The following is a 140,723-nucleotide window of genomic DNA, read 5'->3' as shown; positions in this document are numbered from 1 at the left end:
TGATTAGTCTCCAGCCCCCAAAACCCCCCAACCTCCTAATTTTCTTTATTAAATGTAAATTGATGAGAATAATTATATTCTATAACACATTGAGGATCATTTACATTTTTCAAATCATTCATTGAAAATATCAGAGCTCTGCAGTTTTTATGCAGGTAGGGAGACAGAACGAGGCTGTATAGGGGAATGATAGTGGAATACTAGGACTGTAGTAAATGATGGATACACAGGTGTAACGTGGAGGAATAAGGAATGGAGACATGATCGAGAGGCTATTCAGACATGAGGGAGATGAATAAGGAAGGGGGAGGGGGCTACACAGGGTTGGGGTAGAGGAATAAGGAGTGGAGACACATGATTGAGGGGCTACACGGGGGTGGGGTAGAGGAATAAGGAGTGGAGACACATTGAGGGGCTACACAGGGGTGGGGTAGAGGAATAAGGAGTGGAGACACATGATTGAGGGACTACACGTGGTGGGGTAGGAATAAGGAGTGGAGACACATGATTGAGGGGCTACACGAGGGTGGGGTAGAGGAATAAGGAGTGGAGACACATGATTCAGGGGTGGGGTAGAGGAATAAGGAGTGGAGACACATGATTGAGGGGCTACACGGGGGTGGGGTAGGGGAATAAGGAGTGGAGACACATGATTGAGGGACTACAGGGGGTGGGGTAGGGGAATAAGGAGTGGAGACACATGATTGAGGGACTACACGGGGGTGGGGTAGGGGACATGATAAGGAGTGGAGACACATGATTGAGGGACTACACGGGGTGGGGTAGGGGAATAAGGAGTGGAGACACATGATTGAGGGACTACACGGGGTGGGGTAGGGGAATAAGGAGTGGAGACACATGATTGAGGGACTACACGGGGGTGGGGTAGGGGAATAAGGAGTGGAGACACATGATTGAGGGACTACACGTGGTGGGGTAGGGGAATAAGGAGTGGAGACACATGATTGAGGGACTACACGGGGTGGGGTAGGGGAATTAGGAGTGGAGACACATGATTGAGGGACTACACGGGGTGGAGTAGAGGAATAAGGAAATATGATTAAGAGGCTACTCAGAGATGGGGCAGATGAATAGTGAGTGAAAACACATGATTGAGGGGCTTCACTAGTGACACATGATTGAGGGGCTACACAAGGTGGGGTAGAGGAAGAAGGAGACATGATTTAGATGCTACACAGGGGTAGAGCAGAGAAATAAGTAGTGGAAACATGTGATTGAGGGGCTACACAGGGGTGGGGTAGAGAAATAAGGAGAAGGAACACAAGACGAGGATACCACACAAATGTTGGGTAAAAATCAAGAGAAGAACTGATCAAACAGGATCAAGAGAACTTGCCTGTCAATCAAGAATCAACAGTGGAGGTTTAGCTTAAGACAAATTACAAGCAGTACTGACCAGTTTTTCAAGCATGAACTGATAACAGTTTAACCTTCCTAAAAAAAACCACTGGTTTTTCTGATACATTATATTTATCTCCTGAACCTAAAATCACCCTGTCAGCAGTTATTAATGCCTTGGATAAATTCAATACTCTGCAGATAATGTCAAGATTCCTATTTCAGCAGATTTGTTCGTAAAGAAAACTTTTGTTGAAGTTATAATAGAAAAATATTGAAAATCATTGATAATCAGTCTGGATTTGAAAAGAAATTGTCACAACAACATCAAAACTTTTTTAAAAAATTAATGAAAAGATCATTACACTTGTAGTGAATTATCACAGAGATCATCAATGTTGAACAATAATTGTGATAAGTGATAGCTTATTATTGTAAAAGAAGAAGTCTGAAGGGAAGTAATTGGTCCAGATTTATCCACTTAAGAAGTTAGTGGGGGTACCCCACCATATGTAGGGCAAGGACTTGGCTGTCACATCTCCGTCATTAAGTTTAGAGTTCATGGATCCAGGTAATTAATCTCCAGTTAAATCACCAAATGAAAAATACCTTGTTACGGAATAGTATATTACTGGTAAGAGCGTAGTTTACATGTCATAAAGTAACCTGTATTCTTAAGGGCGATCTCCGGCTGGTAAGCTTGGGAAATTTATTGAAATTTTGATATCTGAGAGGGGAAAAAACATAGAAATGAAAAAAAAAAAAAGTATTGAAAACCGTTCAAAACAGGCAAGACAATAGTTGGTAAGCTTTGATGCCTTCTCAAATGATTTGACACAGGAAGCTTGTTTTGAAAGGGTAATGTATATTTAATTTTTGGATGAATCAGATTGAGTGCATCTGTTTGTGTTAAATTTACCCCACCCCTAATGCCCCAATTTACAGACATTTTAGCAGGATTTGTTTGCTTAAGAGTTTTATATTATCACAAAAAAAAAACTGAAGTCCTTTGAAGGTGTTCTTCATAGATAAGAGAATCACTCAGGGCTAGTTTAAAGTGCCATCTCTCTGAATTTGCTTGTTCTAAAGACGTTCTGCTGAGGACACCATGTTGGTAATGTTCTGACAACGGGTTAACTATGTGTAGCTAGGGTGACACTACCAGAAAGGTTAGGGAAGAGAGATAAGAAGAGGCAGAGGTCCCAATTGTTGCTGTGGGAGCTGCTGTTTGTCTCATTGTAGCAGGATACAACTTGTCTGTCTTGTGTCTCTGCATGTACACATCTTCATTAGAATGCAATACTACCCCAACTGTCTGGTCTCATACTGTCATATCCTCCTTTTTTGTCACCTTTAGTCTGTGGTTTGGCGTCTGTGTGTCTGTCCTTATATTATTTTTATCATTTTTTCTCGAGAAATACTTGATGGATCATTTTCAAATGTTGTATGTAGGCTTCGCTTTTGTGCCTGGTTGTGCATTGTCTCATTTTGGGACTTATCTGAAAACAAAATGGCCGACAAGTGACAATAATAGTTTGTTATTGCTATTTCTGTTCCAATTTGGTCTGAGAAGCGGGGCTCAATAGAGGAAATTTATCAGATCTTTTAAAATCCTTCTTCTGCTGGAGGAATGTCAGGATTTTGTACAAGTTTGGTTTGAATTATTCTTGGATAAAAGGGACATTTGTATAAAAGGGAGTCATGTCTGTTTCTTTAGTGTGTTAAGTTCTGTCTGTTTCCAGAGTCTATTGAATATTTTCTGTTGTATTAGACTGTCTTTACCCAAGTGTATTGAATCCTGTCTGTTTACCTGTGTATCGAATCCTGTCTGTTTACCTGTGTATTGAATCCTGTCTGTTTACCTGTGTATCAAAATCCTGTCTGTTTACCTGTGTATCGAATGCTGTCTGTTTACCTGTGTATCAAAATCCTGTCTGTTTACCTGTGTATCGAATGCTGTCTGTTTACCTGTGTATCGAGTCCTGTCTGTTTATCTGTGTATCGAATCCTGTCTGTTTACCTGTGTATCGAATGCTGTCTGTTTACCTGTGTATCGAATCCTGTCTGTTTACCTGTGTATCGAATGCTGTCTGTTTACCTGTGTATCGAATCCTGTCTGTTTACCTGTGTATCGAATCCTGTCTGTTTACCTGTGTATCGAATGCTGTCTGTTTACCTGTGTATCGAATGCTGTCTGTTTACCTGTGTATCGAATGCTGTCTGTTTACCTGTGTATCGAATCCTGTCTGTTTACCTGTGTATCGAATGCTGTCTGTTTACCTGTGTATCGAATGCTGTCTGTTTACCTGTGTATCGAATCCTGTCTGTTTACCTGTGTATTGCGTCTGTTTGTTACTCCTGTGTATTGAGTCTGTTGGTTACCCCTGTGTATTGAATCCTGTTTGTTACCCCTTTGTATTGAGTAAATTCTGTTACTGTAGTGTATTAAATCTTATCTGTTACCCCTGTGTATTGATTCTGTTTATCACCCCTGTGTATTGAGTCTGTTTATTACCCCTGTGTATTGAGTCTGTTTGTTACCCCTGTGACTGAGTCTGTTTGTTACCCCTATGTATTAAGTCTGTTTGTTACCCCTGTGTGTTGAGTCTGTTACCACTGCGTATTGAGTCTAATGTTACCCCTGTGTATTGACTGTTGGTTACCCCTGTGACTGAGTCTGTTTGTTACACCTGTGTATTGAGTCTGTTGGTTACCCCTGTGACTGAGTCTGTTTGTTACACCTGTGTATTGAGTCTGTTGGATTCCCCTGTGTATTGAATCCTGTTTGTTATACTTGTGTATTGAGTCTGTTGGTTCCCCCTGTGTATTGAATCCTGTTTGTTACCCCTCTGTATTGAGTAAATTGTTACTGTAGTGTATTGAGTCTGTCTGTTACCCCTGTGTATTGAGTATGTCTGTTACCCCTGTGTATTGAGTCTGTCTGTTACCCCTGTGTATTGAGTATGTCTGTTACCCCTGTGTATTGAGTATGTCTGTTACCCCTGTGTATTGAGTCTGTTTGTTACCCCTGTGTATTGAGTCTGTTTGTTACCCCTATGTATTGAATCCTGTTTGTTACCCCTCTGTATTGAGTAAATTGTTACTGTAGTGTATTGAGTCTGTCTGTTACCCCTATGTATTGAGTCTGTTTGTTACCCCTGTGTATTGAGTCTGTTTGTTACCCCTGTGTATCAAATCTTTTTTGTTACCCCTGTGTATTGAGTCTGTTTGTTACCCCAATGTAGTGAGTCATGTTTGTTTCCCAAATGTATTGAGTCTAAGTGTTTCTGATGTGTATCGAGTCCCATCTGATACCTCAGAAGTATTTACCCTAGTCTGTTTCCCCAGTGTATTAAGTCCTGTTTTTTTACCAAGTGTATTGAGTCCTGTGTTTTTACCAAGTGTACTGAGTCCTGTTTGTTTCATAAATGTATTGAGTCTTAGTATCGTGATGTGTATCGAGTCCATCTGTTACCTCAGAAGTATTTACCCTAGTCTGTTTCCCCAGTGATATAGTCCTGTTTTTTTACCAAGTGTATCGAGTCCTGTTTTTTACCAAGTGTATTGATTCCCATTTTTATTCCCATTGCATGCTATCTGTCTGTCTCCTTGGTGCATCGGTCCCCAGTGGATGGAGCCCTCTCTGTTTCCCCAGTGTTTTGAGCCCTGATTGTTTCCTCAGTGTTTTGAGCCCTCTCTGTTTCCTCAGTGTTTTGAGCCCTCTCTGTTTCCCCAGTGTTTTGAGCCCTTTCTGTTTCCTCAGTGTTTTGAGCCCTCTCTGTTTCCTCAGAGTTTTGAGCCCTCTCTGTTTCCCCAGTGTTTTGAGTCCTTTCTGTTTCCTCAGTGTTTTGAGCCCTCTCTGTTTCCCCAGTGTTTTGAGCCCTGATTGTTTCCTCAGTGTTTTGAGCCCTGATTGTTTCCTCAGTGTTTTGAGCCCTCTCTGTTTCCCCAGTGTTTTGAGCCCTTTCTGTTTCCTCAGTGTTTTGAGCCCTCTCTGTTTCCTCAGTGTTTTGAGCCCTCTCTGTTTCCTCAGTGTTTTGAGTCCTCTCTGTTTCCTCAGTGTTTTGAGCCCTCTCTGTTTCCTCAGTGTTTTGAGCCCTCTCTGTTTCCCCAGTGTTTTGAGTCCTGTCTGTTTCCTCAGTGTTTTGAGCCCTCTCTGTTTCCCCAGTGTTTTGAGCCCTCTCTGTTTCCTCAGTGTTTTGAGCCCTCTCTGTTTCCCCGGTGTTTTCAGCCCTCTCTGTTTCCTCAGAGTTTTGAGCCCTCTCTGTTTCCTCAGTGTTTTGAGCCCTCTCTGTTTCCTCAGTGTTTTGAGCCCTCTCTGTTTCCTCAGTGTTTTGAGCCCTCTCTGTTTCCCCGGTGTTTTCAGCCCATTCTGTTTCCCAGTGTTTTCAGCCCTCTCTGTTTCCTCAGTGTTTTGAGCCCATTCTGTTTCCTCAGTGTTTTGAGCCCTGATTGTTTCCCCAGTGTTCTGAGTCCTCAGTGGATTGAGTCATATCTGTTACCTTCATGCGCGTTGGCCTTTCCGTTCCAAAAATGTGGTTTATCTTAAGTCTAGTTTGTTTTTTGAAATATCAAACGGATTAACCTAGACCGCCCTAGACGTTTGCTAGAAGTAAGACGAACTAGGTTTATAATTAAAAAAATGTTAAACAAAAAATTATAAAGGGCCGACAGATTTGCTTAAAAGGTATACCGACTACATCAGAGACCGCCATTGTCATGTGTGACATCACAGAAAAATGCATGATATTACCAGGTAGAGTAGTACATGAAGAAATGTCAGTAACTTATATCATTCATGGTCCTGATTTTATCTCGATCAAATGAAAACGTAAATTGAAAACTCGCACGTTTGACCTTTTTATGGTAATGTGATATACAGGATGTGAGTTGTTTTATGTAATACTCTGAAGTCTGAAAATTGAGAGATACAACGTGACAGATTGGCACGATAAAGAATTTATGAACTCATTTTGATATCACACTAATATGTATACTGATGGTGACCTCGATTATGACCTTAATCGTAAATCGTGTACGTGGACCTAGTTACAAACAAAACAAGCTCCCTACAGGACAGCTGATAAAACATGACACGATGTCTACCGTTTAATACTTTCCCGTAATTAAACAAATTTTAGTGATTTGCAAGTGTATTCGGGAGTATTAGATTTTTTTTAAAAATCTATAATGATGGAAAATAAACAGAAATATGATAGAGCAGATAACTTTAAGTTGTAGATTTCTAATTTAAATGAAAACTTAACCTACTAATATACTAATTTAAATTACCTGTACCTACAGGTAGAACGTCACTCACCCCAACCCCATCTCCATTCCCTGACCTTAATCTTAGAAAACGCTAAGAGTGTTAACCCCGACGGCCCAGACTTACTTTTAGGATATAGGATATTGACAGCTTAACTCTCATCGGAAATAATGACGATTCTTAAATATCCATTACTTTTCACAAGTGTCCATTTCACGCGTGATTTTAAAACGAGCCTTAGTACATTTCATGTTACCAGACCTCACGCGAAGCATGATGAGGTCGTGAATTTCACAAATCGAATTGGAGCGAATTTAAGAGTCTATTTATCATATATTTTTTTTCCATAAAATCGCCCTTTAATAAGCGATCGCTGTTTGATAAGCGTGCATAGATACGGTCGTTTGAGGTTTTAGAAATAATCCGAGCTCCATTAAAAAGATTGCATTTATGGACATCGTGTTATCATATTTTTTTTCTTGTTTTATCTAAAAACCCTCATGCGAGTGTGATACGGCAATGTCTACTATAAATAGTAAATCCGATATCTTTTCTAGGGGGAAAAGTTTTGTCCGTGGCTGTAGACTATCATTTTGTTTTAGTTAAGGACGAAATTGATTTCAGTAAATAAGTAAAGCTGACATTCCGACAACACAGTAAAGACGTATTTTTTATGACGTAACCATAGCGTGCGTCAGCAGAGCAGTAAATAAAAGAGTTGTCTCTCTTACCTCACAACGAGTTACAATGCAGTCACGGTCTATTTGTTTCTTTATTACATTTAATTAACTTTCTCCTAGATGTTAAGAATATTTTATATTTGTTTTTTCGCTCTCTGATAGCCATTTAACTGATCCCAACAGCCTTCTTTTTGATTGACCGTTTATCGGCCATTTTGTTTTTTATCTGTCCCAGTGTCTCAAGCTATAATGTTGTCTTTCATAGAAATCTGTAGTATTTTCTACCTCAAAATTATATGGTAATGACTTCCGTTCAAATTTATAGCGGTGTCTGTCGGACAAATTTAAAGCAACATCTGTCGTACAATCTATAGCAGTGACTGTCGTACAATCTATAGCAGTGACTGTCGTACATATTTTTAGTAGTATTTGTCGTACGATCTATAGTAGTGTCTATCGTACAATCTATAACAGCGTCTGTCGTACAATCTATAGTAGTCTGTCTACAATCTATAACAGCACATGTCTGTCGTACAATCTATAGTCTGTCGTACAATCTATAGCAGTGTCTGTCGTACAATCTATAGCAGTGTCTGTCGTACAATCTATAGCAGTGTCTGTCGTACAAATCTATAGCAGTGTCTGTCGTACAATCTATAGTAGTGTGTGTCGTACAGTCTATAGCAGTGTCTGTCGTACAATCTATAGCAGTGTCTGTCGTACAATCTATAGCAGTGTCTGTCGTACAATCTATAGCAGTGTCTGTCGTACAATCTATAGCAGTGTCTGTCGTACAATCTATAGCAGTGTCTGTCGTACAATCTATAGCAGTGTCTGTCGTACAATCTATAGCAGTGTCTGTCGTACAATCTATAGCAGTGTCTGTCGTACAATCTATAGCAGTGTCTGTCGTACAATCTATAGCAGTGACTGTCGTACATATTTTTAGTAGTATTTGTCGTACAATCTATAGTAGTGACTGTCGTACAATCTATAGCAGTGACTGTCGTACATATTAATAGTAGTATTTGTCGTACAATCTATAGTAGTATTTGTCGTACAATCTATAGTAGTGTCTGTCGTACAATCTATAGTAGTGTCTGTCGTACAATCTATAGTAGTGTCTGTCGTACAATCTATAGCAGTGTCTGTCGTACAATCTATAGTAGTGTCTGTCGTACAATCTATAGTAGTGTCTGTCGTACAATCTATAGTAGTGTCTGTCGTACAATCTATAGCAGTGTCTGTCGTACAATCTATAGCAGTGTCTGTCGTACAATCTATAGTAGTGTCTGTCGTACAATCTATAGCAGTGTCTGTCGTACAATCTATAGCAGTGTCTGTCGTACTATCTATAGTAGTGACTGTCGTACAATCTATAGCAGTGACTGTTGTACAATCTATAGCAGTGTCTGTCATACAATCTATAGCAGTGTTTGTAGTACAATCTATAGCAGTGTCTGTCGTACAATCTATAGCAGTGTCTGTCGTACAATCTATAGCAGTGTCTGTCGTACAATCTATAGCAGTGACTGTCGTACATATTTTTAGTAGTATTTGTCGTACAATCTATAGTAGTGTCTGTCGTACAATCTATAGCAGTGTCTGTCGTACAATCTATAGCAGTGTCTGTCGTACAATCTATAGTGTCTGTCGTACAATATATAGTAGTGTCTGTCGTACAATCTATAGCAGTGTCTGTCGTACAATATATAGTAGTGTCTGTCGTACAATCTATAACAGTGTCTGTCGTGCAATCTATAGCAATGTCTGTCGTACAATCTATAGTAGTGTCTGTCGTACAATCTATAGCAGTGTCTGTCGTACAATCTATAGTAGTGTCTGTCGTACAATCTATAGCAGTGTCTGTCGTACAATCTATAGCAGTGTCTGTCGTACAATCTATCCCAGTGTTTGTAATACAATCCATCCCAGTGACTGTCGTACAATATATAGCAGTGTCTGTCGTACAATCTATAGTAGTGTCTGTCGTACAATATATAGCAGTGTCTGTCGTACAATCTATAGCAGTGTCTGTCGTACAATCTATAACAGTGTCTGTCGTACAATCTATAGTAGTGTCTGTCGTACAATCTAAACAGTGTCTGTCGTACAATCTATAGCAGTGTCTGTCGTACAATCTATAGCAGTGACTGTCGTACAATCTAGAGAAGTGTGTTGTATAATTATATAATATTGTGTTCTACAAATCCATAAATATTATACATAATAAAGGGAAGACACATTCAAGATTCTCAAAGTAATCAAATAGATTTAATACAGTGTAAAGTCAACAACACCTTTATGTACAATAAACAATATGTAACAACTCATAAATGCACAAAAAACTTAAAAAGAGAAGAAAACATTAAAACAGTTTTTCTCCTTTCTGAAAATAGCACTAAGTTTCGTTCACGATAATCTTGTTTTCAAGGAGATAGACAGTCACTATTCACTATGACCTTCAACTTATTGCCCATGACCTATAACCTTGGCTAACACAATGGATAGTGTTATTTGTTTCCAATCCGCTTGTTAAGAGAATAATTCATTGTGCAACTTATTAAATAAGTTAAAATAAGAATCCATTCAAACAACAACGAACATTTAGATAAGATATTATACAAACAGTATGTGACGATGATATTCGCATTTCAAGACAGGGGTCTCGCCTTCTTTAGCAATAATACTGTTCTAATTCAATCTTCATCGACGACCTTTTAAAACAAAGGGCGGATAATTCGTGTCTGCATTCCCGAGAACAGACAATCCTGAGGTTTCGAAACTCTTCTTTGAACACATTTCTCCCGTACACGAGAACTAAGATGTTGATATGCTTGACGTAATGGCCATGAGAAGAGAGTATTTTCCTCGTTTAAATGTGATGACGTCATCTCCGAAATAGAAGATATGACGTCATTATCACAGAATGCAAATGCAGTCATTGTGTGTCGTAATCAAGAACATTCCGAGACGCCTTGGTACTGCGCTCGACTCTCTTCTACACCAGTTGACACGTCTACGCGCCGAATACAGCCCAGGAAGTGACCATGCTTTGTGTTCAGCTGGAAAGACAAATGGACAAATCGTCAAAAACATCGTAAGTTTTGTTGTCCATCTTACACATCGTATTTTTCTTTACTCAAATATGTTTGTTGACAGTCCCTCATGTCTCTCATCCCTCCCATGTTTACATATATCGTTGACTTCTCCTCTTGTTCATCAGTGTAGAAAATAGTTCCGGGTTTTACTTATTAAAACTCGCGCTTGGTTGGAGACCGAATGCTAGCACTTCATCTACTTACCGTAAATTTATTCTATTGAACGTGTTGAGGAACTGAACAGATTTTAAAGGCCTATTTCTCAGATAGGTTTTAACGGTGCATTGCCTTACCTCTCTGTGTAGGTTGCTGTACTTCCGGTTCGGGTCAACGCCTCCAAAGGTCAAGGACGTAAAGGCACCACAGTCTACACGGTAGTCATGGAAATAAGGAGAACGGTCCACAAACAGTTTACCACGGTTGTTCCTTCTTCTGAATACTATCTGTAATATAAAATATCGCCAGGGTCAATATTCAGTAGATCTGATCCCTTAACATTACAATTACGCCGTGTTTCCATGGCGTCAATGGATGGGATAGTCATGTTAGCGTACTACGGTGGGTCGCTATAGGTCATTTTCCATAATCTTCATTAAAAGAGTCATTATTTTAAAATTCAAATATAATTATACTCGCCTTGTGCCATCTTCCATCGTCCACACGTATCCTAGATAGTGTTAGAGTTGCCTCGATCTGTTTACACCGGATGTGGTACCTGGGGTGGCCATTGATGATATCTAAAGCTACTAGCTCATTCTGGCGACGCTCGGGTGTCATGTAAAACAAGACTCCGTTTGGTGACGTTGTCTTGAATTCGAATTTCATCTCATGTCTGTTGGAATTCAAGATAAGTAAAAGTTAGTTGAGATGAATTGTCTCTGGCTTGACCAAGACCGACATTAAAAAATCTAGTAAAAAAAACAACACCATGGGTCCTAGTTGGCAGAGAAATGCGGTGCACTTTGTAACATGGTGTGGAGTTTAAGTAGAATGTTTCTTTCGTGACAAAAATATCAAAATACTTGATATATCTGTATATGATAAGATGTATAATTCCAAACAGAATTGGGAGGATGGACGTTTCAATAAAATAGATACAACATACCCCGTTGTAAATCCTTTCTGTAATACCGGAAGTGCCACGCGACTTTTGTTAAGAGATTCAATGTAAGCCCCGCTGCTAGAGAAGATCGAGATGGCTGACTGCAAGTAAAGAAAAAATATCTGTGTTAAAAATGACAATAATTTTACTCAAGATATTGGGTGTTTTTATCAAAAGTCAACGTCGCCGCCTTCAGATTAAAATAAAAATATGACTTATCTTTCATTTAGCTTTAAGAAATTTTTGTTTGCAGAATGGTATTAAATTAACACACTCAAGCTTGATACCATATCAGCGATCCTGATCGGTAATACTGCGAGTCGGTTTATATAGTGATACAGTGTCTGTAAAAATGTCACAAAATGTATTACATTATCGGTTATGCAAAGACATGCAGCGAACAGGAAATCGCGTAGATTATTTGTTACAGATCGGAAATGTTAAGTACCATGCTTATCTCGTGTAATCGCGCCTTGGGTGTACTCGGACCCGAGGACCCCAAACACGTGACTGCCCATTTGTCGATCGCTGATTGTAGTAATAAAATATATAACCAGTAATTTGCCTATACTAGGTACAAGACAGGTATTACTGACGTAAACCCACAAGTTAAAACACAGGTAGTACAGTATTTACTCCGTAAACCACATGTGTCACCACAAGTTGCTTTGCTTTGGTTTGGTCTATTGCCCCTAAAATAGCCAATGTCATTTAAAGATGGAGTCTCTTTAAATTAGCTGGTGACCATGTCAGTGAACACCATGCGGGAGCTGCTGTATGCTATCCAAAGCAAAATATTTGGTAAAACACATTGTCCAAGATAGTAAAACAACATATGGAGACCATGATCTCAATTTCCTGAGAAATATGAACACTCCAGGTCCAGGATTAGACCTCCACTGAGGTGATGGATTCCTGTGTTTTACCCACTGAGTTATCAAAGACCTTTAGCAAAACATTGATATAACTGACATTAAAATCTAAATAAAAGACAAATAACCTTTGTCCGTTATACTCTGAATAAAAGACGTTTTATTAAAGTGAATACGTTTTAGTCTGTAACTATTAAAACTACGATGTAGGACTTAACGTATTGTGGAGCTTTTTAGCTGAAAAAATGTTTTCTTTACGACAGCGATCAAAATAAATATTGTTACAGACTGATTGTGAAAACAATTTTATATGAACCGATCATGTCAGTCAAAATCAAGACAAAAGAATATCACGTGAGAATGTAAAAACGTTTTGTGTGAGATATGTGGTATTTTTATACACAACAGAATTGGCATTGGTCACTTTGTCGACTTCGGAGATCGAGATCTCCTGGACAGAAAAATGGAAAACATTGGGCCACCACAACAAAGCTCAAGAGCATATAATCCGACTGGTCGCGGTCAGTGGTGTGGGCAACATAAACATGATAGTCACTGGTGGTCATTTCTGTGTTCAGTTTTATTCAAATCCTGATAAGCTTGATATAGAATAAATGAATTATTTTCTTAAAATATGCTAAACTAAAACAATAAAAGCGTCAACAATATGTTTGACTCAAATAGCAAGGACTACAACAAGCAGGGATTTCTATGTCGTTCAGACGCTTCGAACAATGTATGCTTTTAGTTTGTGCTGTAGCTAGGTAAGCTAACAGGATTTAGAACCACTGGACTCCGGTAGGTCTTGTCTAACGGTCAATTAGTGCTCTCGTGTAGCTGGAGAAGTCACAAAACAACAGTTACCATTTACCCATTTAACTACCTAAATCAATATATACAGGTGACACCTTGTGTGTTTCCTTTAATTAAGTGGCCAGGTGTGCTACTTTTAATTAACTGACCAGGTAAAATGTTTTGAAGCGACTAAAATTAAAAGCCCGCGTGAAAAAATACTGAATACATGCTTTTGTTAAAAAACTGAAGGGATTATATCAACAATACCGAATGTTTAAAATGATTGAATTCGACAACAACTTGCCAAATTCTTCGATTAAAGCTTGCCATGGCATTCTTCAAGGTGGCGTTTTGAACGGTACATTGTTTAAGTTTGTGTGACAGTATGTTACTTTATAAAGTCTATGATAAGAGGGGAAATCTGGGTTTTTTTTCTCTCGATTGTCGTCTGTCGGAGCTTGACTTTTTAAGGAAGTTGACAGGCTTATAGTGTTGTATTACGACTCGCTGTGTTAAATGGCTTCTTAAGTTTCCACTACCTAATCCGACACTAACAATTAAATTAATCCACATTTCACATACAGGTAGTATTACATAAATACAAGTAACACCTGGCAAGGTACATATTTCAACACAGACATGCGAAACGGGGATTTAGAAACAAATTAGTGTCCTGATTTATGATTAATGTAAACGATCCATTTTGACGCGAAGCTGACCTGTTTCTGGGTGAATTCTCTCACGTGTTGTTATGGGATGTTGCCGGTGGGGATTCGTGGCCCTATAATTCCGGCATGTGATGTGGAGGGTATAATAATTCTCAATTTATGGGGTGGTTATTATATACAGCCTGTTGAACATACAAACGAGGAAACTTTCTCTTAATTATGACCAGTTCCGGAGGTCTGTACAGCCAATCAGAATCAAGCCTGCCAGGCGCTTGTCTGCGTCCATTGGTTTAGGCTCTGCAGTATAAGCAAAGACAATTATTTCGTCCCAGTGGTTCCGCCCGGTATCGAATCCCAGACACCAGACGAACTAATTTATTGCGGCTAATATTCAACAGGGTAACATGGGTAATTTAATTTTAATGTCCAAGTACAGTGGTAACACTAAGCGTCGCTAATCAAAAAATGTAATTTTACCTTTTTGCCCAGAAATATTATTTCTCTGCATGCATGTAGACGGTGCTCTAGAGAGAAGACAGTGTGACAATGTTGCTGCACTGTCAGCACTTTTCGTGATTACTTATTCATTTATCTAACGGATTTCACGTCAGCTATACTCATTCTACAGGTGAGCCATATTTTCCCTCATCTTATCATTGTTTTTAGGTATGCGAATTAATGAGGAGTTTGCAAGGCGGAACACTTAGAAATTAATTCTGTGATATTTTATATCGATTCGGAAAGACATATCAACGCTGGTGACATAATAACACTATACGTTCTTGCACGTTACACAATGCTTCTACAAGTATTCTTGGAAAGAGTTTGCGCTTTAATAAGTTAATAGAACGTGAATTCTATCTGTCAGAACAGGAACAGTGGTACGGCGTCGATCAAACTCTCCTACACGATGACGATAACCAAAACGGTTAAAATCCTCTTATGACCGTTTTAGCTGCCCGACATAAATATTTCAGAACACTGTAGGTGCGGAATCCTACCATAACGTTCCCAGCCTAATATTCTCGTTATAGCACATCACTCTTAGTGACCTACACGTGAAATATGTCTCTTAAGACTGTATACTTGTCCATATTTAATTTGCATCCGTTTTGTCAAAGGCACGTGTTGTTATTTGTAATGTCCTCTCCTGTCGCAAATGTCCGTTATAGGTATTGCGTGGGAGTTTACGTACACGTCAAGTATCGCGTGTTTGACCTCGTAAGTATGTAAGTAATTTAGATGAAATGAAGTGTCCACGCATGTGTGGGGTTGAGAAGATTAAACGAAGGCAGTAAACAAAATTTGTTTTCCGTCGCTATACTGATAAATGAAAATGAGACTAATACGAATCATAAGTTCTCGTGTTAATGATCTCTGTCTCCCCATAACATGACTGCATGTACTGGCCTAAATATAGACGACTTTTAAACCCTGAAGTTTTAAAAAATGCAATTTCATCATTGATTAGAGCTTTATTTTAAACTAATTTCAAACTGCGATTAACAGAAATTCCCACTTTTTGAAAAGAAAAAATGTTCTCAACTTTCTTTGTATAACGACATTCCAATTCCTGGAATTTGTTGTGTAATAATGACAGAAAACTAGAAGAAAACACTAATCTTTTGTCTACATATGTACATTTCTTTGGTCAAATCGCCAAAAGACCAACTGGGTTATGATATTCTTTAAACGTCGCGTCTCAAGAAATAACAATAGTTTCACTTTTAAGTCTATTTTTATAAACGGATTTTACTATAAAGCACTTTGTATCACATGCTGTCAAAATATTCAACATTTTAACGCGCTACTAAAGTAATTAAATATGTAGTTAGGTGATAAAAGTATTTAGCGGCTGAATTTCCAGGTATTTTATCATCTTGAATTCAGCAGGCATACTTACTTAACAACTTTTTGTTACTTAGATATGTGGCAATGTGGTTTTAATATGGAAATTGAAAAGAAAGAAGATTTTTTTTTTTTACAAATTTCCGATACAATCAACAAACCTAGTTTTAAATTTATTGCAAAGTGGACAATCAAATTGAAAATACATTACAATCTAATTGAAATTTCTTGCAGCAAAATTAATTATTTTCAACTTAGTCCCGCCGGTAATTATAAACTCTATATAAAATAAATTAATTTCAGTACTTATGGCGAATATGTTTAGTTAGTTTCAATAACTGTGTAATATTATTCCGACAAATGTACTAGCACAAAAATACGGTCATTTTAAGAGAGGTTTTGGTAGAACTATTTTTCCTGTATAATATGTATATTGTAATCATGTACACATTATTATTATCGTTATTTATTTATATTTGTTTATATTTTTATTTATTTATTAAGTTTTTACAATTTAGCAGTAAAAAACTTAATTGATCATCTGTAAAATCAGTTCCTTTTAGTCGTGTCTCTCTATGGTATTTTACGCCCGTAACAAGTTGCAGAGTGTAAACGAGGCCTATGGCGAACAGCTGAGATCCCATAATACAGACCCGCCGGTCGCTAGCATTATGTGATGTGTGGGTTTTTTTTTTTTTTTTTGCGAAAACCATTTCATACCTGCATAGCCAAGCGTTGCTCTATTTTTGAATTCACGAGGATCGGATGTTAATTATATATATATTTTTTTAATTTCATGACATGCAGCTTTATTTTGCTAAGTTAAATGCAGAATGATTATCAATTAATTGACATCAGTCACTCACATAATAGGGGACCTACGTCACAGGTTGGATAGCGTGCTATATGAATTGATTAAAAAAAATCTACCTTTTTGCACTCTGGTATTTAAAATAGTTATCGCTCTTCAAATCTGTAACATGCGGAAACGGACCTTCGAAATGTTTTTACACATTGTTAAAAACCACTTATGCAACATTCTAACAATGTTAAGCAATTCCAGGTAAAAAAAAACAGATATAGGGTAATCGACTGCGTGACGAAACGAGAATTGTTTTCCCGCCGGTATCATATACTAAATGTCAAACAGCACACCTGGACACGAGAGGTAACCAGTCCCATCCTATTGTACAAACTTATAACAGTATCTACAAGGTCACACTAAAGGATTTCCTGTAAATTTCCATTCATAAGACAGACAAAACTTCCTAATACGTGCATGTAATATTACAGGCCATGTCAAACAGCGGCAACGTAGCGTTTTATCGTTAACCTCTCGATATGTAGGCCTACTTCAATATGTCAGTTCTGTTGACATTGGTTTAGATTACCTTACGGTTTTTTCCAACCAAATATAACGTTATTTGTACAATTTTAATACCGAATACCGAAAAATTGTTAAAATCACGTTGAAATTATTTCATTTTTGAATGGCTGTATCTGCAATTACTTGTAATGGATAAGTTATTAGCATCAGGACAATCTGTTTTTCCGTAGTTTTTTTATATAGAAAAAAAAATTAAAACGATAGGGGACATCTGTTCCACCGTTTCAAATATAGTATACTGCACTGTATGTTCTGTCAAATTAAAATAGTCCAGTAGTGCGAGGGCTACCAATATAGTTATTTCTATAACAACCCGTTAATAAGGAAAAAGAGTCTAAGGGTATACCACATGTTCTATAGCTTTTATAAAACTAGTTCTGTAACTTACCTTGCATCTGTCTAGAGGTAAGGCCTGGGTTAGGTAGGACAGGTGTAACACGGACAGGTAAAGCGTCGTCACAAGTTGAAACATCGACGACACACAGGTATGCATTTTGCTGAAGAGATATGGTTAAAATCCACAAGTGTAATTTTGTATTAAAACTTAGGTAGATATGGGAATACACAGACGTCTTCTCGGACACAAGGGTTATGAATGACAACCCCGCTGTATATATATGGTTAAGCAGGTCTCCTGAGTAAGCAGGTGCGTTCTGATTGGTCCATTTTTCTGAAATTGATTTCATCATTTCGTGTTATACTACAACTACACTTCAGTGTGTGTAGCTAACTCGACCGTTAATAGTAAACAGCTTCCTCTGTCGTCAGCCTATCGTGTCAGTATGTGTAATACAATTCATATCCTTGAGAAATTATGAATGAATTTTAAATGAAGGGGGCGTGTCGATTTTGGCGGCACGTCCTAGATATTTTTCATTCATAAAGACCTTCTCTGAACTCGTGGAACTGTGGCTGTTACTATATATACAGCTATTCGAGTGTGAATCACTTGAGAAAGGACAAGCTGTCAATGAGAAAAAAAAATCAAGTAACCGTATGTTCACCTTCACAAACCAAATAAGTTTGTTAGATTTTAATATCGCCTTCTTCACAGGTGATCAAACAGGTATATAAGGCTCAAATTAAAAAAATCACGTGGCGTAGCCTGAAACATATTTACGTGTCTGAATTATTTCCTCGAGAATTCACTAGCCTTTTGATCGTGTAGATTTGCGTACATCTAATAGACTAGGTACATTTCGGAACTTTCATTCACGACTATATAAGAATGAATTCTTTAGTGTTGGAGTTGGGTTTGGCCGATTTTCACACGAGATATGCCTGGAATATCTAGCATTATATTTGCATTGAAAAGTTATCATTTATGTATTTAAATAAACGTTTTTATTTATAAATGGGATAAAAGAAAACGGGAAAAATGTCTAGGCATACGTAACGCTCATATGCAAACTTCATGTCCTGCGTTTTTACTGTGTCCGACATGTAATTATTCTGGTTGTTTGTTGGTACGGAGTCGGCCTTGTCTCTGATGTTGTGTGTCGGTATTGTCTCTTTACCTTGCTAGTATGCACGTTACGGCGTCGGTCCTGTTTCTGTGTCAGTCTTGCCTCTATGTCTAGGCTGTATGTTCGTTACGGTGTCGGTCTTGTTTCTGTGTCAATCTTGCCACTCTGTCTGGGCTGTATGTTCGTTACGGTGTCGGTCCTGTTTCTGTGTTAATCTTGCCTCTCTGTCTGGGCTGTGTGTTCGTTACGGCGTCGGTCCTGTTTCTGTGTCAGTCTTGCCACTCTGTCTGGGCTGTAAGTACGTTACGGCGTCTGTCTTGTTTCTGTGTCAGTCTTGCCTCTCTGTCTGGGCTGTATGTTCGTTACGGTGTCGGTCCTGTTTCTGTGTCAGTCTTGCCTCTCTGTCTGAGCTGTATGTTCGTTACGGTGTCGGTCTTGTTTCTGTGTCAATCTTGCCACTCTGTCCGGGCTGTATGTTCGTTACGGTGTCGGTCCTGTTTCTGTGTCAGTCTTGCCACTCTGTCTGGGCTGTGTGTTCGTTACGGTGTCGGTCTTGTTTCTGTGTCAGTCTTGTCACTCTGTCTGGGCTGTATGTACGTTACGGTGTCGGTCTTGTTTCTGTGTCAGTCTTGCCACTTTGTCAGGGTTGTATCTGTGTCAGTCTTGCCACTCTGTCTGGGCTGTATGTTCGTTACAGTTTCGATATTGTCTCTCTACCTTTGTTGTATGTCCGATACGGCGTCGGTCTTCTCTGCCAGCATTGGCTGTCTGTCCGATACGGTGTCAGTCTTGTCTTACTAGCTTGGTAGTATGTCCGTAAAGGGGTCAATGTTGTCACAATTTTATGCTCATTACACAAAGTCCAAACATCCCACGTTGTGCAGTTATCATTTTCTCGTTTACCTGTGTAGAGTTGTTCAGTCTTTAACCACTATCACTGACTGTAGGATGGTCAGACAGCGTAGCATCATTTTTTATTGCGTTTCCCTTTTGTTTGATTAATACCACCAGTTGATAATAAATGGATTTAAAAACGTAGCTACAGAATGAGTGACGCCCCACCCCACCCCACCCCACTAAACCCCACCACACCCCAGCCCACTCCACCCAACCCCACTCCACCCCACCCTACCCCACCACACCCCACCACACCCTCTTTGGGTTTAACGAACTATCAATTCTCTTCGACGTTCTGTATTATGGATTATTTCCCCTATTCTCCGAACCAAGACCTACAACTGACCATTGTCATAATCTACGGTGTAGGAATCTCATTCCACTCAAGTTTGTAACGCTGTATTACAAAGGTAGTAATGGTTTATAGTTGACAATGTTACGGGCTAATCTTGGATCATAGCACAGGATGGTCTCTAAGAAACGCTGAATTCTGTACTGAGCAAAGTTTGATGCTTGAACTTCCCAACGTTTGGTTTGTCCGTAGGATCGAAGTGCAGGAACAAATAATTAAACTTTTTAAAAATAACGTATTTAAAATTCAAATTCAATCTTCACCACATTCCGTACATTTGTTTCAGAGTTGAATAATCTAGATACCAGGTTGAATTAAGCGCCACTCAAATCTGTGTTGAATGTGTACACTGTAACTGTTTCGTCGTCATTGTCAAAGGAATGTTAGAAGCACATTTGATTCCGAACCAAATCATAACGGGTTGGTATTCAATGTAGAGTAACAATGTTAATATCTTGAACTTCTAATAGACTAAATAAAAACTACTGTGTGGTCCGGAGGGGACATATCAAGATGGCTCGTAAAAAATCGGGCAGATACATATTGGGTGTTTTAATGTTTTTATCTAGTGCTTGAGAGACAGTAATCTCATGAATCGTCACAGACTTCGGATTTGATTGACGTCGCCAGTGATAATAAGCAATATTACTCGAAACTCGAAACCGAGTTTCATCGAAAATCCGACGACGATGCCGCAACATTCCTGAAAATTTAATGATATATAAATATATTTATTTATCTGAATGTATATGCTCATATCTTAGACTGTGTACTTATCCCTGTACATGTTGTAGTATTCAACGTAATAATTTTCTACTGATACTAATATACGGTAGGTGCTAATATGAAGTCGTTTCAAAGGAGGAGACACAAAATAAGTCCCCTCCGTTGAAAGACATTTCGTTTTTATATTCTCTGTATGAATAAGATGCCACTTCAATGTTTTATATCAATGTTACAGTAAAGATGTCGGTGTAATGTTTATAACACAGGAACAAGAAAATTGACATGTAGTAGTGTTATAAATATTCCTTGTATTTTCTCTTCTGTCTATTCTCACTTACGTGCAACATAATTAATTGATATGTTTTGTATGGAGGTTGGCGTTCATCATTTCTCTCGTATGGCCTGAAGAAAGTTGGATCCACAGGGTTTATAAGGACTGGGGCCAGAAATTCGATACTATCCTATATAATTCCCCTCCGGATCACTTACACGGTAATAAGTACAACATCATCCATTTATTTTAAACATTCTTGAATATCATGACACAAAGGGATTAGCAATGATTATTCAACTCATATCAAGGCTTTTCCGGTCATTGTGAAATTGGCGGACTTTAAAAGCAGGTTTCACAATAACACTATAATCACACAAGGTTGCCACGCCATGTATAAGTTACAAGTTTTCGCGTGCTCCATTATTTACGTTTTAAATAACAAAAATTGCGATAATCTAACATTCGCTGTTAAAGTACACATCAGTTTAATTTGCTTGAAGATAAGAATGTCAGATGTTTGGTGTCAGGTATGGAAGATATGCTGCAAACGAGACTGGCGATAAAATACCCATAAAGTGCATACGTCATCACAGCACACCACTTGTAAACGGTGAATGGAATTCTTTAGGATTCGTAAAAGTTCAATCGCCATGACGTCATACTAGCAACTAAAGGTTTACACTAATGGCATAGTTTAATGGTTATTTTTACCAAAAGTAATTATCCGGAACATTCAGAGAGAGAAAAAATCAAAGGGCGTGTTTGACTTTGGGTGTTAGATTAATCGGAATGTTAATGTTTGGATTGTAACGAATCTCATTTCGGTTTTAATTTCAAACGCATAGATATGCCTTATCTCAACTGCTTGTTGGATTCAGGGTTTCCGCGTATAGTCGTTCGTAGCACATTGTATCGATGTATATTCGTTATATTCCATATTTATGGAATACATATATTCTACAATATGACACTATTGACAAGTCTTCATATCTTCATTTCTTATATTACTGCGTATTAAACCGCGACATCACATCGGGCCCAAAGTTCGTTGTATCGACGCATTAGAAGATTGCCGTGAATCGTCTGGGAAAGAAACGATGCCTTAAGGCTGCATGCTCGTCGACTGTCAATGGTCCGTGTTAGACAATTCTCGCCTTTATCAATGAAACGTGTTTTTTGTGACGGTGTAAACAAATTTAAGAGTGCGCGTGGATTTGATCTAATTCAAATTCTGAATGAGATAGAAAATAAATTTAGATGGAATAATTTTAGTAACTGAAAAAAACGTAAACATATGTTATATACTGGACGGGATCGGCAGCCTTTAACGTAGCCCTACACATTCCAACGATACTTAGGTATACGTAACGTGTTCCAATGTAGCTTTTCCTTGTCTGTCGTGAAATCTGAAGAAACAATGGCGATATGATTGGTACAATCGCCAGCACACCTGTTTATTGTGAAGCACTGACTGTTTGGGGACCGTGTTACTGTGAACGGCGATTTATCGATTACCTGAAATATACATCAATCTTTCTTTTTCAAATACAGACAGCTGGTCACGTGTGGACACTGACCTATTTATTTCATTCATGCAGACAACTTGGCGTTTGAAATAATCCTAAATACGCTATGATTGAGATTGTGATAGTAGAAGTACACCATTTTTCGGTGAGACACACGTCAGGATAGCCTTCAAAGCGATGATAAAGTTCTAATGTGTAATAGTTTTCAAATAAGGAAGAAAATTGTGTTCACATTCAAAACAATTTTTAGTAAAAAAATACAGCAACACATTTTTTTTCTTCAAAACACAAAGCTAAAATCCTATTGTCATTGATTCTTAGCGGATTTCAGCTATGGAGAATTCGTAATTTTCTCGGCAAGATAAATTTAGAAACACAAATCATCCTCTTTAGTAAAAAAAATCCACGGAATAGAATTCTTGGTGTTTGCAGATCATGCTCAAATTGAATGAACAACAATTCTATGAAATGTTCGTGTATTTTTTTTAGCCGGAAACAAATCATATTGTTTTTCATTTGTGCGCCCTTTCTTCTTCTTACACGTAAGATAGTAACTAGATATATACGTACATTCTGATGACACGACACGTATATATATATATATATTGACGAAATTAGAAATTTAACTTTTACGTGTTAAGACACTGAAGTATCCTGTTAGTGTATATATCTGTGTTCTTCTATCCCGATCAGTCCACGGCGTTAGCGCGAGACATACCGGATGTTACCAAACTTCCGGATCAATACAGAGTCCAGGTCATCGGAAAATAAAAATGATGTACATTTTCCCATCTTTCTCCCCACGTATAAGTTTCCCAAATTTAGAGTATGACAATGAAAGTAAGCTCCACCCAACATTCGTTCTGTACAACGTACTCCCACGTAACTAGACATTTACGTTTCAAAATTCCTACTAAAATGTTATCCCTATTGCGTTTCCTGTAAATGATACGAAACATTACCAGACAAAACCTCACCCTTTATATGTACCTGCAGAAGTTGAGTTCACGAACATCCTGAATCAAGGTAAATTATAATGAGTGCCTGTGGTAATAAGTGTATTACATAGACTTATAGCGGTACAGGTACTGTTAACAGTTTTAAAAGTACCGTTATCAGAGTACTTAGTAAATTGCGTATAATATACATTTTCGTCATCGGTGTTTCGTGCAATATTAAAATATGATTTATCTACATTTTGGTATCTTTAAGTAAGCTTAAATGCGATCATCAATTCGGAAAATATCCATTCCCCGAAAAAAAGAACAAAGTGCAAATTAATTCATGCGTAACAGCGAACTAATACGACGAAAGTGGTACAATACACGTATATCGTTCTCAGAATACATATATCCAGGTAGTTGTCACACTCCTACACATTTATATAACAACTTGAGCTGAGCTATAATTGGAATTATAATGACGTCAGACTATGTACTTAATTATGTCATACACTTGTGTCTATGTCATGACCACATGGGTATGAGAGGTAGAATATTCGTCATCATGATAAATGTATTTTACACGTCCAACTTGAAGTTGAACGTTACTTTTTGTTTCTATGCATTTATTCGGTAAAAGTTTTAACGTCTACGATTTCACAGGGTCCATGTTATGTTATACAATTTAACAATGTCAGTAGATAAACTACCTTATCATCTGTGATTTTAACGTTTTCCGAATACCCTTTAGAAATCTCAGAGAATTATTTCTATCATTTTAACACCTTAAATAGGTATGACTATTACATATTCGGTATTTAAGACTTTAGAGTATTTACGATTTCAAAGATTTCAATATTTAGGATTTCAATAAATTCTATTATCTGTAATTTCTTTATATTCGAGGGAGGTAATCTTGAATTTTCTCTACCATTCTGCTTTTCCCTGTTACTATAATTAAGTTTTTATAATTTCAGAATATTTAGGGTGTCGATGATGTCATAATGTCTTTCTTGTTGGAGTAAATCTTCTGACCAGTATGGGTATTTGGAGAATAGTTATCGGGTGACAGCGGACGGACGGACGGAAGGACGGCCTGGCGGGCAACGAACAGGATGCTATGTTATAAGCTCACTTAACCCTCCCATCCCCAAGATCAAGAAAGCATTTTTAATCATTGAGAATTTTTCATCTTTTCCATCATTGTATCATGTCTGTGTATTTTAATGTATTCTATTATTCGTGCAAAGCTTTATTCTACCACCATACTTTTTCACCGATTCTTTTCTTACTTTTGTGAAATAAAACTCAAAACAAAACAGACAGCTGTCATGAGTTTACATATCAACGCTGACCATTCCGCGCGTCCTTCACATAGTGACCAATGGTCTAATAACCTCGTTAACATACCGCGAGTTTCGCAGGGGGTGACATACATGGCTGGAGTGGACAACACATCAATACCACAAACATTTGTGAAATAATCATTTAAAACTTTGGAGATTTGTCATCTCACCACCCCTTAACTAGAAGTGCTTGAAGGTATGTCTCCGATATAGGCCAGGGAAAGGACACAATAAAGTAACACAGGAAAATACCTACCCATCCCGAGGTACCTACATCAAAGGCCGCGGGACAATCTCACCTGACCTTCCTCGGGGAGTATTCAGTACAGAACCATAAATATCTCTGTAATACAAAATATGAACCGTAATATCAAGCATATTAATAAAGCCGGATTTGTTACATGGAAATAATCGCCGATAATGCACCGTCATCACCAAAACAAAAAATGCTGTGTTAGAAATCGATTGTCGGACCAATGAACTATTGATCTCTCATATACTTTCCGGGGCACCGGTTCAGTTGTATAGTTTATGTACATTAACTATCACGTGACCGGATTACGCTGTTTACCATTGGATTGATACATTTAAGACAATAAAAGAAGTCAAGGAACAGAGAGGTCAGTCAGTGGGATTTTTTTTTGAGTAAACATAAACAAATCATAAATCAGCTTTACTGTTCCAAATGTAAATATACAGAAATAGCAGTGTCCATTTATCTTACATTTAGCTTTATCATTTATTAAAAATGATTCTTTTCTACTTTACAGAACCGGAAGCAAATTACCAACCTTTTCAAATAACACAGTCAGCAATCGGTTCGCAAGATAAGGAACCATTTGCTGGGTGATATCACAAAGAAAGACTACGGGTGGTCGGGTGGTGCAGTGGTAACGTACTTGCTTTTCACCTAGGCGTCCGGTTTCGATTTCCGGAACGGATGTGAAAAAGATTGTGGTCACCGGTTGCAATCTATGTCAACAACAGTGATTTATGTAATTGTTTCTTAGTCTGGTTTCGCAGTGGTTATAAAATACAGTTTACTTTTTGAAGACGGTCAGTCTGATGGATGATCAAATCACAATGGCAGACAATTTGACGGTTTGTGAAATTACAAAGACAGGAGATAAAATCACAGAAACGGAAAACTGACGAACCGGCAAATCGCAAAACAGCCAAACACATCGACGATCAAATCACAAAACAGCCAAACACACTGACGATCAAAGCACAAAACAGCCAAACACACTGACGATCAAATCACAAAACAGCCAAACACAATGACCACTAAATCACAAAACAGCCAAACACACAGACGATCAAATCACAAAACAGCCAAACACACTGACCACCAAATCACAAAACAGCCAAACACACTGACGATCAAAGCACAAGCCAAACACACTGACCACCAATTCAAAAAACATCCAAACACATTAACGATCAAATCACAAAACAGCCAAACACAATGACCACTAAATCACAAAACAGCCAAACACATGGGCGATCAAAACCATAAGCATATAAAAACACGGACTATCGAAGCAGAAAGACTAACTGTCGGATGATCAAATTTTGAAAAAAAAATAAATAACAAAGTGACGGACGATCGGATTGGAAATAAAACAAAACTGACGGATGAAAAGGTCATAAACATACACAAACATACAAACTGACGAACTATACTGATGTAGGGGAAAGCAGACCTCTGTCCTGATGTAGGAAACATAGGTTTCTATCTTGACGCAGGTATAAGCAATCTTCAAATTGACTGTAGGTAACAATAGGTTTTAACTATAGTGGAGGAAACAAAAGGTTTTAACCTGCTGAAGAGAGCAGCAAACTTCAACGCTTCTGAAGCAAGCCTCCCATAGTGAACAAAAGGCTTCATCCTACAGTAGAAAACAGCAGACTCCAACCTCATTGCAGGGAACAAAAGGCTTCATCCTACAGTAGAAAACAACAGACCCCAACCTCGTTACAGGGAACAAATGGCTTCAACTCTACCCATCCTACCTTACAACTCAACAGGCGGTAAACTTCCTGTATGGAGCAATAGGCTAGACACTACAGTAGAGAACAACTGACTTCAACCCCATAGGAGGAAGCAATGGGCTTCAACTTACTCATCCAACTTTAGAGATCAACAGGCGTTAACCCTCCTGTAGAATGCAATCGGCTTCACCCTGCAGTAGAGAATAACAGGCGCCAACCCCATTGTAGGGAGCAATGGGCTTCGACTATGCTCATCCTACTGTAGAGAACAACAGTCGTCAGCCCACCACTAGAGAACAATTGGCTTGACCCTACAATAGTGAACACCAGACTTCAACCCTCATGTAGGGTAACAATAGGCTTCACCCTACAGAAGTGAATAACAGGTTTGCTTCAACTCTACTGCAAAGAACAAAATGCTTCACTTCACTGTATGGAACAAGCTTCACCTTACTGCTGAGAACAAAAACTTCAACCCTCCTATAATTTAGTTAATGTAAATGACCCAATGTCCCAACAAACGGAGTAAGTTGTAGGGATTTAACATATTATATCATTTAGTGTTTCGCTAGATCACCGGTTTGTTTACTGATGTACGTAACATATACGCTTAACGTTGTCCAATTACTCAGAGCAAGTGCTTTTCATAACTGTTAAGATATTTATACATATTGAGTAGATTTGCAAAGTGCAAACCGATAACTGTGAATACTTGATTAGAAGCACCAGACGACCGATTCACTACTTACCAGCCAGAGATTAAAGATATATAATTAATTAACAGAATTTCCAGAAACAAGATGACTTTAAACCGGAACTGGTAATTCTGATTAAGTATTTAACATCTCGTGTATGTTTGTTTTCTCATCATTGTCAGTAATTAGCTCCCTGTATCTCAATCAAAAGTATTACAACGACTTGTTAAAAATTTATATCTACTAGTATATGGTTGCAAAGCGGGTGAGGGGATTTGGCAGTAACCTTCTGCACAATTTTTTCTCATTGAACCTTTAGTAACAAAAGCACTAACGATTCGGGTCAGATTATAGTGACACACGTGGTCGCTTATTCAAGGTTAATAATATAATTTTTTCCTGATGGGAGGACCGCATAATGACCGCTGAGTGAAGGGACCTCTGTTTTCAGGCGACCGCTCAAACAGGTGCTGAACTGCACATACCGTCTAGGTTCTGAACGTACTTACCCCAGCCACACTGTGGGCATAGCTAAACAGGGTAGGGGATGAGGTGTGTATGTATTAAGTTATGAGAATAAAGAACTGGACTGTAACATCAAGGTATCTGACCGACTTATTCCAACTGAAATATCTATATTTAAAAGCAAAGTACACATCACCGCCACGCTCCGAGGATGTGCATACAATTTTATCATACAACCCTGTATTTTTATGTAAGTGATAACTCTATCTTTAAATTCCTGACTGCATTTTGTAATTAGTTTATCCTGAATAGAAAATTTACTTTTACCTGAGGAGCGTGGAGTACAATACAACATACCTGTATTTACTCTATGCTATTCGTTCTTGTCAACTCATTTTATTTTGTTATTTTCAACGGAAAAGTGCTATAAGAATTATCCAATGGCTTAAAGTCCTTTTTTCTTCTCAGTCCGCAGTATAGTAAAGTAGGGCAAAACTCTGTTGTTGGTTACATCGTAGTTTTATTTCGGGTCTTCTGGAGGTGTTAATAGCCAACGTCCGTCCGTCTGCTCAGTCAGGTACGCTCTCCTCAACCCAGTGTCCAGCCCTAGATTTATAGCCCCCCCCCTCCCCCCCCCCCCCCCCCCTTCGATCAATTCATTAACGTGAACCTAAGATACAGCCACTCGTTAATTACCTGCCACCTGATCATCCCACGGAGCTCAGTAATATAGTTCAGACTAAGACCAAAATCACTGTTATACACTACAGTATCTTTACTAGATAAAATCCCAAATTGTAAAAGTTATAATATTAAGGTAGATATTTCTAAATAACTCCCAAGCTGTGTAGTTATAATTTAAATTATATTTTAAAATAATCTCAAATCCGTGACACTGATTTTGTTACAGCAGCCATTTTCAATTTTGACGTAAAGTTGTGCATATCCGCTACATAGATAAAATGTGAGTCAGTGTTTGTTTACATTGCCCTCCGAAAGCGGTTGACTTTCCGCGCCAGGTCTTTAATTGGCACTTTACAAAACATGACTAAATGTAGGTTTGTGTATTGTGTCTATATTTAGACGATAAAATACACAAAAATCATCGCCTATAGCTTTGTGGTTTCCTTATCAAAGGAATTGCCTATTTCTGTGTCAGTCCTGGATATCAAATATCTTCACACCTGTCAACGTTTTACCTGGAAAGTAGTGACACTTTGTCAATAATACCACAATAGAGACTTACTAACGCCTACAGTTTACTGACACAGACACTCGACGTTCTATTAGTGAAAGCTAAGAAGTATATTCCAATAAAATACGTGGCAGGGTATTCGTGGATGAGACTTTTTTTTTTTTTTTTTAATATTTGTGGTTTTTGTTTAATGCCAGTGTTTTATTGAAATATGAAATGGATGTGTTCCGTTTACTCTAACTACATCTCATAACAACCCTGAGGTACTTACTGCAGCATGTTTTTACCTGACAGACACGCGTTGTTCGAACATCGACACGGGTGGGTTTTTCCCAATACCCTTCAGGTGCATGTGTTTAATACGTGTATTTCATGCGTGTCTTGTCCTTGTAGTCCATGCATGTCACACGCATTCGACGCATGAAACTGATCAAATTACGCAGACGTGCTTGTGGAATGCGTCTAACGTCACAGGAGCGTTTGACTCCTGACGCAGACGTCGCGGCTGTTCATGCAAGACATGCTTGGTTGGAGACAAATATGTCAGCACAGCAGACCAACGTAGCACGATTCCATTCTGCTGCTGTAGACAATGCCTCAACAACACGTTGTCCTACTGCTAAATGTTTTATTCTGGATGTTACACATGGAGGGAAAACGTGATGACGTATAATTTCTTTATGATAGCGTTGTAATCCCACCCCAAACCATCCGAAATTACGTCACAAACGTCACAATCATTTTCTTCCCGACCGACGGTACACCTGAACACAATCGTCACTGCTAATAAGGTGAAATCATGACTCACCTGTGAATAGATCAGTCCCTTTGGTCGAATCGCAGACGTCACTTGCGCCAACCAAGCGACGTTGAAGCATAACCGGACGTTGCGAGGGGATGTTAGCCTCTCTAGATCGGTTTTGTACTTGTCAGAACTGATAATTATAAGAAGATGACAAGAATTGGTGGACAAGTGCGACGTCCGTATATCTTGCCGACGTGACGCCACGCGCAGACGTGCTGTTCGTGAGTGGTACCGTACCGTGGGTATTTGCCGAAAACGCCTCCACAAAGCATTTATCTACATATCTTTACTGAGATATTCGAGTCTCTAGCATTACTAATAACACACAATGTGCATTTATGACCAAAGATAAAGAAATTGATGATTTATTGATACAATGCATAGAATACTACGAATGAACTCAAGAATGTGTGACTGCTCTCTTCGTATGCATTGCCTAGGTTCGAAACTCGATAGAAATATGTACTGAGCTTTGAAGCGTAAGAAAACCAAAGTTTATACCAATCGAACAAACTTTTGATTCTTCAAAATATAATTTTTGAAATTATCGATGAGAAATGTATTCGGAATTTTTTTCTGTATATACTTTTTTTGTAAGTATATCATACTTTAATATATTTTAATTGACGTATGTTCCCTCAAGAGCTAACATTCAAATATTCCCCATATCTTTCTTCTTATCTGTAATTGATAGTTGTGTATTACAGGGTGTATCATTCACTCCACTGGCATCCATTAGGTCAATGTTTATGCGTCACGATGCTTGTTTACTGTTATAAAGTCTATATTTACAGAAACATAAAACCCAAGTGTCCGATATATTTAAATATCCGTATTTATCTTGTTTACATTGTGAAATAACAGCCTGTCAACATTCTGTAACGATTGGACGGGGTGGCAGGTCATGACGTCACACATACGCTTGTGTATACGTTCATGAACCCGTGACGTTGTTGCGTGCTTTGTGCAGCACGTGGTTATGTCGTCTACGGGTGTAAATACGTAAACATCTACCCAACCTGACAATTAATGTAGATAAGTCTCTAATAATAAACAGAATAGCTGAGAATTGTATTGTGTGGCATATTGTAATATTTTCAAATTCCGATTCGTCTAGAAAACAGTCCGAAAATTGCAGTTGTTTCCAAATAGAAAACAAAAAAATGTTCACAATGAGAAAACAGTGGTATAATATTGCTACTTGATTTGTTCTCTGCAATATTCTTAGCGTATTTTAACGGAAAGCCATGTTTATGCAGAATTGAAAAAAAATTGCAATATATTGTGAGAATTTCATGATCTTTTCCAAATTACTGTATTAAGTTTGCTTATTTTAACGAAAGTGTCAAGTTAAACAAGGCACAAAAAGGTTTTAATTCAATTGCGTTCATATCCCTATACATTCAATATCTCCGATTGCGTTTATATATGGAGTTGCATCTGGAAAGCTGAAATAGTCGATATCATAAATATCTCTGTTGCACAGTACTGTCAGCTGGTTCCTGGATATTTCAGGATCGTCGCATTTCAATATTCTATTTTTATTCAAACTTGTTTTATTGCACTTAAGTAGCAATAGGATTGGGTAGAATGGAAGTTTTACAACTTATATAGAGCCCTTTCCAAACACATTGATACACACCACATTACATGTACAGGATGGTAGAAGGATATAAACACGAAAAAATTATTGTTAAGTTGAGAGAGAGAGAGAGAGAGAGAGAGAGAGAGAGAGAGAGAGAGAGAGAGAGAGAGAGAGAGAGAGAGAGAGAGAGGGGGGGAGGGAGAGAGAGAGAGAGGGGGTGGGGGAGGGGAGGGGGAGGGGGATGTATAGCACGTACTTTGAATGTTGAGAATACTTTATATATTTGCAGAAATATGTCTAATTACACATTCCCTCTATGTCAATGACTGCCCAGTACATTCTCATATATCTTTTATTTATTATTTTTTTGTTTTATAAATGAAAATAAATAAGGTTTCGTCACAAGTTACTTTAATGATCTTGTCGTAAGATCGTAGGCTTTATTAGTTAGTAACATGCACCGGCCGTGCGTCCCAGGCCATTACTAAAATTGAAAGTTACTTTGAAGCATTATGTAAAAGGAAAATTAAAATAAAAAAGATAATAAGACAAAAATAGCAAGAAAATCCTCCTTGACAATGAAAATGTTTGCAAAGCCGATTATTTTTTTCCAGCTTTTATTATCTACTGGTTAGTGTTGCATATCTATAGATTGGTGCCATTCAGAATGTTTCAGCCATTTTATCGATATTTACCTGAAATGTATCAACGACCGCTTGGCGGCGCTGGAGTATTGGTTGGGGGTGGTTTCACATTCTATACATCTATTATAACGTGTTCTGGACCTAAGTAGGAAACGGGAGATAGCAATTAGCAGTAAATACCCTATATAAAGTACAGCGGATACCTGTTATGTTTCAAAAGCTTCAGAGACGTCATCAGTCCCCATCACTTTTATTGTGCGTGGGAGGGGGCGCTCAGTACGCAAGGCAAACCAAACTGTCTGCAGTCATAAATAAAAGGGTTTATAAATTTTTCCCCGAAATATGAATGAAAATTTAGATTTAAGTCCGACTAAGCGGAAGTTCTCCAAGGTTAATAAATGTGGAGAGTTATCTGAAGTGTTGGAACAAGACCAGATAATGCCTTTTAGATTGGACTGTATAGATGAGATCACAGGGATCTGAAGTCCTTGTACCAGCGAGTTATAGGTAGTGATGTTATTTATACAGCGCCATACTGAGGCTCCTTTCCGTAATGGTGTTATGTTCCGGAATTACTTCCCTTCGTTGCGCTTTGTCACGTGACCTGACTTGCGGTCCACCTTAAATCTAATCCGACATGAAAAATAGATGCTAATTTGGATCAGAAAAAAAATCATTTTTGTGTTCGACAAATGAAAGATAATTAACTATTCTGTAATTTAAAAAAAAAAGCGAAAATGTGTGCCGATTTGCTGCAGAAGCTATTGGCGGATTGAACAACCAATTAAATAAGTCATTCCTCAGGACAATCCTAAATTCCGGAATCACTTCATCAGCAGAGTTCTGTGATCAAAGCATCGATTTAAACATCACACTGTGACAATAAGAGTTTTATAATGATGCTTGGATTGTAATGTCAGCAAACATCTTTGTACTCGCAGCCTAGTACTTTCTGTAAAATCAATACCACTAGGGTTAAACTCCCGCCAAATCAGCTTTAGCGTTACCCCGGCGCCCGTCGTCCATGTTCCGTCGTCCGTCAACTTTTTTCTTCCTATTACTACTTGTCATGTCGGTCTGGAGCATCCTTAGGGAAAGTTGGAAATGTATGAAAGGTTGGTCTCGACCTTCTGTCTGTTGTATAGTCTAGTCAGTGGCACTGGAGTTGTATAGTCAGTAACACTAGAGTTGTATAGTCAGTAACACTAGAGCTGTATAGTCAGTAACACTGGAGTTGTAAAGTCAGTAACACTGGAGTTGTATAGTCAGTAACACTAGAGCTGTATAGTCAGTAACACTGGAGTTGTATAGTCAGTAACACTGGAGTTGTATAGTCAGTAACACTAGAGCTGTATAGTCACTAACACTGGAGTTGTATAGTCAGTAACACTAGAGCTGTATAGTCAGTAACACTGGAGTTGTATAGTCAGTAACACTGGAGTTGTATAGTCAGTAACACTAAAGTTGTATAGTCAGTAACACTGGAGTTGTATAGTTAGTAACACTAGAGTGGTATAGTCAGTAACACTTGAGTTATATAGTCAGTAACACTAGAGTTGTATAGACAGTAACACTGGAGATATATAACTAGTAACACCAGTAACTAGTTGTATAGACAGTAACACTGCAGTTATATAGACAGTAACACTGGAGATATATAACTAGTAACACCAGTGACTAGTTGTATAGACAGTAACACTGGAGATATATAACTAGTAACACCAGTGACTAGTTGTATAGACAGTAACACTGGAGATATATAACTAGTAACACCAGTGACTAGTTGTATAGACAGTAACACTGGAGATATATAACTAGTAACACCAGTGACTAGTTGTATAGACAGTAACACTGGAGATATATAACTAGTAACACTAGTAACTAGTTGTATAGACAGTTATTTAGTTTTAAATCCAAACATTTAAATCTGTCACGTCCAGATTTTGAAAAGATGTTTATTTTATGAATGTTTATGAATAAATTAGAATCACATGTCTCGTTTTACATTGTACAGTATACCTCGATAACCTAAAGGTTTATCTTGTGTAATAAGTCACTATACAAAATAGGAAATAGTTCATTAGAACTGAAAAAGAAATAAAACAAAAAGAAATTTTAAATATAAGCGTGTTGGTGATTACGGTGACAGCCTAAAATGAAGATATGTTTTATTCCCCGAAAAGAAATGAAATGAGTAAGAGGTCTGTAAGATTATAAACAACAACCTAGTCCTGTTAAATGATTGACGAGTTAACCAGGGCCCCATCACCAGGTTGAGTAGCCACCAGTGTATACCCGACAAGCCTAGTCGTTCATCACGGACATGTGATTTTATTGCTAGCTGGCATGAAAGTCGATGTTTGTGGTTCAAACGGAAAAAAAATCGAACGAATTTACTTTGATGAGAAAATGACTCAATATTACGTTGGGCAATACCAGTCATCTCGATATCATTAAGCTTTAATTTATCAGGTCGGTTATTACACGTTAGTTCATTTTTTTATGCCACCGGATTGAAAGATCGGGGCATATTGTTTGTGTGGTGTCTGTCTGCTTGTCTGTCTGTTTGTCTGATGTCAACTTTTCCCTTGCCCATAACTATTGCACCGGAAGACGTAGGGCTTTCATATTTGGCATGTGCATTCCTTGTGACAAGGCCGTTCTGGAGGTACCAACTTTGTTGACCTTGTGACCTTGACTGTGACCTTTGGCATACATCTTAAAGTAAAAAAAAACATTACCACAATGAAGACTTAAGTGTTTTACAAACTGTGCATGCAATTAGCACATGCCTTACACAGTACAGATTTAATGTCCCATTTCAGAATTTTGTTGCAACAGGGGACATAGTGTTTCATGAACACATCTTGTTCTTTTTTCGCGGCGGCAATGAAGCATTATATACATTAACCTGAAACACTCGAAATAACACTGCATAAAATTACAGGTACCGACACCCTGTGGTTAATCAAAACATCACTGTCTTGATTAATATATAATTCGGTTTTTGAAAGAATTAAAGTTCTTTGTCTTTTATATAATTCTAAGTTTGTCCAGAGACCATCTTTACATCACATAAATATCCTGTTGTGAGTGTAATAACATTCATTACACACATATTTATGATCAAATATGTGATGACACTAAGCGGGGCTGTAAGAGTTTGTATTTCTAGCTGAGAATAGAAAAAAAAACTTTTTTTCAACTTGATTTATTTAAACCCCAGCACGAGTTTTCAGTTACTTTACCTTGTGAGAGGATCGGTAAAATTCCGTTCTTGATAAATTTGAATTAAAATTGAAACTCTTGATAGAACCTCTTTTTCTTTTTTTGACTGACCCCCCCCCCCCGAAGAACCCCAAGAAATTCAATAATGCGTAATAGTCTATTTAATCTTAGTATGCATAATCACATTAAAACGAAGCTGAGTTTTTAAAGTGATGTGTTTCCTGGCCGTTTGTGGACATATTTGATGTTTTTATGCATTTAGATAGAATTATCGCGCATGTGTGCCTTTTTAAATACAAAATAAGACCTATTTCAACTGGTTCAGTTTTTTCTAATGAGAACTAAAATTTAATTCTGATGACCTTTGATCTCGTTTTGTGAAGTCGTGGTTGAGTCTTTTAGCATTGTGTTTCGGAGTCACCACAGTGATACCTATAGTCCACTTCCAACCTCCAGGTAAACGAAACGTGACATTACACATTCATGTTTTTCGTTTAAACATGTGACCTTTCACGGCAAACTGACCTGCGTGGGCAGTAAATGTTTTATTGACAAACAATGTACACGTGCATATCCTTACTCATATCACCTATGTAGGTCACATGAAAGCAGTCCCGCCGACGTAAACAAGGTGGCGGCAGTGCAGTGCTCTCTGATGTGAGACACCGCCCGATTGATTTTACGTCACAGTTATTGATTATTTAATCGATTATTCCTGTTGTTTTAAAGGTTTTTGAATCCACGAAGAAAAAAATGCTTGTTTACCTGTGAATTGTGATTATAAAGTCAGCTGACGATAAAATTTCTACAAGATAAATAGATTAGGACTTTGTTTACTGTTAAGCCTTGCAAATGTCAGTGGTGATCGATTAACTATGAATGTCTCCGGAAGAGGGGTATGGAACTTTTCAAGCATGACCTACTGTATAAAACACGAGTTTTATGAAGAACTTAAACCTTGTTTACAGCGTATCCGTTGCTTTTGACTATTAATTACTGATTTTTCATCAACAGGCAATGATCTCAATATGTTTGTGCGCGGTGTTGCGTAATAATTGTTACTTCGTCAACTGAGAAATAACACGCATGCGTCATTCATATGTAAGAAATGTCTAGAGTAGAAAATAAGTGCCACGACGATTGCAATATTTCGTTACAACAAGACTGAAATCAAAGTCATGTTAAACTGTTTCTATTACTGAAGTTTCACCATAAACCCTTACAGCTCAGAAAAGCAATTATAAGAATAAATTGTCTTTGTCACCTTGACCTTTAATGTTAAGTGTTTTTTTTTTACCTTTTATTTATGTCTCCCACACTGACGATACATATCGGTACTGCCAAGCAGTGTCTTGTTCTCATAATTTAGCGACACGGAAAAAAGTCTTACATTTAAATAAGTAAAATTTAAATTACTTTCAACATTGAACCAACCTTTAGTCTTGCACCCCCAGTTAAACAATATTCGTTTACGACATTGATCCAATCCTGGTTAAACTTAATTTTCAAATCTTAGACAAATGTTTTATATCGCAAGGTAATGTTGACCATTTTAACGCTTTCTTGATGAGAAGAAGACGTTAAGGTATTTCTAACAAATTTGACATTTGTGATTTTGAATATGGGGAAAGTTGATTCTCTCCGAAAATCTCACCTCGCGAACAATGACATCATTCACAGCAAATAGAGAGAACACATCAAACATGCATTTCCTTGTGATCACATATTCTCTAACTCATCGAGGTGGGTGCTTATAATGTGACATTTGAACTTGGTAGAGGTCAATGTCATTTCGTTTGGGTTTCGTTCCTGTAACTGAGTGTGAATACTGTAGATAATCAGAAATGTCAATAAATTCAATGATTAGTGATTCATTTTCACCTCGAATAAGGTTAAATGCACTTTCTACTAGAAAATCGTATTGACTTTAAATATCATAAAATATCATGATTAAGTTACCCATTTTTAATAAGAAGAAAAGTCTTTCGGGCGTTTTGGCTTTATAAGTGTGTGTCATGATTCTATACCTACTAATGAATCAAGATAAGTTCGTGAGAGTTGAGTGCTTTAACAAATTCTACTCATTTTATCCTGTCTATAGGTCAAGGCCGTTTCTATAGTAATTTGGTTGGGATTAGATCCGGGAACGGTCTGGTGAAACATTGCGATCTAGACCTGGTGGTTAATCTGAGGAAGCATGATAAGTGTAGTAAGAAACTGTGCTCCTGTAACATATATGTTAAACATTGCTAAAGAACATATCCGAACATAATTTAACTCCAGCTACAGACAAAATATATATATTTAGAACTCTTGGTTAATCAAAAGAAGTCTATTTCAAGCGTTTTAACGAATTGGATAATGTGATATTTTAATATAGTTGCATTTTGCACTAAAAAAAGAATGGGTTTTATTCCAGAAAAAATATCGTCAAATGTCATGCACTTGACCTCATGGATAACAACTTTGGCCAATGTGACCTTAGATCAAGGCTATTTCTTTTCGCAAACTTCGTTGGGCTGGGCTTCATTTCAAGAGCAACTGGACTAAATATCACGAGTCAAGACGTTTTGGTTGATCTACAGACGTCTGATGTTTGATCAAAGTTGACCCCTGTGACCTTGACTGTTAGTCAAGGTTAATTCTCAAAGAAAACATTGTTCATTGTTTAAACAGTCTGACTAGGTCCAACATGAGTTCACTTGGCAAATGTATTTCTCAAACGTAAGATACAATTTATAAGCCATATACAAGAAATATCTCCGGTACAGCGTTGGATAGCTGTGAAAGGCACGTGATGTTTTCACTTTTTTGTTATCTATATGGTGGTAAGGGTTTTGTGTACACGAACTTCTTACCCGGGATTACACATGGTTTTGTAATGTCAGCGTTTCCTGTGTGATTCACCATATACACTTACCTACACATCTCATTCTTTAACTCTACATTTCTCATATATCAGCTCGCCCGTTACAGTTCTCATATATCAGCTCGCCCATTACAATTCTCGTACATTAACTCACCCGTTACAGTTCCCGTACATTAACTCACCCGTTACAATGCTCGTACATTAACTCACTCGTTACAATTCCTGTACATTAACTCACCCGTTACAGTTCTCGTACATTAATTCACCCGTTACAGTTCCCGTACATTAACTCACCCGTTACAATTCTCGTACATTAACTCTATCTTTGCAGTTCCCGTACATTAACTCACCCGTTACAGTTCTCGTACATTAACTCATCCGTTACAATTCTCGTACATTAACTCTACGTTTGCAGTTCCCGTACATTAACTCACCCGTTACAGTTCTCGTGCATTAACTCACCCGTTACAATTCTCGTACATTAACTCACCCGTTACAATTCTCGTACATTAACTCACCCGTTACAGTTCTCGTACATTAACTCACCCGTTACAATTCTCGTACATTAACTTATCCGTTACAATTCTCGTACATTAACTCACCCGTTACAGTTCTCGTACATTAACTCATCCGTTACAATTCTCGTACATTAACTCACCCGTTACAATTCTCGTACATTAACTCACCCGTTACAGTTCTCGTACATTAACTCACCCGTTACAATTCTCGTACATTAACTCACCCGTTACAGTTCTCGTACATTAACTCACCCGTTACAGTTCTCGTACATTAACTCACCCGTTACAGTTCTCGTACATTAACTCACCCGTTACAGTTCTCGTACATTAACTCACCCGTTGCAGTTCTCGTACATTAACTCACCCGTTACAATTCTCGTACATTAACTCACCCGTTACAATTCCCGTACATTAACTCACCCGTTACAGTTCTCGTACATTAACTCATCCGTTACAATTCTCGTACATTAACTCACCCGTTACAATTCTCGTACATTAACTCATCCGTTACCGTTCCCGTACATTAACTCACCCGTTACAGTTCTCGTACATTAACTCACCCGTTACAATTCTCGTACATTAACTCATCCGTTACCGTTCCCGTACATTAACTCACCCGTTACAGTTCTCGTACATTAACTCACCCGTTACAATTCTCGTACATTAACTCACCCGTTACAGTTCTCGTACATTAACTCACCCGTTACAATTCTCGTACATTAAGTCACCCGTTACAGTTCTCGTACATTAACTCACCCGTTACAATTCTCGTACATTAACTCATCCGTTACCGTTCCCGTTCATGAACTCACCCGTTACCGTTCACGTACATTAACTCACCCGTTACAGTTCTCGTACATTAACTCATCCGTTACAGTTCACGTACATTAACTCACCCGTTACAGTTCACGTACATTAACTCACCCGTTACAATTATCGTACATTAACTCACCCGTTACAGTTCTCGTACATTAACTCACCCGTTACAGTTCTCGTACATTAACTCACCCGTTACAATTCTCGTACATTAACTCACCCGTTACAATTCTCGTACATTAACTCACCCGTTACAATTATCGTACATTAACTCACCCGTTACAGTTCTCGTACATTAACTCATCCGTTACCGTTCCCGTTCATTAACTCACCCGTTACAATTCTCGTACATTAACTCACCCGTTACAGTTCTCGTACATTAACTCACCCGTTACAATTCTCGTACATTAACTCACCCGTTACAATTCTCGTACATTAACTCATCCGTTACAATTCCCGTACATTAACTCACCCGTTACAGTTCTCGTACATTAACTCACCCGTTACAATTCTCGTACATTAACTCATCCGTTACAGTTCTCGTACATTAACTCACCCGTTACAGTTCTCGTACATTAACTCATCCGTTACCGTTCCCGTTCATTAACTCACCCATTACAATTCTCGTACATTAACTCATCCGTTACCGTTCATTAACTCACCCGTTACAATTCTCGTACATTAACTCATCCGTTACCGTTCCCGTACATTAACTCACCCGTTACAGTTCTCGTACATTAACTCACCCGTTACAATTCTCGTACATTAACTCACCCGTTACAGTTCTCGTACATTAACTCACCCGTTACAATTCTCGTACATTAAGTCACCCGTTACAGTTCTCGTACATTAACTCACCCGTTACAATTCTCGTACATTAACTCACCCGTTACAGTTCTCGTACATTAACTCACCCGTTACAGTTCTCGTACATTAACTCACCCGTTACATTAACTTTACAATTCGTACATTAACTCACCCGTTACCCGTTACTCACCCGTTCAGTTCTCGTACATTAACTCATCCGTTACAATTCTCGTACATTAACTCACCCGTTACAATTCTCGTACATTAACTCACCCGTTACAATTCTCGTACATTAACTCACCCGTTACAATTCTCGTACATTAACTCATCCGTTACCGTTCCCGTACATTAACTCACCCGTTACAGTTCTCGTACATTAACTCACCCGTTACAATTCTCGTACATTAACTCACCCGTTACAGTTCTCGTACATTAACTCACCCGTTACAATTCTCGTACATTAAGTCACCCGTTACAGTTCTCGTACATTAACTCACCCGTTACAATTCTCGTACATTAACTCATCCGTTACCGTTCCCGTTCATGAACTCACCCGTTACCGTTCACGTACATTAACTCACCCGTTACAGTTCTCGTACATTAACTCATCCGTTACAGTTCACGTACATTAACTCACCCGTTACAGTTCACGTACATTAACTCACCCGTTACAATTATCGTACATTAACTCACCCGTTACAGTTCTCGTACATTAACTCACCCGTTACAGTTCTCGTACATTAACTCACCCGTTACAATTCTCGTACATTAACTCACCCGTTACAATTCTCGTACATTAACTCACCCGTTACAATTATCGTACATTAACTCACCCGTTACAGTTCTCGTACATTAACTCATCCGTTACCGTTCCCGTTCATTAACTCACCCGTTACAATTCTCGTACATTAACTCACCCGTTACAGTTCTCGTACATTAACTCACCCGTTACAATTCTCGTACATTAACTCACCCGTTACAATTCTCGTACATTAACTCATCCGTTACAATTCCCGTACATTAACTCACCCGTTACAGTTCTCGTACATTAACTCACCCGTTTCAGTTTACAATTCTCGTACATTAACTCATCCGTTACAGTTCTCGTACATTAACTCACCCGTTACAGTTCTCGTACATTAACTCATCCGTTACCGTTCCCGTTCATTAACTCACCCATTACAATTCTCGTACATTAACTCATCCGTTACCGTTCCCGTTCATTAACTCACCCGTTACAATTCTCGTACATTAACTCATCCGTTACCGTTCCCGTACATTAACTCACCCGTTACAGTTCTCGTACATTAACTCACCCGTTACAATTCTCGTACATTAACTCACCCGTTACAGTTCTCGTACATTAACTCACCCGTTACAATTCTCGTACATTAAGTCACCCGTTACAGTTCTCGTACATTAACTCACCCGTTACAATTCTCGTACATTAACTCATCCGTTACCGTTCCCGTTCATGAACACCCGTTACCGTTCACGTACATTAACTCACCCGTTACAGTTCTCGTACATTAACTCATCCGTTACAGTTCACGTACATTAACTCACCCGTTACAGTTCACGTACATTAACTCACCCGTTACAATTCTCGTACATTAACTCACCCGTTACAGTTCTCGTATATTAACTCACCCGTTACAGTTCTCGTACATTAACTCACCCGTTACAATTCTCGTACATTAACTCACCCGTTACAATTCTCGTACATTAACTCACCCGTTACAATTATCGTACATTAACTCACCCGTTACAGTTCTCGTACATTAACTCATCCGTTACCGTTCCCGTTCATTAACTCACCCGTTACAATTCTCGTACATTAACTCACCCGTTACAGTTCTCGTACATTAACTCATCCGTTACAGTTCTCGTACATTAACTAATCCTTTACAGTTCTCGTACATTAACTCACCCGTTACAATTCTCGTACATTAACTCATCCATTACAGTTCTCGTACATTAACTCATCCGTTACAATTCTCGTACATTAACTCACCCGTTGCAGTTCCCGTACATTAACTCACCCGTTGCAGTTCCCGTACATTAACTCATCCGTTACAGTTCTCGTACATTAACTCACCCGTTACAATTCTCGTACATTAACTCACCCGTTACAGTTCTCGTACATTAACTCATCCGTTACAGTTCTCGTACATTAACTCATCCGTTACAGTTCTCGTACATTAACTCACCCGTTACAATTCTCGTACATTAACTCATCCATTACAGTTCTCGTACATTAACTCATCCGTTACAATTCTCGTACATTAACTCATCCGTTACCGTTCCCGTTCATTAACTCACCCGTTACAATTCTCGTACATTAACTCATCCGTTACCGTTCCCGTATGAAATATTAACTGAACCGTATGAAATGACAATGCGTAAACTCTATTACATTAAATCTTCATTCATTAACTCAACTATATAAAACTGTCATTGAATTTAATTCAACTTTTTATTTTTTTCCACACTATTGATTTAACAATGAAAACACAAAATTGTCATACATTAATTCAACTGTATGACATTTTCATACAAGAACTTGGCTTTCTTATATTTTCATAAATTAACCGAGTCGACTATATGAAATTCTCACCCAAATACTCTTATGAGTCACAAGATATGAAATTTCATTCAACATTATCTGAAATTGGTATACTTTATCTCAGCGAAATGGAATTTTTATGCGTAAACTTAATTTCCCAACATTCCTGTTTATTGCCGCATCTTTATGATATTCTCACTCATTTACTCAACTTTGTGAAATTGTCGGACATTATCTCAACTTTAAGAAACATTGACTCTGCTATATGAAATAATCAGTCATTAAAACAGCATCTTTACTCTTTCATATATTAGCACAACTATATAGAATTTTCACGGGTGAACTACACTAGCAATTCCGTGTGGGGTCTTCCCTGAACACCAACTCTGCCAAAGAGGTCAGTTGTGATGATAGTGAGTTATAGTCTGGTGCAGAATTGTTGTACAGGTAACTTTTACAGGTAAATCAGATAATTAATGAAGTTCTAATCACTGTTCAGAAAACTGTTAATAACTGTAAAATTAAGGAATCAAATATATTTGTTAAAACCGTTCCAATCCGAAGCTGTTCAATGGGAATTGTATAAAAGCCCAGTACATTTTGGAGAACTATCATATTTCAATCTGCACTTTACAGCATCAATTTCTCATTGGTCCAGCGACTGCCAACATTCTACACAGCCAAATCGTCTCTCTACCTAGCTCGCCGCAAGCAGGCTCCTCTACTACCAAAGACTTTGGCCGACATCTCCTTGGATGGAAGATGGACAGAAACATCTACGGGCGAACATTTCTCCTCTTTGACGACGATGAAGAGAACAACAGGAAGATCGCATTCGCTACATCAAAGGACCTGTCCGAACTTGCAGCATCTGACACATTCTTCTGTGTTGGCACATTTTACACCTGCCCAACCATGTTTCACCAGATTTACAGCATCTATGTACAGATTGAAGGCACCATGACCCCAGTTGTATATGCACTACTTCCTAGAAATTAACGCTACTACAGGATCACATGACACATTTCCAGATTCCATTCCGACCCACTACAGCCTTCGTTGATTTTGAGGTAGCCACACACCATGCCATTCGAAGTGTATTTGAAGTTATCACCATTAAAGGATGTTTTCCCCACCACACCCAGTGCATTTGGCGAAAGGCCCAGTCAACCGGACTCCAAACACTGTACCGTAACAATGATGACACCAAGCTACTTGTACGCCGAGCAGCTGTTCTGGCACTCATCCCCTTAAACCACATTGATGACGTCTGGTAACAAACCCATGAGGAAGCTGACGATGCTGACATTCCACATTCCGTGTTGTCATTCACAGATTACGTCACAGAGCAATGGATAGAGGAAGATCGAACAACCTGGAAGCACTTCTCAACAGAGGAACCCCGGACTACCAGCCATCTTGAAGCTAGGCAAGGGAAACTGAAGAAGAAGGTACTGCATGCCCACCCCAACATCTACACCATCATCCAGACGTTTAAGGACATACAGAACATGAATGACATCAGCCGGATTTAGAGAGATGCAGGAGGCACCATTCAACCCCGGAAGAAGAAATACGCCAACAAGACGCCTGACCACCTTGAAGAACCTTTATCACACTGGGACTATCGACCTGATGACCTATGCTGATTCAGCATCCGAGCTTCTCCATCTTGGATACAGTTTCCAATTCAATTTGATTGCTGACACCAGTATGTCAGTGTGACTTAATGAATCGTATTTATCAATTAAACATAATCTTACGTGATGATTAATTAGATAATGAATAATAATATTAAATATTAATGTTTATAAACTATTTTATAATACTTTTAAATGCTAAAATTGTGTTATAATTAATTAAGACAAATAGAAACTTTATCTATTTCATTATTGATATGTAAGTATCCTATTAACAAAATAAGTTGACATTCTTAGTTGAAACAGACTATAACTTTAGCTTCAAAGGATTCCCTATATAAATACATTCCTTTCAAGTTGGCAGAGTTGGTGTTCGGGGAATGAGACACCCCACCCCCCTGCCCACCTCGTGTTAAGAGATCTACGGCGCGGATAATTACAACACATACAACCCAACTATGTTAAGGAATCTCGACCAACATTTCTGTTAAAAGAAATGCATGTACTTAACATAAACACAATTGTAATTAAAAGTATTTAGATGATTTCGCATAGTTCGTCGATTGTAGCGTGTAAAGAAGAAATGGACATGTTGACAAAGAGACAGTTTTAGTAAGTTTTCATACGTCCGTCAAATAATTGATAGGACGAATTATGGTATGGGGTTGTCCGTTCGTCCGTCGTAAACTGTTATTTGTCCGGAGATATCTTCCCACAGTTTCAATCGGTTTTTTGCAATCTTAGTAGGCTTAATCGCTATGACAAGAAGTTGTGTTTTCCTGAACGGCAGTTTGATTCAGCAGTATTTGGTAGAGTTACTGCCCTTGTTGTTTTCATACCGTATATCTTGATCAGGGATCACTGTAACCTTTGTCAGTTTTAACCAACTTCTTTCAAAATTAGTTGTCTTAATCGCCATGACATGAAGTTGCGTTTTTGTGAATTGTAATTTTATTTGACTGATTTTTGAAAGTAACTGTCCCTCATTGTTTTCATAATTTCAATCTTAGCCACAGATCTCCTCTCTTGGTCGACGTACATACCATGACGTGAGGTTGTGCTTCCATTCACATCAGTTCGATTAAACAGTTTTTGAAGGAGTTACTGCCCTTTGTTTTCAGAATTTTAATTTTGTATGGAGTTCATCGTCTTCACTTCTACACAAATTTCTTTTGGAAGTAGTTGACTTAATCGCCATGACAGTTACATGTATTTGGAAGAGTTACTGCCCTTTTTAATCTTGTCCGGAGATCTTTTCTCTCAATTCAAGTTTCCTGTCAAATTTGTCGACTTTTTGAATCACCTTGACGTGAGGTTTTGCTTCCCTTTACATCAATTTAATTGAAAATTTGTTAAAGAAGTTTTTGTTATTATCCGCTCTGCTTAGCATTTTATCTTTAATCGAGATATCCTTTGTCAGTTTTACACCAGTTTCTCCGAAATACCGTATGTTTTACGTCAAATTGCGTTTTCCTTAATCACCCCACCCCTGATATCTTTTAATATAAAAATTCATTTTGACTCATCATAACCTCTTAAATATCAACATCCTTTTCTATATAATAAGTCATTAATATTCTTTGGGATGGGTCGATATTGTCCTGTCCCGCGGTACTCTTGTTTCCACACACAGAGCCACAACCACATTCTAGGGCATTTGTAAACATGGATGATGAAAGCTGTATGAATTACAGGTATGTTTCATTTCTGCGTGGACAAAGCACCCTCTGAGGAACACACTTTAAAGTGTGCATCGTTGTGTGTGTGACCTTGGAGAGTCTCGCTATTTAAAATTTTACCAAACGTGTTTTATGTAACTGTGGTATTTAGTTCGTAAACATGTGGTGATGACTGACTCATACCCCACAAATACCTCGGTCAAACTCTCATTTGTCATGCCTGCTCCTAATTCACACTGTACGTTTCTAGTTCTGTGTAATCCTTTGACAATTAATCAAAGTGGATAGCACTGGCTAACAAATAAAGTACAATATATATAAGTAACGTTTGATATTCTCAAACAGCAGGTTCAAAGTTAGTCATCACTGATCTGCAGACCGTATTACAACCCAGGGGACTATTTCCTCGCGCGCAGGCGACACGCGGCTGAGATTTGAAAGCAGACATTATTACTGATTCGTGAGCTTCGGTATGAAAACGGAGATAAAGCAGATTTCATATTCATTTCTTATATTTGATGTCAACTCGGCACGGTAAGTTATTTTACTTACCACATTGGAATAAACACGATCGTTCAAACTATCAAACGTTTATAACAACCTTCACCTTGTTGTCTGGGATGTGCACGCGCAGATCTGTCATATCCACGTGCTTTACACATATTTGTATGGCGCTATTTACCAAGGTTTTTTTTTTTTTTTTTGCAGAATCGGACTTCAAACTGTTTTTACTAATTAATTAAACGATAAACTACCTTCCCTACAGAATTTCGTTTCTATGTGCAATAAACTAGATATGTATTTTCCTTTCAATAACCTCTAACCTTTAACCTCTCCACAGCAGATCGGTTGATGATTTGTTTTGCAGGTTTAACGTCCTCACAACAGCCAGTCATATGACGTCAAGGGAGGGAAATAAGAACAGATAGGAAAGAAAGGAAGAAACCAATATTCCGAGAATTGAACGGGTGCAGTAGGTATGTTTTGGTCTCTTCAACGTCTCTCTGGTAAAAGACACGGAAGAAATCCCATGATTCTGCTCAGCGCCTCGTACAACTTACTATCATGTTGCTGAATGCAGCAGACAATCTTGTAGGGCCCGACAACGCCCGCCCCGCAAAGGTCCGCCACAGTTAGTCGCTTCTTACGATACGCTGTGAGATACACCAATCAAATTGCTCTCCCTTTACTTTGATACAAGTTAAAAGAAAGTGTCATATCCCAGGCCAACTGAGGATTCTAAAAGAGAACACGTGCGATATCTCGGGCGGTTAAAAGTGTTACTTCACCACATCTGAATTTCTCGGATGACTTAAGTCACAAGTGCATTAAGATTTTTAGTAATTAGAATTAAATTTATTATCGACGCATGTTCAGTGATATACGTTATAGACAAGAGTTTTGTGAATCTTATTCATCGGAACCAGGAAGTAGTTACATATATGGTGCTTTAAATAGCACGCAGTGCGTGAGCTTTGTGACGTCAGTATTGCGGCCTTAGAAGCTGCGCGGACGTTTCACCGTCAAGATGGCTGTTCCACTAGTGATGAATATTTTACTTTAGATGACTTAAAACTCAATAGAAATAATTATTCGCCTAAATCAGTATTTGACAAGCTAATAAGCGTAATGGTGAAATCCACAGGTATGCAATTAATGAATTTTAGAGATCATGCAAATGTTGATAAACTACGATTACTTTCCTATACGAATATCTCACTACCGAACTAATATCCGAATATTCATTGACATCCCTACTTCAAATGCGTTAATCGGCATACGTAGGGAATGTAGAAATATACAAGCATTATTATGCTTTTTACTCGCAGCAATGTCGTCATTTTAAACAATGATACATGCCAAGTTCAATGCTTGATTCTCATTTGTGTGCTTTTTGTATCAAATTTTATATCAATCGAGAATGAAACAAGGTCCCAATATCTATACGCGCATTCAGCTCGGGTGATATGAGCTATCCGTCAGCTGAATTGTTTCAAAATCTTGATCCTGTTTATTTATATGTGATATCGAGATTTACATAGCTACAAATGCTAACAGTTCATAACTGTTCTATGACATAACGACAGGAGCGAACAAACAAAGTTAGTGAAGCGTTCCCTATTGGCAGAAATTACTGAAGTTATACAAATTGATACTGTGTCTTTCTGGTTCATAATAATTGACAAACCATAAATGGTTGAACCAATCAACGTTAAGTTTACATAGTTGACTTATTTTCCCTAATCAATCCGACTATTATGTGTTGCTGTTGATTATTAGTGTAATGCGTCGTACGAAAATCAATAGATCATACTTCTATGATTTACAGGTCACAAGGCTACTGCGTAAAAAGAATTAAGGATAACTTGTTTTGGACTGTCAAATATACAAATTGATTGTAAACCGAAATTGTTTTGATTTTTTTTTGACCAAATAATGGACAACACGATAATGGGGAGTGGGAATGATTGGATGGGCAACACTAGGTGATTTGTATTTAGACAGGTGTCACTGGTTTTATGGAGTCTCTGTGTTCGTGTCAAACCGAAATTTATCCCCAAATATAGGACGGGCGGTGAGAGGAGGGGCCTTTACATCCTGAGTTTTGTTATAAATTGTTACTATACATGATATATCAATGTTTATCATGACCAGAGGCTGTTAGGACTATCCCCGGGGATAGGGGACACGCCCACACGACATGCTTACCTCTTATTCATTCCTTTCTCCTCTCTCGTGCGATCGTTCCTTTACACCGTGTTTACCCAGTCTCGTGCCATCATTCCTTTACACAGTATTTCTCCACCCTCATTTCGCCTTTCTTTCAGACCATGTTCCTTCTTCCTCATTCCGTCTTTCCTTCACAACATCTTTTCCATCCATCGTGTTGTCATTCCTTTACACTATTTTTCTTTTTCTTCATGCCATCACTCCTACACACGATGTTTCTCCTTTCTCGTGTACTAATTCCTACACGCCGTGTTTCTCCTTCCTCGTGTACTAATTCCTACACACCATGTTTCTCTATCATTCTTTCATTCTTTTACACCGTACCTCTCCTGTTCTCTCATATGCCATCATTCGTTCATACCTTGACTCATCTTTCGTGCAATCATTCCTTATACTCGTGATGCTTTCGATCGAAATTTTGGTCCATTTCAGAATAAAATCTCGGCGGGTCCCTTCAATTGTGTTTTATTTTCGTATTGAGTAAAACTAGACGCTTAGCTTCAGTTTTTAAACAATATGCCTTTTCTACATTGAGATGTTGGTGTTTTTATTCCGTTCTTATTTGCAATAACAATTGTAAATGGTTACCATAAAGAATCTTACAAGAATGAGTTCCTGTTTTTACCATTATGACGCTAACAAAATTCAATGGTTGCCATTTTGTCGTTTAAGATATCGTGTTTCTATAGCAATAATTAACATGCTAACAGACCTGTTTCCATGGTAACCATTTTTTAGCTAACAAATTGAATGTCCATGGTTACCATATAAATGTTAACAAGGTTGTGTTTTCTATGGTTACCATTTTGACGCTAAGGAACCGCGTTTCTAAGGTTACCATATCGAAACCAAAAGAGTAGTGTTTCTATGGTTACCTATTACTGCCAATTTCTGCCAAAGTTCGAACTAGTCCACTCCATAAGATTGTTGTGCGAATACGCCGACGTTTCGACGGAAAGCCAGAACGCTTCCTTTTTGTGTAATTCTTGGTATGTTTATTAATTGGCGACATTTTGAATCGGCTGGTGTATCAAGTATCTTCTCTCGTCCTATCGAGGAATGGAGCCCTTGCCTCAGTGAAATGCGAGTGTTTAACTCAACATGTCACCTAACCATCATCTTAAAATCTACATTTATGTTTCAAAAGAAAAAAAGGTTACATCAAATAACAAAATAGCTGTTTATATTTCCAATGGTTAAGCATCTCGAACTTCTGGTCTATTTTTGTATTGTATGCGGAAGATGTTGGCGTTTCCTTAATTTGGTATGTAACGCATTTAAGTTACTCTTTTGTCAGAAGTCACTATATCTCAATACTTCAATACTCTGTTTCTCCAGTTTGACATTTAATGAAAATATCTGCGATCCTGCCTCGAGTGACAAACATCTCAGGCTAAAATAACCCACTTGTATACACGAGTTTATCAATATTAAAGAGACAGGGGGGAATTATAAACAAATTAGACCAAAAATGATCTACAATGCTTAGCGAACCTGCGGACAAGTTTCCCGCCATTAAAGTGGTCGTATACCAGGGTAACTAGCCTCGCTATGGGGTCGCTGACTGACACACAACAGAAATACTTTGTCCCGGGGCACGACTCGAACTCCAGACGCTATTCGGAGGTAGGGACTCGTGCCTACAGTGCCTGGAACCCTGTAATCTTTAATACTGTGATTGATTTGGATATGACGAGAGATTTGTATCTACTCAGGTCAAATCACCTTTAAAAGTCCAGATCAAGAACTTACTATAATCTGGCAATGCACATTCCAGGCCCCCTGTAAAATAAGACGGAGAAATGGGGAAGTCGTGTTTTTGATAAGATGTGATTGCACTGATATTGGGGGCTGATCACGGTATGTCTACTATATCTCTCTCCTTACCTAGACAGGTGTATGTCGACTCGATAGTTATAAATATATCGTCCCCAGGGTTGAGGTATTTTTGTCAACAGCACACACAGGTGACTTATTATTGGTTTTCTCCGATGCTTACCTATCGTGAAAAATTGAAAATAGCCAATGTCATACTTGTCAAAGCTGATGCCGTTGTCTCCATCATGCTATAAAAAGTTACGGCGCGGCCTAATGCGAGTGGTGACGTAAAAACGCGTGTCCGTTTATTTTCCTCGAACCCCCTCCCCCACTCTTCCCAACATATTTATCTTTATTCATTTCATCATCTTTATCATTTTTATTTATCTTTCCGTTGCAAACATGAGAAGTGCGGAAGACTGATTCATTGCCTCACGCTAAGTGGAGACTGGTTTGATTCCTCTGTCATAGAATGATCAGTTGTATCACGGCAACATTCACTAACAGATTGAACGATAAACTCGAATTACTTAGTTTATAATAACAGACATATGATCATCACGGTTATTCAGAGCCTATCTCGATAACCTTAACAAGGTCATACAACATGAGTCGGTCAATGAACAACAGCTGTCACGTGACGAGAATGTGAAATCAACAAATGAAATAACAATAACGTATGAATGACGTAACACTGCATGGACCGGTTTTCCTCCGGTTATGGTACAATGCTACCCGCACATGATCAGGTTTGTGAAAAAGAAATTACAATGGAGATATGAAACGGTTTGGAAAATAAGTATCCTCTCGCCTTGACACATGTAATTATAAACTTGTTAATTTTTTTTTTATTATATCATTACATCGGCCATGAAAGAAGATGTGGTGACAACTTGTCAAGATAGTTTGTGAAATAATAAGAAAGTTTAAATACATGTCATTTTTTGTGCAAACAGTAAGAGAAACAAAATACAATTCGAATTGAAAACAAAATTAACAACAGACTAAAATTTAGTGTGCGTGTGTTTATTCTCACTTTGATGGCGTAAGCACTGTAATTGTGATTGCGGAGAAGACGGGACATTAGGTCTGGCGTCTAGCTGTTGTTATTTGTTCAACAACGTCAGCGAGGCTGCATCAGCTCAATAAGTTGTTACACACCTGATCAACTTTGATCTATCTAAACGTAATTTAATTAACTTATCCAAACGTAGTCAATAGGGTCCCTATGACCGAAAGACCACTCAAATACCTCAAGGTCATAGGTCAATGCAGAAAGCAAGCACCGTTAAATACGTCTAACAAAAACTCCTCCTTATCTTGGCTAAATAATCCATCATCATTTAGTTTTTCAATTTCCAAACCAGTGGTGTTAGCCACTGTCTGGTCGTACTATGTGACAGAGAAACTCGCGAGTAAGACGAGAAACCGTGAAGTGACACGGCGCTTAAAGAGAGAACATATTATTGATTTACTGAGTGTCAGCGTCAGAAGACGAATAATTGGTGTTGTCAGCTGTTTAAAGACTACCTTCGTCACATTTCGCCAGGATGCCTGGGTACACATCGCTCTACACTCGCCCCTTTCCAAACCCCAGCAATAATACCCTCAAGTTGGTCACGTAAATAAAAATCAATATTTCTATAAGTCCCTGTGTGTTCTATTAATTTCTGTCTTTGATTAACCCCCAGTGTGCTGCCAGTTAACTTATATATTGGCATTTCTAAATTGTAAAGATGACACAGAGGTTGATGTTCATACTAATTGAGCGCCGATTGAATTGAGAGCCTCCCCCTGGTCAGAGCGGTTCTTGTCAGGGACTCAATCTCGCCACCTAGGTATTTATTCCCTAGTTTAATTAGAAGCTTATTTTATTTTGTTCAATTCTAGTTTCATAAATAAAACCATTCAAAACAATATGTATATTACTCTACGCCGCTCACGATAACAATTACAACAAAACAAATGTTTGGGTCTTTTTATAAGAATTTTAACGGCCATTATTCAAATGTGTTTGTCATCATGTTTTACAACAACCCCAAGAGACTTCACGGAGACGTACAACAAATGTTCACAGGTTAGTGGGATTGCTTATAAATTCCGAGGGAGGTTGTTGCTAAATATCGGATGTCACACGACGAAATCGGGACAAGGTCATTTCCCTGTTGTATCCCATGACTCGCCTTTTTGGTGTTGTTTTGATACCGCAGGGCTCAAACTTATAATACATATCAAACGACTTTTTTGATGCATTCTAGCGACACTGCCTGCTGATGAAACGGAATATCATAAGTTGTCACAGAGAAAACATTTAGTATGATTATTTATTACACGTTATATACTATTTTTAACCATAGATACCTCTGCGACCTTGACCTTATAACTTGCCCTCTCGGCAAACGAACCCAACTGTCGATATAACATTATTGCTTTAAGAGGCTTAAGCAACCATTACGTTTTTAGAATAAATTTCATCTAAAAACATGCAAGAAAAAGCGCCAGTCTACATATGTTGGAATCTTTTTCACTTAGAAGATATTGGAAATTGATTTCATTGAATTCTTCAAACTAATCTATTTCTGATTACTTCGTTACCATGGTTTCGCCGCATTTTAATTAATTATGATGAATTCACAAATAGCATGGTTATACACTGAAGGACTGATTACAAACATAACAATTCGAACACTCACTCACATTGTATACTGTTTACAATGGCGGCCTTTGTGTTTTCACCATGACCTTGACCTTATATGATCAATCATTGAGATGTGTGCCACTGACATTAAAGATTTGACAATAAATGCCCTTGGTAATTTTGGATGTCGAAAATTTGAGGAAATTCAGTCTACTTATAGACAGACGATCCGCAGACGTATGGCGCCAAGTAGGGGTGGACTTAAAACACGATCACTATTGAGGAAGTATGACCTTTTGCGATTGCAGATCGATATGATAAAATATTGACGTAATTGTGTGATAACTAATTACCATGATTACTGCGAGGGATGCTTTGATGGTTAAAACCAACTAACTAAAGCACAGATAGTGCATTGTGCCGAGGTGTCCTTCACTGATGTTTGTCTATCGTCTTGACATTAATCTAATGAAATCACAAAGACTGACACTAAATTCTGTTTTACAACTATGAGTAATGTTGTACATGTGTTACGTATCATGACACAGGTAGGACAGAGAGCTTGACACTGCGGGGATAGTCTGATTAAAATTTAACGGCAACTGTGATAAACAGTGCACGGTGACTAAGAGGCTTGACTCAGAGTATAGCTGTCCCTATATGGTTAGACAGGAGATATATTGATTGACAGCTCCTACCTATATAGATTATCCCGACCCTGATTAACAAGATACGTGACCTACGACAGCGATGACCTAACGGCGTGAGCAATGGTGATGACGAAGGTATTGCTGATACCGGTGTAACTGACCCGACTACGCGCGGATCGTATGCACAAGATCTACTTGTATTCTAGTAAAGAACATGAAAATCTATCAAACTGTAAATCATAAATACCTAATGTATACACCTGTACACAGACACCTGATGTATACACCTGTACACCGACACCTGATGTATACACCTGTACATGGACACCTGTACATAAACACCTGATGTATACACCTGTACACCGACACCTGATGTATGCACCTGTACATGGACACCTGTACATAAACACCTGATGTATACACCTGTACATGGACACCTGATGTATACACCTGTACATGGACACCTAATGTATACACCTGTACATAAACACCTGATGTATACACCTATACATGGACACCTGATGTATACACCTGTACACGGACACCTGATGTATGCACCTGTACATGGACAGCTAATGTATACACTTGTACATGGACACCTGATATATACATCTGTACATAAACACCTGATGTATACACCTGTACATGGACACCTGATGTATACACCTGTACATGGACACCTGATGTATACACCTGTACAAGAACACAATGTATACACCTGTACACAGACACCTAATGTATACACCTGTACATGGACACCTGATGTATACACCTGTACATGGACACCTGATGTATACACCTGTACAAGAACACAATGTATACACATGTACATGGATGCAATGTATACACCTGTACATGGACAACTGATGTATACACCTGTACACAGACACCTGATGTATACACCTGTACATGGACACCTGATGTAAACACCTATACATGGACATCTGATGTATACACCTGTACACAGACACCTGACGTATACACCTGCACATCTACACCTAATGTATACACCTGTATATAGACAGCTGGTGTATACACCTGTACACAGACACCTGACGTATACACCTGTACATCTACACCTAATGTATACACCTGTATATAGACAGCTGATGTATACACCTGTACATAAACACCTGATGTATACACCTGATGTTTAATGTACATAACATCTAATGTTTACTTTTGTATATGGTTGAATGATAAATACAGTTTTATGTAAATTCTTATTCCTGTTCTATAAATCAGATGTCAAATGAGATACCCCTGTAAAACCTTATATATTGATTGGAACACCCATTAATTATCAGTAAATTATTATCCATATACATGTAAATGAATGTCCCATAACACATTATTATTCTAGCTGTATGTTAAATCTTAGATATAATAATCTACCTGTTTGCCTTTCTCATTTACATAATTGTCTTTTAGTAAACTAAATAAAATAATGAATATTTCATATTTTGCATTACCTAGAAAAGAAATTTTATAAAAAAGATAATATTTTTTGTTACAGTGTGTTTACTTCCTTGTCCTAGCCAGGTTAATGGCTTCAAAACATGTAAACAAAAACCTTTATAGTCTGGTATCACTCAGACAATATACAGAACCTAAGGCTGTACAACAGGTAGGTTACCCGGTTTCCTTATATTTTCACATGTCAAGATTAAACGATTTGTATTCAATTGTGAATTTCAATTCAATTACGGTATATGTATCGAAATGCGTTTGGCAGGATTAAAGGGTGCGAAGGATTGTCATTTATATTCAGAATTTTGTCAAATCTGCTAGACAACAAATAGCGGTATCAGCTTTGAACAAAACACGAGGTCTACACAAATCATGCCAAGGACTCAATACAAATGAGTCTGTGTCGCTGACATTGACTATTTAACCAATACTTTAGCTGTAACAGGTTATAATTATACAAAATATTTAAAAGGATGTTAATTACTGGAAGATGATCACTCTTGACACATGGAAAAAGTCTGGTGTTTTCAAGTGTCACAGAATTATAACGTCTCCATCGGGTGATGTTCTATATAAACTGCACATAAACAGTGAGTTTAACTGTAAGAACTACCTTTAAACCTCCCACAAAGTATAATTCATTTTCTCAAAAGTTACAGGTTATATCAAGGTCATAACCTCTATACCCTAAAGTATCGAATGTTTTGATAACTGACATTGACACGACAATCATTTATCGCAATATCAAAATGTCCCTTTCCATCGAATTCTCAATAATTACAATTACATTGGGGATCGAAATATATAAAGGTTGAAATATTGAAAGATACTAGATCATATGTGTTTGTAATTCAAAGACTGATCTTTATCAAGATAGTTTTGAAGTCACCATTTTACACAAAAAGAATGCAGAATTTTACTTCTAAAACATTATCATCAAACATAAATTAATTGAAAGTTTTGGTCATTCTGTTTTATATCATGTGGTTAAACAGTGTTTGCAACAACAATTCTTTGCAGCTTAGTCGTTCAAAAGCTTTTCTACAATCAATTGTGACAAATTTTGAAATTCAAAACAGAGTAATTAATGACGGCAATCTTTAACATTCCATCAAACTAAATGACAAACCTTCCAGAACTCTTAAAATCATCTGTTATAAACTTCAAAGGTAAAATCAAATGCTCACAAGATACCATTTTGAAAACTGATCAGACTCGCAATCGTAAAGCCACTCGCTGTCTAATATTTCTTCAACTCACAAAATTATCCAAAAACTATCTTAAAATCCCTCACTCACAACTATCATGAAATCCCTCACCCACAACTATCTTAAAATCCCTCACCCATGACTATCATAAAATCCCTCACTCACCACTATCATAAAATCCCTTGCCCACAGCTATCTTAAAATCCCTGACCCACGACTTTCATAACATCTGTCACCCACAATTATCTTAAAATCCCTCGCCCACAACTATCATAAAATCCCTCGCCCACAACTATCATAAAATCCCTCACCCACAACTATCACAAAATCCCTCACCAACAACTATCATAAAATCCCTCACCAACAACTATCATAAAATCCTTCACCCACAACTATCTTAAAATCACTCATCCACAACTATCTAAAATCCTTCACGAACAACTATCCTAAAATCCTTCACCAACACCTATCATGAAATCCCTGTGTAATATTCCTCCCACTTCCAAAATTAAAATTATCCCACAACTATCATAAAGGCCCTTACCAAAACTAGGAATGAACTCAGGTTCCCGACAATCCTGAAACAATTCTGTTTAAAGTGCAACTTGTTAATACTTTGTATGTTTTATATCTTTTATTGCCAGGCAATTATTGAGATTACATTTTATTTTCTAAACCGAAAGACAGATTTTGTCCCCTTTAAGGTAAAAATATATTGGTTGCTTTCTCCTACAATTACACAGGATACCCATATTGTTTTGATAATAGACAGCACATTATTGCCCAGTTCAATATTTTCAATTAATTTTTATTTTCGATTTTTTGTTTGTTTTTTCTCTTTTCTATGTTCTTAATTTTGCAGGAAATAATTTAAATTTGTTTTCCAAGGACAAACTTTCCTTCACACTTCTAGATAAATCAATAAAACAAAATGAACTTGTACACAATATTTATTGTGAACTTCCTTGTGAACTTTTATCCTTTTATCTGTGAACATCTAAATCTAACTTTAGTACCCACAATCGCAATGAAAGTACATCCCCCACAAAAATGAATGATTTTAGAGTAAACAAACATTAGAGGATTGGCATCAAGGATGAACGTGACAAAGATCTACCTTCATGCTGGTAGAGGAGGTTAAGAAACTACAACAGGCCAACATACCATTAAGTTCTTTCTTACATGAGGAATAAATATCATGTGGTCCATTTTGATATGGAGAATAAAGAAGTTCCACATTTTCTCTCTGATATAAGAAATAAAGAAATAACTACTTGGTCCTTTCTTCTACAGGAAATACCATGTGATACTTTCTAGTATAGCAAATTAAAAAAATCCATCCCAAAAATACTGCAAATATTACACGTTCCCTTCTGGTACTCCATTGATGTTGATACAGAAATTTGTTACAAATGAGAACTAAAACTCATCAGCACTTTATACACCCTTTTATTTGAAAGATGTGTCCAAAGGGAGACAACTTCTGGCTCTAAAACATACCTGGTACACAAAAATTGTCCCAGTACATCATCATTTTTTGTAAAGAGTCTATAAAATCGCATTATGAAAATGAATATTAAGACAAAGCATGAAACTTTTTGCAGTAAATTGAATTCCCTTTTTCTTGGAAGAATTTTTTTGACAAGTCTAGTGGTGAATCAAGAATTATACACGACTGTAAAATAACTCGACTTTTTTCGGAAAAAACACAAATGTGAATTTTCAGTCAACACTGTATAAAGGAAGAATGATATATACCATGACATACAATCAACACTATACACCTTCTTTAGGTGTTGTTACAGGGATTATGTTTAATTTTCAGTACATCAACCATACATGATATAACTTTCAATACAGTGGAATCTTCTGGAATGTGAGTGGCAACATTGCTAGATATTTGACTAAAGAAATGATTTCTCATGACAGGGAAAATGTGCATTTTGTGTTATCCTCACAGACTCAGTACATACACATAACCTTTACCATTTGATAGAATTTATAATTACATTGTAGTCATTTCATGTATTTTAAAAAAATCTTCATCACAATTTTCAGCTTAATTTGATTGTAGTAATTATACTTGTGTTTTATGTAAAATTTTGTATGGCGTAGAGGTCCAATTGCAGTATAAATAATAACATTACACAACAACAAAACAAAACAATAACTGCAACATTGATCATCTACATCTTCATCTATATGTATGGCTGTTATTACCCTGATCACTGTACAAAGAAATTTCATTAGTATGGACATTTAACTCTAAAGATTTGACAAGAAGTGGAAGTTGTGTACTATTTTATTGATAGAGGAGAAGAATGTAGGAATATGATTTCTACGTCCTGAATTACATTTATCAAACAGACCTTACCATTTAAATAACATCTACCAATGTCAATCTACGAAATCTGTCGAGAGACATAATCATCAAACATCCACGCTGTTATAAGTGCAACAACACCACCCATTACATATCTTTATTGTAATTACATGTATGTAATATGATTGTGATTGACTAAAGATTCCCAATGTTTCCATTGTGATGATCTTCTTGTATACATTGAGATGTCATCAAAGAAATCAATGGAAAGTGAGAATTATAATCAATTTAGATTTTGTATCAGTCTCGTAAAATTCTATGTTCACAGCAAAAGTGCTTAAATTATGTGATAAAGCATCTGTCAAGTGAAAACCCCTTAGTCTTGTTTATAATGCTGTTGCTTCACATCCTATTAACAGCCAAGGTCATTTAAGAACGTTCCAAGGTTTGGGTGGTGGAAGAAGGCCGAAGTTCTCCCGAGAAAAATCCACAGTCCTGCGGCCAAGAGGTGGAGGACTAGTGATACAAACGGTCTAATACTTAACCATTCTACCACCACAGCACCTTCCACAAACATGTAAATAAATTTCATTCACTTCAGCAAACCTAGCCCTTCCTCCAGCACTTAATGTTCACACCCTATGTATGACTGGTATAGAAGAACCACTCTATCTAGGTATCTGTATCATTTGTATTAACCAACACTATAAAATATAAAATATATTTCTAATTAACTTACTATGAAATTTTATCCTCAAATTAATACAAAATCATAGCAACAGCAAACATCTCAATCATTTCCTCTAAATGAAAATCATCCAAGTATCTCCGAGTAAATACATGATTAACCGTAGGTACAGAATTGTTTGTTACCCAAAGGCATATCTTACAAAATACAAACAAAACCTATTGTTGTAAGATAGAGAATTAAGGTCACTCATAGGATGCTACTTACAGTACTGAATTGGTTTTGTTTCTCTTATCACTATGCAACAGAGATTTAGCTGTAGATAATTTTTACATCACAATTTTGTTGTTACCAATACAGAAGACTTGAATTGACAGTACAATCAACATCATCATCACTACACAATCCAAGGATACCATTATAACATACTCATAGAATGTAACACTAGGATCAGGCATCTGCCTTTAGTTGTCGTTCACTCAACATCACTTTCTCTCCAGGTTTAAATGCTGGCATTCCTAGATACGGACAGCTGGCACAGCGGAAAGCATCTCCAAGGTAACACTGAAAAATGATCATTGTAGAATGTACTATAAGAATATAAGGTTCTTTGCTTCAATTTTAATCATCTTTCAAGTTTTACATTACGATAATCTGTACACCATCGTGAGTAATTATTTGGACATTATTGAAATATAGCAATTGACAAAATTCTAATAATTCTGCACTTAATGTTAAAACATAATTTCATTTTAAGTTCATAATATATTGAATCACAAGAATAATGTTTGAATCAGGAAAGATAACTCTAGAAATAGGCTTTCCATGAAGTAGTAGTACATATGCAATTGAAGTATGGATTTGAGAAGGACCTGGATAGTTTCCGGTTTCCTGAGAACAGGTCTACATAAAGAGGTACTGCCGAGGTACCTTGACCTGGTTGAGGGATATCTTAAAATTATTATATCCATCAATCCTGTAACTCAACAGTTTTATTATACTGATGTACACCAAAATTACTTTTTTTGTCAGAAAATGTTGGCAAAGTATAAAATATATTAATTTAGCTAGGCCTCAACTTTCCTTTGATAGAAATGGAGTCATATGTTAAATATATTGAAATAGAAAGTGCTGTCTGTATATTGTAGGCACATTCACAGACAAGTTCTGACCACCTCTTGCTTAACTGACTTGGTAGTTCTGCAGGTATGTTTTAACTCCCACACAGCCAAGTGATTTCAAGAAGTTGGGATATGAGCAATTCTAACAAACCATTTTAATATAGAGAAAATAAAGAATAGGTATATTGATAGAATTGGATGGTAAATAATTGATACATCATACAAATCTTTTATCCCTACTTGGAGCAAAAAGTACAGTGTTTTCTTATTATGCTAAAGTCTGTGATTTTTATCTACTGTTACATGTATTACAATTTCTTTACTTATTTTGAATGTCTTTTTGTATTAAGTAATAATTCATTAAAAAAATTTAATCCAAAATGCTATCAGCTATTTCTTCTTACATTAAATCTCTAATGTATGGAAGATCAATAAAGTCAACTCTTAAACATAGTTAACGATATCAACTTAAATTATTTTACAACAATTAGGAAACAAGTTATCACTTTGTTTTAATTATTCTTCATGACCTAGATGGATGCACACAATGGGTCTTATTGAGGAAGGAAAACTGATAAACCAGGAAAACCAAAATGGTTGGGTGAATGATCTCACATCTTTTTCTGTTTGCTCAAGGAATGAAACCTCAGTTATCACCATGAAAAGCCAGAGCATTACCACTACACCAAACAACGGCCCGACTTTGTGTAAAGAATTTTTTAAAACCAGCTTAGTTTTATATCATAACATACACTGTAGTATATGTACTCACACTTCCACAGGCAGATGTGGCTGTTTTTGGTTTGGGTGCCAAGCCCTCCAACTCCTCTGCTAAACCACAGGAACAGTTCTTACATGCCTTTTTTTTAGCTCGTCCCCCACAGTCAGCTGGTAAAATGACAGATAGGTACAATGAACAATCACATTCATGAAACAGAGAGACAATGAAATAGTCTACATAAACATCCATTACTCAGGGTTTTCCATAATTTTGTTAGTAGTAGGCTGTGTAGTGAAAGTAGGAGGCTGGCGAAGCTATCCGACCCGAGCCGCAATGCGGTGAGGTGGGGGTGGCCTGCCGTGTAGGTGTAGTCGTGTACGGAACTGGATTGGTGTGGGCCGCCAAATGATCAAAGAAGCCGGTCAAATTGGCCGGCGACCGGCTCTTATGGAAAACCCTGATTACTACTTAAGTGAACAATTATTTTCTGGTATTTTTGAATATCCTTAATAACCAAAGTACGGGTAATCAACCATTTTCTGATATCTTTGAATATCTTTAATATCTGAAGCGATCAACTGAAATTCATCTCCATTGACCAGGATTCAGGAAGACATCTAGTGACATTCAGTAATCTCTTCATACATTTGACAAAAAAAAAGAAAAGTAAAGATAAAAAGAATTCTCTTGGCACCAATAAGTTAAGAATGACAGGTATGGTTCCTAACATCATCTTCAAAGCTGGCCAAGCTGAATAATGTGTCTGCTTTATTCACAATTCTTGATTACTCAAGAAGAACTTAATCATTTCACAGATCATTATACATGCTTATCAATTACATACAGACACTTTTTATAGAATGTCCTGGATCTTTACAGGTGCTAAGTCTGTTACAATTTTAATTAGCTGTACTGTAAAATAATCAATTTCTGTGGAAGATTAATTTGTATTGTGGGTACTCTTAATCCGCAAATTCACATGTCCACAAACTGTAAAAATAAGTGTAAGTAGATTTATGGAGCTATATTCCTGAAACTAAGAAAATTGAACCTCGCAAAAAAATGAAATTTCACAGGACATTTAGACATACTAGTGAGGCCATACTAAGGACTGAAACAGGACATACTAGTCAGGCCATACTAAGGACTGAAACAGGACATACTAGTCAGGCCATACTAAGGACTGAAACAGGACATTTAGACATACTAGTCAGGCCATACTAAGGACCAAAAATATTCTTATCTTTAATTAAGATGTTTGGTATATTCAACAAGGCCTTACCTTACATCTTTACAGTTACTTAATCAGGTACAAGATAAACACAATCCTTTCCAGCCTCTCTAGATTAGATGTTTTAAGACTTTATTGACTATCCTTACCTTTCAGAGAAGCTGGATCGGGCTTTTTTAAATCCTCCTCATCTAAAAGGTCGTCGTCATCGACCATTTCAACATCTCCATCCATCATGTCCATACTCGACAGTTTCCATACTTTCTCTACATTTTCATCAACTTTATGTTCAACTTCAAAGATAAAGACAATTTCATTTTGAATAATAAGACATAAGCATAATTGTCTTCAATTCGAAATATCAATGCTTTAAAATTTGCTATTGTACCTGAGTTACTATTCATACCACACCGTTGGGTTACAATTTGTAAATGGATATCACTTTGCAGTAAAGAAACTTGGCTTGAAAACATTTGTTTTGATAAATACAGTAAAGAAGGCCGATGTGCAGTTCTATGTGCAAAACAATTTTTACCAAATGCTAAATGTGAATTAATATTTGTCAAATATGACATGCATCTTCTTCTTTTCCATGGTATGATGGGTAAGACACAATTAAGTAGAAAATACACTTTTACAGATATGTCAATGTTGAGGATATATTGATGTAATTAAATACTGAAAGGGTGTAGATTTAATACTAGTATCTTGTTCAGATATACCAGGCACCTGACGTATGACTACTTCCAATCCTCCTAAGATTAGTATCTTTCCCTTGCCAGTTAATGACCATTATTTGAATAATTGGAATGTTTATTATTACACAGTAAAATTTGTTTACCTTTCTTTTTTCCAAATGAAATTTTAAGTTGTGATGATGAACCCACTTCATACCCAGGTTTGAAGCACACACAGTGAGTGATAGAAACGTCTGATGACTGTAGGTTAGACTCCACACTCTGTCTGTCTTCATTTGTCAGCTCTAAAGTTACTGGCTGAAATAGGAAAAATATAACCATCAATTCGTCAGCTCTAAAGTCACAGGCTGAGACAGAAAAATGACCATCTATTTATGTATGTTGGACAAATTAGAATAACAAATGTAACTGTAGATTCAACTGTCTGATTTATGATGGGTATGATTGACAACCAATAACACAGGATTATTTATTCAACTTCATCAAATATCTACATCTACTCTACAATCATTCAAATGTATACACTTATTTATGTACTGTATATTTTTATGGACATGTCTAAAAGGCTATTTATTAATAATGCTTTGAACTCAGTCACCTGATTAGATTTTCAACTAAAGTCCTTCCACCTCAACTGAATCCGACAGTTTAACTTTGTAACTTGATATATATACATTTGATAACCAGTTTGGCCTAGTGTACAGATAACCAGGTTGGACTGGTGTACAGATAACCTGTGGTGTACAGATAACCAGGTTGGACTGGTGTACAGATAACCTGTGGTGTACAGATAACCAGGTTGGACTGGTGTACAGATAACCAGGTTGGACTGGTGTACAGATAACCTGTGGTGTACAGATAACCAGGTTGGACTGGTGTACAGATAACCAGGTTGGACTGGTGTACAGATAGCCTGTGGTGTACAGATAACCAGGTTGGCCTGGTGTACCAGATAACCTGTGGTGTACAGATAACCAGGTTGGCCTGGTGTACAGATAACCAAGTTGGACTGGTGTACAGATAACCTGGTTGGCCTGGGGTACTGATAACCAGGTTGGCCTGGTGTACACAAGGTTATCTTAACAAAGGGTTTAATATCAGGGTTTTACTAGAGAAGTAAATCTGAAAATTCAATATGAAATAACCAAATCGGACCAAGTTCATGTTCCCATTTATTCTACAAAAACATGAACTCTGTGCACTGTATTGGTGTTAGGCTATCAAACATTAAAATGTAGAAGCTGTTCCATACCTCTGATATATCTACAAAGCCGGACAGTTTTAAGGCAGAGGACAGCTTCCCTGAGGTTCTAACTTTTGAATCTGTTATTTCAGCAGCCAAAGTTGGTTCAAAGATGAAAAATGTGCCTTTTGGTTTGAGGATACGACAGATCTCACCCAGACAGTCACTATCATGTAGAGCACTAGAGGGCTGTAATAGTCCCGACACAACAACATCAAATACAGAATCAGGATGAGATGCTGAAATAGAATAATAAAAAGTTTTAAATTACATCATGTTGTTACATTATCATTTCAATAGTGTAAATTATACCAATAGATCCATAAACAAACAAACAAGAATAAACAATACTTTGAAATACTTTTTACAATAATGATGTATTAACTCTTTAAAGAAGTTTTGCCTTTGTGAATAACATATACCGAGGGTACTCCATTATATTTAACATTTCTTCTCTTTTACATGTGCTATTTGACTTACACATTGCCAGTCTTTCTATATGTTCTGGTTGTATTTTGCCTGTATCCCCCACAAGCTTGTTAAGGGATTCAACAACATTTTTGAAGCTTTCAGATGGCTGGTTTCCTGACCACAAAAACAGCACTTTTTGTCCATTTTTCACTTCTATTTTGTCCAGTGTCATTTTTTCTGAAAAAAGGAAAGAAATTGTTATTTAAAGACAAAAGGAATAAAGTAAAATTTTAGAATTACAAAGTAACATCTGTAATTAATGGCCCCTTTGGATTTGGAATTCATCTGTACAATGATTTTAAAATAAAATTATGATTTGATAGCTACTAACATATGTGTAAGTAAGCCACATACTGAATGAATAAATATATTCCTCATTTTTTTTGACAGCAATTGATTTACCTAAGTGGATTTTAAAAAGTGGCTGACACAACAAGATCTTATGAGAGATGTCACTGTTTATAATGCTTGCTGTCAATGGTTTGACAATATGCTTGGGTTTTTTCCACTCATTTGGGAATGGGCCTTTTTACTTCATTTTGATGGAAAAACTACCACTTTCCCCCTTCTTTGGAGCCAATTAGGGTTAAGACAATTTAAAGCTTGCACAGATTGCCCTAAAATGTATATTTATGCTAGTTTTAATTTCTCTAATTGTAAATAGACTTTTTTGTATTTAGTTGAATAAACCAGCCATTTAATCACTTTTTTATTACAAAACCAACAAATATCATGGCATCACAACATATACACAAACACACAAAATGATGTCACAACGACTGTGTGATCACTCACTTGAGTGCTGCAAAAAACAGAGTTCGTGATTTCAAGTACATCAACTTCACATAGAAATATTTTCTTTCAACAGTCATTTTAGTTTGTTTTAATTACAAAGTTTTTGAATTCTTCATTTGTAAATTGAGTACAACGCATGATGCCTGCATGTAGGTCCACATAATACTCAACTGGCTGTCCTCTTTTTTCCGAGGCTGGTGATCTGGCATAATGCAAACATCTATTTGAGAAAATTCTAACTTCGCAAAAGCAAACACAATAATCAGTGCATTTTGCAGAATTTTAATCAAGCCATCAGGGTTATAATTATTTTCAAATGCATTTCTTTTGTAAAAAGGACACAAGAAATTTTTCGCAAAATTCATAACTTAATCATAAAAGTTAAGGTTTTCAAAAACAGGCTGTTATTATCAAATCTAACATAATATATAATACATATGGGTATGCTAACTCACAGACAGATGGCAATATAAGGACAAGAGTAATATAAATGCTGCACTGTTTTATTATTTTGGTAAATTTGCATTTGTCAATCATTTCCATTTAAGAGATAGGCTCCAAAGTTCAGTATTGGGACCTAGTCATTTCTTATTTTACATCAATGATATACAAAAATCTAGAAGACTTTGCTATCTCATCTGTGCACCTTTTTGCAGATGATGCAATTGTGCATCTAACAGCTCCATCTACTTCAGATGTTGCATCCCTGTACAGAGACCTTATACTTTTGCAAACTGAGAGGGTAAATGGGGATGGACTTTCATCCTGATAATTGTCGAGTCTTACCAATACAGAAGACTGGGAAGCCAATACTCAGCCAGCATATGGTGCATGGCCATTTTGGTTATTACCATATCCTCAAATACCTTTCACCTCTGACCATATCACTAATATTATTAACAGTTCTTAGTCTTAAGATCTTACACAACTGCGACCGAGTTTCAGACCCTCACGACACTCTCATCCTTTTTCATTCCAAACTCTTCTACCAAGTAAAGACCTACTTCAACTAAGTGAAGGTTATGTTATGCTTGAGAGACAAAATGTGTGATATGAATAGAAGGGAACAAAATTAGTATTGATGGGCAGAAATTGCAACTTTGCAGGAAAGTAAGGATTCAGGGGACACAATTTCGAAAGGGAGAATTCTTTCCAGACAGATGTTTTACAAGAAATAGTTTGGAGAGAAAAATGATGACTACACCAAATTTGTCTTGAAGTTGGTTGGACATGTTTAGATGTAAGGGCAATTTTTGAATTGTGTATTTCTCAAAACATTACCAGCATAACATCTTTTCTGCTGTTTGCAAGGTTATGCCATTTCAGCAGTTTAAACATGTCGCCTATGCAGGTGTTAAGATAGTGATTGGTAATGAAACTGGCATTCCTGTGCTTGATCATCCCAACCTTCTCTATATCTTTATTTCAAATAAGGGTCTCATACTGTGCTGGCATATTCTACCTGAGGGCAGACAAGAGAATTTTAGGCTTTTCCTTTGATGTTAGCAGATGATATATTATTATTGATGGTGATACCAATATATTCTGCCTCTTTTACATGTTCTAATTGTTGGCCATGAAACATATACTAATGACAAATATGATGTTTTATTTTGGTGATTCATTGATTGATAGGACATTTAGCAGGGTGGAAAGCCATTTTTCTGTCAAAGTGATAATATATCCAAAACTATTTGCATGGAGTTGGCATCTTGCTGTGATATTATGGCCATACACGTAATAGTATCATCTGCAAATAGTCTGACGGTCGAATTTTTATCCTCAGCGATGTCATTGATGTAGTGTAGAAGAAGACTCGGCTCAAGGTCCGAGCTTTGGAAGACCTCGGATCTTATCGGGGTAGGATCGGACATTTCCGGTAAAATCACAGCTCAGAAAGAAATGCCGCCGATTCACTGTGCTTGTCATAGGTCTTCGGACGTGTAAACCTTTAATATTGTTATACATGTAGTAATACTGTTCATTATTCTAGTGAGTCAGGTCATCATCCCCTGACCGTAAATCGAGTGCCTTTCAAATTTCCAACATAAAATGGTTATGGACATTCGATTTCAACTTAAACTAAAACTTTCATAGTCTCTTCAAATCAAATGTTCATTGATGGAAGGTATTATTATGTAATCTTTGACAACACGTACCGGTCTTTAAATACGATGGGACGACTTCTGCGTTTTTCCTTTTCACGGTGTGTTTAACAATGATTCCGTATCGTTCACGTGTTTGAAAAGCATCGTTTGCTGGCAAACATTAGCAAGACATTGAGTATTATTTTCACCGGAAGTGTGAAATTCTTATGTTTACTTTTAATTAATATTTTCAAAATTTGTAATTCAAAAACATGATTTGTTCAATTAAATAAGTTTATTAACTGCTAAAAAGTAAGCCCTCAAATAGATAATTAATCATACCCGAAAACAATCATTGTATATTAACCAATCAAAACCATTCTAGCTAAGTTCATCTCTTTTGATGACTACGATTGGTCAATTTTTGAAGTGCGGCAAGATCAAATTCGTACCTAAACATCCAGACCCAGTCACTTCTGTTTTTCATGTTTTTTTTCGAATCCATGTGATATTTATATTTTATCATGGGTAGTGTAGATAATGATTACGATTGGGAATATGTCGCGCCACAATATGTAGATTTTTCGACAAATCCACTGGAAGAAGCAGATAATCCTGACGGCTGGTTTGGTAAGTGCGCGGCACCAACGACACCCCCTCTTTGGTCGGTTTGTGTTTTATTACGACTTATTGGATTTAATTGAATAAGAAAAGTCCATAATTTAATTGTACGTTGGCAAAATTTTGGATTCAGATGAGCTTTGTCATTGATGAATAATTAATGGTGGCTGTGGATAAGTAATTGACATGTTTATGCATACACGACTCAAAGTCCTAATGCAAGTAGGACATTTGCTTTTGCCGTTTAAGATTATTAAGGGAATTCAATATTGAGGCAATATGTACATGTAAAAACTACTTTAAGGTAATAAGGACTTACTGCTTATTCATTTTGGTGTGACTGTCTTGCTAATACATTGCAAACTTGTATATGAGATGTAGAAGAGGTACTGTTCCATACATAACTCTCCATCGAACAAAGACTGCTCCTGTTTTTAGCACTATATTTGTTTACCTGGTAGTGTGTTCAGAACACGTGGATCCACCACGTATTTTAAACATGCAAAAGCGTTCTTTTAAACAGATATTCTTTGGAACAGGGTCATTGATTAAAGTAAGCAAGACTCACTAAAAGAGGATGTATAATATTGTGTATGAACTGTCATTGTTTCCATCCTTACACATACATATGTATTGAGGTTATCTCAGGATTATTTATTGAACAGATTCTACAATCTGTTAGCTTACTGAAATTGGAATCAAATCGATACAAATGGCTGTCACTAAGTGCCTTATCCCAAGTCATGAGCAATTAGCAAAATGTTTCAGAAAGATCCTTACTAACAACCAAAGAGATCTTAAATCAAAATTTCTTTTCTATTGTGTGAGTTCAATGAATACTGAGAATTTAAATTGATAAATTAAAAAATCGAACTTGATCCTTACTTTTGAAAAAAAACCAACATTTTTTCATTGTTATAGTATAGCAAAGCATGCACTTTATAAATTGAAAGTTATCTAGATGTATTGATTAAATATACATTGATTAATTTTTCCTATGTGATAAATGTCATGATACGCAATATATTGTGGCGAGTCAATAATGTTGTTGGTGCACTTTTCCCTTCCATGAGAATTCTGAAAAGTTGGGAGGTATACATATATTATAAATGTTAATGAAATGAACTGTTTTTCAATTCTTTGTAGATGCTCCCTCTATTGAGTGTATTGAGGAAGAGTATTTAGAAGAAGATGAAGATTATAATGTCTGTAATGGTGTTGATGTGATAGAGGATGCTGAAAAGGTTGCTACCCCAACAACAGAAACAAGAAGGCTGACCAGATCCTTTGCTTCCACGCCTCTCAATGAAAAGGGACTACCAGAGGCATCAGGTAAAAAGAAATGCTATGTTTGATTGTGGTTACATGGTTCATACTTTAGGAACATGTAAAAAAAATTGAATCAGAGATCTTCAAGGTTATGTTTGTTTCTTGGGCTTAAGCCTAGTGAACAAGATTCATTATTAGGAAGTATCTCCTTGCAGCAGCTAGCTGTCATAGGCTGTCTCTCTGAACATCATACAGGGGATTTGTCCTATGCTGCGTCCAGCAATTGAAGCACTTCTTGATATAAGCTGCATATTGGAATATTTTATGATATTGATGGAATATGCATTGGTAATTGATGTATACCCATTTTGCAGTCACATTTTCATTTAGCCATCACTGTTTAATAACATGTGTATGTAATTTGGATTGTACCCATTATCATTGCTGACTTTGTATAGGCATAGTTACCAAACACTTTGTAAACAACTTTTTCCATTCTCAATGGGTAAGCATTTAATGATTCAGATGTCTCATTTTGAAGTCGGTGATCTCCACAACAGATCACTGCAAACGGTAAGCCCTAAGGGACTTTATGACTTCAACACTAAAAGCAATGGTGTGTAAGATCATTGAGTAAATGAGGACCAATCATTTTTGTCTTGTTTTATTGATTAGAGTAGTAAATAAAGTCAATGAAAATAGTTCTATTTCGTGCTGAAAACAGAATATCTTATGAATATAAAATCATATCTTACCCCAAGGTTGGAAAAGAAAGGGTAATTTTAAATTACCCATTTGTCAATTTTTTATCTTGACCACTGATTAAGTGTCTTGCCCTTGGACACATTAGAACATTATAGGCTGTAATCTCAGCTAGAAATATATTTCCCAGCATAGAGATCAAATCAAATTTCTCAGATCTTCATATGAGGATGCAGTAGTCCCCAAAAAATATGCTGACTTAAACTGTTGCAACTATTACTAAACATTTAGAGACAGAAAAAAAATAAGGTAAGATCAAGTTAACCAGGTACTTAATTTTATTAGACACATTTATTTAATAGTATTAAGAACAAAATCAGATAAATCACATGTTCAAATTAAAAATGTTGATCAAATTTACTTTGTGACAGAAACTAGGAAGACACCATCATTGCGAAGTACACCTGCAAGAACACCAAAAAGAACACCATCCAGAAGTAGAGAAGCTACCAGTCCAGACCTTCCTGCTAAAACTGATACTGAAATAAAGGGTAAATAGAAATTATCATATTGAATATAATAAAGACACTTGGCATGAGTTAGTGACCAGTGAATGGCTGAAATTTACACAATTTTTTGTCAAATAGCGTAAATATACCTCACAATCTCACCACAGAAATATGATGTTATGCAGGTGTTCTTGAAATTCTATTTAAAATTGTATGAAATATCAGGTATTTAAGTCTGACTTTTTATTTTATTACTTAGATGAGACTGTGACCTCGTCTGAACCTGTGGTAACGAAAAACATCTGTACAAATCTGACACAGTGGAGAGCGAAGAGCAAGAAAGAACCATCACAGACAGTCAAGAGTAACAACAAACCTCTGCCAGCTAGAATCAAGAAACAACCAACAAATGGGTAGGCAAACACAATATCACGGACTTGGTTTTAAAAATTAGTTTGATTCTAATTATAAATTTTCAAAAAATACAACAATGTTTGCCTTAAGCATGAATAGCATGGTGTCAGCACCATTCTGCCCCTTATTTCACCTTTTTATCACGACTCCAGTGACCAATATATGTGGCCAATTAGGTTTATGGCAAGTCCCCCTAACCCAGACAAGGGCACTGCCTTAATTATGTAAACAGAGCATCATGACTCACCCATAATCAAATTAACCCCTTCACTTAAGACGATCCATGTGACATGGGGTGTTCAGGTCCATTTGCAACCTCTGGCAATTTAATTGACAAAGGTTATTTCCTACGATTTTACCATATTAAATGGATGAAAAGCCACAGTTTTTGTCTTGTGGTTCGGGTATGCAGCTTATATAACGGTGTAGCATATATGTGGACCAAAAAATTGTAAGACTGAAAAAACTGTTTTAATGCAACATCACTTTGAGAAAGACTTTTGTAAAAAAAATTGTATTGTATCGATACTGCCTTTTTAACAAGTACCTACAAACATCTTTATCCTTTCGATTATTCTTCAGTCTTCAGTCGTACTCTTGTATTCCTTCTAGAATCCATGTGCTAGACACCACAGAACTCTACAGCACTTTGTACACAGATAAACTGTGTCAGTGGCGAAAACTACAAGCAAAATAATGTGGTATTACTGACCATCCATATGAAAACTGACATGACAGCTTTCCTTAAGCAATCATATTTAAACATATGGATGATATTTTTTACATTGCTTGGTAAATTAACTGAATGGATTTGATTGCTTTAATTTTGCCATTATCGGTATTACAAGTATTGCCATGGAGGCAGAACCTACAAACTGAACATGCTACCTCCATTGTATGATTGTAAGAGGCAACTAAATCTTTATATTTTTCCCTAATGTCTCACTTTACACTGCCCCACATTTGACATAAATGGGGAGAGATTTGAGATCTCTCCCTTGTTGGAGACATACCAGAGTCTTTAAAAATGGTATTGTGTAGTGACTACTTCTTGTTTAATGTTCATTACTTTGGTGAAGTAATTACTTATTTATCCATTGTCAGTAAAATGTATGACATGTTCAGATGTCCTACTGGTGCCCATCAGCAGTATGCTTCTGTGTAGTTGCATTATACAGTCGACTCAATCTCCCCCAGTCACAAGGAGGCTTACAGGAACAAGCTGCAGCCCCCAAAATACATGCACTCATTAATACTCTCATGTCACACATGTGGGGATGCCAACCATAGCTGTTTATAGGATGGGAAACGATACACATAAAACCTTCTGGTACTTAAACAATGTTTCTGAAACTAGGTGGTACATATCAGCAATGTAAGAATCTGTGTGATTATCATTTTGCTATATAAGATAATCAGCCTGTTATCCAGCGAATCCCATGTAATAGTTTTGCTTGTGTCACTAATGTATACCCTGGAGTGCTATTCATTGCCTGTAATAGTCAGAATTTGTGATGTCATAATATGGACAATGTTGTTAAATCAAAAAAAGAAAATTGCACCACAAAATCTGCCTCTATGGGATTTTCTCCACATTTTGACTTTAAGACTTTTTCTGAGCTATGTGATAAAAAGTCTGAAATTTGTTTTCATTTCATACAAACTTTATGACGCTTGTCTCAACTTTCAAATGCTTGTTTGATAAAATCTTATAAAAACTTAAACTTGGTACCTATCACGAATATCAGAAATATTTGTATGATTATCATACCATTTTATCTGATGTAGGTTTATAGTTTATTTACTTTGAAACTACACAAATTATTTTATGTTTCAGAGGTAACAGTTCAAAGCCTGTCCAAAATCCAGAGCAGCGGGGCAGATCAACAACACTGAAACGATCAAGTTCATTCAGGCGATCTGCAGACACTGCTAATGCACTGGAGGAGAAGTCAAGCAGTTTGAAGAGATCAAATACTATGAAAAGATCTACCAGCCAAAAACTTGATAATGTATCAAGTTCATCTCTTGATAATAGTAACTCAAAACGAAACCATTCACGTGGCCGATCTGTGGGACGTGCCAACTCTTCAGACAGACAAACACGTCAGAGATTGAACTCTAATAGCTCTGATACAAAGGAGGACATAACAGCTCCAGCTTCTAAGATGCCAAAACTTACAATCCCTAACACACCAACCTTTATGAAGTAAGTCTACAACGGTAAAAATGTACCAGCATGCTTTTACACTGCTTTTTTTTAGGTAACCTGAGACAAAGTCTCAAGTGACCCATTGCTATCACATTTGGTCCGTCGTCTGTCGGAAGCGATGAAGAAAATTCAACTCAGGTGACCGTAAAGACCTATGGGCCACTTTTTTTTCTATTTTTTTCTTTTATTTCTAGAGGATTTAATCAAATTGATGAAACTAACTTTTAAAAAAAAATACAGGATAATGGCTATGGTTACTGTAAATATAAGTGGAAGCACTTTATGAATAATGTATGTATCTTGTTATTTCTTTGAAGGAGGAAGCCTGGTCCGAAAGTAAATTCAGAACAGTACAAGAAAGCTGAGGAGAGAGAGCTGGAAACTATTGCCATGATGAGAAATGAGTTAGCTAAAAAACGTAAGCTAGCCCAAGAGTCGTATAAGAAAGCCATGACTGGCTCGGCATGTCAACCTGTTCAAGCCCATAAATTACCAACAAGACCCACAGAATTCCAGTTCCAGACAGACAGCCGCATTAAATCTACTCATGCAATGGAGACCCGCAGTGAGAGCAAAGAGAAAGACTTTGTAGAAAGCCTTCGTTCCAGCAGTACAACTAAGACCTCTGTTAGTACTTATTTTTTACAGATGTGTACTAGTATCTGTTAGAGCTTGTGTTGTAATATCATCCTTTTCAGTGAAATATTGCATTAGTGCTGGTTTTCATTGTTCCTCTTTTGTGACCTTGTCCAGGTTATAATCTCTAAACTGTACAGAGATATCTACAGGCAGGGCGCATTGCACTTATGTTGGTCACTGAGGCCTGCAACCAGAGGGTTAAGGTCATATAAGTGCTAAATTTGCGATAGAAACTTGTCTTGGCAATAACTTTTGAACTGTCAAAGATATCTTAATAAAATTTTCTTATCCCCCATCTAACAAAGTTGGCGGGAGATATTCAAATGGGTTCCTTCTGTCCATCTAGATGCTGCTCTCTGCATGATATCTTTTGAAAGACTTGTTGGATTTTAATGAAACTTGGTAGGTACACTTGTTACCTTAGTCCCTTGCCCAAGTTTGATTAACTGGGAATTCCACATATATTTAATGAGGCTGCTGTGACCTTATTGGCTGATATCTTGAAACAGTTTTGAGGATTGCTTTCAAAATTTCTTTCAAAAGGAATGATCAAAATTTTTATGAGACTTGCTTAGCAGACTTAGTACCTTAACCACTCGCTCTAAGTTTGATTATTGGCTAATTCTGTGAATACCGAATGAGGCAAATGTGACCAGAATGGCGAATGCTTTGCACAGGATACCTTTGGAAATGATAATAAGAGACCTTTAAAAGACTATAAACATATCTCTTATCGATTTGGAAATTTAGATGCCACAAAATCACGAAAGAATAATAATAAGAAACAGAATAATAAGTCTTTTCATGAGTTGGTAAAAAGCCCTAATAAATCTATGAAAGTGAATCTCCAAGTATAATGTTCGAAGTGATATTGCACTATCACTGGTTATGATTTGTTTTACTGATATTGACTTTCTTGCAATTTTACTCATTTGACTTTTAGATGCTGTATTGTATTTTATTAGTGTATATAAACCATTTCACTGTTTTGTCATACTTAATCAGTAATAGAACCATTGATTGACCAGCATCACTGAAATTAAGTGACAAATATTCTATCATTACCATTGAATAAAAGAATGTAGATGTATGATTAGCCTGTTTTAATATTCACAGTATTATGCTACTAAATTGTTATTATATTGATCACTTTCAACGGAATTTTAACTTGAACACAATAAATGGTTTCAATATGTTAGTTTTCCATGTTGCCCAGTGTATATATTTTACAAATGAACATGAGCAAGGGATCTTGATGACTGTGTTCTTGTTTATATAACATTGATACTCAAAAAGCATAGATTGCAGTTGTTTTCATTGTCAAAACTTTGATGGATGAATTGATTGGATTTTTTTAGCCTCTACATGCAGCAAACCAAAAAGGCCCCACCATCCCCAAGCCATTTAAACTGACAGATTGTAAGAAGCGTAAGCTTGGCAGTATGGAGGACCTGTCTAAAGCTGATACCTACCAGAGTATGGCTGAAAAAGTAAAGGCCTTCCATAGGCAGACACCAGATCGCTTCAGAACAAGGGGTCGTGTTGGCAGTGCTGACAGAGGTATGACTAAAGATAATCTCTCCGCAACACTGCCATAAGTATGACTAAAGCTATTACATGAAGTGTAATATTGGTAGCACCAAGAGAGATAATTAAGTTAAGCTATGTGGCGATATAACTAGCACCAGCAGAAGTGTCTAAAGCTAGCTTGTTGAGAACTTTGGCAAAATTTCCGTTTATGAATTTCATGAACTAAAAATAAGATTATCATGAAGTTTGAAAGTTAAGTTAACTTCCTGGCAAACCAAAGTAATTAAGGATATTCAGAAAGATTAAAATGCTGCTCAAATGTTAGGATTGTGACCACTGTATGACATAATAATTTTCCCAGAATAGAAACTATGAAGAGCTGAAAAAATACACAGTTCATTCCAGAAACATTTGTTGTGCGAGTGATTGTCTAACATAGCCTAAAGAAATTGTTGCAATGGGTTGTCATTTATTGGTAGTGCTGACAGATTTTCACTGTTATGATAAAAAATGTTAGTTCTAAAAAGAATTGATTTTTCCAAACAGGTGAAGGTACCCGAGGCAGATCAAAATCACCAAAGAAAGTATTGACTCTTCCAAAGACTCCACAGTTTGAGACACGAGGAAGAACTCGATCCCATCACATACCAACCCAACAGGAGAGGGAGGAGGAGGAAGTTCAAGAGATGCTCATGTAGGTTCTATAGCTCTTACCTTGACTGACAAGTACTGGTTATCCTTATTTTATTCAAACTCTTTCAGAAAGTCATTGAAGACTGTTTCATAAATTAGTAGAGGAGCTGTACAATCAAACAAGTAATTTTTCTGCATCATCTTGAAGATGATATGTATTGTATTAGAAGCTGTGCTTTGCTTAGAACATTAGCAGTCTGACGTTTGGTTTTGTTTATGATACTTGTATAATGATGTAGGGAAGAATTAGAGGGACCATGCAAGTTAAATTATCAGATATGAATATTTGGAAATGATTGAATTGTAAGGCTAGTACACCTCCACATCTAGATTTTAACTTCTCTTTCGATCACTTTGGATTTTCCTCAGTTGTCTCCGAGGCTTCAATATTTAGGCCTCTAGCATCATTGAGGAATCCTAGAACAAAACAGCTGTGCAATACGGTTTACTCCATTGTGTTGCTGTATCTAACTCTAAATTTTAATTAAAAGGTGTTATTCTTTTATGCTGTTTGAATCGTTTACATGCTTCGACAAACAAAAACTCATTTACATAGCTGCATTGAAGCATTCATCCATTCATTGTAACACAACATAAATCTGGTGTTTCCACAACCATTGAGCTTACAAAATTTAATTTTAGTCATTTTCACAGCATACATATATAAGAAATTTACGATAGCTTATTTGTCATTGTATTGTGTATTAGTCAATTTTTTTTTCTGCCATTCATATATTCTGCTGGCCCCAGTTCATCTGGAGACCTTTCTGATTGTTAGATATTTAGGTATAGCCTGATCTCGACCAGTACTGGTATGTAGGCAATTTACTGCACAGCAGGCCTAATTTTTGGGACTCAAGCAGAAGGTCCATAATAACTAGTACTTTTAATTACAAATTCTTTTTATATTGATTGAAACATTTCTTGGCAATCTTTTCTTTTTATCAGGAATCAATTCAAAGCTCATCCTGTGAATGAAAGGATTTTGACAAACCCAAACACAGGTGTAAGGAAAGTGGCATCTAAACCTTTAACCAACCCCGAGGAGTTCCACTTAACAGCCGCAGACAGGCGGACACAGGACAGTTCTACAGAAGAAGAGAAATTTGAATTTCATGCCAAACCAGTACCTAAAAAGATACTAGAAGGCCCTGTGGTGAGAAAATATTAAATCTGTATTTTACTTGCATGTTTGTTTTGAGAATGTTTTATTGATTTACAAGAACCTGTTTAGCTTAATTTCTGAACATCCCTCCTAACTCTCAACAGCCTTAGTGCTATTTTGGTCATCCTTGAATATCAGTTATATATTTGGCAATGATATGTCACTTTTGGCTTTAAGTTTCAAACACAAATCTTTAAGATACAATTCAAACTCCTTTACATTCAGAAACTCCATTTAGTTCCGTCACAACATGATGTAGATTGATGTGTACTGTCAGTTTGTAACATTTGCAGAGGATTTAGTTTTTCTATAATTGTGTTTAGTTAAGTAGTGAATCTAATGGGCAGAAACTGTATGTTATATGTTTATACAGATAAAATGTATAGATATGCATGAAAGTTAATTTCTCTGACCTAGCTCTCATCCACTCTGTTTTGTTTGATTGAACTGTCACAAGGTATTTTCTTTATACCCCAGGGATTAAAACCAGCAAAAGTATTGGCTCCAACAATTCCTAAGTCACCTGCCTTTGCTTTGAGGAATCGTGTACGGATGCCTGCTGAGTTAGAGGAATCTCAGGTATCTTTTAATCTCAAATCACCCAGAGAAGTGCCAATTATAAGGCGTAACATCAGATTTTACAACTGTGGTGCTAAGGCTAAAACATTAGGATTTTGTTTCCTGTTTATCAAAGCAGTAAAATCACTAAGATTGAAAGAAATACTGATAGCTCAAAGTGCAGATGTCTCATGATTCATTAGAAAATGCATTGGCCTATACAGCCGTTGTATGAAATCTTCAAAAAAAGGTAGTTACAATTTGATTTCTTAAGCATGAATTGGCATTTAATATCTACCAATTTTAAATATTAAGTCAGTGTATACACTCAGTTATGATGTTACACCTATAGTTCATTTACATGCTGCTGAAAAGTCTGCAGTCGTGATTTATTTGTCAAGCTTTTGAATCAGTTTTGTTTATACGTTCTGCATGGCTGTCGGGTAGTATCCAAATAGAACTAAAATTTGAACATATTCTGTTCTGTAGTCCTGTATAAAGACTTTCAAGGCTCAGAACTCATTAAACATTGCCCTGGTTACATTGCAGAATGAACCTCAAAAAGTCAAGGCTAATCCAGTGCCTCATGCGGGAGTACCATTCCAGCCAAAGCTTGGTCATAAGAGTACTATTCCTGAGCCTTTCACGTTCGAGGAGAGGGATCAATTTGTGAAAGCAAAGAAGGAAGAAAAGATCAAGGAAATATTGGAAGAAGAGAAAAGAGTAAAAACATTTGTTAATTTAATTCTTCTTTAACTTTAAATATTGGTAGCAGTCAAACATGCGTCTATCAAGTGAAATTTGTTAGAGACACTTTACTGTAAATGTTGGTATGTCAAGTGGTAATATTTTGGCTATGTTATTGAGGATGGAAAAAAAGGCATGAAAAGAACATACCAATACACGGAGAATCAAAAATTATAAAAAGAAATACGCAAATTTTATTTCAAGCTTTTTGGTAAATTGCAAAAATCTGAAACATCTATGAAATGTCACAGTGACCAGATACCAGTCCTAAATATAATTTTCTGTATTTCAAAAAAGCATTTATTGATTTAAGGCACGGGAATTCCAAGCTCAAAGTTGTCCAGGTCAAACAGGTGATACACTTCCTGAAAAACACACGAAACCTCCAACAAGACCTCAGCCCTTCAACTTTGACATCGACAGTAGAGGAGCCAAACGGGCAGAGGAGTGGAGTCGTAAGGTATATGTACGTCTCTTTGCCTTGTGCTCATTGTAACATTGCACTCTCCTTTTTATCACTTTCCTTATCATCTTTTGGTTCACTATTTTTTAATCCTCTAACCTTTTACAAAACTTTGTGTGTTTATTGATTATTCACTTCAGTCATTTGTTTGTTGTTAAGTCACTATGACCTTGTCCTCATTATTCTATCACTTTGACCAAGTGCTCATTATTCAATGGCTTTAACTTCACGCTCATTATTCAATCACTTTTCCTTGTGCTCATTACTCATTCTCTTTGGTCATGTGATCATTACTTAATTATTTTGACTTTGTGCTCATTAGTCAGTCACTTTGACCAGGAGACGTACAATACGTCCCTGCTTTTACCAAGTGCTTATTGTCTATTGCCTTGTGGTCATGTTAAAAAAAAGTGAAAATCAAAATGATTGATTAGACAATATATCTGCTGATACTGTAGAATTTTTTTATTATTATTGCAACCAAACCTGTTCATTGCTGCCAATGTTAATATCATAACAATTAAGTGGTACTATTGTTGTGATAGGTATTTTATTCAGACATGAAAATATATATAAAAGGTTGGTTGGGTGGCACAGTGGTAACACACTTGTCTGACACCTAGCTGTCCAGGATTCAATTCCCGGAATCGATGTGAAAACATGTGAGGTTACCAACATGGGGTTTCCCCGGGTATTCCAGTTTTCTCCCACAGTAAGATCACCCTGCACTTCCATCCATGCCAGGAAGAGTGATAAAGAAAGGCTTAAAGCTTGTTTCGCAATTATAAAATAAATCAAGGTCTATTTTTAAAATGTATATACACATGTTACAACAAAATTTCACATGAAATATATATTGCAATATCACCATTTTTGAAACAGTGAGTTACTGCAAATGATTTCAAAAAAATTGAAACTGCTGAACTTTTGTTTGACTTACCATACTTGATCTTAATACAAGACACACAACCCTAGGTTGGTCAGATGATAGCATAGTTGCTGGTTTTATTTTCCAGATTGAGGAAGAGCTAAGACAACAGAGGCTCCAAGCCACCTTTAAGGCCACCAACAGTGATGTCCTTATCAAGAAGCCATTTGTGCCGTCTAAGTCACTCAAACCATTAACTGGTAATCTCACAACTTGCATTTGAATATCTCTCTCTTAATTGAGATTTTTTCTACCCCCTTGTCATAAATTCTGTAAAGCTTTGTATTCTAAGGCTACTGTAAGAACAAAAAGTGCAGATCAGGAAATCCTGATCATTGAACAAAGTTCCCTTGGAGTTCTTGAAAAATAAGGAAGAAATCTGGATTCATGTGGCTATAGCTTTAAGTGTTGTTGATGTACTTCCAGTTATACCATTTTGGTTTATTCTCTAGCTTTTCTTAACGTCAATCATTTGCAAATTTTCTTGACTGTTTTTCTGTCCTCGTCTCGGTTCAAGTCTATGGTAAAAGGTTTCTGATTCATATGTTGTGTTTTTGTCTTTTCATTTTAAAATTAAAGTAATAAAGTCTGATTTATTTGATAATTCTGTTTTACAGATGTAAATGACTTTGAACTTAACACAGACAAGAGATCCAGATCACGTGAAGCATATGACCAACGCAGGAAAGCCCTTGAAGCGGAGGCAGAAGCATTGAAACGTCAACGAGAAAAACGACAAGAAGAACAAGAAAAAATTGCTATTGCAAAATTAAGAGCAGAGATGGTGCCCAAATCTCAACCAGTGAAACATTTTAAAACTGTTGAAGTTTTACCAAGTGAAAGACAACCCACAATTCCAATGTCACCTAAATTCTCCACAGACAGTCGTCTGCGCAGTAGTGTGCGTGTGTGAAGAAGTGTAAGGTGATTAATATATGACAGCTGTATAGAGTGAAGCTGTTACGATTGGACATTGATGTTAAAGTACATCTGATTGATAACATCCTCTAAGTGGTGTACACTGCCCAGCATGAGTTACTTTCCTTTGTGTGGGGTTAATTGTAAAACGTACTTATTGGAGTGGAATTTGCCAGTTCCATTTAGTGTTGATGACCAAGTACGGCGAGAAGAAAGTCCGTAGTTCTGTTAACATTAAAACAAAATAATTGTTGGGAATCGTTGTCAAATATGCCTTTCTCTAAGCTATGACAGGTTAATCAATTGTTTTTGCTGACATTAATACTAAATTTCTACACTTTTACAAATTTACACCATCATGTAATACATCTCTACACACTCGATATAACTATACCTTTATAAAAATGCACAAGACTTGAAAGATAAGTGAATACTAGAATGCTGTATATTTTACTTAAAACTGAATACCCTTCCATTTTAATAATCTGAATACATTTTATCATTGTAAAATATCATTGTCATTTTGCTTTTAGAAAATATAAAAAACAAGAAATTGATGTAAATATCTTTTCTTATTGGATCATTTTGAGTTCATTATTTGATAAAGATTGATGTAAATACCAGGTATTGGATCCGATATTGCTAGTGTTCATATCTGTTTGATCATTGCGAGAAACATGTTTTCTTAAACACAGATCATTTGATCATCACGAGTGCACATTTATTTTGTGAACCTTTGATAATCGGATCATTTAAAAAAAATATGCAAAGATTGGAAATGATCATTTCAAGGGTATGTGTATTGTGTTAGATCATTTCGAGACACTTGTTAGTGTCTTATTGACTATTGAAGTTCATGTATATATGAATCTTAAATCATTTCGAGACACTTGTTAGTGTACCTTATTGACTATTGAAGTTCATGTATATATGAATCTTAAATCATTTCGAGACACTTGTTAGTGTACCTTATTGACCATTGAAGTTCATGTATATATGAATCTTAAATCATTTCGAGACACTTGTTAGTGTACCTTATTGACCATTGAAGTTCATGTATATATTAATCTTTAATCATTTCGATATACATGTTAACATCAGTTATTTCAAATGCAAGTGTATTATTTATCATTTTGAGAGACATCTGAATGTTTATCATTTGGATTGCATGTATATTAATTATTAATCCTGTGTAAACTTTTGTTTGACTTACCATACTTGATCTTAATTACAAGACACGCATAGTTTCTTCACCTTTATTATTGATCATTCAGGAGGTGTATGCTTATCAACATTTGGAGATATCTGAATATGTTCAAATCACTCTTGGTACATGTTTATTTTTTCATCTTGAATTGTTCATGTATTGGATAATTGTAAGATATACATCAGCATTTAGTTTTAAATCACTTTCTTTTTGAGAACACATGCTGTATTTGTTATTTTTTGAGATGAGTAGGTAGATTTATTCAAATCAGAAAGTATGCAGTTGTGTTCGTCCTATAGCACTTCTGTTATAGACAGTATTGAGAATCAAATCCCTTCTGTAATAGACAGTGCCAACTGCTTCTTTGTCTAGGACAACAACTTAAGCCTTTCTTTAATCATATGTATCAGACATCGGATTTCTTTGACTTTGAACAACTTTCATCAAACAAATTTTTGATATGTCATTGTATTTGTCATATTCTTGTTTATAAAATCATTGATATGGCATGTACAGTTAAACAGAATAGCATGACATATTAATGTAGAATTGATAGGAGTATGGATGAGTGAGTGAAAGATTAAAGACAGAACTGTATTATAGTAATTTTGCACTCATTTGTAATTATAACACTTAATCATGCCTTCACTCAAATGAAATGTTATCACTATTTTAGAATTTCACCTATTGTTTTATGTATCTACTTTCCATACTTCCTCATTTCTTCTCTGTTTCCTTTATGGTCTTTTTTGTGTATGGGTGGTTATGTGTAACTTGACTTTGTCGAACATTCTCTGTATCATTGAGTCATTAGCTTGTGTATAAGATTTGTAATTAACATGGTTTAAAACATATGAGTATATATTGGTGACATTGCTAAAAAATATATTGAAGGAGATGTCTTTTAGTGTGTGCTTCTTTTTTCAGAAAAAATGAACTTTTAGAATGAAGTTATATGTAGAAAGACCTTGATTTCAAAATTGGTACATAAGTATGTTATCAGATTGTGTGTACTGGATCCCAGGATTATCAAAACGTGTAAACGCAGTTTGATATCTTTCTTGTGATATTTCTCTTGAAAAGATTTGTGTTTTGAGAACATGTCTACCATGATAGAAATTCTTATTTCTAGTTTCCTGGTCTTATCCTCGGATTACAATAATATTGAGGTGTTACAAATGGTAGACATGTGAATCATAGTTAGTATATAGTACAACAATATGTTATTGTGATAATAGAAATAAACATTTTAAGCCATACTTTTATCTGTGTATCTTGATTTCCTACCCATCAACAGTGATCATTACTTTGTAGTTACTACAACTGTACCAGGTACTTATTTGCTGGCACTGTAAGTCTAGTAACCTTCTAATGTTCCATTTTTATGGGAGGTGGCAAGGTGGAGGTAGGGGGTATAAAGTAGTGTTATCCTTGTCTGTTCCATCCTGAATGAACGCCATGATTATAGAACATCATTTCTCATGGGATTTTGATTAAACATATGCTGAGACTATGACAAGGTCTTGGATGATTTTTATGTTTCCTGGTTCAAAGGTCAGTGTTACTATCTATAGAAATGTGGTGGCCATTAATACCTGTGTAGCAGAAGCATGAGTGTCTTACATACATTCTTTAATTTTTACATCTGGCTATTTTTGGGTTTGTGTACAGTGCCTTTGCTCAAGGAGTCGAGAGCTAATTATCAAGTTAGGGTATATTAAAACAGGTACAACACATGTATCTATTCTCTAAACCAGTTCTTATGAAGCGAAGTAAAGCATCAGTACCTTAACCTAAGGCAGTTGTATGCTAGCAACGAATTGTTTTAGTTAATCCTATCCTTTAATATGTAAAGTTTTTATGGAATAGAACTGCTTCCTGTGAAGAAAAACTCACTTCAAACAGAATATTGCATTTGCCTCTCAAATTAAATATATTTTAATCATTGATCAAGGCCTATGACAAGTTAGAGAAAACAAACCTGTCAAAATCCACATACATAACAAGGAACCTAAAGGGCCTACACTTAAAAAAGTAGATGGGATCTATCCAATAGCAAAAAGTTCAACTTTCAAAATATAATAATGCTGCCTGTCAGCCATTTTACTTTTTCAGTCCAAAAATGAGATCCCAAAGTGATCTTGGTGCCCACAATTGTTTGGTCATATTTTTTGTCTTTAAAAGTTTAAAAGTATAGTTATAATAATCTTAGTCAAAATCCAAGATGGCTATCTGCCAGCCAATTTGTTTCTCCGATCGATCCCAAAATCAAAAGGGTGTAACTAGGGACTTAGGGGAACCCATATTCTAAAAGTAATCCAAGAAAGATTTATCAAGTACTTTCAAGAAATAGCAATAATACATTTTCATAGTCAAAATCCAAGATAGCCGCATTTCCGCCACAATTATGGACCAAAGCGAACATATACATGAAATTTGAGAAGGATCCATCCAGTACTTCTCCAAAGCTGACAAATTATTACTGTCAATAACAAAGATGGCTGCTTGTCGGCCATTTTGGTTCTTGATTAGTCTCAGAATAATGTATGGACAACTGAAGACTAAAGCTGAACACCATAAGAAATTGGAGAATGATCCATGCAATACTTCTCCAGAAATAGTGATAAAAGATATTACTGTAAAAATCCAAGATGGCAGCCTAACGGCCATATTTTTTTCTGGTAAGTGCTATAACCAAGCAATGCACTGCTATGGACCTAAGAAACTTACAATTAAAATTTGATGATGATCCATCTTGTATTTTTCAAGAAACAGCGATAACATACTGTCAGTTAAATATGCACAACTAGGGACCAAGGAGATCCATCTAATACTTCTAAAGAGAGAACGATAAATTTCTACTATCAAAATCCAAAACATCTGCTTGTCCGCCATCGCTGTTTTGGAGTTACAGCAATACTTCCTATAAAATAATGATAACAATAATTGTTTCAGAACAGACAAATCGACAATAGCTGCTGACAGCCATCTTAAATGTTGCATCATGCTCAAAAAGTGATGTCCCCATACCGAACTTACCCCTAATGTTAGACAACTCCCTCTGTCATTTTGGAGAGAGAGAATGGAAAACCTTATCTAAATGTCCACTATCAACGAATTTAAATGCAGTTTACATTTTCAATTTCTATTTATTGAAATTTACTGACATTAAATTTACCTCAGTACAATCAAAGTACTGAATGTCACAACCATAAATCCACATATTTAAAACAAAGCAGAAACTTTTGTCATAAATTTTTTTAATTCAAAAGTTTCAACTTCGTGCACATTTGAATACAACACAACATGGCAATTTTTATAACACAAGTGCACACAACAATAAAATGATACCATTCCAAAGAGATTTTGTTGGCTACAAATTTCAGTGTTAAGTGTATTATTGGCTACAAATTTCAGTGTTAAGTGTTTTAAGACATATTTATTTGTGTTATTAATTCTATTTTACCATTCTAAGTAAAAGTACTGATAAATTATATCTATCAAACAACTTGAGGATTGTTGGTTGGATTGAGATTTGAGATAACCATTCAATTTCCAATAATTACGTAAATACACCTTTAATACCTAAGTTCACCCCACTTAATTTAAACTTGGATATATTGAAATACTGCTTCATTTGAAATGAAACAGAACTCCTGTTTTTATATATATCAATTTTTTCATTTGAAATTATACAAAGCCCCTGTTTTTATATTTATGAATTTTTTAATACACAATCACTTGATTTGAAATATTGCTTCATTTGAAAGGTAAGTTATGGCCGCAATCAATGATGAATCATTGTTTTCATATTGGTTCATTTGAAAGCTGCCACAATCAACTTATATTGCTTAAAATAAGCACAAATGTGTAGACAGAAATTCTATCAATTTCCTGTCAAACAATATTTCTTATTTGTTACTTCAACAACAAATGCCTTTCAACATTGTATTGAATTTTTGTTTCAGGGTCGAAAGATGGTGGCTATACTTGTATAACAACCAGCAGGACAACTTATCTACATAATGTTCAAAATGTTTGGAAATTCTTCTTTTTTTTTCCATAAAAATGTCCCATTGTTGATAAATCACTAAAATTTCATAGTCAAGTAAATTCCATGTCAGTTCATGAGAATATTAGAATGAAACTGAGATAAAACAATCTCACAAATATCCAGTCACATATACACCTATCACAAATATCCTGTAGAAACTTACACAAGTTTATCACATATGTGAAATTCTCTCTTATGTGTGATATTGTCTGTTTGTGACAGCCTGTCCAGCAAGGAAACTCACACAAGGCAGTGAATGTGATATCAGTATTTCCATACAACATAACGGCATCTTTATATGTCCCAATCAGGCTGTGTCAGTGGTATAATGTCTGATCTACCCGAGCACCAAATAAATGCCGCCACGACAAAGGAATTTTCCATCCTGGAAGTGGTTTAATTATTTTTCCATCTTCATTTTTCTTTGGCTGAAAAGACAACAAATCAAACATTTTATGACTTAAAATCTTAAAATTAAAAAAGAGATATTCGGAAGTAATACTCTATCAAAAAAAATAATTCTATATGAATTCTCTGTGAGAACATTACAGTGATGTCACAAAATCTTTACTAGCTTTCCCTACAAGGATGAAAAGTGATTAACAAAATCTCAACTGGCTTTCCCTGTGAGGACCAAAAGTGATATCACAAAATCTGTACAGGCTAAGGTATGTTATAGAGTAATCTTGCCTAGTCTCCATTTTGTTTCAGTACCAACCTTCATGTCCACGAGATCGAGCCACATGTTTAGTCGAGACGCCAGATAAATAGCATCCTGAGCATTGTCTCCTTCTGAACAGAACAGCATCAAAACCAAAACTGGCATCTCCTTCCCACTGTAACAGGTATGTATTAAAAATGAAGGTAACATATTTATTCAGGAATAAGTCCAAATTCCTCCAGGACAATGATACATATTTGTTGTTAGTTAATCACCTAAAATGTAGTCCAAATCATTCTAACATTGTATCAACTTTTTTATATCGGTTTGGACTCCACAAATCCAGTATCCAGTATCTGGACTCAAGACCGATATAGAATATCAGAATAATTCAGTACAACCTTACTGGAATGAGCAAGAAGTAACATGTTTGTTCCCTGGGCTTTGTTCAGGATCACTGCAGTATGTCATATGTATACACTGATGCCTTACACCAGCTGTAGATATAAAGTGAACACAGACTAATAGCTTTTGTAACTTTCACATTAATACTGTTGAGACAGAGGGACATAATGTGGTAAGGCCGTTTCTCCATTACAGACTTTTTTTTATAAATACATATTGTCATGTGATTACACTATTAGTCTAGGAAGGATACAGACATGCCTCAGTACAGAGATAAACTTTATATACACTGTCTTGTTTGTGATCTCACACAGTACCAAGTATTAGATTGTTCTGTCCTGTATGATCTGTGTGGTACCTTTATGTGATATTTTTCCTGTCTTACCATTCCTCCAGTAAAGACTTGGCTATTCCACCTCCTGGTATGTATATATAATCTGGTTGTTTCTGTCCATTTTGAAGCTCTTCTGGGGTTGGAGCTGGAAATGTGTGCCTGCGTTCTAGATCCAGCCAATTAAGTGGAGCAGCACGCAGCCTTTGGCACGTTGAGGAGTCCTCCATGGACTGGGAGGCAAGGAAACGAAGTTGGTCTCTTCAAACAGATATATTGAATTTGAAAATTACACATTTTAACTTCTTCTAAGATCTACTATTTTAATTTGACCATCATTTGTTAATGACAACAAACTTAACAAATAAAAAAAAGTTATCAAGTAATCTTGCTGTACACTAATCATTGGTTGATTAAAAAAAACCCATCTAAATATGCATATCTGTTTATGTAAAGAACTCGGGAACATATTGCGATTCCAACATCAAGTTACAAACAAATATCATTACTCTGGGCCTCATATTTGATTAGAAGAAGTTTGAAATTGACCTTAACATGTTGAAAGTGGTTTAAGGTTTTAGCACACATTCACATGTTCTTTAAGGTACCAATCTGTGTTCCCTAAAACGAGTACTAAAGAGGGTGTTATTTTCGCAGGGTTGTATATTTCATTGTTCTTGGGTTTTTTTCAAGGTAGAATAATGATAAATAAAAATACTGCAAAACTGATTTATTTTGCCACACCCAAATTTTATCATTTCATATCAAATTAAGGAAATCTAATTTTAGCTTTGTCATATTTCTGCCACTAAAGTGAAAGAACTAAAAAAATATCAATTCTTTTTCAAATAAACATGAAGAATGAAAACACTACTTCCATAAAAAAAAAAATTCTTTTGTATAAAAGTCTTGACGAAACCACAAAAATTTAAACCAATTTCCAGTTCTGATATTGGTGTTTGATGAGATATATACTTTGCATGAGATGGCAGTTTTCATGATGAGGTCATATTGAAATTTACTTAAAAGCTCACCCCTGCAGCTGTACATCTAGTCTTTCCTCACTGCGACTGCTTGTCAGGATAACCAGCCTTGTAAAGGACATGCTGGTGACCCATTCTTTCAACCATTTTCTAAACATTGCCATTTTCCCCTGTAACAAATAGTATCATATAACACAGAACATAATGTAGTATATAATTTCATGTCTAACCACAACAGATTACTAAAATCATGATTTACCAAACATTACTGTTTTTTTCAGAGTTGTTTATAAAATTATTGTTAATCAAGGGATTGGAAATTGAAACCTAATACAAATGTCAACCAATTCTAGGATGAAGGATTTTTTGCAATAAGAGAGAATATATACAGAGAGTCACAAGGAAACCAACTTTCTAGATAGAGTAACAGTGATGTTGACTTTTGACGTCCAGACCACGAGAGAAATCTTAAGAAAGCACACACAGCAAGAAAGAAATGTACAAACTTAAGTTTGAAAGGCACCAGGCAGGTCAAGATGGGAACCAATTTTCTATTCCTAGTAATTGACTTTGAACTCAGACATTCTAACAGGAACTATAATCCAAAGTACACCTAATACAGAATTAAGTTTGTTGAGTCTAAGTGCAATCAAATTATTTTCATCGAAATCAAGTTTCTATTTATAGCATAGATGGTCTGGTCCTTCCACTTTAGACATAAAAGAATTCCACACAAAAAAACTATAAGTAAGTTTGGCAAACTCAAAGGAACTTGTGTCATTGTACAGAATTATTTGTTTAAATGACAAAACTGATGACCTACACTGACAAAATGATGGTCTTATCCTTCTGCCTTTCCACATATTACGATTCCAAGCAAGCACTCTCAACTAAGAAACTTTGAGAAGCTCAAAGGCACTTGATTCAATGCACAGAATTGTTTGTTCCAATGACAACACTGACAATTTTCTTTACATGATAAAACCACTGAATTGTCTATAACCAGAGATCAGTATTTCTGTCCTAAAGTTGATGTTTTCTTTGATGGTGTCAAATATGGCAGTTTTACGAAAAGTTTAAAGCAAGAAGGATGTATTTTTCATTACAATCATGAAATGAGGTAAGATTCCTCAAGGATTACTAGAATATACATACAATAGTTGTACCTATTATTCCTTACCCTGACAAATGGAGCCCTCTGCTGTATAACCACTACTTTGTGTTCAATGCTCTCATACACTGAAAACAAACACATCTCATCAATCAAAAGCTCTGGACACAAAGACTATCATTCTTTGTTTATGGTATGTTTGGACAAGAAACATGAACCACAATGTGTTCATATTAGAAATTTTATTTAACTTACCTTTGTTCATTATATCCAGTAGAAATTAAAATATCCAAAATTCTTAATTTTTCAAAAGAACACAAATTTACATTTACTAATATCTAATCATTTACCATATTGATGAATTATATTATTTAATGCTCAATTTTAAAAAGTATATTGTCATTTACAAAAAGTTAATCAAACAAAATAAACTTATGAACTTTACTAATACGCTTAATCAAAAACAAAAACGTTGAAATATTAAAGATATTGGAATGAAATCAACCCACCATCACAGCTAGTTACAAGTTTACAGTCACTGAAGTCTTCATGAGCAAATGGATCATTGCCAACCAGAGGGAGGATGCTTTCATGGTGGATATGACCCACTCGTTCCATCCATAGTGTCGAGATAAGCAGGTCCACAGCAAGCTGTCCAACATTTCCTACCGACACTGCTGGCTACAAAATATTCAAATATATTTCTCATTAATTTATCACACTTAATTAACTTTGTGGTAAATTACAATTTGTATCACCGACTTTATTCTCTATTGACTAAAGTGTAAAGCCACTGGGAGCATTTAGTGCAAATGTCAGAGATGAGCATGAGTTTAACCTTGATCAGACCTTTTTAGCCATACTTGAAGCAATGGAGGAGATAAACTTGAGATTTTTACGAAATAAAGGAAGCGAAAACTGAATTCTTCACATTTTGCGTAAACAAGTACAATGTTGCATGGGTTAGGCCTATTGGATCATGTCAAAAGTTAAAAAAAATATGTATATCTATTTCAAAATGACCCTGGATTTGAGAGACTAAATAATAGCTCAAAGCAATAATATGATGATTATTCCTGAAATTCATGACTGTTAAGACAAACTATTACTCATATGAAAGGTTGTGTCAAAAATGTTTAACACATCTGGTAAAAATCGGTTTCGTTAAAAATTAATAATTCTAAAATAAAACGGAGCTTTAATAAGACAAAGAAACAAGAAAAAGAAATTTCCGTTTCGGTCTGGCGCGATGGCAATTCAATAAGCCGATTATCCTTGGACCTCTTACCAGTTACTGTAACATTATAAGAAAAATTCGCACACTGTAAGAAAAGGAAATCTTACCATGATCAGGGTGTAGTCTCCCCATTCCCTTAATTTTCTTTTTGGATCCGATTGTATAAACATGGTCAAATTTTAAGAATGCTATTTAAATCAACATCAGTACTTCATGTAAACAAAAGCATCGTCATGCACCGCACATGGAGGCAGCCATTATCAATATTACTTTACACGAGATTTCTTTATCTTTTCCTGTCGGATTATAGCTAAAACTTGCATTCTGCTGTGTATTTATGATTTCAGTTGATAATTATTGATTAAGTTAGGGTTTCTTATTCAAATAGAGTGAATATCAGTAATGTCAACGACCTCAGGATCATCAAAATACATTCGTTGAAAATATATTACTGTTACCGAGATGTTGAACAGATAGCATTACACAACACCGGAAGAGAAATCTTGAGGCGTAAGTACCGGTGAAGTAATAGTGAATCTGTGGCTCCAGCAAGGCTATACTTGAACTATATCGTCTTTTCCAAAGTGATACGAAAAGAAAAAAACTCTTCACTAAACATGTTATGAATGACAGCATTGTCTGCACATTTGTCATGCCGCGGTTATAGGACACATTTCTGAGCACTGTATGAAAATATCAACAGTGTGCTGATAGTTCTTTATTTTAAAAGTCGTCTTTGGCAACGGGACAGTTATTTTATTTCTTATATCACAAGTTACAGGACAGTTTATTTAAAAAATCATATTTAAATCGGTTACTGCGGTTGGGTTCAATGCTGGGGACATACTAAAACACTGAACGATGTACGGAACAATATTCGTTAATAATTTTGAGCTATTACTTATTGAATCGTCATGTTTACGCTATATTTTGGTCATTAGTAAGGTAAAGATTGTAAGACCGGCCCGTTTGCACTAAATCCCAGTCAGAAGTAAGCTGTCGCTTCTTGGTCCACCGTGTCCGCACTATATCCCGGTCATTAGTTAACTATCACTTCTTGGTCTGTTCGGTTCGCACTATATCTCCGTCATTAGTAAACTACCCCTTGTTGGTCCATCACGTTCGCACTCTATCCCGGTCATTAGTAAATCGTCCCTTGTTAGTCCATGATGTTCGCACTATATCTCCGTCATTAGTAAAGTATCCCTTGTTGGACCGTCCTGTACGCACTATATCTCCGTCATTAGTTAACTGTCCCTTGTAGGACCGTCCGGTTCGCACTATATTCCAGGCATTCGTTAACTATCGTTTTTTCCCCAAACAACTCTGTTATTACTCATCCTAATGTATCACGGAAACTATCGTCTCTAATTAGTTTGTCATGGAAATCATTGTCATTAGTTGGTTTGTCACATAAACCATTGCCATGGGTTGTTTTGTCTTGAAAACCATTGTCATTGGATGGTTTGTCTTCGAAACTATTGTTATGGGTTAGTTTGTCTTGGAAACCATTTTTCATGGGTTGGTTTGTCCCATAAACCATTGTCATTCTTTGGTTTGTCACATAAACCATTGTCATTCTTTGGTTTGTCCCATAAACCATTGTCATTCTTTGGTTTGTCACATAAACCATTGTCATTCTTTGGTTTGTCCCATAAACCATTGTCATTCTTTGGTTTGTCCCATAAACCATTGTCATTCTTTGGTTTGTCACATAAACCATTGTCATTCTTTGGTTTGTCACATAAACCATTGTCATTCTTTGGTTTGTCCCATAAACCATTGTCATTCTTTGGTTTGTCCCATAAACCATTGTCATTCTTTGGTTTGTCACATAAACCATTGTCATTCTTTGGTTTGTCACATAAACCATTGTCATTCTTTGGTTTGTCCCATAAACCATTGTCATTCTTTGGTTTGTCCCATAAACCATTGTCATTCTTTGGTTTGTCCCATAAACCATTGTCATTCTTTGGTTTGTCCCATAAACCATTGTCATTCTTTGGTTTGTCCCATAAACCATTGTCATTCTTTGGTTTGTCACATAAACCATTGTCATTCTTTGGTTTGTCCCATAAACCATTGTCATTCTTTGGTTTGTCCCATAAACCATTGTCATTCTTTGGTTTGTCCCATAAACCATTGTCATTCTTTGGTTTGTCACATAAACCATTGTCATTCTTTGGTTTGTCCCATAAACCATTGTCATTCTTTGGTTTGTCCCATAAACCATTGTCATTCTTTGGTTTGTCACATAAACCATTGTCATTCTTTGTTTTGTCACATAAACCATTGTCATTCTTTGGTTTGTCATAGAAACCATTGTCATTAGTTGGTGTGTAATGGAAACCATTTGAGTACATTCACGCAACAGCTATGGCCATCCAAGTACGGTCTAGCTCTTCATGCATTCGAGACGAGTGCCTGAGTTGAGTGTGTGTTTGTAGATACTGCAATATGTTCTTGTAAGCCTCATTGTGGTAGTGTGGGTGGGCCAACTTTATAGTGTTATCAAACTGAAGTATACTGTCGGAGACACCGAGCAGGTGACTCTTTCGTGGTAACATGAACCTCGAACATAGTTTCAGGCAACATTGTCTCAATTCACCAAAACATTTGCTGATTGGGAAAATGCTTGGCGAATGGCGTCAATGACGGAGAGGTATTTTGTATACTCGGAGTGTCAATAGCTGTATATTTTGACCCCGAGTGTTTCTGTTGCGGCTGTTTCTGCAACTGCTTCTCTGAGTCATTACAGTATTGGAGAAGCAGTTTTTCCTACAAATTTTCTGCTTCGTATAGGCTTTCACTCATGGCTGTGCCCCACCCCCTTCGATTTCATAGTGTAAGTTGGTCAAACCGAAGTGTAGATACTTGCATTTGGATGAGTTGAATTCTCTGACCATCGTCGATAATAAGCTATGCTGTTGTCGTCAGATGTTCCGGGAGATCAGAAACAAGACACTCACGTGGATGATTCCTCTCTTAATTGAGTCCAAGTTTGTATTCTGTTCACTGTCTTGTTTCACGTCTTTTCAACACACTTTACTTTGTACAATCTCTTAAATACACATAGTCTTCAATAATAAATAAGAAAAATCTTAAATCTCAAATGCCTTAGCGAGACAGCCGACTTAACTGCAATAAGAGTCGAAATTATGCTTCAAGTAATCTTCCAATCTGCGATTCTAGCTCCGTGTCTGTAGATTTCCATTCCTTATCAATACAAAAGTTCAAATACACACTTTCGTCGGCGTGCAATGTTTACTATCTGAACTGCATACTAGATCAATCTTATAACGTACCTTAATATAGCTTAAGGAAATATAGACAGTTTTGGCATGTTTGAGTAATATACACTCGAACCTTGTTATCTCGAACTCATATAATTCGGACTTCGTTTAATTCGAAACATTTCTTCGGTCCCTGCCTTATTTTACACAAACATTCAAAGTCATTGAAATGGATTACTTGGTTATCTTGAAGTTTTTTCCGTGGTCCCATCGAGTTCGAGATAACGAGGTTCGACTGTAAGTATATATTATTTGCCAGAAATGCGGCAAACTAAGAGCAAATAGATTTATTTGCAGTTTGAGCTGATCTAACATTGAACGTCACCCTTTATGTTTCATATAATGTTTTCTGTTCAGCTGTTGTTCGGTGTGACATTTAAGAATCTTTCTTCCACGTAGATCCCTCGGTTCTCGTATCACCATTCCGACCTTTCACGATATTGACTATACGATTATTGCAATACTTGATGCGACGAAGTTTTGAAAGTTTTAAATTCCTGGCTAATTCTTTTCTGTATGTTTTGTGTAAGTAATTCATACTGTAGGTAATATCAATAACAGTATATTTTGCGTGTCATGCGAATATCTTAATGCCTTTTTATTTGTATTTAAGGAGCAGTCTTAAGATTGAACATTGGTGATTATGACGATGCGGGTGGCCGTGATAGGAGCGGGAGCTGCAGGCCTGTGTGCCCTTAGGCACCTCAGCACCAGACAGCCGAAGTTCCAGGCTGTGTGCTTCGAGCAGAATAGTCGTCTTGGTGGCACTTGGATTTACACTGACAAGACAGGCGTGGATGATCACGGTCTCCCCATCCACTCCAGCATGTACAGAAATCTGAAGTGAGACACTGATTATACCTGACGTCACATATGTATGATATAACAACCAACACCAATAAAACCAGTTAATCTGTCAATCATTTTACCACAATATCTGTCGTAAGGAGAAGGATGTTTTGATGAAGTGTCATTTTATTAAGATGTATTGTATTACGGTCCTTTCTTGTAAACTGTGACATTGTACGACACAATGTCTGACCAGTGTCCGTTCTGGATTTAGGTATATTTGTCCACGTGCATCATTAAACCGCCACAAACGTTAGACATATGATATATTGCATCTAAAATTAAGATTTCATAACGTAAGAATCTTTATTCACCAATATGAACATTTCTATCGGGTTTTTTCATCAGGACGAATCTTCCGAAGGAAGTGATGGCCTTTCCTGATTTCCCATTCCGGAAAGATCTACCATCTTTTGTACGACACGAAGACATGTTAGAATATCTAGAGAGTTACGCAACTTCCTTTGATTTATTGAAATATATCAAGGTAAGTTGAACGTGTTTTTTCCTCTTGTGTTTCATATAAAAGAAGGATGAAAGACCCTCGTATTCACTTTTACAATTTGTTTTCAACTGTGGTTTGATTATATGAATACTATAAGGAAAGAATGATATTTTTAAAACCTTGATCTGATGTATGGCTTACTAGTTCTCGAAGACTCGTATGTGAAAAGGAAAGGGATATTTCAAGCGATAGTAATAATTAGAATAAACGCAAATTATCCTGGCCATAATTTCATAACTTCTGACGAATATGCGAAAAAAGTACTTTTTACTGAAGAGAGATTAAAACCGATGTACATCTTTGAATGTGTGAAGTGCCTGCTTGCATATGGAAACCAATATGTGTTAAAAATTTAAACTTCAGTTCTCTACGACAGTAAATAGTGTTAATCCCCTAAAGTCCCCTGACAAAGTAACGTGGCAGGTGACCTACAAGGACTTGGTAAACTCCGATGTAAGTCCTGTCACAGAAACGTTTGATGCTGTCATGGTTTGTAATGGGTAAGTGTCTATAATGATATTGATTTGGAAGATTTTTTTTTGCTAGACTGAAAAAACATCAATAAAATACCAACATGGCAACATAATCATAATCCAAACTCAAATTCCACAAAACTAGGACAAAATATGAACACAAGAAAAATTACACGGAGACTCCTGAAAAATAAAAGACCATGTGTTCCAGAAGAGTAAGCGTCTTCTGCTTCACCGACGACACCCGCCATGTGAACCTTCGTCAATCCAAGTGAGTAATGTCACGTGCTCAAATGAGAACAAAGTGTTCAACAACGGAACCAACAGGCAAACTAACGAGCATCAAATCAAATGATTGCTTCATATAGCCGTCGTTTGACTGAAGATTTGATACTCTTTGCCATTTATATATTTTTCTTTGGGAATAAAGCGTTGCCATTTACACTTCTTAAATTAAAGGACTAATCAATCACAATATTACATCGTGTATAAAGTTTGGTAACACTGTCAATAACCAGATAACGTTGTAATTAGATGGCACTAACATCAGACGCAATAACAAATAACTAGATAACACAATGTAACAAGTTGTATGATGATGCATAGTGAAAATTAATAAATTACCCTGAAGTGAATAGAATTGGTTGTCATCTTATCATAGATGGGTATTCTGGAACTGTACTTCCCAATTCTGCTTCATCGACAACAGCCTTGAAATTCTAGATCAATCCGACTATTGTCAAGTATAATTTCAACCTTCGTGTCAAGATCTTTCCCTATGACAGGAAAAAAAATTGATAATACTGATAATTCCTAAAACGTTTAATACACATACCAATCTTTTGATCATTAGTAAAGTTATTGCCATCAGCTTTTAAAAAATCGAACAACCAATTGTGCTGGGGGGAAATCTTGTATTTGTAGCAGATTTCTTGTTTTTAATGTCTCTCCTTAAGACAACTTTACAACCCGCACCTACACATCTACCTCTCATTGTGAGAACTATACTGTATTACGTGTTTAAAGTCTCTGTCAGTAGAAAATGTAGAAAGTAATGTCAGAAATTAACACTTTGCACAAATGGTAAAGTTTCGATTATTGAGGAGAGTTAAGGTAAGAAATAAAGCTATATATATGTTAAATAATTTTGAATATGGAAGACATTCAAAATGTCTTTTGTTCACAAAGCTTAACTTTCAACACAGAATGCTTAGAAAATCAATAGTATAGGCGGCATACTTACTGTTTTAGTATTTTGGTATTTAGTTTATGGTTCGAACATTCCTAGTTCGTTAAAATAATTATTTTTTCTCTGTTTTGTGACAATCGGCGTTCATAGTTTGGTAATTAAGTTACGTAATTAGTTAATTAGGCAAATGCATCTTCGGTTAATTTAGATTAGATGTAAAGTCAATAGAACCAAGCTTGATGGCACCAAGCAATGTTTCGGTGAGTGGTCTCGTCGGATGAAAACATCCTTAGGCCGCCCTCTATAGGAAGTAAGCATTGCTGGAAAACCCACCTTTATGACAAAATATTTCGATGCAATCTTGTAAGAGACAAAATTGTACTGTGGTCAATTTCTAGAAATAATCAGGTTATTTCTGTAATCTATGATCAGAGTGATTGTATTCATTGCCGAGACTTGTCTATGTAAAGAGACGATATTAAATCGCGTAGCCTTTGTTTTATGGCTTGCATTAAATACGCCGGTGTCATTAGGAAATATCTAAACCAATTTACCATGTTAAAAACTTTGTTATTGAAAATTCTTATTATCGCAGCAAAATGTTGAACCATTTTTTTTGTTGAAGGAGTTGAAAGCTGTCGCAAACACAAATACTTCGATTGAAATCAATATTTGTTTTCTTGGTTTGCAGTCATTACTCCGTTCCACTTATACCAAACATTCCTGGACTGGATAATTTCCGAGGTAAAGTAATGCATAGCCATGATTATCGTTATCCGTCAGAGTTTGAGGGACAGCGTGTGGCGTGTCTTGGTGCTGCAGCCTCTGGTCAGGACATCAGCGTGGATGTGTCAACTGCTGCCAAACAGGTAGGTTATCCATGTAAAACAAACCCCATTGAAGAACAAATACTATTAAGTGGGCACCTGGTATGAATGTAAATATAGATTATCATATGACCATTTGATATCACACCGAGAGTCGTTATATCATCCGGAGGACCGAAGGCCTGAGTGCTGATATCAGGACTCGAGGGCTGATTAAGGATGTAACTTCAAAAGAGTCTTTTTATCATACTGTTTGCTTTATTTAAAATAAACAAGATACAAACAAAAAATTAAAAATTAAATCAACATCATAACAATGAGACACTCTTTATAGATATCCATGCTTAGCTGTTTATGTTCGTAGACGACAGCTGCAGGCGTTCGGAACATCTCGCCTCGATTACAGTGCTTAAACTGTTTTTCGTAAGAAAAATAGCATTTCTTTCTGGCCAACAATATTTATGTTCAAAACATTCAGTGATAAGCGGAAGCGGCAAAATATAAAAAAAAACATTGAGAGGGGTATGATATCGCTTTCTAAGGGAAGTAATATCGCTTTCAATGGGGTGTGATATCACTTCAGGGTGTGTGGTATCACCCAGGCCGATATCAACTTGTAGCAATTTCAGACACACTAAAATGGTTTTATCGGTGATAAACATATGGCATATATTTCGTAGTCTCTCACAAATACAAGCTCTTAACACATGCAACTAACTCGCATACATAGGAAGGCAGTCCTTAAATGACCATCGTTGTTGCTAGGACGCTAAATAACACGAAAACAAGCAAAACCAAGTGAAATACACCTCCTCTATACCACCATCTTTAAAATACAAGGAAAAATAGAGGGTTAATACAAGTACAATAAAGGAGACAGATTCGTAATCGAATTTTTCTAATGTATTGGTGAAATATTTCCATGCCTTAAAGTTGGAGAATAAAAATTAACACGAATGATAATACCCTTCAATATAATGGATTGAAAAAGACACACAGTTGAATAAGGGTTTTCAATAAAATGGATTGTACAAAAGACACAGGTGAATAATAGGCTTGAATAAAATGGATTGTACAAAAGACACAGGTGAATAATAGGCTTGAATAAAATGGATTGTACAAAAGACACAGGTGAATAATAGGCTTGAATAAAATGGATTGTACAAAAGACACAGGTGAATAATAGGCTTGAATAAAATGGTTTGTACAAAAGACACAGGTGAATAATAGGCTTGAATAAAATGGTTTGTACAAAAGACACAGGTGAATAATAGGCTTGAATAAAATGGATTGTACAAAAGACACAGGTGAATAATAGGCTTGAATAAAATGGTTTGTACAAAAGACACAGGTGAATAACATCTTTCAAAAATATGGATTGTACTAAAGACACAATTGAATAACGGCTTTCAAAAATATGGATTGTTCTAAAGGCGCTATTGAATAACGGCTTTCAATAATATAGATTGTATAAAAGAAACGTAAGTGAATAATACCCTTACAAAAGATTGTACATAATACACAGAGTTGGATAATACCCTTCAATACAACAGCTTGTATGTATCATTTTTGAGTGTCCAAGTACAATAGCGGATGATGAGTTTAAAGTTTTTGTAATCCAAATTGATTTTTATTTACCCAAATGCCATACGTCATCAATTATCGTCCGAAGATTGCGTTAATACATGTATATTTATGATATCTCGGTTGTGTTATCTGTTTCAGGTTTACATGTGTCATAGGAAACCAAGTCTACAGACGTATCTTCCGGATAATCTAGAACAGAAACCCGGGATAAAAAAAGTCAAAGAGCACTCTGTTGTGTTTGAAAACGACGAAGAAGTGGAGGTGGACGCTCTAATGTTCTGTACAGGCTATAGATTTTGTTTTCCTTTCCTCTCTCCGGAATGCCACGTGTCAACAGAAAATGAACGTATTACGCCACTATACAAGCATATCATTCATACTAAATATACTTCTTTGTCACTGATTGGAATTCTAAAGACCATTTGTCCGTTTCCAAACTTTCACAATCAGGTACTGTTTGTGATATCAGCTCTAGACGGCACAATGAATCTACCAGATTGTGAAGAGATGGAAGCGGACACAGCTAAAGACTTCCATAGTAGGTTGGAAAGGGGCATGCCAGAACGGTATGCTCACCACATGGGCACACTGCAGTGGCGTTATAATGATGAAATAGCAGACCTTGCGGGATTCGAGCGTATTCCACCTGTTGTTGAGGAGCTGTATGATACAGTACATATAACACGGGTTAAGGACATTGTACACTACAAGTCTGTAAACTATAAACTTACTGGACCAAATACTTATGAAACAATTAATGAGGAGAAAGTAAAAACGTGATTATCATGTAATTATCTTCCTAGTCCGATTTTAAGATTTACTGAGTAGACGACCATTTCTCTGGTTTGTCTTCTTCATTTGGACATGTTTTGCCATTATTAGTTATCTTAATGTGCGTGATTGATGATTTTAAAATGTCAAATGTGCGCATATACTCAAGAAATAAGAAATAAAATAAGATAAAATAATAATAAAAATACAAACATGTCAACACAATCATAACCCAAACTCAAATTCAATAAAACTAGTGAAGAATATGAACAAAAGAAAAACTCACACGAAGACTCCTGAAAAAGTACAAGGAGAATAAAACAAGACATTCCGGAAGAATAAGCGTCTTCTACTTCATCGAAGACACTCACCATGTACATCTTGTTCAATCCAAGAAGGAAATGTCACATTCGAAATGAGAATAATGTATACGACAACGGAACCAAAAGGCAAACTAATGAGCTTCAAACACAGTGTGGTGTACAGGGTCGAAAAATAAAGTGTTCTTATAGCCGAACATTCCAGGAACTGAATGACAAGTTAACTTTAAAAGGACAATTTCAAGCACATCATTATTCATGCTTACAGATGTTTCTGAAAAGTCCATATTTGACAATTTTGAAAATTATCCTAGATAATATCAAATGAAGATCATACTATTATGGAAGCCGATATCCTTCTGGGATCTCTGTTTATTAAAAACGATTTCAAATTATTTTGCAAACCAGTTATTTTCATTGGATATTAAGTTGTCCAGTTGTCTCGAATCCTCATTTTTACCGAATGCAGGTTTTGGTTGATAGGACTGATCAGCCGATATTATTTGATAATGTATATGTTTCAGTAAAATAAAATGATTTTGTATTATGGTAATGTTCTGGTCAACTGCAATATTCAGGACATGCTTATAAATGTTATATTCACATGAAATTTCAATTGATAAAGGAACAAATACATGCATATTATATTTTACATTTATAATGACAGATTACATAATTTTTGTAATAAAGTAGACTAGAGCGTCAGTAAACGACGCTGTTGTAGTGGCATGATAGTGAAGATATTCGTCTATCAAAGTCGACTCAAAAATAAATAAAAATGGATAAGACGTCGATATGTCTGATAAACATCCGTTATTCAAGTTTAATTACTCACAGAAAGCACACCCCTTTTTTTGTAATATTCATTAAAAAATTGCTTTATGACGCAGACAGCCGCTATAACTTTTTGATACTTATATACAAAAATGTACTTACGGGATAGTTTACCATCCTCTGCCACGAAGAACCGTTTGTATTTTTAAGGGAGATAATCGCACTAGCTTGTGCTGTGAACGAGACTTCCCTGCAAAATATGTACAGTTATAGACCTTATTTACTCTCTTATCCTAGATATTTTAAAAAGTAGTTTCGTCAATGTGGAACCAAAAGATAACTTGCTACATGTGGTCGCTATTCAAAAATTAGAAATACTTTATACCGGAAAATAACTATTTGATTAATATGTAATTTTAATTATTTGCCTTCTACGTTCTTGTAACTACTTACACGCTTATATAATGTAGCGTCACAGATTTGTCCAAGCCTGTATGGCTAAATTGCATCTAATTTTAAATTTTATTGATTTTTTTTCGCATATTCCTTTTTAAATGTGAAAACGTTACTAGTTTATGGAAACTCCAGTGAAGAAAAATATTCATAATATTCCAAAAACATAAAAAGACCCATGACATTTCTCAAGGGAAAGTTTCCGTCAAGCAGAGTCAGTTATCCAAACATCACGTGTCCAAGCTAAGTAATAATGATGATGGTTTTATTTCGTATTTAAGATACTCAAATTATCTATAATTTTTGACCAGGAAGCAATTAAAAAAGAAAAGGCAGTCATTTGTGTTGAAGACAACGAATTATTCTTTAATGAGATGGTTCCCGCACAGTCTCGTGAATAAAATACTTGCAACAAACAAGTTCCTTATCAGAATTATTATTGTGAAATGCAGTAAATGAGTAAAATATTTTTGCAGAATAGGTGACCTGACGCAAATCTATGTAATTACATAGAAACTGTTTAAAGATTGTACAATAGACATACAAGTGAATTGCACCTTTTAACAAAAATTAAGGAAAAACCCAAACAGAGCCTAATTATGAAGCCTAATAATGACTCCATCACACAGCTGTTTCGTCCTAGGATTCGTCAGTGATGCTAGGGACCTATATTTTGAAACATAGAAGGTGACTAATGAAAATCCAAAGTAATCGAAAGAAATGCAAAGACCCGGATGGAGATGTGCACGATTCCAATAATTCTATTTATTTCGTAATGACTGAGTTATATCGTTATATCTGTGAATTAAAAAAAATCGGTTTGTTAGCAGAAAAGGAATATATTCTGTTGGTACCAAAAAAAGCATAAATGTTTATATTATATAGACTATTTTTGGACATGTATTTTTTCTATTATACACACGTGTGCAATACATTGAGAATAATATTATCTAAAGAGATATGTTAAGAAGTGAAGGAAGTGTGTAGATTTCTGCATAAGAGCGTGTAACTCATTATGTGAATAATATTGAAAGAAAATGGTTGAAGAGAAAGAATCATGATATGTATTTTGTACCTTGTTGAGCTAGATTTGTATATTTTCTTCACATTTTAATTTATTTGGAGCTTCAGCTTCGTAGCGAGAAACGGAAGTAAATAATTGTTAAAAGAAAAGTGAAAAGTGCATTTCAGTATCAAAATACAAATTAAGGATCAGATTCAGTATATTAAAGTAATGGATTTAATGGCATCAAACAGCTCTTTCGTCCTTTAAGGGTAACTCAAGTGTCTAAAGTCAATAGCATCAAAATGGAGAGATGCACTTAGGCATAATGTATCATAATTTTAGAATATAGAATAATTCCAAAATACACGTGTACTAAACTGAGCAAAATTAATTATAACGTGGCACTTGGGTTAAGTAGTGCTGTGGGAGAATACATATACAGAAGGCCTCGGCTTTCCTGATATGATTTATGCGAATATAAAACGATCAGGCGAAGATTTTGAAAGGAGTGCGTTCAATGTAATTGTTTCGATATTTGTCATGCTTAAGCGAAGGTCACAGAAACGTAGAGTTGCTGGCGAAGTTGTTGATCCGAGATTAACACTTCTATTGAATTATCTTCGACGTGAAGTTGTTTTAGGCAACGTAGAACGTGTGGTTATAATAAATGTAATAAGTTGTCAGCTCTGATGGCCGAACAATCTGTTTCAAAACAATAAGTATTCATTCAAATGTCCAGAACACATATGTTACCAATGGGAAAAAGGGCAATTGACGTATATTGTAAACAGATGCTTGAACAATAGGATGAGGTTGCATATAAAAGCTGATGTTGAGAAAAGTGACGAAAATAAACTGGTAAGTTTTATGATAGATGGTAGGTCTCTTATAAACTAGTGTGATATTTTAACTTAGTTAATATCCAGGAACAGTGGATACCATGTCCTGATATCTCTGATATCATGATGATGTTATCCTTATATTGTCTTAAAATATCTTAAAGAAATTAAGATAACGTGTTCATCCATATAGCATCCTAGGGATATCCTATAGAGATGATGATGGCGTTTTCATCCTAAGAGTGTCTTAAAGATATTTTATAGATATGATAGCGTTCATTATGGTATCTTAAGGATATCGTATAAATATCTTGATAAAGTTATCATCCTTATAGTATATTAAGGATATATTTGTTTGGCAGATAGCATGAATATTTTCATCCTGATATTTATATAATGCTAATTGTTTGGAAGTGCTGTATTTAAATAGTAATGATAAACTGATTTGAAACAATACCACAAAATTTTAGTCTTCTGTATGTATTATGCAAAGACAAGGTCTTTCCTCTTTAAATGTTATTTTTACTTTGGTAAAGCGTTAGATTTGAAGTGTTACCTCTTTTATGAAAATACTAATTCATACTTTGTTACTCTCCGTATCGAGAGATATATTAGGAAATGCATTGTCACAGTGAATTTTATTAGAAATCATCTCTTGACTACACGTAAGTCGATGATCGCAAGCAGATTATATTACTCTATGAAGAAGCAATGGCTGTTAAGGTATTTGAAAGTAGTTCATATTAGAAAGGAATCTATGTTGAAAGTAATTAATTTCCTTTCTCTTTAGTTTATATAATTGATTAGACAATAATTTTCTACTGTTTCTGATTTCAGTGCAATCTTCACAGTCATGGAGTGGTATACCTTGTTACCCGTTTTCACTATTTTGCTCATGATTTCTATATCAGATGGTCGCAGTAAGTAACTTTCAAAATTCTCTTCTATTTATGTGTAGTTATGATCAATTTACATTCCATTTGCTGTATGGTTAATCTGCTTGTCGACAATGAACGTCTTGATGAATTTCTTAACATCAAAGTGATCGGAAGTTTTTTCCCTAATCTCTTTGTGTGCTGTATGTACATGATAAACAAATTTGTTGTTGTTTATATTTACAGGTCCACCTATGTGTGAATACCAGGGATCTTACTACTACAGTGGACAATCTGTTACTTCTAATTGCGTTACAACTATGTGTTACCGCGGGAGGAAATGGATAATAAAAGAAGCTGGTATGTCATGTCAATTATTTCAAACGGATATCGGATACATAATGCTTGAGATATAAACATGAATCATTTCATTTTTGCTTTACTGACCTTGGTTCCAGGTTGTAAGTTCGGTGATACGTGTCTGGGGAATGGGGAGATAGTGTCTGCAGGAAAGTGCCGGAAAGCACAGTGCAAGGTAAACAAGAGAGGAACGAAGAGCAAGCTTGTGTATAAACTAGGTAATTTGTTTGACTACTTGTATTTTGTGTTGTCTTTGTCTCAGCGTTTCAGACCTCGACTCGTTTACACAATTGATCGATATGGAAAAGAAGTTCCTATAACACAACGAGCAGGAGATAATAGTGTGACGTTTCGATGACTGTCACCCTCATCAGACAAATGACCATTGTGAAGTTTACTAGCACTGACGTTCGTAGTGTTTGTGCGAGATGACTATACTATAATCCTGCATACACTAAGGTAGAAACAGTGTGACGAGATGATAATAAAAAGTCATATGGTCAAAAGTACAAAACAAAAAAAACAAAAACAAAAACAAAACAAAACAAAAATTAAAAAATTAAAAAAAGGGAAGAACGTACTGTTGTAGTTGAATTGTTTATGGGTTGTTTAACACTTGGTCGTAGATATACTAGAATCTAGCCCCTGTCGTCCCATTTTGAACTGGACAGCTGCGTCGTCTCAAAGTGTTTTTCATGTCAACTGTATTTAAGATTCATTGTGATCTTGTGAATTGTCTACCTTCTGTATATTTCTGCGTCTTTATGATGTTCAAGTAGGGCCAAAAATCTACCTACTCCGATATACAATGCACCAAAGTTCTTGCATCCGATCCTGTATCTACATTCTGTCTTTTACTTTTAGGGTAGACTTAAAAGGGAAGTCTTGTAAGATTTCAGGAATGTGGCAATAATATGACCAGAGTTAGTCCTCTGCAAGGTTTCTGACAGGCCTTTGGTGTAAGGGATGAATGTCCTTTCTTTTTGTTCTTTTCCTTAATATTTCGTCTTTTGGTCTTCCTTTCCCCAAATTAGACTTTCTGTATTTTCTAATCATGTATTCATGGCGATATCGATGTATTTTTTTCTTGTTTTTTTTTCTTCTTCTATGACAATAGTTGCACATTTGACAAAGTTCTACAACGCCTAGCACCTGGTGGAAGGGATGGTGCGATAGGAAGATGAGTTGTTGGTCGTTTGAGTTATTTTCATATAAACCAATACTTTGATAATACCGTCCGTTATCTTTCTTTACTAGGAGAGTGTCATGGAATGGCATAGCGCCATCCACTGATTTCTTCCTCACATGTGAATTGGTAGCCGTTAGTACAAAGTATTCCATTGGGATTAGTAAGTCCATCGTGGGCTGTGGCGAGTTTCGGTCTTTGTGTTGTTCTAGAAGTGCTTACTGCAGTTTACTGCCTATGACCAAGTGTTAAGCAAAACAAAGTCGAATCGACTAATCACATTATTAATATTTCTGTTTTTTGTTCTACTCTTTGTTCTACCTAAGTTTTGTACACGACATGCGCCAATACTAGTACGTTTCACGGAGATCATTTGGCTGGTTCGAGTGACCATGTAATCATCGAAACGTCACACTTTCTAATGATTGTGTTGTAAGAACTTCTATTCTGTTGTCAGTATCAACCTGTAGGAAATGTTCTGTAAATTGGTATAGCTCTCCCATGTATTGACCTACGTACTTTAAAAATAGTCTTTATTCATTAAACATCCATGCTCATACAATTGTGATTCATATCATCGAAATCATCAGACAAGGCAACAACATGACTACAAAATAACTGCATCACTCATAGCCCTAACGAGGTATGAAAGATTGATACAAAAATCCTCATTTTCAAACTTTTCTCAATTTTATTGCAATTGCGTTTGAATATCTTAGTTATAAACAGAAGTTATAAACAGGAAATCTATCTATGATATTAATGTTCTTTTCGAATTGTCGTAGAAATCCTTTGGTCGTTTCATGTGATACGTTTAGGTCAGTGTTGCATGATAAAGTTCGTTGGAAGTTAGGCTTACCGATAGGTTGACAGCTTACTTAATATTCAATCCGTGTAACAGATTTTTTTAAATGTGTAGTGCTTAGTGACATCAACGGCTTAGCTTTTGTTATAAAGACTAGAAAAAAATAGGTGCTATAAGGTTAGAACGATGAGAGCTATCTATGTAATCCTGTGAGTTATTATCTCACCCGTTTTGTATCTATGATTATTTTCACTTGTGTTGTACATAATATACGGCCCTTTTTCGGCTAAACAACTTTCCTGTTAGAGCCATCGTTTTTCACTGTCAGGATCTGTCTACTTTTTATTCGTTTGATATTTTTGTTTGTTAATTCTAATGCATCAAATAACAACAATAATTATGTAAATAAAAGTAGTGCTGCGTTTTTGTGCCACCTACAATAACTGATCCTGGTCAATCAACTCGGTTTAATGACATAGTGATACGACAAGTGTGGCATTAAAAATCAAAATAATATTTCAACGTATCCATTTAGATTTATTGTTTGTGATTCTTCTGATGATATGCCTTATCAGGTTATGAATAACACTAAAATTTATTAATTGTGCAATCGGATTTATCTTCTGCAATCAGTGACATTGTATTCATATTCGATAGTTTATTATTTCAAAATGTGGCAAAATTAAACACAATGTTATTTTTGTTTGCACAGTTCGCATATTTTTTATCTGTTTATTAAAAATATTGCTGTCCTTTATTTTCTTTATTAAATCAATAAATAATTTGCTTTCGTTTTCCTGTATGCGGCATATGCCGAAAAAAAGAAATATACACTTTCATCCATTTTCTGCTCTTTATCAATGGAGAGTATGGGAATAGTTTTAGTTATTCCTTCTGTACATAAAAATCAAAGGACCTTGAAGTCGTGAGGTTTGTATAATCTGTTTATGATATACACACGTATATACATATATGTAGTTGATTAACGTTATTGATATTTAGATACTTTAACTTCGACGATGTTTCTTTCTGTAAGTGGTAAATGGATTATTTTCATATTGCTTCTTCTGGTAGGATGTCAATGGAATGACCAGTGTAAAAAGAACAGAGACAGATGGACGGAAGATTGTACCAGGTTCCAATGTAAAGTGAAAAGGGGCAAAGCTAAGGTCTCAATTGAAAAGAGATGTAAGTCATTTGTTTTATTACTTACGAAAAACTGCAAATTTCTTCAAAAGATTGAGGTATTGAATTTGTACATTAACAAAACACTTTTTCCTCAAACACAATGGCCTGTCATGGGTATAGCACATCTAATATTAAATATTTTTTTATCCATGTAAATTTACGATAATACTATCATTTGATAGAAACATAGATACTAATAATAAATCATCTCTAGCCTTAGCTGTCTGTATTACATATTGAAAGGTATGTTAACTTTAGTTGTCCTTATGATGTTGCAGCTTTAATTGTAATTACGTTATTATAGTTTTAGTTGTCAATACGATATTATAGTTTTAGTTGTCAATACGATATTATAGTTTTAGTTGTCAATACGATATTGTAGTTTTAGTTGTCAATACGTTATTACAGTTTTAGTTGTCAATACATAGTATAGTTTTAGTTGACAATACGATATTGTGATTTAGTTGTCAATACGATATTATAGTTTTAGTTGTCAATACGATATTATAGTTTTAGTTGTCAATACGATATTATAGTTTTAGTTGTCAATACGATATTGTAGTTTTAGTTGTCAATACGTTATTACAGTTTTAGTTGTCAATACGATAGTATAGTTTTAGTTGTCAATACGATATTGTGATTTAGTTGTCAATACGATATTATAGTTTTAGTTGTCAATACGATATTGTGATTTAGTTGTCAATACGATATTACAGTTTTAGTTGTCAATACGATATTGTGATTTAGTTGTCAATACGATATTATAGTTTTAGTTGTCAATACGATATTACAGTTTTAGTTGTCAATACGATATCATAGTTTTAGTTGTCAATACGATATTACAGTTTTAGTTGTCAATACGATATTACAGTTTTAGTTGTCAATACGATATCATAGTTTTAGTTGTCAATACGATATTACAGTTTTAGTTGTCAATACGATATTACAGTTTTAGTTGTCAATACGATATTATAGTTTTAGTTGTCAATACGATATTGTGATTTAGTTGTCTATACGATATTACAGTTTTAGTTGTCAATACGATATTACAGGTTTAGTTGTCAATACGATATTATAGGTTTAGTTGTCAATACGATATTGTGATTTAGTTGTCTATACGATATTACAGTTTTAGTTGTCAATACGATATTACAGTTTTAGTTGTCAATACGATATTGTGATTTAGTTGTCAATACGATATTACAGTTTTAGTTGTCAATACGATATTGTGATTTAGTTGTCAATACGATATTATAGTTTTAGTTGTCAATACGATATTGTGATTTTAGTTGTCAATACGATATTATAGTTTTAGTTGTCAATACGATATTACAGTTTTAGTTGTCAATACGATATTATAGTTTTAGTTGTCAATACGATATTACAGTTTTAGTTGTCTATACGATATTGTGATTTAGTTGTCTGTACGATATTACAGTTTTAGTTGTCAATACGATATTACAGTTTTAGTTGTCAATACGATATTACAGGTTTAGTTGTCAATACGATATTACAGTTTTAGTTGTCAATACGATATTACAGTTTTAGTTGTCAATACGATATTACAGTTTTAGTTGTCTATACGATATTACAGTTTTAGTTGTCAATACGATATTACAGTTTTAGTTGTCAAACGATATTGTGATTTTGTTGTCTAACATTATTGTATATTGATATTATAGCTTTAGTTGTTTATACAATAGTAAAGACAATGTTATATATACAATTTTGTAGCTTTAGTTGTCTGTGCAACAGTGTAGATATAGTTGTACACACGGTGTTGTAGCTTTAGTCGTCTTCACAACAGTGTAGATATAGTTGTACACACGGTGTTGTAGCTTTGGTCGTCTTCACAACAGTGTAGATATAGTTGTACACACGGTGTTGTAGCTTTAGTCGTCTTCACAACAGTGTAGATATAGTTGTACACACGGTGTTGTAGCTTTGGTCGTCTTCACAACAGTGTATATATAGTTGTACACACGGTGTTGTAGCTTTGGTCGTCTTCACAACAGTGTAGATATAGTTGTACACACGGTGTTGTAGCTTTGGTCGTCTTCACAACAGTGTAGATATAGTTGTATACACGGTGTTGTAGCTTTGGTCGTCTTCACAGCAGTGTAGATATAGTTGTACACACTGTGTTGTGGCTTTGGTCGTCTTCACAACAGTGATGAAGACGTTATACACATTATATTTCAGCTTTCTATGGCTATACACTATTTTGTATTTGATTCCGTACATGATTCGCATTACTTATTGAAAGTCCCGTTGTGTTAAGCTATTGTTTCTTTTTCTAGTTATTTCGTCCCTACAGTTTAACTTATCAAAATGAGTTGACACTGTCTCTGTGGTACGTGATATTAAATTGTCTTAAAATTAATATATTTTTTCATATTATTTTTACAATAAAGAATCATTGAATGTCCATATCTGTACCTTTTCGATATTCCGTTGTAGATTGTGAATGGGCGATCGACAAAGAGTGCTACAGGATGGGTAAAAAGAAAATGGATTCTTGTAGGCAGTACCGATGTCAGGAAGATTCTGAAGGGGCCTTAGGATTCATGTTAGTGTCATCAGGTAAGGATCTTTGAAGGGAAGAGATAAATATACTTATCAAACAAGTGGAAACAGTAGACTTCACCGGTTTAATAGACAAAAGATTTTCCTGATCAGAATAGTTCATAGGCTGCATGTCTATTAGTCATATTGCCTTTGCTGACTTCTTATAATTCATCTTAAAATGTATTGAAAATTATTAGGCCTTTTACATAATATCCAAGCGTTGAATTGTTCAAAATGAAAAAAAAAGAAGAAAAAAACCACACACACCAACAACATCACAAACCACCACCACCACACACAAAAATGTCGACTTCTGTTCTTTGACGATTTAAGCATGCCATATCCATGTAGCTTTGGTCTCTTGGTCATTCCATATGGATTTTCTGGTTAGTCCTGTAAAGAAATAAACTACATTGTTCCTGCACATGGTTTGATATATGACAAGGTAATGTATAAGTTTTAAACGCTGTTAAAAGGATTGCGTTTCATGAGATCTGTTGTTTCATTATATGTGATGTCAAACTTTTCTCGGTCAGGAGCTTATTTCTGACAATCATAGTTTCCATTTAGGATATGTGATGGTTTGCTAATAATTGACGAAATACTTTTATGCCATTTCCTACGAAAATTCTACATAATTCTACCTTAAATATCAACATGTATCACGAAGCTTTTTTATTATATGCTGAACGGTGTATGTTTGAATAGTTTTTCGAACAATACTATCATGAACCTTACATTCTAACACTGACTTTGCGATTTTCCAGGTTGCCTGTTAAATGGAAATTGTCTTCTGAATGGTCAGGAATACGCTGGTGACGATAAGACGTGTGTCTGTGAAGACGGGAACCTGATGTGTGTCGGTGTGCCAGTAACAGCTGTTTTAGACACCTCACCCCGACCACACCATTAATTGATCAAAGACGCACCAAAGGATTTCCGTATGGGAAAATGGTTGACTAATTGTTTCAAATAAAATGACTCTATCATACGACATTCGTTATTGCTTCATATTCAAAGGCCAAATACAGAGAATATGTCCTCGTTACGCTTCGCATATCACACCACATCAAATATCTCCAATTAGTTTAATACAACGGTAAAGTCTCAAGCGGAAATAGTACCAACTTTAAAAAAACAAGTTGAAAAAAATATCTGATCTCTTTCACTTGTTCATCTGACCCAAAGGATTAAGATGACCTCGTATTTCGACTGTCGTCCCGTACCGTGCGCAAACTTTTCAGATTTTCATCTTCTTCTCAGGTCCTTCAGTGGGATTCAGCTCAAACTCTCCCGAAATGATCTTGGTATAGTCATGACAAGTTAGTTCGAAATCCAACATGGCCACCATGTCCTATTTTTGTTAAGTAGGGAAACAAACAAAGAGTTGATATTTTTCGTCCATGTAAATACTATCAACATAACAGCCAAGGCAGCCATTTTGTACCCTGATTATGCGGTAATAGTTTTTCTGGATAGCACCTATTTCTTACACTTCATCGAAAGTTGCATCCGTTGGATTGAACTGAACATGCCTAAAATGCTACCGAAATCGTTTTGACTAAGTATTTTTCGCGCTTGCCACAAATTCAATACGGCCTCATTTCGAAACCTATTTCATGTATTTCCTCCAGTTTCACTGGTTCATTTGAACTGAAATGTTAAGAAACTGAAGGTTGTTTTTTAACTTGATGGGCTGAAAGTTTCATAATTGTTTCAATGATTCAATTACTACTACTGCTATTAACTTAGGTATAGATATACACTCACCTTTAAGATTTAAGGGTCTCTTGTTTTCCATTCATTTTCTATTTCAAAACAGTTGTAGGATATCATTTACACCTTGATGGTGTTGGTTGTGGTGTACAGTGTATAGGAAATGATTCATATTTCGTTATCATATATTTCGTGTCAGATAAAATATGTGTAAGGTTGTATGATAAAGACACTGGCATTCGTACCTATTGCTATGATAACTTAAATCCTTGGAGAGAACAGTATTTGTTTTAGCAGAAACATTTACTGGAAGGGCAAGCTCTGCATTCGTCTCTGGTATTCATTTACATTTCTGTTGTCATTACAAACTCAATTGATTCTATTTGCATATGGACATTGAACAAATGATTACATCTGCGTAATTACTCAGCGTAAACCAGTTTACCACCTTTTGACGAACTAGTCCATAACTTGAATCCAAGACAGTGCAGTTTTCCCATCAAAACATGCAATGAACTTCACAATCAAATCGAAGACAAAGAGCCATTGTTTGAAGATTTGAGACCGTATAATCCATAGATCTATGATGGCTATATGTAGAATAGCCATCATTTTGTTCACGTCGATCGTCGGTTCGTGGAGTAAAGATATTCCATCTGAGCAGACTTTGGTCCAACATCTAATGGGCGGATACGGAAGACGAATACTCTTAATAAAAGTGAACCTGTGGAAATACAGATAGGATACTCCCTGATGAAAATAACGCAAATAGACGAAAAGAATCAGGTATTTTACACAAAAGGATACTTCACGTTTGTATGGACTGATCTGTCACTTGTATGGGACCCCAATCGTTACAATGGGACAGATATGGTGTTGTCATCCTTATCAGATATATGGGTCCCCGATGTTGCTTTATATAACTCAGTGTCTGGTTCTGAATCATTACCTAACAGTCATGATAAAATACGTGTAAACAACAACGAAAGTATAAACAGGAGAAGTGCATCACTTTACACCACACTGTGTGACATATCGATCAGAAAATATTCTTTTGATACACAGACATGTTTATTCAATATTGGTCCTACCTATTCGCTTCCTTCGATGCAGATTAGCTATCCTGACCACGACAAAATTCGCGCTAACTTTTACCGTGAAAATTCCGAGTGGTCATTTAACAAGTCCTACATATGGTGCTATACTGACCAAATGTCAATTTATAATACCAGTATAACAGTGAAGAGGAAACCCAGCAAGTGTCTGATACGTACAGTACTACCCGTAACTCTACTCGCAATCACGAACCCGTTTACTTTCCTCATTCCTTGCGCATCCGGAGAAAGACTTTTTTTCGCTATGTCTTTGTTCCTGAGTTTTTCGCTGATGTTGGGGACTATAGCAAACGAATTGCCAATCGCGTCTAACGAAACTTGTTACTTTGCGCTCTTTGTTCAAATAATGTTCTGGTTTGGTGGCGTGCAATGTTGTTCAAGTGCTGTAAAGATTCCTTTCGGTCTAAGACCATTGAATTACCCATTACCTAAATTGGTCCTACGTGCAACGGGCTTGTCTAAACGGAAATAAAAAAGTAAGCATTGCTACAGATGGGGATGTGCCAGCAAAAGAAACCGACAATTCACATGCGAATGGGATTCCGGACCTGACATGGTCGGATGTTCTCCATCAAATGAATCTTATAATGGTTGTCATGTTTGAGTCTTTTACAGTTCTCGTGATCACTAGCGTTGTACTCTTAATAATTATATGATACAGGTAAAGAGATAATGAGTGGTTATCGTCATTTATAAACGGTTAGATATTCATTTTATAACTAATAAAAAAATCATTATAAAATCTGAATAGCTCTTATAGTTGTGTACTTTCTGCTAATTAAAACATTTGAAATTTTGCAAAACTGCTGTGTTAACAACGTCAAATTTTTTTTTATTAAAATAGGATCGACCGAACACTAATTCATATCATTATCGTTCGTAGAGTGTAAACAATGTCTTTGCTCATGCAATTTTAAATTCAGTTTAATTCAAATTTATTTATTTCGCTCTGTCACGCGTATAGCATGAAACAAGGGGCCATTTTTTAAACACAAATTTTGAAACATGGCTGGCGAATTAGGTTTTGGCTCATTAAATAATTATACGTCAATTGTATTCAGAAATCATATCAAAACGGCGGGTTAAAATGAGGCCCCGAATAGTCACGTGATGAATTTTCCGATCATATCAACGATGAGTGGTAGACGTAACAGCAAGTGTCGACAAACTTTAGTTTGAAGCTGATAATCTTTATCAATTTCTCTCAGTGTTATAATTTTGTGAAGAGTCTAATCTTAAGTATTACAATGCTTGCCCGAAATCAAACGCATGGGAAAAAACGAAATCTAAGCATTTAGTCCAATTAAGGCACCGTTTCATTTGTCAATTATATTACCAATATATTATACGTAGAGATGATTGGTATATATAAAGGTTGGCGTGTTAATTAAAGCTATTTTGATATTATTTAGTTGTTTTCTTTAAATCACAGTAAATGCAGGTAAAACTGTGTTTATAGAGTGTTTGCTTTGTTATAATACAGTACATGTATTATCTACATTCTTTATTGAAATATAAGTACAGTATAGGTATAAATTTGATGTACAATCTACACTCTTTATTGAAGTATAAGTACAGTATAGGTATAAATTTGATGTACAATCTACACTCTTTATTGATGTATAAGCACAGTATAGGTATAAATTTGATGTACAATCTACACTCTTTATTGATGTATAAGTACAGTATAGGTATAAATTTGATGTACAATCTACACTCTTTATTGAAATATAACTACAGTATAGGTATAAATTTGATGTACAATCTACACTCTTTATTGAAATATAAGTACAGTATAGGTATAAATTTGATGTACAATCTACACTCTTTATTGATGTATAAGCACAGTATAGGTATAAATTTGATGTACAATCTACACTCTTTATTGATGTATAAGTACAGTATAGGTATAAATTTGATGTACAATCTACACTCTTTATTGAAATATAACTACAGTATAGGTATAAATTTGATGTACAATCTACACTCTTTATTGATGTATAAGTACAGTATAGGTATAAATTTGATGTACAATCTACACTCTTTATTGATGTATAAGTACAGTATAGGTATAAATTTGATGTACAATCTACACTCTTTATTGATGTATAAGCACAGTATAGTTATAAATTTGATGTACAATCTACACTCTTTATTGAAATATAACTACAGTATAGGTATAAATTTGATGTACAATCTACACTCTTTATTGATGTATAAGTACAGTATAGGTATAAATTTGATGTACAATCTACACTCTTTATTGATGTATAAGTACAGTATAGGTATAAATTTGATGTACAATCTACACTCTTTATTGATGTATAAGTACAGTATAGGTATAAATTTGATGTACAATCTACACTCTTTATTGAAATATAACTACAGTATAGGTATAAATTTGATGTACAATCTACACTCTTTATTGATGTATAAGTACAGTATAGGTATAAATTTGTTGTACAATCTACACTCTTTATTGATGTAGTATAAGTACAGTATAGGTATAAATTTGATGTACAATCTACACTCTTTATTGAAATATAACTACAGTATAAGTACAGTATAGGTATAAATTTGATGTACAATCTACACTCTTTATTGATGTATAAGTACAGTATAGGTATAAATTTGATGTACAATCTACACTCTTTATTGAAGTATAAGTACATAGGTATAGGTATAAATTTGATGTACAATCTACACTCTTTATTGATGTATAAGTACAGTATAGGTATAAATTTGATGTACAATCTACACTCTTTATTGAAGTATAAGTACAGTATAGGTATAAATTTGATGTACAATCTACACTCTTTATTGAAGTATAAGTACTTTACAGGTATAAATTTCATAAAATCATTAAATGTAAAAATGTATTAACGTGAAGCAATGGGTAAGCTGAATGATTGTACAACTATGATACGTTCAGCTATTAAGATGATATATGTTGATGGGGTTTCCTTTGTTAGTCATCAAAAGCTTTGATTTACATGTAAAGTAATAGTTTTGCAGTCAATGTTCATATTGCATGCCTCATCTAAAGGCACAGCCACCTGTTTGCAAATCGAGTGCGGTCTGGCCACCAGAATTAAGTAGTATTAAGAATTGTTTTGTTTTCATTCGATTTTAAATTGCTAACTTCTTTTAGTTATTATAGATCTAATGTATTTGATCTACCCTGAAAGTGAAATATAATAATCTTGTTTGCAAGTGATTGTTTAATATACATGTAAATATAGTGTGGTCCTGTCAATTTTAGTCAGTGGTGGAATTCAATTCAACACCGTTTGAACAGTAAAACAATAAAGGTCTATTGTCAAGGAATGTTAAACTAGATCTTTATGATATCCTTATTTCAGTAACATTTCAGTTAGATATTAATTACATTTTGCTAATGAGGCATCAGGAATACTGAATTTGATAATTCTTCATCCGTCTTCATCGATGACATAAGAAAACTATTATCAGATGGTACAATTATCAGTGTGATCAATGCGAACGGTGTTTTCTATTGGTTTCTTAATATGTCTTTGTGTGTTTAAACCTTTATTTTTAAATTCGTATTTCATATCAATTTCTGTTAAACTGGGTTCTACTTAATAATGATGTGATAATAATTTTCCGATGTATTTATAATTTTTTGTGAAGAGATATTCAAAGATATTAAAAAAGAATGTTACTGGAACTTACCAATAAATAAACCATAAAGAACGTCGCAGATTACTATGTACATGTTTTGAATATATACTTGAACTGTGGTACTAAATTCAGGCAAGAGCAATACCAAAAAACAAAAATGCATCGAATACAGAATGTTTCCAACCTAATTTTCATGTACAAATATAAAAATATAAAGCATCGTGTAAGCATTGATCATTCTTAAAACACGTTGCATTTCTTCATCTCCAGATATCTTTAATGATATGGGGCTGTAATTTGTTAATTCATTTAGGGGTTGCGGTACATAGGCAGAGTCTTTAACAGATGTGCACCATGTGTCGTCTTTGCTTTCATACGTAACATGTTTTAACACAACAGAATTAGAAATCGGTGACGTTTTCGTTGGCTTGGCAATTGCTTTTTCGATATCAATAACATACTTGTTTTAACAGAATTTTCATAACACGTAAACATAACGTCTTTAACCTCTTCGGAAACATAAAACATATCTCGTCTGACTTTAAGTTGTTTGCAGACAAGACGCCTATCAAAGCAACCGTGCTAAAATGATAACGAAATCTTGAGCACTCTAAATTAGGGAGAGTGACAGTATAGATATGCAGGAGTTTGTCATTGTTTTGAGAAAAAATCTGTTTACTAGGAAAGAATTTAGCTTAATATGACTGGCTGATAAAAATATAACAAAGCGAATTATCTATATTACAATTATAGTTATAATTTATAAATACGTTTTAAGTATGATGAGTTGGCCCAATGATACTGTTTATAATCTGTTACTATTTGAATTATTTTTCCTGGAATCCCACACTGTACACATTTTCCTGATGTTTCTGCTAAAATTGTTAAGCAATTTGTTTAAAGTTTAATTTATGGGTTTTATCGTTATGGACGTTTTCATGTCTAAAACGACTGTTTCATCGCATCTGAAAACATCGGATGTAATTTTTTTCACGGGTTTCAACAAACATACAGATTGTTTTGATTGGGTTAACTACATATTGCTTTGTGAGCATTCGCATCTCATGTAGTTACTGGTTGTAAACACACCTCGATGCAGGGAGAGTGAATAACACTCATTACATTTAAATTTGACAACCACAATAGTATTATGTAATCAGTAGCTGCAGTCATTGAAAACACGAACAACAACAAAATACTTCCAAGAACAAATTTTTCAATTGATGTTTTATTTACTTTTTGCATATATATGTATCATGTAACATACATATAGATGTTCAAATTTAAACCATGGTTATATAAAATTTTGTGACATTATAAGTAATGGCAAAACCGTATGTTCAAGATTAATCGCAAATGTTGATATTAAGATAAAGATTGTTTACCGTCATCTAGAAATAATGCAAAACATGCGGAAATCTTAACGTATATATTTACAACATGTTTTGGTAATGATTGGTAAATGTTAAAGCTTTCATTCAATTATAAAGCCAGTGTATCTCTCAATCTAAATTTTGATATTTTTCCCGATCAATTTTGTCGCGTCTTAGATTTCAAAATTTAGGCCCTCATCATCACTGACGAGTTCTATACTATCTGAATTGAGCTTTGCTCTAATTGCATATTGAAAGAAATTATTCTCTTGTGTCTCTATAAAATATTAGATAAATAAATATCATTGTAAAAATACAATGAGAAAACATCAATTTTTTGGAGGTTTTTCAATGAACGTTTATCATAGATTTTTTTTTTCAAAAATATATTAGTAACTATATTTTATACCAAATCTGATCCTGTAAATATCCGAGCCAGAAAACAGGTTGTTTCCATCTAGTTTTCCTTTGTAAAGTAAAGAACCTAAAACTCGCGTGCGCAGCGCTGATGTCAACTATTCGTTGCCAGACTGCAAGTGGAGGTGTTAGACATCTGTTTTTATTTTATAAAATTTGAAAGCAATGTTTCTTACGACATTTCGTCAAGTTTTGAATTTAAACACAATAAAACAAATTAATGCACGAAACAAAACCTATTTCATCTTAATATCTGTCGTTTAAAAATATTAAACACAACTACAACCATTGTTGGTATGCTGGACATCCGATGTGTACGATACAGTCAAGGTCATCATTGTTAAATCACCGCACATCATAACAAAAACTCACGTGGACGCTACTGATGTCAACACTCCTGGTTGTCAGGCTACTAATGGTCAGTAGTAGATTTTCGTTTTATAACTGAATCGAATTGTATTCATAACAAAATCAATGTTTTTCAGACGATTAAAGGGTTATTTACGTAACTGTTTAAATGTGTTATCTTCACGTGCATGCAACGCGTTCACATAAAGACTGATGAGTCATACGATGAAAAGAGAGATGATGTAAGAAATAACGTGTTTTACTTAAAACATGTCTTTGGTTACATTTTGATATTATTTGCTTTCAATTTTCAAAGCCAGTCATTTGGTTTGAAAGGCTTAATAGCGTATGGCTGATAATGTTTAACGGTGAAGATTTTCGCGATTTCCTTTAAACAAGAAGTAAATTATATTTTACTGAATTAAAATTTCGCGATCTCAACTCAAATCTACATCTTATACACACGTATCTCATTAATTCACATATAAAATTTCTCGCGATCATGTTATCGTACCGCGAAATATGGTATATATAGAAAGAAACGCGATTTGCTTGATCCCTATAGTATTACTCGTTGGCGGACATTAAAATTCATGTTATTCTAAATTGCATCTTTGCAACATTGATATATGGATAAGAAGGAGTAATAATTTGGGTCATTCGGCGGCCATACATACTTCTTTTTCAGAAAGACACCTTAATGTCAGCTACATAAATATGTTTTTCAAAACACCAGGCTTTGTTTGAGCTAACACAAAACTTGGTGTGAAGATGTGTGTTTGAGGAGAAAGAAAAGCAAACTTTAATGTTAAATTCCAAGCCTCGTGTTTGACAACTTAATAATCCCCCCTCGGGTTGAGATCCCTCTGTCTCACCCAAAAGGGGGTGAAGGATTCTATTAATCTCAGGCAGTTCAAGATCAAAATATGTACTGCCGACTGTCTGTTTGAGTGAGGGATAAGTAAAACGTAAGTCGGCATTTTGATTACATTTTTAAGCTATTAACGTCATCCAATATTCGATTATGATTTACTTAATAAGTTTTTATTGATTTTTCAATATATTGTGGAAAACTAGATTCAATACTCTTGCAATGTGATTATAAGCATAATTTTCATCACTAAATATCTCCCAATCCTCTTCATTTTGGCACTCCAAAACATTTCATGGTCCACACGAAATACATCTAACAACTTTTCACGTAGATATCATAACGAGGTCATATGAGTATTCGTGTATCGTTCCATCTTGAGTCCTCTTCTGTTACATCACTGAGGTAGAACAAAAACTCACGTGCACGGTACAGACGTCGCAACTTGTGGTTGCCTGGTTACTAATGGTAAGACATAATATGGCGTTTTATAACCAAATCCAATTTCTTTCATAACAAAATCCAATAATGTTTTGAGCAAATTCGATTGATTATATGAATAAATTCAATAGGTTCTAAGTGTACTTTTGTGATGGCCATTACATTAATTATCATTCTGTACATCTCCACAAAACCTACTTGTACTTGTGTATTACGAGCCATTGACCAAACAAAGACGTCAAACTATCTGTTTCCATTGTTGACACTCTTTATATATGAACTGTAAACAGACACTTTGTGCGGGATCAGCTTTCGTGATACCTGGTAATTTACTGCTTCTGTAAAAATGGTCAGGGGTGGAAACAAAACAACTAGCAAAATGGTTATATCACAGGAATGTCGGCTTTCTGGAGGTGAAAATAGCCTTTTTTCGGTCTTGAATTTTTGCTTTACAATTTTTCGGGTTTTTTTTGGTTTGATTTTTGTTGTGTTTTGGTTGCTTGTTTTTCTTAGTGAAAATTTTTCGAAACACGCAAATTGAACCATTCATCAACTGCTGTGTTTAAAAACCGTTTTGTTTCTTAGAATTTATCTTACATTATCTTTCTAAAGATTTCCCTTGTAGCTTATAACATTACTTTAATAATCATATCTTGACAATAAGATGAAATCAACAGCCTACAGATAATATTGTGCAGGCATTTATAATGAATAAAAATTAATTTCATTTTGAAACTATGAAAGATGAGATTTGGCATCAATTTACTAGCAACGATGTCTTATATTCGTACCTCTAGGCATTTAGAAATAACCCAGCATCTTTTGTAACGTTAGATTGATTTTAATCTGTGACTTTGGGAAGTGGCATATGCTCAGCGATCATCTATAATCCTAGATAGAAATGGTAACACATGTACCTGATACTGTTATCGTCGGGGAAAACGATGATATATCCAGTTAATAACATTAAAGAGTTTTTCATTCACCTCGGTTAGGAGACAAATAAGCAAGTGTTATTGAACTGTGCGCAGATTTTCATGGTAACAAATATTCTCGAAGTGTTGAGTTCAGCATGGATCAATGTATTTCTGATTTTAATAACCTGTCGCTGTGACTGTGAATGTACATATACATATATTTCTTGAAATCTTATGTCTGTATGAGTAACAGTGCTTTTCAGTAAACCATTCTATTTTGATATTGCTAGTACAATATGATATATTAAGTTTTAACACGTTTGTAATAAGACAGATGATATATTATTGACAGTATAACCCAACCGTCAATTTGAACAGGCATTTTGACAGTGTTTTCTATACCAGCAATAAAACCCCATAATAATCAGACGTAGGATGTCATTTTAGAAGACATAACTGCTTGAAAATAACAACTTTATAGTCATTATATTTGAATGTGACTGCACTCTAAAAGTGTTATTGAATGATCACATCATTTGTGGACATAGGCTTCTTGTGAACGTATCCGTATCAAGAGCGTAATGTCCTCATTGAAAAAAATTGGGATAAATTCCCTATCTTTTCACAGATTTTCTTTGCTTATTTGCATATTATAATTAGATTCAGTACCTATAGCTTATCTCGTGTACAAGTATAGATTATACAATAATTTTGCTATCTTATCTGTATAGCTAACTTGTCCTTTTAATTTATGTTTCCGTTGTACAAAGCATTATTTTTCTGTAAGATATTAAAGTAAACAGCAATTCCAAGTTTTAGTAATAAAAGTTCCATGCTTCTTGTCTGGAATTTAACAGCTGAAGTTTGTAGAGTAAACACGTTTGCAAGTCATTTCAATTAGATTAATGTGTTTATAAACTGTGGCAAATGCAGAGCTCTGAATAAGACAATTAGGTATGTGACTATCTAATATTTGTTATCAAGTACCCGTGTTCGGGATAGATGATAAGATGGGAAGCATTTTATTTGATCTACATTGCTTACGAAACTTTAAACGCTATTGTACATAAAGACGATTGTTCTCATTGTAGATTTTAACCTTAGGTAACGAAACTTTAAACGTTATTGTACATAAAGACGATTGTTCTCATTGTAGATTTTAACCTTAGGTAATAGTTTTGTAAACACGTGTCATTCAGCAAAGACAGCAATAGACAGGCGCGCGTTTACCTTTCAATTCATCTGGGCGTTACTTCTATAAAACAATTAATAGGTACATTAGCAATCCATATAATACAAGGCATTAAAGGTTAAAGAGGTATCGATTGATCCGGTATGAAAAGTATATATATATAAAGTCAAACCACAGTAGTGTGTCACTTCTAACGCTTTGAGAACAGTTGGACGAGTCCTTGACGTACCATACCATTCACAGAAGACATGAACGTGTCGTTGGTATTGCTCGTTCTGTTGTGGGTTTTTGACTTAGCGTTTGGTGTTACCAACACGGAAACAGATCTGCTGAACCATCTCTTTAACGATCCCGGTTACAACAAACATGCCAGACCCGTGACAGATCCCAATGCTCCCGTTGTCATTGCTGCCTCTTACTTTCTGATGTCGTTTGAAGTTACAGAGGAAAGTCAAGAGATACTAACACGGGGATGGTTTTCTTTTTCTTGGAAGAATGAACTTTTAGTATGGAATGAGAGTGAATATCAAGTCTCTAGTATAATTGTGAGTCCCTCTATGATTTGGCTTCCCGCCGTGACTATCTTGAATTCTAATGATGACAGAAATGCTATAGTTAAAAGCATATCTGGTGCTCAGATCCTTCCTGATGGAACAGTGAATTGGTGTCCGGATGTATCAATGGCAACATCATGTCCAATCTCAGTTCGAAAATATCCATTCGACAAACAGGAATGCGACATAAGTCTTATATCATGGCTCAGAGGACCTACCGAACAAATATTTAGTTCGGTAAGGGATGATATAGCCGTGGTTTCTAAAGAGCTGAACACAGAATGGGAATTTCTTGGGTCATCGACATCAGTGAGCACGATTCCACCGTCGTATAACTCTCGTGTGTCATTCAATATAGAGATAAAAAGGCGGCCATTTTATCAGATCGTTCACACGCTTATACCACTTGTACTTTTGTCATACATGAACTGTTTTATATTCGTGATTCCTATCAATTCAGGAGAGAACACTTCATTCGGGGTAGCAATATTCCTAGCCTTTGCTGTATTCATTGGACCCGTAAAGGAATCACTTCCTGTGACCTCAACTGAAACATGTCTTCTGACAGTTTATCTGATAGTGCAATTCTGCATAGGAGGGCTGGAGCTATGTGTGTCAAATATCACTCTACGTCTTGCTGCAAGAACAAAGCATGTTAGTGAAAAAAGTTGGTGGATGAAGCTTGAAAAAATCCTTTTCCTCACACAGAAACAGAATAGAAAAATTTACCCTGATCCGGTCATCATCGTAGAGGAATTATCTAAAGGAGATAATGAAGGTGATATAGCCAAAAATATCAAGACTGATGAACGACCTTGTGAAAACGTAGATTTTGATTGGATGGCCTTAGGATCTAAGTTAAACATGATCTGTTTTTTATTTTTCATTGTTATAAAATCATTGATTCTTATTACATATCTCACAGAGACTTTTTAAAAGTGTTTCATGTTTGAATAAATCCGTTAATATAGATTTACTTGTATATAGTACATTGGTATATAAGGAATAAAAATAGTTATAATAATGTAAAATTGATATGTTTGTTGTACAGTGTTGTATATGAAAACTATGACAACTTGAAATATGTTACTTTTTTCTTAACAGAAATTTTAATAAATCGTTGAAAGAATAACCATGTTTTGTTTTATGGTATATCAATTTTCTTACAACTCTATGAAATATATTATATCTATTTTTATCTTATTGTGGTATTTGTCTCTCTAGTTGCATACCGATATACATTATTGTAGTGTTTTGCAACAATGCTTTCTAATTCATTTCATACACGTATCTTGTTTATCAAAGGATATTTTCTAGGCGTTCCTGACAATAACTTTCTTTCGAGTTAGTCATTTCCGAATAAGGTTTCGTTATAAGTTTCAATCTTCGGATTTTGTTTTTCTTTATTTGTAGTCCTACGTATTTCTGATTTATGGTAAACGCGTAAATGAAACTTGTATATTGAAGATTAAATTTAAGATAACTAAAGTATTTTTATATTTCAAATATAGTGTCTGCTTATTTTGAATATAAAAAATACGTCACACAGTTTTGACTGACTCTTAACGGGAGGAATCTCCGAGGTAATGGACTATCTAGTAACATTATCAACAGATCTTTTTTTTCAAATCTTGGAAAAATTAGGGGTTTGAATAAAAGAAATTTATTTTTGATATTAGCTACCTTTCTCTTGTGTCTATCGTAACAGATTCTATTCATAGTGTAATGATGAATTGGTACTTGAAATTCCCCCGCTGCAAATTTTCCAGAAATTATTAGGGCTGAGAGATTTTTAAAATCGCTAAAATTCGAGAAAACTTTGGTTTAGGATCTGATTTGAAAGGCAGTTATTCTGAACGTGCTGTAGTGTATCTTATATGACATAACTACAAGGTCCGATTATTATCAGAAGCGTCAGACACAATCATGTCATTCGAATATTTTCAAGGGATATTACTAAACCTTTCGTTTTTTAATGAAAAAACGAATTTGTCAAATGATCAAACATCAAAGATTCTAACACGCAGACACTCTGTAATCACGTAACAATGGGCACGATAAGGAGATGTTTATCTGCAGGAAAACAGTAGACGAAGTGGACAACAGCTGCGTCATCTAAATTATCCATTTTTACAGCCAGATTGATATAGAGACGAAAATGCGCTTTGACTTTACACTTTCGTCCTGTCGCCGAATAGTTCATTTTCGTCGAGACTCGGTAATTGGAATTTTTGCTTGATCAAGGGAAACAGACGTTTTCGAAAGATCGTCAAAACAGTTTTCAATCGCTGTTTGTGCTTAATATAGATATAGCTATATCAGGTTGATATCAGTTGGTAAAATAATCTCTTCCAGAAAGTTTAAACTGATCAATTTTGTTTTCTCTTGATAAATCGTAACGCACAGAATTTCTAGCTTTTGACAAGTCAAATCATGGCGACTTCAGGGCTCTGAGTTGTCTGTGGCGAGGAAAAGTCAAGTTTAAAATATTGATAAAATATTTATCTATTTCCATAGCCTAAATTTGGTAAAACATACCATTTCAAAATGTCCGTCTTCCAAAAATCACTGATTTATAAAACAGGGAAGTTAAAACACTATTACAAGAAATTAGAGTATAAGTTAGGAATTTTCCATATATAGACAATGATGTATTCATAATATCAAAAATTCTCGCTGTATGTTGATAGCAGACGTATAGACTAAAATAATGAAAATTCAAACTTAAAATCAATGGAACTTTTTAAAGATAAAAACAAACTAAAGACTTACACGGAGATTCCTGAATAAAAGAGGGATGACGCGCTGGGCTTGAGATATAAGTTAATAAAGATTATCACGTTTTATAGGTAAACTGTTCCTGTTGCTGATGCTGGAGGTAACTATAGGTGTTTATAGTATATACAGAAAATGCTGTTGTGTCTTCAAGGATTCAATTGCTTGTGAATAAATGATTGGTATTAAGAAGAAGGGGGATAACCATTTTGTTTTGTTGTGAGAAAACTATATAATACCGTAACGGCATCATTGAACTGATTTGAAATTATCGAAATCATAGGTCTCCAATACTTTGTAACTTAATAAAAACTTTATATCTTACAATCTTGACAACAACAACAATAAAAAATGTCATGTTTTCAAAGCATGATCTTTTAACTAACCTTTCAATATGCTAATTTACTGTTCCAGTTTATTTTATTTATTTTCTTTATCGTTCAATGCTTTCAGGTAAAATTTATGATGCGGAATTGAAATAAAATTTGTATTTGCTGTTTTATGTCATTATAATGTGTTTGATACAATAGAAACTAAAATATCCATAATACTCATAAATATAAATTTTATTTATTTCACAACATATGCAAAACAATCTTTAAGCTTATATGAAAAGCTGTTTTTGACCCGGATGGAAGTGCGGGAGGAAATTGGAGTATCCTGGGAAAACGCACGTGGTCGGACGGGTGGCCTCCATCTTTGTTCACGTTCGATCGGGGAATCAAACCCGTACGTCAGGTGAAAGACAATACATTACCAGTACGTCATCCGACCATCATCCTTATGCTTATTATTCCTTCAATAGTTCTTTATCACATGAAAATACATACCACACATTCGTCAGATATTCCAGTACACAGACCAATGCCATTCGGCAAACCAGAGTGAAGATGAGTGTCTCTTATAGTTCTCAACACCTGTCCAACATGTATATCCGTAACTATACTTGAATAAACTGAAGAAGTTTAGGGATAAATAAAGAGTAATCTGTTTTGTTTTCCTGAGTGAAAATGAATTACAAATGTCCATACTAATTCTGACATCTCTGGGACAAATGTAAAGGTCTGTATGAAATGGACTATGAAGTTCGTAATTTCAATATTCGAAATTAATATTCAATTCCCAGGTGTAAAGGAACGTTTCATAGACTGTTTAGTATTGTTTAATATCTACATTGCTTACGAAATTCAAATGTTCTTTCATCCGATTGTAGAAGATGTACTTACTTTTTTATTCATACTCTGTACCTGGACGTCATCAAAGTTTCAACGATAAATACCTTAATCAGCTATTTCAATGTTTACAGACTTGAACGTGAATGAAGAACTATTTTTATTATAAACATGTTTAAAGCTCTGTAGTCTGTCAACATAAACGCTGATCAGACATTTATAAAACAAGGAGATGTTAGTAATAGAACGATTGCTGAAAGTACAATGCTTTTTTTCAACAGAAACAAACGTCTCAATGATATTGCTTATTCAGTTTTGCCAGCAAGGATACAGAACTATTAGATTTCCTTTTAACTGTATACGACAAACACGCCAGAACTGTGTCAGACCCCTTTCTTCAGTCGTCGCCGTAGTATCCTTCTTTCTTGTGTCATACAAAGTTCAAATGTGTCAAGATATATAACGAATATACATCAAATTCAAATTTAATTTCTACATATTAAGTAAATCAAATATAATAATATCTATTTAAACAATACAAAAATAACAGATATGAAAATTAATAGATATGGAAGTTTCTTGTACAATAAAATTTGATAAATACATATCGATAATACTTTAGCGGAGATTGAATAATTAAGAAATGAATTAACGTGATTTTGCTTTCCTATTAGTCATTCTGTTAGCATAGAATACAGGATTTGGAATAAGTATACAATTTAAGGGAATATTTAGTATTCTATAGTATTTATTTTTTTCCATTTTATTCTTCTGTTTTATCTTTGACTTAAGGTGAATCAACAGAATCTTTACAGACTTGAAGGTAAATGAAGAATTATTTTCATTATAAACTATGTCCAAAACTCTGTAGTCTGTCAGCAGTAACGCTGGTCAAAGATCTGGAAAACAAAGAAATACTTAATAGATATGATAAGTATGGATGTTTTGTACAATTTGATCCGAAATTAGGAAAACGAGCATCAAGAATATTCTAGCAAAGGTTATTAAATTCAGAAATGAGTGAATTTGGTTTTGCTTTGCTCTTGGTCATTCACTGTATTAACATGGAATACGGGAATTTGGAACAAACACACGGTTTTAGAGACTATTTTTGTATTTTGTAGTATTTATGCCATTCAATCCATTTTATCTTTATTTATCTGTTGTATCTTAGAAAAAGAAAAAGCGAATCAACAGAATGAATAATGAATTCCGTAAGAGTAACAAATGAAAGATAATGAACACATTTTATATTTATCGACATACGTCAATAAATAAATAACCTACATGTCACGGGTTTTTTTCACTCGAATGATTTGATTCGAATGGTTTAGAATATACACGCGTACATGACGTTCTTATCAGACATGAAAATTATTAAATTTATTGAATGGTGTTAGTGCATTGCCCCATATAGATTTTATAATATAAATGTTCTTCCTAAATTCGGCCCATAGTATCACTGACGAGTCCTAGAGGGAAGAAACAGCTGTATGATGCAGTTTAATTCATTGTTTGGCTCTGTGATATCTAAACCCTTATTTGTTTTAAAAGGTACTGTTCATTTATGTGTCTTTTTGAACAATTTTGTTGTCGTTCCTGTATGCAATTGATATTTTGCAGCAAGTGTTACACAAATTATTACAAATGGCGGCGAGTCATAAATTTTGTTCCCAATAGTTTCATGATTTAAGGTTGACAAGTGATATCATAACACCTTTTTTGTATGCTGTGTCAGTTCTGTCCGATAAAAAGAATAAACAAAAAAAACTGAAAATTTGTAATAATATGTGTGTCTTTTGTACAATCTTCGAGATTGCAGGTGTTGGTAGTTTTCAGTCGGAGATTTGCCGTAACCTGAATGCTCAGTCGCCTCCTAGGCTTCAGAAGCTAGACCCTTAGCATCGCCTACGAGTCCCGGAAGGACGAAACAGCTGTGTGATAAGTTTAATTAACTGTTTCGGTGTACAGTATCTAATGTTGATGTCTTGTATGTCTTGTGTACAATCTTTAAAAAAAACTGTTAAACATAAATAATTTCAGTGCACATAATGGCACGGGAAAGAACCTTTCATACTGATTTCTACTTTTGAAAAAATACAAGAATATTAAGATGACCTCTTCTTGCAGCTGGAGTAGAAAGCCCTGCAATTGTTTACGAAAGAATAAAATTAGGTACCACTGAACATGGTGATTGGAGATCAAGACATCCCTTACGGTATGCCTCTGTGTTTGAAAGGTGGGTTTCCATGCTTTGTGTAATTAGAAAAGTATTTCATATTTTGCTAAAGTGAGCAATTAAGTACAGAGAAATATTCATGGGTGTGCTTGAGTTACATGTCTAAACAGGTATTATCCTATGGTACAATCATAATGAGTACCGTTGTGATGGTAACAAATGTGAGGACATTAAACACTATAAACATCACGAGGTCTAGCTTCAGCATCACCTCTGTCCAGGTAAAGGCTTTGATGCGACCTTCAACTATGACGTCATTTCTGACGTCATTTGTCACACACGGCTTTACATCGTCATTTTTTCTGTCCTGAGTCCGTTTTGACACGTCCCATGATATACAAAGTACTCGAAGTATCCAATGAGGGACTTGGTGATCACAAGACCTAAAACTTAGCCGCGTAATCACACAACTTATACAACACTGCACACCACCAAGACAAAATATGCATTGTACGAATAATGTAAAATAGCAGGTTTCGTTGAGAGCCACCGGTAGATCATCCAAAATTGAGCTAATAAAGAATGAAAAACTGAGGAACAACGCCATTCCAAATGACAGACGCTCGCCGGACAAAGGGGGAATAAGGAAAGTCATAGGGTTCATGATTGACAGCAGTATGACCGGTGTCACCAAATGTAGTATAAAGTGTTCAGATCTTCTCTGAATCGTCACATTAAGCACACACATTGGAGAGGTTCTTAACACGTAACATTTGATTCCGGAAGAAATTATTTTCCATTCCGAGTTTTCACGCATGAATGAGAAATCCATTTTATCAGACAATTGTGTGATTGTTTGCATTGAATTATGCGTGAACTTAGGGCCCACCCTCATCACACACGCCTGAGTATCAAATGGGTAATTCCAAACAGAAACCTCACAGAGTATAGAAAAGTCCTTACCTGGCGCTAAAGCTAAGTTACCGTTAGAAGGAACTCCAATGTTAGATTCACTGTCTAATATAGTTTCGAAGGAGTTTATGCTGTTGTAAATTCCGATATCAGGAAGCCAGATATCTTTTAACCGTACCGTGGTTAATGCAATGTTATCATACTGTGTCGCGTTCCATACGAGGAACTGGTCAGTCCAGGCAAGCATAAAGTATCCTTTCAGTGTCAACACTTGGTTTTTCTCGTCAAGATCTCGAATGGTGTCGAGATAAAATGCCAGTTTAACGTGAACAGCATGACTTCTGTTGAGAACAGGTAGAGCTCTGTTGTCATAAGTAAGAAACAGGTCATTTAGGAGTTGTTTTTCTGATGAACTATGGATGTTTGATACACACGTTCCCGCCAAGACAAAGAGCAGAAGACACCAATCACCCATAACGTATTCTTATGTAGCACCGAGACACCTGGATAAACAACTTTACGACTGATGTATTGTACAATGGGAAGTCACACCACCTGCAGCTTTAGGACGGATGATACTCTCTGCCAGTTATACCTGATATTTCAACAGTTTCGTCCCTATGTAGGCGGAACAATAAATCAATTTGCCGATCGGTAAAAAACAGAGAAATAACGGAAGTAGCCATTGTTAGTTTTATTAACATGTATGTCTTTATCGGGAATATGTTTGTCTAACAAATATATAATATTTGTTCACGTGACGTTTTATTTCAGAAATGTTCGGCAATGAATATGACCACTAAAAGCCTTTCTTTGTGAGCGAAGTATTTTGATCTTTTTGAGCTTATAATTATCGACGGTCCTCGCTAATACATCAATGGACGTAGAAGTACTGAATCAATGCATACACATTTAGAAATCTCATTTGAGATCTATTGTTGTATTGATGAAACCTGTAAGGCCAAGTATTATGGCAATTGTGTGTGATGGGTCTTTACTTATTCTCGAACTTGTCTGTTAGTGAAATGGTCGATTAACTCCTGTGTCACCCATGATGTACTTTGATCAGTGTTTCGTGGTCGATATTTATTAACAGTTTCTGGAATTTGACATGGCTCTTCATAACGGGTGCATCATTATGAGCGTATATTACGTCGGCGCATTTATACGGAACCCCTTTGGGGACACACATATCGTGGACAAAAGTTTTTATCTTCTTATGAGCCCGGAGTAATTACCTCGTGCCAAGAAGAAAAAAACAAGTGTGCACGAGATAATCAGCTCCGTGCCAATAAGATGAAGACCCCATGTACACAACATGAAAATATTTATGTGCGACCCCAAAGGAATTCCGTACTTATAGGAGATAAACAATGTTTTTTTCTATATTAGTTTCCTCGAACTTATTATCTTGAGCACTAAATCGCCTGGATATTACATTTTAGCTTCAGTCGAACCTCGACATCTCGAATTAACATAGCTCGTGGACCCTATTTAATTCGAAGTGTTTCATCGGCCCTTTCCAAATTTCACACTTAATATTCGAACTCACTTCACTCGAATACTCGGATAACTCGAAATTTCCGCACAGTCCAGTCGACTTTGAGTTAATGAGGTACGACTTTTATTTATAACTTTTGCAATATCGTTATTAAGCACTTGGCTTGGTCAAAACGATATATTATTGCACTATTTTCTGTTGAAATGAGAATATAGAATTGTTAAATTCTTTTAGACGCCGCTGACAATAAGCTATCACAATAATCCGAACGAAAATTCAAAATATCGCCATTGTGTCGAATAAAGCTACACAAGAAATGTTTCGAAAAGAAATTCAACAGCAACTGTAAGATGTAATTTATTTATTAAAACTGTAAATATGATGTTTGGATGATACCGATTATCTCCCTTCTTTACTCTTTCGTTATAATAAAGAGTCAGTTATTTGTTATTGAATGAAATATATCTATCAGTAATTGACATAGTGCAGAAAAGACATAATTCCAAAGCCAGTCTATTAATTATTATTGTTAGGTTACTTGTTCCAGCTTCCTGGGGTCGTGAAGGACATGACACCCACACTGCCGAGGTGTCTGCACAAAATTTAATAAACATTAATGCAAATGTAATCCGGAGCCGGATCTATGGGGAGGTTCCTGGATTCCGGATCCATCTCCCCCAATTCTAAAGAATATGCCTCCTTTATCTAATATCTTTTTTCTTTTCTCTTTAGAAAGGACTCGTGTCTTCAGTCATATCTATAACCATGGGTAAATCAAGTGAGAAAATACATCCTGCTATCGTCATCCTCGTTTCCGAGAACCCTGAACAGTGTTCTGCGTCGAATTCGCTGTCTTGTGATATCAAATGTCATTATTATCAACAGGTTTCTTCAAATGACACATTGCTTCAGACGTTTGACACTCACTATCCCCGACTGCTGACAACGTCGACTCAATATTTCCAACCTCAGATGACGTCGACTCGCTATCTCCGACCCCTGACGACGTCGACTCAATATTTCCAACCTCATATGACGTCGACTCGCTATCTCCGACCTCTGACGACGTCAACTCAATATTTCCAACCTCAGATGACGTCGACTCGCTATCTCCGACCCCTGACGACGTCAACTCAATATTTCCAACCTCAGATGACGTCGACTCGATATCTCCGACCCCTGACGACGTCGACTCGATATTTCCAACCTCAGATGACGTCGACTCGCTGTTTCCGACATCTGACAATGTCGACGCGCTGTCGCCGACCTCTGGCGAATTATCCTCGTTTCTTTCAGATTTTAAAGTTGAAGTTGGTACACTCCGTACGTAGATGTCATGTTTCTTCCACGACAAAGTTTTGCACGTGCCGTTTGTCTTAATGACGACACTCTGTCTCAGCAAATTTCTGCCTGGGTCTTTTTCCTCTTTTTTAAGAGCGACATACTTACTACTCTCCGCCACATTTTCAAATACGAATTTAAGATCATTCAACATCTCCACATAAACTTGCGAATTGTCTGATACACGTCGTACAAATATAGGCATGTCTTTACCATCCGAAATGGATATAGTCGTTTCAATTTCAAATTCGGCTACTCTGTTCTTTTGTGACACAGACATTGTCGCGATCATAGTATGCCCTTTAGCCACCTTTACGTCATGGTTGATCGCCCAGGTCACGGTATCCTCAAATGACTCTCCGTTTCTGTTGCTGATCGACACTTCTTTACTAAACCCCGCCTGTACTGTGACGGGAAATTGCGGGGGTGTTGTCAGACCGATTTCACAAGTTTGGCCCTTTGTGAAAGTGTTCTGAATATCAACACTGAGAGATGTTTTCGTCTCACGTGTCGTGTTGATTTTATGAATTTGGTCGAATGGCGTATCATTTACGTACTTCGATTTGTAGAGAACTTTTTTGTTATGTTTTTCGTCAGTGCCTTCTTGTTGACGTTGCACGAGGTTCGGGTCATCATTTCCGGTTGCTAATCTGGCTTCATGAGAGCTGACAAATTCCTCCCGAATGTCAAATTTAGTGGTTCTGTGTTTGAAATTTAGGTATGCCCAGTTGAAATCGATAGTGAAACAGCTTTTTCTGTAGAACGGACGACGCAGCAGCGGTTTGGTTTTCAGAAAACGTTTCCATGTGTACTTTTTAATTAGTTCTTCAATGTTGATGGTGTCGTTTTCGGATGCAAATTCGTTGTTCCGACCCATTGTATATACCTGGCAAAAAATATACATTTTATATTTGAAATTTGCATGTTCACAAATTCTCAGTCAATACATTACACTAGAGTATACGAATCTCGAACTACAGATAACTTGCCGTCGTTATAAGATTACTTATTCAGGGGTCATGGTAATCCCTTAGCCTAATCACAGGTTGTAGTAACATTTTATTTCATGGAATAGAATAAGTTTTTTGATAATAGCTAATGATGTATATCCAGCTAACAGTTTCTCAACTTATAGTACGTACGGAAATGTGATTAATATCGGCGATAACTGGTACAAGTAGCGATCTGAAAGGATGGAATATTATTGTAATGTAACTTCTGCATGTTTTGTCTCCCTTTTGTTTCGATCGAACTCCAAATTATTAACAGATGAGCTTGCTATTTTACTTAAAATGTTAATATTCGATGAATATTGTAGAAATTAGAGGTTTGACTGTTATTTAAACAAAAACAGAAATCTGTTGAAACTGTTGTATTTTTAGGGCAGGAGCAGTTAGGGACATTTCGATTGAGGTCTCCTGGTAGTAACTAGTGGCAACCTCGCTGAACAACATACATGAGGTACGTTGCATGCTGTCTTTAGCAATAAAGTTCCTTGCTCAAAGACACAACCACACCTATACAGTCTTCCTGAGAAACACAAATAGCCATGTGTATAGACAGAAAATTTCTGTATCTAAGATGACAATGAATGTCAACATTGACATAAGATTATCATTTAAGAGATAGAAATGTTCGGTCTGCTATTTATAGGGAACGTCAGATCTTCACACGAGGCTACACCGGCCAACTCACAAGCAAGCCGTATATAGCTAGGCACGATGGTTTTATACATACGAATGAAAGATAGTATGATGATAAAGAAAAGATTGAAACAGTCGATGAATTTAATTATTAATGGCTTTTATTAAATTTCAAAAGAAATTAACAAAACAAGAGTAATTTGCAGACCAAAGACCTGAAAGTTATTTTGCTGTAAAAAATAGATGCCGAAAGTTTTTTTTAAATATTGAATCTTGTCTTCCTGTTTTTAGTTTTTGTTTTTTGACAAGTTTGTCAAAAAATAATGTTTGGCTCTAAAATCTGGAGATATCGCAAAGCTCAGGAGACTGAGAAGCTACGTGTTTAAAGATACCAGTCACTCTTCTATTTATTTCATGCTATTTAATGCTTATTTAACAACTTTCGACAAGAATGCCCTATGGAGGCTAATTCCACGTCTAAAGGATTAATATCACTTTTTTAAATATCAAAATCTAGTTTAAAGTTCAGCCTCGCCTTCATAAACCAGCTAATTTTTATCATAAATGAATATGTATATCTATGATCCATTTATCTGCACATGATTGAACAGTTGAACGTGCGCTACGTGGATCTAAATAAGGAAAAAAGAAAGTATTTCTCATTAACTAAGAACGATATGGTCGGTTTATGTTTTAGCTCTATATTAAAGGAAGTGTACTATTCCGCGCATGATTGAGCAGCTGAACCTAGGCTACGCGCATGATTGAGCAGCTGAACCTGGGCTACACGTATGATTGAGCAGTTGAACGTGGACTACGCGGATCTAGATATCTTATGGCCACAGAAAGATGTATATCTTAGTCCTATATTAACGAAAGTGAAATATCCCCCCCCCCTCATCTGTATGTATAAAAACTGCTTATTATTGTGATATCTTGTTTCAAACATTTGTGTGACTACGTGCAAAATAAATTCTTGAAATCTTGAAAATCGAGAAACCATGTCAATCAATGCCGTGACTATACAACTTTTACGGTTGGAGTTTACGATGGTGGTCAGTTAGCAGTTGGATCCGATCTGCTTAAATAATTAAAATGCACAATATTGGTTCAAGTCTGAATCATGTGTACAGTGTTACTTTCAATATCGGATGTATGAAAAGCGTTGTGATTTCAATAACTATGGTGTGAATTTTCCACTTCTTTAACAAAACTGAAATATTTTGACTTAGTCATAGCCTTATGATGTACTGTATGTAATATGTACTTGAAGAAAAAATGATTTGAAATAGAAAAACAAATCATCCTGATAAAATATTACTTGTCGCGTCGTCATCATTTAACATACACTTAAGAAAACAAAATCATATACAACTATGTTTGCTTCAGCTCTAAATAACCCTATTAGGCGATGGAATTCAAACTAACGTAAAAAAAAGGGTATATTCGTTGGAGGACTTCAGGGATATGTTCTTGGTCCTTTGTTATTTTCATTCACATATTGATACCATTATGTATATACAATACATATATAATTTGAAGTGTTTACGTAATAGCTTTGTTGGTGATATTATTGCCTCCCACCCCCACCAAGTAAGACTCCTCGCGCGCTTCAACCCAGGACAATAAAAGTGATTAATTTAAGTTGGAAAAACTTGTTACGCAATTGGTTTAAAATAAAAAAAAACTTTAGATTAAATTTCAAATGTCTCCACATCTTAAAACCTTAACAATAAATGATAACTTCATGAAAATGATACTTTAAAAGTAAAACAAATTGCATATGGGGAAATGTGTGGTTTGGAAAACCCAGCTAAAGTCTAAGAAATGAAGAAAAGAGAATATATGTTTAACTCATAAAATTGTTTTTAAAATGATCTATTTCCGTGAGAGAATTGGTTATATACATGGTTAAAACGAAGAAAAGTCATCGAATACAAAAAAACACTAAAAAAAAACTGTAACTTGTTAAAAGTTATGGTGCTTATATAAGGACATATTTAAGTAAAAAAAAATGTAACCTGTTAAAAGTTATGGTGCTTATATAAGGACATATTTAAGTAAAAAAACCTCTAACCTGTTAAAAGTTATGGTGCTTATATAAGGACATATTTAAGTAAAAAACTGTAACTTGTTAAAAGTTATGGTGCTTATATAAGGACATATTTAAGTAAAAAAACCTCTAACCTGTTAAAAGTTATGGTGCTTATATAAGGACATATTTAAGTATTCAATCAGTTTCATCTTCATTCGACATACTCTCCATGAAAATACTGGCTGCTGTCCGTTGAGTTGACTGATGGAATGCTGGTCTGTACCTGTGTAACTACCATTACACTACGCACTAGTAATTACGCCACGCATGAGTAATTACAATATACGCTCTTGTATCGTTCCATACACAGAGCTTGGTTTATCGCCCCAGATATCTGTGAAGTAGCTGGTAACTACGTAACGAGTTTTATAAAAGAAAAAAAACACAAACCTTCCTATTTGTGATCGTGATTTCTGGGGTTATATTATCTTGATTCATAAACGTGCACGGAAAAGGAAAAGGACGGACAGAACGCGTGAAAATGAATAACACGATTTTTCTCTTTATTATTTTTTTTCTAGATTTTTTTTCTCAAGAAAATTGAAAAATTGATGTAAATCATTGTAATTGTGAGTTCTTATTAACTGTCTGTACTTTAATTCCCAATAATTCACCAATTACGTCATCACGCTTGATTTAGTTTAGATATTCAATGGAAAAGGATTTATATAAGTTGTTTAACTTGTTTCCAATTCCAATTCCTATGTATACTTTGCTATGTATTATTCGCATGTTATTATGGAATAAAATAAAGTTTATATTAATCATTGTTATTAATTAAGAAACAAATATTAGTTGAAATAAACGTGCTCGCAAAAAGGAAAAGGACACAACGTGTGGAAATGAATAACACTGTATTTCTTTTCTTTTTTCTTATTTTTTTTTCTTAATGAAAATAATTAGTCCGCATTAATCATTATAATTAATCAGTTCACATATATCAATTGTGAAATGTTATAAAATATCCAAAGGACTTACCTTGAAGATTGGTTGTCAAATAAAAGATTCCTCTCAATCACTGTTCTTCAGAGAATATTAGTGTCGAGTCTTTCCTTAAGCTTCCTGGTGAATTGTTCAACAAATACGGCAGTATGTTTCACCAGAAATTAATTTAACAAATTTTATACCTTTAGCGCGTGCAGCCCACCTGACAGCGACGGTTCACTCGCATGACGACTACAGGTAAACTTTATTCATCGGCTGGTCTGTGGTCAATTTGCTTTTAAAAAGCCGAATTATGTCAGTAATTTGGCTTAAACAAACGTGACATAAGGTGATGTGTGACACTTGTCTGTTTGCATAAGAATTAATTAAATCTTAACAAACAATTGTAAACATGTACACTTCAATGTCTGCGACTAATTTTTACGGCGCTACTTCGGGCGGCTTTTTCTTACTTTTGTTGTTTTTGTTCTTGTTTTCCATTTTCTTCCCCAAGATGTCAATGTGAATGTTGTAAGAAATGCAAAAGATCAAATAAAGATTAAAGGTGACCCCCTTAATTGGGCATAGAGCTTACCTACATTAACTGTACCTTTATCTATATAACACCTTAACAATGTTCCAGTTGTCCATTATTTATGGATTTTGTTTTGTCTATTAAAACGTTTTTGCCTTTTTTAAAGTTGTATGATTGCATATTCATCACGTATCTGCAAAATGAACACAGCGATTTAATTGCTTGTTTCCACGTGTATGTAGATAGACTACATGGATTCTAATAATTATTTATTTCAAAGCTTTTTGCTTTTACCTACTCATTTGGGATGTGGGAATGTACGTTAACAAAATATCGCGGTTTGAAATAATATATATACGATTTTTAGTGTTTAAATAATCGGGGCCATTATAAAAAAAAAGAAGCTAATTTTTGTAACAAAACTAACGAAAATATTTCATTTTTTTAACTTATAAGTATTTTTCATTATTTGTTGTTAGTGACGTCATTATACTTTTTTCCCTCCTGAATGCCTTCCTCATCCTTGTGTTTAACACTCTGAGGACCGCTAGACTGCGCAGTGGAAAGCACATCACCTTTCACTAACACGGCTCAGGTTCAATATATTGGTTTTTTTTGTTGGTCATAGATGTTTTTGTAAGTTTATAAATAGAAGGGTCGTTCATGAAAAGATCTGGTAGAGAATTCCAACATGAAATGACTGATGATAAGGAGAACTTGCTAAAGAAACATGTATGGCTAATCGGGGGACGAAAATTATTTCCAGTACGAGTATTTCGGTTACGCTGAGGAAGGATATTTATGAGGTATTGTGGGGATAGACCGGGCACCATTTTGTGAAAAAGTTTGTGATGTTTCCGTCTTTTCTCAGGAGTAGACAGTCTGTTTTTAATATACAACGTTACCCTACTTGTTAGTCTGGCACAACCAGTGACAATCCTGGCTGCTTCTAATTGAATCACTGTATTCTAACATAGACCAAACAATAGTAAAGTACATGGTTTGGAGACTATACCGATCTAGCGAAAACTTAAATTTACGCAAAATATTTATTTTTGGTGAAATTTTAGATATTATATAATTAATGAGGTCATTTCAATTACCATTTCCAGAAAGAAAAATACCTAGATGTTTGTGAGAAGTAACCCCAGATATGTTAATATTGTTCATGGTTAGCAGTGGGTGAAAAGGTTTGAATTTTTTACTGATGAGTAGGGTCTCAGTTTTGGAGGAGTTAAAATAAACGAACCATCTTTGCGACCAGTTATGAATTTTATTCCGATCTTGATTTAGGATTTCGGCACTAGTTCTACGTAAAGAGAGGTGTCATCAGCAAATAGCATGATTTTACCATGTGTATCTTTAGCAATATCATTTTTATAAATTAAAAACGAAAGAGGACCAATAATTGAGCCCTGAGGAACACCGGCCTTAATAGTTAACCAATTTGTTTTTTTACCACTGATGACAACTCTGCATACGATTAGATCGATAATTTTCAAACCAGACCAACAGAGAATCCGGATACTCCGGATAATCCGGTTTCCTCCATTAGCAACAACCTGTCTCGCGTCAAAATTCATACCATCGAAAATTAAAAAAAAAAAATGAAACATAATGAAAATCATTTATATAGTGAGTTTATAGTTGTATCGTTTTTACTCTGTGCCTATTCAGTATATAAAATGACATAACACTGACACGTATGATCCAAAGAAAATTGGCCAGGTATATCAGGATAGCAATATATAGACATTACATTCAGGAGAAAGATTTATAAAACATTGTAAACGATTTACACAAAATCAAAATGTTGTTTTGTATTTT

General features: G+C 35.7%; 9 protein-coding genes across 9 annotated transcripts; 4 read left to right on the top strand and 5 right to left on the bottom strand.

Annotated features, from left to right (window-relative positions):
- Positions 1–10,265: 10,265 nt before the first annotated feature.
- On the bottom strand, positions 10,266–17,574 carry LOC132546694 (laminin subunit alpha-4-like). Its single transcript, XM_060210413.1, has 5 exons — positions 17,470–17,574; positions 11,515–11,612; positions 11,046–11,241; positions 10,703–10,852; positions 10,266–10,373 (listed from the first exon to the last, which is right to left on the bottom strand). Exons 1-5 carry the CDS (start codon positions 17,572–17,574, stop codon positions 10,266–10,268), a joined length of 657 nt encoding a protein of 218 aa, XP_060066396.1.
- Positions 17,575–58,063: 40,489 nt separating this feature from the next.
- LOC132546703 (anamorsin homolog) lies at positions 58,064–68,495 on the bottom strand. The gene is made up of 8 exons (XM_060210419.1): positions 68,420–68,495; positions 68,081–68,179; positions 65,136–65,303; positions 64,665–64,894; positions 63,556–63,709; positions 62,864–63,007; positions 61,535–61,650; positions 58,064–60,205 (listed from the first exon to the last, which is right to left on the bottom strand). Exons 1-8 carry the CDS (start codon positions 68,493–68,495, stop codon positions 60,092–60,094), a joined length of 1,101 nt encoding a protein of 366 aa, XP_060066402.1. The 3' UTR covers positions 58,064–60,091.
- An 8-nt stretch (positions 68,496–68,503) lies between these two features.
- On the top strand, positions 68,504–81,544 carry LOC132546723 (targeting protein for Xklp2 homolog). Its single transcript, XM_060210440.1, has 14 exons — positions 68,504–68,638; positions 69,776–69,961; positions 71,032–71,151; positions 71,369–71,522; positions 73,361–73,732; positions 74,053–74,362; positions 75,733–75,934; positions 76,451–76,598; positions 77,546–77,753; positions 78,240–78,341; positions 78,870–79,043; positions 79,381–79,527; positions 80,547–80,658; positions 81,076–81,544. The coding sequence occupies exons 1-14, from the start codon at positions 68,533–68,535 to the stop codon at positions 81,369–81,371; spliced, it is 2,637 nt and encodes an 878-aa protein (XP_060066423.1). The 5' UTR covers positions 68,504–68,532; the 3' UTR covers positions 81,372–81,544.
- A 4,312-nt stretch (positions 81,545–85,856) lies between these two features.
- Positions 85,857–91,594, bottom strand: LOC132546714 (proteasome assembly chaperone 2-like). Its single transcript, XM_060210431.1, has 7 exons — positions 91,473–91,594; positions 90,638–90,809; positions 90,198–90,256; positions 89,069–89,187; positions 88,089–88,295; positions 87,356–87,473; positions 85,857–87,065 (listed from the first exon to the last, which is right to left on the bottom strand). The coding sequence occupies exons 1-7, from the start codon at positions 91,533–91,535 to the stop codon at positions 86,955–86,957; spliced, it is 849 nt and encodes a 282-aa protein (XP_060066414.1). The 5' UTR covers positions 91,536–91,594; the 3' UTR covers positions 85,857–86,954.
- A 239-nt stretch (positions 91,595–91,833) lies between these two features.
- On the top strand, positions 91,834–101,640 carry LOC132546720 (uncharacterized). Its single transcript, XM_060210438.1, has 6 exons — positions 91,834–91,875; positions 95,272–95,501; positions 95,856–95,994; positions 96,376–96,512; positions 98,366–98,543; positions 100,227–101,640. The coding sequence occupies exons 2-6, from the start codon at positions 95,302–95,304 to the stop codon at positions 100,866–100,868; spliced, it is 1,296 nt and encodes a 431-aa protein (XP_060066421.1). The 5' UTR covers positions 91,834–91,875; positions 95,272–95,301; the 3' UTR covers positions 100,869–101,640.
- LOC132546702 (LWamide neuropeptides-like) lies at positions 92,850–93,728 on the bottom strand. The gene has a single exon (XM_060210418.1). The coding sequence runs from the start codon at positions 93,726–93,728 to the stop codon at positions 92,850–92,852; it is 879 nt and encodes a 292-aa protein (XP_060066401.1).
- Positions 101,641–105,104: 3,464 nt separating the features above from the next.
- On the top strand, positions 105,105–112,146 carry LOC132546699 (uncharacterized). The gene is made up of 6 exons (XM_060210417.1): positions 105,105–105,171; positions 105,373–105,486; positions 105,585–105,704; positions 108,552–108,665; positions 111,126–111,248; positions 112,001–112,146. Exons 1-6 carry the CDS (start codon positions 105,105–105,107, stop codon positions 112,144–112,146), a joined length of 684 nt encoding a protein of 227 aa, XP_060066400.1.
- Positions 112,147–123,822: 11,676 nt separating this feature from the next.
- Positions 123,823–124,755, top strand: LOC132546698 (acetylcholine receptor subunit delta-like). The gene has a single exon (XM_060210416.1). The coding sequence runs from the start codon at positions 123,823–123,825 to the stop codon at positions 124,753–124,755; it is 933 nt and encodes a 310-aa protein (XP_060066399.1).
- Positions 124,756–130,123: 5,368 nt separating this feature from the next.
- On the bottom strand, positions 130,124–131,332 carry LOC132546707 (neuronal acetylcholine receptor subunit alpha-7-like). Its single transcript, XM_060210423.1, has one exon. The coding sequence runs from the start codon at positions 131,330–131,332 to the stop codon at positions 130,124–130,126; it is 1,209 nt and encodes a 402-aa protein (XP_060066406.1).
- Between the last annotated feature and the right edge of the window lie 9,391 nt (positions 131,333–140,723).

This window comes from Ylistrum balloti, unplaced genomic scaffold (assembly GCF_031769215.1).
Source record: "Ylistrum balloti isolate Yb309-2 unplaced genomic scaffold, AGI_CSIRO_Ybal_v1 Utg369908, whole genome shotgun sequence".
NCBI lineage: Eukaryota > Metazoa > Mollusca > Bivalvia > Pectinida > Pectinidae > Ylistrum > Ylistrum balloti.
Note: the sequence above shows the minus strand (reverse complement) of the source record. Positions and strands in the feature narration are given on the sequence as shown.

Excerpts from the sequence above, each read along its gene's own strand:
- LOC132546694 (XM_060210413.1), bottom strand. The coding sequence starts at position 17,574 with ATGCATACCTGTGTGTCGTCGATGTTTCAACTTGTGACGACGCTTTAC. Across the intron at positions 11,613-17,469 it reads TACCTCTAGACAGATGCAAG|TCAGCCATCTCGATCTTCTC; the intron begins GTAAGTTACAGA and ends CTTTACTTGCAG. Across the intron at positions 10,374-10,702 it reads ACAGCAACCTACACAGAGAG|CTGAACACAAAGCATGGTCA; the intron begins GTAAGGCAATGC and ends TTGTCTTTCCAG.
- LOC132546702 (XM_060210418.1), bottom strand. The coding sequence starts at position 93,728 with ATGTACTCAAATGGTTTCCATTACACACCAACTAATGACAATGGTTTC.
- LOC132546703 (XM_060210419.1), bottom strand. The coding sequence starts at position 68,495 with ATGAAAAACAGAAGTGACTGGGTCTGGATGTTTAGGTACGAATTTGAT. Across the intron at positions 63,710-64,664 it reads GCTTTGTAGATATATCAGAG|CCAGTAACTTTAGAGCTGAC; the intron begins GTATGGAACAGC and ends TTCCTATTTCAG. Across the intron at positions 60,206-61,534 it reads CCACATCTGCCTGTGGAAGT|TGTTACCTTGGAGATGCTTT; the intron begins GTGAGTACATAT and ends ATCATTTTTCAG.
- LOC132546698 (XM_060210416.1), top strand. The coding sequence starts at position 123,823 with ATGATTTGGCTTCCCGCCGTGACTATCTTGAATTCTAATGATGACAGA.
- LOC132546714 (XM_060210431.1), bottom strand. The coding sequence starts at position 91,535 with ATGTTTATACAATCGGATCCAAAAAGAAAATTAAGGGAATGGGGAGAC. Across the intron at positions 90,810-91,472 it reads GAGACTACACCCTGATCATG|CCAGCAGTGTCGGTAGGAAA; the intron begins GTAAGATTTCCT and ends AATATTTTGTAG. Across the intron at positions 89,188-90,197 it reads AGAGGGCTCCATTTGTCAGG|GGGAAAATGGCAATGTTTAG; the intron begins GTAAGGAATAAT and ends TATTTGTTACAG.
- LOC132546707 (XM_060210423.1), bottom strand. The coding sequence starts at position 131,332 with ATGGGTGATTGGTGTCTTCTGCTCTTTGTCTTGGCGGGAACGTGTGTA.
- LOC132546699 (XM_060210417.1), top strand. The coding sequence starts at position 105,105 with ATGGAGTGGTATACCTTGTTACCCGTTTTCACTATTTTGCTCATGATT. Across the intron at positions 108,666-111,125 it reads GGTCTCAATTGAAAAGAGAT|ATTGTGAATGGGCGATCGAC; the intron begins GTAAGTCATTTG and ends ATTCCGTTGTAG. Across the intron at positions 111,249-112,000 it reads ATTCATGTTAGTGTCATCAG|GTTGCCTGTTAAATGGAAAT; the intron begins GTAAGGATCTTT and ends GCGATTTTCCAG.
- LOC132546723 (XM_060210440.1), top strand. The coding sequence starts at position 68,533 with ATGGGTAGTGTAGATAATGATTACGATTGGGAATATGTCGCGCCACAA. Across the intron at positions 69,962-71,031 it reads GGGACTACCAGAGGCATCAG|AAACTAGGAAGACACCATCA; the intron begins GTAAAAAGAAAT and ends ACTTTGTGACAG. Across the intron at positions 73,733-74,052 it reads AACACACCAACCTTTATGAA|GAGGAAGCCTGGTCCGAAAG; the intron begins GTAAGTCTACAA and ends ATTTCTTTGAAG.
- LOC132546720 (XM_060210438.1), top strand. The coding sequence starts at position 95,302 with ATGACGATGCGGGTGGCCGTGATAGGAGCGGGAGCTGCAGGCCTGTGT. Across the intron at positions 95,502-95,855 it reads AGCATGTACAGAAATCTGAA|GACGAATCTTCCGAAGGAAG; the intron begins GTGAGACACTGA and ends TTTTTTCATCAG. Across the intron at positions 98,544-100,226 it reads TGTCAACTGCTGCCAAACAG|GTTTACATGTGTCATAGGAA; the intron begins GTAGGTTATCCA and ends TATCTGTTTCAG.